The sequence below is a fragment of the Jaculus jaculus genome, unplaced genomic scaffold (assembly GCF_020740685.1).
Source record: "Jaculus jaculus isolate mJacJac1 unplaced genomic scaffold, mJacJac1.mat.Y.cur mat_scaffold_57_1_531177_arrow_ctg1, whole genome shotgun sequence".
Classification (NCBI taxonomy): domain Eukaryota; kingdom Metazoa; phylum Chordata; class Mammalia; order Rodentia; family Dipodidae; genus Jaculus; species Jaculus jaculus.
The window spans coordinates 17,236-161,414 of record NW_025423505.1 but is presented as its reverse complement, the minus strand read 5'-3'; the positions used below and the strand labels follow the sequence as shown (position 1 = coordinate 161,414).

The 144,179-nt window shown below is 38.4% G+C and overlaps 2 protein-coding genes and 1 pseudogene across 2 annotated transcripts in view; 1 reads left to right on the top strand and 2 right to left on the bottom strand.

The window, feature by feature from the left end:
• The window catches only part of LOC123457465 (vomeronasal type-2 receptor 116-like), a 12,031-nt gene extending 7,254 nt beyond the window's left edge, over positions 1 to 4,777 (bottom strand). Inside the window, exons 1-4 of the mRNA XM_045141361.1 lie at positions 4,523 to 4,777; positions 3,341 to 4,144; positions 2,867 to 3,094; positions 2,230 to 2,353 (exon numbers count right to left, since the gene is read on the bottom strand). Of these exons, the coding sequence (XP_044997296.1) occupies positions 2,230 to 2,353; positions 2,867 to 3,094; positions 3,341 to 4,144; positions 4,523 to 4,777 (1,411 nt within the window). The remainder of the gene's footprint in view (positions 1 to 2,229; positions 2,354 to 2,866; positions 3,095 to 3,340; positions 4,145 to 4,522) is intronic.
• Positions 4,778 to 86,048: 81,271 nt separating this feature from the next.
• On the bottom strand, positions 86,049 to 118,692 carry LOC123457464 (vomeronasal type-2 receptor 116-like). Its single transcript, XM_045141360.1, is given in 7 exon segments — positions 86,049 to 86,968; positions 90,095 to 90,218; positions 90,701 to 90,928; positions 92,393 to 92,793; positions 92,796 to 93,204; positions 93,565 to 93,918; positions 118,630 to 118,692. Coding segments are annotated over 7 exon segments (2,499 nt in total).
• Positions 118,693 to 118,818: 126 nt separating this feature from the next.
• LOC123457468 lies at positions 118,819 to 136,224 on the top strand (annotated as a pseudogene).
• Positions 136,225 to 144,179: the final 7,955 nt, after the last annotated feature.

Sequence of the window (144,179 nt, the reverse complement as noted above, 5' to 3'; positions counted from 1 at the left end):
TTTATACAATGGAGTTCTACTCAGCGGTAAAGAAAAATGAAGTTATGAAATTTGCAGAAAAATGGATGGACCTGGAAAGTATTATACTAAGTGAGGTAACCCAGGCCCAGAAAGCCAAGCGCCACATGTTCTCTCTCATATGTGGATCCTAGCTACAGATGACTGGGCTTTTGCGTGAGAATGAAAATACTTAGAAGCAGAGGCCAGTAAGTTGAAAAGGAGGCATAAAGGGTGGAGAAAGGAAAGGAGGAGGATACTTAATAGGTTGATATTGTATATATGTAATTACAATGATTGTAATGGGGAGTTAATATGATGGAGAATGGAATTTCAAACGGGAAAGTGTGGGGGTGAGGATGGAGCGAATTACCATGGGATATATTTTATAATCATGGAAAATGTTAAGAAAAATTAAAAAAATAAATAAAAATAAATTAAAAAAAAAGAAATAAATGGTATCTCCTATTGAATATTTACATAAAGGAATATTTTTCCAATAATTATAATATTACTTCTCTTAATCATGTATTGTAAATTTATGCACATATATTTTATGAATCATATATTATAAGGCCATACATACCACCTAATTTGGTAAATATAACATGGCCAACATGTACAAATTAAAAAAAAAAATTTCAATGCTAATACTGAATTTATCCAACACCACTAAAGTTTGTATTTAATTAATTAGTTTGGGGCTGGAGAGATGGCTTAGCGGTTAAGCGCTTGCCTATGAAGCCTAAGGACCCCGGTTCGAGGATCGGTTCCCCACGTCCCACGATAGGCAGATGCACAAAGGAGCGCAAGCGTCTGGAGTTCGTTTGCAGAGGCTGGAAGCCCTGGCACACCCATTCTCTCTCTCTCCCTCTATCTGTCTTTCTCTGTGTGTCTGTCGCTCTCAAATAAATAAATAAAATAAATCTATCTTTAATTAATTAGTTTGGATTGCATGTTGAAGTATTACTTGAATGAACACTGTTTTAATATACTTCTAATTATATTATTTTATTCATTTTGTGATATTATCCAATCATACTAAAAATTCATGTCAATCTCATTCCTTTTTAACATCATATACCAATATTACTCTGTATCCACTTTGACTTCTGGTACACTGAAAAGGTGGTCTGGATGTTAGCGTGTGCTCCAGACTCTAATAGATGAAAATACTGAGGAATTAGTATTTATATCATATTTAAATCCTATTGATAATATTTACCACAGCCTTTAGGTTCTACTTTAACGTGCCACTCCCATTGTATTGTGTTCTCACCTGTAAAATAGAGAGCAACATAAAATAGTACCTATTTTTCCATTCTGTGCTCAACCCAGTAGGTTTGACATATGAGATATATGTTTTATTCTTAATTTTAAATTCAGAATATTTCCCATTATCTCCTTAAATGCTTCAAATTACATCTAAAATGATGCACATGATATTTTAATTGGAATGTTTATGTTTCCTGATAAAGGATTTAAATAGCTGTGATATGCTATTACCTAAAGTCTTGAAACCAACTGCTTTCTGAATTATTATTTCATAGACGCTAAGGAGATATTATGCTTATATTGAAAGTGTTTGCAAAATTACATATCGCTAAAGCCAGAAAAGGGAGGAGTGGTGGCATACTGTCTAAAGTACTTTCTTGCGAAGACTAAGGACCCAGGTTTGACTCTCCACATCCCATGTAAACCATTTCTACATGGTGGCACATGCATCTGAACTTCATTTGCAGTGGGTAGAGGCTCTGGCATTCACATTCTCACTTTATCTCTCCTTCCATATCTAATCAATCAATAAATAACAGAATGGAATGAATATAAAAATTTATGTCCAAAAATTATATCTCTGAGCATTTATTATTCATCAGCAACCTTTTGCATCCTGGGAAGATAATGATGTGAAAGATTCCTTCTTTTTAACTTCATTTTATGTAGATTCACAGAGGATTATATGAATATGTGACATTCCTTGATAGAAATAATATATTCATTAACTATTTGACCTCAAAGAGTATTTTTATTGTGGGAGTACCAGTATGTACAACGGATCTAGGTACTAAAAATGTGGTTCATGGAGTAAAGTGAGTATTATGTTTATGGTCATGAGTATTTATCATTTCAACCAAGTGATTACAATAGGCAATGAAGAAATATTATCTGTTTTTTTCAGATAGATGGATAAAAAAGACAAACTGGAGAAAGACTCTCTAACCATCAACTTACCCGTTTTGTTAGAAATCTCATTTTCTGGGCAGGGGAAACAATCAAAACAACAGGCTGCGTTTCCCTCATGTCGGAACTTCCTGAAACCAAGCTTGCAAGTCTCACTGCACACAGAGGAGGGAATCTGAGGTAAACCAGAAGTGTAGTTGTAAAAGTTAGTAATGTTATATACTCCATTCATAACGATATGTGAAAATAATCACCCTTACTAAACTCTTTTTCCACATCTACAATAAAATTGAGGTGTCACACTTCATTTATTACAATGTATGTTGTCATGTCTGTCAAGATTTTTTTTTTTTGTTTTTGAGGTAGAGTCTCACTCTAGCCTAGGCTGACCTGAAATTTACTATGTGATCTCAGGCTGGCCTTGAACTCACAGCAATCCTCCGAACTCTGCCTCCCGAGTGGTGGAATTAAAGTCATGCACCACAACACCCAGCCTGTCTGTCAAGATTTTGATGAAATATTTTGCCATTTCCAAATATTTTTCAAAAGATATAAAGAAAATATAGGACATTGGTAAAAGAAACATAAACAACATGTTGCACTTGGCCAAATCGTGAGGGCACACATGGGCCCACATGATTTTATCTATTTATGTTGAGAGTAAAACATCACAGTTAGGTAAATATACCTGCCTACTCCCTGTGGCCCACTCTATGGCCTCATCAGACAAATACAATTGTTGACCAAAGGAACCATATGATGTAAACTGTCCTATTTTCACCTTGATTCCCAGACCTTGTGGATAATTTGAAATGTGGAAAATATCATAGTCTGCATCACATTTTCTTTTCTCATTAATAGTCACTAGGTCTCCAATGGGGTTAATAAATTCCATATTCTTCATAGTGTGGTAAAACTAAAGGAAACATATCAAGTTCCAATTAAGTAAAGACAAAATGGACATAATATGTGATATGAGTAATACCTTTGTTTTTTACAACCCTACCCAGAAAATGAAACTCTATTGCATGTACCCAATAATGTGAAATAAATGAATTCCCACAGATAAATGTAGAAGCACCCAAATTCAAAAGTACTCCCAGCAACAGGTTTTAAACTTACATGGAGCTACTTAGAAGGTATTACTGATGACAATACATACCTTTGAGCAGTCAGGTACACATAGACTTGTTATTGGGTGAACATCTACCTGTTCATAATACATTGCGTGGTAAGCATATGCCCAGGCATACACAGCATTATATAGATTATAACTCTCATCATTCATGGCTATGTCAAATCCTTGACTTGCAAACCATTTTAATGAATTATTGAGTGCACATTTACTCTGTGTTCTACATTTAGATTCAATGTCCAAACAATTAAAGTATATCCATTGTGATCTCAGAACAGAAATGTCTATTGGATATTGAGAAGTGTTCACTGACTGAATAAATTTTGTAAAATTGGGAATCTCCTGATGGCGATTAGAAAATGTGAAAGCACCATAGAATGAGTCAAAATTGATGTCTCTGCCTGTATTTGTGATGACATCCCACTGTGAGGTGGTGACCCAGATCCTGCGGATGCCTAAATTTGCCCATCTTCTAAAGCTCACTTCCAGTGTGGAATTTAATTCACCATAAATGACCACAACATTTGCCAATGATGTCACAATTTGTTTATAATATTTCTCAGCCCTTGTATTGTATAAGTCCATGTTTAATGGGATCACATTCACAAAGGCTAAACAGAGTTCATTCCCTTGCATCATTTCTCTGAAGTCTGAGAGAAATTGAATACCTTGGTCATCATCGGAGATGACCAGCCCCATCCAGGTCCAGTTGAAATGAATCATTAGGGAGACTATGGCAAAAGGCAGCCTTGTTTCCTTGGGAGCAATCTGATACAGATAATGATACTGAAAACGGTCACTCAGAACAGGATTAAATGGGCCATAGTGAATCTAAAGGACACAGAATATAGAAATGAATGTGAGGAAGAACAATGGAAGAAAACTCAAACTAAGACCTGAATCGCTTTAATCACCATTTGGGAAGAATGTTTGGAAGGATGTTTGCTCACACCATTATTCATTGTATTTCACTATCCATAAGACTCTGGAAAAGTACTGAACAGTTTAAGAGTTGTAGCAAATCCACTTTTATGTCTTCATAGTTCCTCCTATCAATTTTTAAAAGTTAAGTGCTGAAACCCCACCAAGTCCAGGATTATGATCTCTATTAATTGGATGTAACAATACATGAATAATCCAAATATCTACTGGAAATATCCCTAAGCACATGAGATTCATAATTCTACTCTGTACATCACAAAGCCTCACCTGTCCTATATTAAATATTGAGAAAAATGTCCCAATTTTGCTACTTCTTTCCCATGATGGTCCTGTAAATGATAAGCCACAATCATTTATTTCACAATGATAATTAGGAAGAACAATCCGTTTAGCTTCTGTGTAATGTAGGGAAGAAACAATTGTCAATGAATCATCACATGTGGAAGGATGGAATGAAAAATTAATAGACTTGTTGGGTATAAGTTTGGGATTTCTGTTGATCTCTTCAGTGACAAAAATCATTGTGAGGATATATTGATATTTTTTGGCTGGCACACTGAAATGAAACACAGTAATCATTATGGATGAGGCTTCAAACAGGATAATCTTCAAAAGAATTTGAATGGACATGTAATACATGTAATAAGTGATGTTTTGCTCCTGAAATTCTCATGTAATCATGCACCTTTTAGTGAGGATATGATCCCACATAGCATAAGGATCAACTAGGTATTTTTAAATTATTAAATGAATGCCAATTCATAAAGGGATTTATGTTATGAATATATAGAGAGAGCTGTATTCACCTTTGGCTAATGAGAAACTGGTGAAAAGTATATATATATAATATATATATATAGTTTATTGGTCATAAACGAACTTGGAAGTAGACTTACTCCACACAGAATATCTTGATGCTAGAATTCTCAATTTTAAGAAATGAAAAATAAATGCAGTAGTGATCGAGTTTATGGTATTTTGGTGGGCATATGTGGGTAATAGTCAACATTTTCGTGGAAGATCACATTGTTTGTGTTTGTGTGTGTGAGTGTGTGTGTGTGTGTGTGTGTGTGTAAGAGGGCCTGTGCTTGTTCCAGTGTGTACACTATAAAGTAGTGTAAGTTGTTCTTCTACATTACTGTACATGTCATGATTTGTCTTCAGTTTTTATTTTGACACAGGTTCTGACTCTTGCCCTTTCTGACGTGGGATTCAATATGTAGTCTTAGGGTAGCCTGGAACTCATGTTGATACTCCTACCTCTGCCTCCTAAACACTGAGATTAAAGGTATGTATCACCATGTCTGATTTACATGCCATTATTCTGATGACTTGGAGTTCACTAATTTGGTTATACAAGCAACCAATCTCTAGGGATTAGGATTTTTCAGACTCAGAACATGGGATGACATGTGCTTCAAGTCACAATTTTAGGTTAGGGCCATGGATTTGAACAAAGGACCTCATGTTTATGGGGAAGTTCCTTTACAAATTCCTATGTTTTGCTACTTTTTTTAAATACCATCCTGCAATGAGTAAGGCAATTCCCTGCTTAATGGTGAATATACAGTCAATCCTATCTATTTACACAAAATCATGGCACTTATAATGCCTTTGAAGGCATGGGTATCTCCTCTAATTGTAATGTGAACTCTATTTCACCAGGAATTGGAAGTGTCTCTTCATTTTTGGAGTTCATTTGCTTCTTCTGTTAAGTAACTCCCTTTGCTAGGACAACATAGCTGACAAAAATCAGGTTAAAGGAAGGCATATTTGTTGCAGATTATCCTTCCAGGTCATACTAAAGATACTCAAAATTGATAAGGATATTATTGGCAGTCATAGCATGGTATCTGGGAGTGAATATTGCACATTGGCAGTCATGCCTCTTCCTTTTTATACAGTAGAGGATCTCTGCCCTGCTATGGTGCTGCCCACAGTAAATTTAGATATCCCCATTTCAATTACGCAATCCGTCTTATGTAACAGGAATTCTCTCCAGGGATAACCTCAACCATATAATTCCTCTCAGATGATTGTAAGTCTTCTCAATTTGAATATAAAAATAAAATGTGACAGTTAAAACATCTTTTTCCAATCTGTTACCCCAAAAATTCTCTCTCACATTTATCGTACCAATAACTGTGGGCTAACTCCACAATGCACGACCAAGGTACATCAGCAAGGAGGGGCCATTAGGAAGGTGGTATGCCGTGGATGAGCCTAATAATCATACCAAACTGCCTGTATTTGCAAATAGAAAACTAATAAAAAAAATAAATTTAATAAAATTATCTCTCTAATGGTAATGTGAATTATTTTAAGGTGAAGAAATATTCCCTTTGTCTGATATAATCTTCTACTGTAAGTCTTTTGATCAGAGAATTAAGACCATAAATATCCAGAGTTATTGTTGTTCTGAGTTTATTTTTATTGAGTGTCAAAGATTTGTTTCATTATGGTGTTTTAAAACAAGGTTTCATTCTCCTCTTCCCCTTTTCTTTTTTCACATCCCTTTAAGCTCCTCCCTGATACTTAGCTTTTCAGCCTTCATCCCTCAGGTTTCCTTTGGTTTGGTGGTATAACACTGTAGTTGTGCCTCTTGTGGTTGGTCAATAGTTGTAGCTCATGTTACCTACCCATTCTTGTATTTAGAGTTCGTTGAAAAATCACCTATCTTAAAGGGCTTTTTTTTTTTTTTATGTTTCCATCAGGAGGTGGCAAAGGTGGTATAAAGGGCAAAGAGTTGCCTCTACATTCGGACTCACAATTAGAACCCTCAAAGAAATTATTTATCTAGGAAGAGGGTCATGGATATTGAGAAATTGCTCCTATACTCTCATTGGAACCCAGAAATGGGCAGTGTGGGTGGAAATAAGGACATGGGTAAGGTTAAGTGTGCCCAAACTAGCATGAGTGCTTCTGTAGACCCGCAATTATGATCCTTGCCACAGGTGATATAGGAGGGAGAAAGTGGTATAGTGACTGGGCAGCTATGCTTAGAGTCATTTGTGACATCCAAGTCCATGTAACAGTGGCAGGAGGATAACATTAGAGATCTGAGGATTTGGATACACTGGAGGGAGGATGTGTTGTGTAAACAAAAATCATTTTTATCAATGGAAAACAATGTTGCTATTGATAAATATTAATGTAATTCTTCTGACATCATGCTCTACCTTTACGTTACATTTTTTTTTATCTCTATGTATCATTACTGGACTTGTAGTTGACCAAATAAGGAGAAGAAACTCAGGATATAATGATATTTCAGATGTTCATAATTTCATGTTCCCTTAAACTTTTGGATCTCTCTGCAAAAGAAACCCTTTGATATCCTATATAATTATGTTATTATTAAGTCTTTTTTACTTATATTTACAAGTATTTAATGTGTTTAATGATTTCTAGCTCATTAGAGGTATTCTGTAGATGCATTTTGACTTCCCATTTAAAATAGTTCTTCATAATCATTTACTCTATGTGGTCTTTTTGTGAACATTTAATACTTAATTATTTCAAGTGACTACAGCAATGTTAACTACTGAAAACATAGCATTCTCAACAAATGTTTCTGGACATATTGAATAACTACATATAGAAAAATTGAAACTACACCCATTCCTCTTCCCATGCCATAAAAATTAAAATACTAATGGATGAAATGCTTCAAAATAAGATCTAGAAATCTAAAGTTACAGGATGAAACAAAAAGGGAACTTTCTACAAAATATGACTAGGGCCATACTTCCTGAATAATATCCCAGTAATCCAGGAAATTAAATAAATCATTCAACCCTTGGCAACTAATAAAGATAAAATGTTTGTCTACAAACAACATACCCTAAACAGAGCCCACAAACTACCTACAGATGTGGAGAAAATCTTTGCCAAGAATTCAGTATATTGTAGAACGAAAAGAATTTCGATCCAGAGGCTTAGTAGGCATTTTTATCAAAATCATAGAAGTAAAATTTTCCCAAATTGTGAAAGAAATTCCAATGCAGATACAAGAAGCTTTTAGAACACCACACGGACAAAATCTGGAAAGAACCACTCCTTGCCTTGTTATAAATAAACTACTAAACACACAAACAAAAGAAAATATATTGAAAGTACTTAGAGAAAAAGTGTCACCTACACAGGCAAGCCCATCAGAACAACTGCAGATTATTCAATACAAACTTTAAAAATCAGAATGACTTGGAATGGTATATTCCAAGTTCTGAAAGATAACAACTGTCAACCAAGATCACTTTATCCTGCAAACTTATCTATCCAAATTGATGGAGAAATGAGGATATTACAAAACAAAAGCAGGATCAGTAAATTTATGACAACTAGACCAGCTCTACAGAAAGTACTCAAAGGAATCCTTCTTATTGGAGAGAATGCAAAATACAAAGAGGAGGAAAAATTAAAAAAAAAAAAACAACCTTACTCAAATAACAGTTAAAACAAGCAAGGAAAGGGAAAACAGGAAGTACTACAAAACAAGAAGAATGGAGAAAATAATACATACATTTCCATAGTAACTGTTAATATGAATAGCCTCATTTCACCAACCAAAACACACAGCCTTGTAGACTGGCAGGATCCTGATATTTGTTGCATTCAGGAGACTCATCTCTCAATAAGAGACAGACACTGTCTTTGGGTGAAAGGTTGAAAAATGGTATTTCAAGAAAATGGGCCTAGGAAACAAGCAGGAGTTGCTATCCTAGTATCTGACAGGATAGACTTTAAAAGAAAAGAAAAGAAAAGAAAAAAAAAAAAAAACACTAGTGAGGAAAGATAAAGAAGGTCACTTTTTACTGATTAAGGGCCACTCCACCAGAGGACATTACTATCCTAAACATATACGCTCCTAACATGGGGACTCCCAATTTTATCAAACAAACACTATTAGACTTAAGGTCACAGATAACAACGAAAACAATTTCAGTGGGTGATTTTAATACCCCAAACTCATCAATTGACAGGTCAACCCCAGAAAAAATAAACAGAGAGACATCTGGATTAAATGATGTCATGGAACAAATGGACCTAACAGATATATACATAAAATTCCACCCAAACACTGCAGAATATATATTTTCCTCAGAGTACATGGAACATTCTCTAAAATAGACCATATATTAGGACACAAAGCAAATCTTAACAACTACAGGAAAACTGAAGTAACCCCTTGTACTCTATCTGACCACAGTGGGATTAAATTGCAAATCAGCAACATGAAAATCTATACAAATCAGATGTATTTGACTATGGCAACATTCTGCTCAGTAAAATATAAAATAAATTTGGATCCATTCATAAATGATATGTTTGGGAGGAAAACTGCAAGGGATCCAAAAACTGTTACTGTACCCATATAGAAACTTCTTACACATTATTCATGATTTTCCAATATAAAGTTAAGTAACAAAACTGACAGTTACCGATAAAGCTGGTTCATTGAATCATAGTCTATCATATGCTTCTTTGATGTTTTAATTAAAAACATACAATCCTTGCACATATCTCCATCATTTTCTGTGTTTTCTTTTGTTCTCCAAAAGCATCCTCTTTCTGTTAAACTGCAAAAGACGACAGAAAGCATTGGAAGAAATAAGACAAAAATGAAAATGATTAGCTTCCCCATGTCTTAAAACTCATAGTCTGAGCTCTAATGTAATAGGCAGCATCAGGTAGCTACACACATCACATATGCCTGTTTATGTGTGTGTATCCATCCTTACTACTATTGCTGACTAGAGTAGATATTTATATCCCTAATTTCTATCTTTGTTGTCTTTGTCTTCCTTCCTTGATGAGTACAGAACACAGCCCGGGGGTCTGCATCTGAGGTCTACATCAAGGTCATAACAACGAGTTGAAAAACATGTTGTGAGCATCATCTTTTGCTTCAGGTGCTATGAGTTCATGTATCTCCAGGCATGAATGTCATGGGGATAATCTCCTGAGCATACTTGTTTTCAAACTAATTTCAGAATTCCATTTGAATGAACAGGACCTGAAATCATCTAAGTGGATTTCACTGGAGTTTCCAAGTCAAGATGTAATGTGAAAAGGTCAGAAAAGTTTCCTGCGGATCATAGCTCATGAAGGTATGGGCAGCATTGTTCAAGCAGTGGAGAGATCCTCACATACCTCACTTCCATCAGCATCATAGCATTTACTGTGAGGTCCATGCACTGCTCATAACAGTTTCATGCTTGTAATGTCCCACGACCCCATGTTTCCCATTGTCTGAGGGCACAACACAGAAAACAATCATGGAAAGTCCAGGATTGCCAGCCAGTCTCCCCGTAATGATGCAGACATTAAGTTTCATACTTTAGTTCTGTTACATGACCTGCATCCTCTTTCCTCAGTTTCCACAGAGTAATAAGCTGTGGTGACTCAGATTCTCATCTTTAACATTGTTTTTACCTCATTAAAGGATTCTACACAGAATTTTTATTTTATGTTTGTACAATCCACTTCCACCACCTCAACCATGTGAACACACACAATCATAGGAAGAAAAACAAACAAACAAAAATCTTTGCATGTTCTCACTCATTCTTGGTTCCTAATCTGGAACAGCTTCAGTTGCCAACATGGCTGATAGGCCACTCACAGCCCAGACATTAGGGTTAGAAAGTTTTGGGGGGAGAGGAAAGATAGGAGAGGTGAGGTTTGGGGGGAAAAACACAAAACTAAATCAAAAAATTATACCTGGAAGTAAAGTAAAAGATATAACCTTCAACAGGAACATGGTGTGACCACCTGAAAGAAGGGCCCCAGAGATGATAGGATGAAGCATTACCTTAATTTTGTTGCTGTTGTTGTTCTTTTTGTTTCCATGGGCCTGTAACTCTCAGAACCAGAAACCAGTTGCTCTCCACAATAAGCTGTAGGTCTGTCACAGCTTCAAGGCCTCTGCACCAAAAAAAACAAAACAAAACAAAACAAAAAAAACCCACGTTTCTCTCAAAGTACTTGGATAATTAGCTGAGGCAAAAGTTAAGATCCTGCTTTCATATTTAGTTAACATGGAACAGGATGTATTTCTACATGAAATTATTAATTTTATGACAATGAAATTTGAGCTTGATGCTCTTTCATCACCTATGTTTATCCCTTACCGAATTCTTACCATATCATTTCCTTACCCAAAATATTGCTCATGCCCTTCATGTCATGTGTATTTATTTATATTTTGCATATGAATGATATTTGGCATCTTGTTTTTCAATACTAATTTTTACATCAGTTTCCATCTCCCAACTCCTTTTAGACTAATGCATTCCCCTAAATAGTCTTCTGTTATCATTACTACATATGGTTATCCAGTTTTCACAGAACCAATTGTTGAAGATGCTCTCCTTTTTCCAGCCTATATCTTAAAAATTATTTATTTATTTGAGAGCGACAGACACAGAGAGAAAGACAGATAGAGGGAGAGAGAGAGAGAATGGGAGCACCAGGGCTTCCAGCCTCTGCAAACGAACTCCAGACATGTGAGCCTCCTTGTGCATCTCAGCCTATATCTTTATGACCTTTTTCAAATATCAAGTAGTTGTAGTTACTTCACCCAATGTCCAGGTGCTCAATTCTATTCCACTGGTCAATACTCCTGTTTTTATGCCAGTGCCATGCTGTTTTTATTACTATGGCTTTATAATATAGAATTAGATCAGTCATGGTGATGCCTCCAGAGGTACTATTATTGCTTAGGGTATGCCTGGATATCTGAACCTTATGTCTTTCCATATAAACTTTGAGATCATTTTTTCTATCTCTGTGAAGAAAAATACTGGGATTTCAATAGGAATTTCATTAAATCTGTATATTGCCTTTGGTAGGATTACCATCTTCACTATCTTAATTCTGTCTATCCAGGAGAATGGGGAGCATGGTTGGTCTTTCCATTTTCTCAAGTACTCCTCTATTTGTTTTTTGAATGTTTATATTTTCATGGTATAAATCTTTCACTTCCCTGGTTAACGTTTTCCTTGGTAATGTTGATGTTGTTGGTGCTAGTAACATGAGACTATGTCCCTTATTTCTGTGTATCTTTTTATTTGCATTTATAAAGGCTATTGATTTTTGTGCATTGTTTTTGTTTCAGTCTTTAATGGTGAGGTGGGTTTCTTGAAGACAACATATTGAGGGGTCTAATTTTCTGAATCATCCTGTTAGCTTGTGTCTCGTGATGAGGTGAATTAAGGCCATTAATATTTATGGTAATGACTTTGAGGTTTGATTTGATCTCTGCCATATTGTGTTGGTATATGTGGCTGGGTGTTTACATGGACTTTGAAGTTTTTTGCACCTTCTCTGAGATTGGTTATTGTGATCTGCTTCTTATATGGATTTGAATGTCATTATTTGATTCTCCCGTGTGAAGAAATTCCTGAAATGCATATGTTTGGTTTTATGTTCATATAGTTGTAAAGTTGAGTTTTGTCATGGAAGGTTTTTCTTTCACCATCTATTATGAGAGATACTTTTCCTGGGTAGAGTAGTTTGGCTTGGAAGCTATAGGTTCTTAGAGTTTTCAGTGCTCTGTTCCAGGCCCTTGTGGCATTCTGGGTTTCAATTGATATGTCTGAAGTGATTCTGATGGGGTTACCTTTAAATATGATGGGTTGTTTTTCCCTAGCTGCCTTTAGGACTTTCTATTCCATGTCCATGTTTAAAGTCTTAATGAAATATGTCTTGGAAATTTTCTCCTTTGGTCCAATCTGTTTGGAGTTCTTTTAGCTTCTTGTATCTTTTTGGGCCTTTCTTTTGAAAGAGTGGAAAAGTTTTCTTAAATTATTCTGTTAAATAAGTTCTCCATTCCTTTGATATGAATTTCTACCCTTCTGGTTTTCCAATGATGTAAATGTTGGGGCATTTGAGTGTATCCCACATTACCCTCATGTTCTCTTCACAGCAGATGTTAAGCACGTGGTTATAACACTTTTTAAATTATTGTTTTTCTAATTGAAAGTATTAATTGTATTCTCCTCTTTATAAAATACCATGAGAGCCAGGTGTAGTGATGCACACCTTTCATACTAGGACTTGGGAGGCAGAGGAAGGCTTATAGTCATGAGTCCAAGGCTACTCTGAGACTACATAGTGAATTTCAGGTCAGCCTGGGCTAGAGAGACAGATGGTACTGTGGAACAAAAAAAGACCATAAGAAAAACCTTGATGATCAGCATACCAATTGTGGCTCAGGGACCACTTCACTGGACAATGCTAAAAGATTACATATATTTAACATAGATTTATGATTTAGATATTTTTCTCAAGATTCCATAGTAACTACCATTTCTATTCAAAATCATCTTGACAAGCAGAATCTGTCATGCGAATTTATTGTTTTCCAAGACAGTAGAATATTTAACATTGACATTTTAACTCAGTGCTCTCTAGTGACATCTAGATAGATATTACCAATATCTCCACATCACACTGTGGATGTGTATCCATAAGTGTAACACAAATACTTTTTAGTGGGGACAGAATAGACATTTGGTTGAGGGTCAATTACTCAAATTTATACCTTAAGAGAACAGATGATCTTAGTCAAAGCCACTCCACTATGCTCTTATTAAATGAAGGTGGCAATACAAAACAGGTACAATAATGGGTATGACCACCTTCCAGTAAAACTTTTGAAACCAAATACAGATCCTTGTTCTAAATACAGATTTGATAAATAAAATATTATGAAGAAAAAAGGCTGGAATGTTGTAGACATGGTTCAGTGGCTAAGACTGTTTGCTGAATAAACATAAGTACTTCAGTTCACATACCAGGCCCAAGATAAAAAGGCAGGTATGGCTCTGTAACCCCAGAACTGAGGTGAGCATTGACAGGAAAATCACTGAGCCTTGACTCTCAGCCCTAGCCAAAACCAGCAACTTCCAGTTTCCATGAGAGATCTTGTCTCAGGGAACAAACACAAGTGAAACTTTTATTTTAAAGTTTCCTAATAAATATTTCTGTTATCTAAAATCATAGTATCTCAAGAAACGATCATTTTTAGGTAAGTAAGAGACAAACCTATACATTTTCCTTTTTATTATTATGAGGTTTAAAGAACAAATGATCAGGCAAGGAGAGGAGTAACATCGTTTTATGACAAGCATGCTCCTGTGTGCTTTGCTGTCCTCAGAATACTTGTAGCATGCTTTTTCATGATGGAAAAAAATAAGATTTTACCTTAATATTTGGAGTTGAAATTGTCTATTACTTTTGATTCTTTTCAGTTTTTCTAGCAATAATTGTGTGTGTGTGTGTGTGTGTGTGTGTGTGTGTGTGTTTCACCAAATTTGAGAAATCATAGCCATGTGCAATGGTAGACACTTTTAATCCCAGCACTTCAAGGCAGATATGGAGAACCTCCCTGAATTTGAGGCTCCCTGAGACTACATAGTGCATTCCAGACCAGCCTGGTCTAGAGCTAGACCCTATCACAAAAGGAAAATGAAAAAGAAAAGTTACAAAATTTGTTTTAGGTGATTGCATAAGTTATGCATGACATTAAAAATATATTATGCGGGTATTTAGGGTTTCTGGAGTTGGGCACAGTCATCCATTCCTGTGATCCAAAACTTGCTAGGCTTAGGCAGGTGAATCATGAGTTAGACACAAACCAGAGATACCAGGAGAGATCATCTCAGAAAATCAAAACCAAGCTGTGCTTGGATGGCTAATTCCTATCATCCAATACTTGGGAGGCTGAAGCCAGCAGTTTGCCATCAGTTGGGTGGTCTGGTTTGGTATACATAGTAAGTTCAAGACAGACTGGGCTACAGAGTGAGATTCTATTTCAAAAAAACACCACCACACCATCACAAACAGTCCCATATCATATCAAAACAATCCAACCCAAAGCAGAAACAAAAGCTTACTTGAGATCATACTTCCTAGTGATATTTTGGCAGACTAGAATAAAGAAGTTAGCAAGGCATGGTGGCCTTTTATCCCAGCACTCTGGAAACCAAAAGAGGAGAATTGTTGTGATTTAGAGGCCAGCATGAGAATACATAGTGAGTTCCAGGTCAACCTGGGCTAGAGCAAGAGCCTCCCTCAGGGGGAAAAGTGGAAGTAAGAAATTAGTAATAGATTCTTGATGATTGATTAATTTAACCTTAGAATTTATTATTTATTTATTTATGTATGGGAGAGAAGCAAATAGTGAAAGAGGGACAGAGAAAGAGAAAATGGGAACACCAGGGTCTAGCCACTGCAAAGGAACTCCAGACACATGTATTGCCATCTAGCTTTATGAGGATACTAGGGAATTGAATGTGTGTCCACTGGCTTTGCTGGCAAGCAATTTAACCAGTAAGGGACATCTTCAGCCTTCCTTTTATTAGCCTTAGGGATATGGTATGAAGAACAGCTGTTCTGGTGATTTTACAAGTTCCATTTCATTGCTCCTAATCAAGTACAGTGCAGCCATACTATGTTTTGCAATGAACTTTACGACAGGGTTATTGAGGTCATGGCAGTCTTTGCACATATACCTTAGAATAATTAAGGTAAGTTGGCATTTTCAGCAAGTGCTAAGTAGTTATGACAAAAATGTAGTTATGGAATTAAAATTCTAATATTTTAACAAAATCTGACAGAATTAAGTTGTTTTGAATGCTATAGTTTTATATAGAAAAATGGTAGTTATGGAAAGTGATTTAAATTTGCAGGTTTGAGAGTTGTGTGAGCATTGGTCCTCTTTTACACAGCTTCCTGGGGTGAATAACAGCTTTTGGAAATGAAAAATATAGATATTCTATATAACACATGTTGAGTTGTGTGTAATAAATGCACTTGTATGAATTGTTCCCCCTCCATCACTCATCAGTTTGTTTCCTTCTGATGGAGTTTCTCTGTACACACATATATGTGGTGGTTTGAATAGATGTCCCACAATATATTCAGTTTTTTTTTATTTGTTTGTAGTTTGCATGTGAAGCCACCTGACTGGAGGCAGTGTCAGTGGGTGGATCTTAAGATGTGGTGGTGGGTGGTGGGTTTCAGATTTCAATCTAAACATATGCAAAGTGTGCCTAGCTTGAGCATGAAGTGTGCTATGGCTTTTAGCTTTTAGGTTTGTCTCTCTCTCTCTCTTTCTCTTTGGACCTGTGAAGGCAGGCCAGCTTCTTCTGCCACTTATGGAACTTCCCTTGGATCTGTAAACTTCAATAAATATCCCTTTGTCCATAACTATGCCTGGTCTGGAATTTATGTCAGCGAACCTGAAGCTGTTGGCTCCAAACTTTGTACAGAGGCGTGGGCAGAGATGAACCTGACCATGTTGATGTTGATCTTTCATAAACTTTGTTTTGGAGGAATAGGCATGAACTTGGTGCTTGCAACTGAAGATGCCTTCTGGAGTGTTAAGCCCAAGTTTTGTGGACTATTCTGATGAGAGTTTGAGAATGCTAAGTGGACCCAGTATTCTGCTTTCTAAGAAGAAGAAGAGTACAGAGGACTTTGTTGGAACCAGGCTACTGGCATAAGGGCTGGCTGTGTTCTGCTGCTGCAGCCAAGAGCATTTGATCAAGGTTACATTTGGTATGGACTGATGTGCTTGGCTAGAGATATTGGACTGAGACATTTAAGATTTTTAAGCTTGAAAACTTCAGGCAAGTTAAAATTACTGGCACAGAGACTGGTTTTAGGTTAATCAAGCTGCTATTGTCAACACATTACCTGAGAAAAGACTCCCATAGAAATGCAAAGTCTTGGAAAGAGTTGACTTGACTGGAGAAGGAATCTGCTTTTCAGGCTATGATTTGTTTTGACCCTGAATTAAGAATATGGCTGAATCCTGTCCAACTGGTATTGGTTGCAGCAGCATGAAAGTTGTGAGGAGTGGTTGTGAATTGCACATGGTTCCAGGAGCTGCTGCTGAGATGTGCCATGATGTAGGGCCTGATGCCCTAATAGGGTGAAAGAGCCTTTGGAAGATGGACCGTAGTTTGCATGGAGACCTGAAAATATTTTGGATATACTAGGACTGTGCAAGCACTACCATGAAGGGCACTGTTGGCCTAGGATTGAAGTGTTCCCTGGATACTCTGCCCAGCTAGAGGGGCAAATTGAAAAATCTGGAGACTGTCAGTCTCTTGTTATATTGAACTTAAACTGCAGAAATTTGATATTTATCATGGTGGTTGAATTTGCATTGGTTTAGACTCTCCTTGCTATGCATTATACTAGTTGAAAATGTTTACTCTGTGCCTTTATATGTTACAAGTGTTTAAGTTGTTTTATTTTACAGGTCTTAGTATCTTAAATGGGTCAAGACTGTGTGGTCCTTTGAAGTTGAACTGAGTACAATTTACAATGGATGATGGTTATAAATCTATTGGGACCCAGAGGCCGAATGTGGTGGTTTGAATAGAATAGATGGCCCTCAATATATTCAGTTGTTTATTTGTTTGTAGCTTATGTCTGCAGCCACATGGATGGAGGCAGTGTCACTGGGTGGATCTTAAGGTGTGGTGGTGCATTTCGGATTTCAATCTAAACATATGCAAAGTGAGCATAGCTGGAGTTCCTGAAGTGTGCTCTGTCTTTTGGCTTTTAAGTCTCTCTCCCTCTCTCTCTCTCTCTCTCTCTCTCTCTCTCTCTCTCTCTCTCTCTCCTTGGCCCTTTGAATGCAGGCCAGCATCATTGCTATTTATGGATATTTTCTGGAACTGTAAGCTTAAATAAATATCCCTTCCTCCATAACTGTGCCTCATCTGGAAGTTTATCTCCGTGAACCTGAAGCTATCTGCTACACTACCATACCATTTCTATGAGCCCCAAATTCTCAAGTTTCTGTTCCCTATAGTACCAGGGTCACTGGCATGTATGGCAATGCCCATATGTTTATTTGGGCTCTAGGGAATTGTGCTCAGATGGTTTCAGTCACACTCACATCTTCATGCTTGTCTTGGAACTGCTTTTATCAGAAGAGCATCTCTCCAGTCTTGATAAAGTATTATTACCCCAAGTGTGGTGGTGCATGCCTGTACTCTCAGTGTTCAGAAGGTGAAGGTATACAGGAGTTATATGAGATCAGGGGCTACATGAGACTCTATGCCAAAGAACAAAAGCCAAAAACAAAGGACTTCCTTGTTAGGAGAATGTTTCTTTGTTGAAGTGGGGGAATTCATTTGACTATGAACTCTGCCTCTTGCTTGGGACTTTTGTAGCAATTTGGAAGCCAGTAGTTGAGGAAACCTCCCTGTAGAATTCAACTATCACAGACTTCCAGCACCAAGGTTACAAGTTCAGTTCCTGAAAATACTAGGACTTCTATAAAAACATGGTCAAATGTAAACTATGCTAAGTAAATGACTTAATACCTCTGTAATATAAAATAGGTTTAGTATGTAGTTACATAGAGGATTCATGAAAACCCTTATTCTGGCAATGCTTAATTGACTCAACAGTGAGCAATGAATCTATTAAAGGGTCATAAATTCTTCGTGGCTGATGGGCCCATATTGACTCAGCCAGTCCAAATACTTTCCATAGGAAAGGTATCTGAAGTGCAGACTCCTCAATGAGATTTTCTTAATCATTACAATAGAGGCTGGGTAGGCTCAGATGTACCCTTCAGGCTGTGTGGGCCAAGTGTTTTCTGTTGCTGCTACCTACCTCTGCTGTTGTGGATCGAAAGCAACCATACATAGTGATTGTGTAAACTAATAATCTGGCTGTGTTCCACAGAAACTTCTTTTAAGCATCAAAATATGAAATTTATCTAATATCTACATTCATGAAATTCTATTCTTTTTTTCCTAGCATGTTGAAAAAATTCATATCCTATAGACATAAAGAAACAGGTGTCTAGCCATGTTAAGCCTGTGGCTATAATTCTCAACTCTTGCTCCACTTGGAGATATGCATTATCAATCAATCTTCTATATATCTATCAATGTATCTGTCTACAATGTATTACGTATCATCTGTGGATTTGGTAACTATAAATTTTGTCATACTTTCAAATGCATATACCTAAATTTTCCCAAAATAGTGTGGGTCACCTTGCTACATCATCAATTATTCATCTTGCTTATCACTCTAGTGCTTTCTATGTTTATATGCATTAGTTTTCTTTTCCTTTCTCCTTCATCTCTCTCGATCCTTCCCTATATCCCTCCCACTCTCCCTTCTTTCTATCTCCCTGTTCATAATATCCCTTTTCTGCCCTTTGTCCTCTCTTTTCTATCCTGCCTCTCACATCTCTCCTCTCTTTTCCTCTTTCCTTTCCCCTCTCTCCCCTGTCTCTCTTCTCTCTCCCGCCTCCCCTCTCTCTTCCTATAAGGTACACTGGTCTGGAATTTACTATATATGCAAGGATGTTCTTCAACTTCTAATGTTCTGATCTCTACCTCCTGAATGTTGGGCTTGCATATGTGTGCCACAAAGCCTTGCTTACATGCTATTTTATTTAAAGAAATATTGAACTCTTTGAGAACAATTCCAATGACATTTCAGTTTCTGAGAGTGCAAGAACCTTTCTAACCTAGGAAAATATGAGCTAATTCATGTTCATTGGTGGCATGCAGTGGGTGCATTTTATTCAATTCGCTAGCCTGGCTCTGTAGAGGCCAATCCTTCAGGCTATTGGTCCTAGCAGTGCCTCCTCAGCTGGCTGTCAGCATCCCTCCCCTGTCAGTTCCTCATCAGTGCTAACTCTGCTAGATCTCTGTTCACCATGACATTTTCTGTGCTCATGAATCTCATCTCTGATGGAAACCTGGAGTGCCAACATGGAGTGATAGAGCAAACACACATTCATAATGTTTCTCCTAGATATATTTTATTTTATCCTTCTTCACTCTGTTCTCATGTGGAGCTTTAGGTAGAGAGTATTAGAGTTCTTTTTGAAAACTTCTACTTTCTTTTAATGTATTATTGGTATTAAATAGATTTTAATATCTTCATAATTTGTCAGGAAGTGATTTTATGTAATAAATCCATTGAACCATTTTCTTTCTTCATGGATGAAATTGTGATGTGTGTGTATATAAATTCATACATTAACTCAATTGAGTAGTAATTAGGCTTCTCTAAATGAATTTAATAAAATTTCTTTTGTAATACTGTAAGCAATTAAAATGGTTTTTCCTTTGGGGTCCCAACTTTAGTGTAATTTATGTTAACATATCTTTCAATTCACATGTTACCATCAGCCTACTGAAACCAAGTAAAATAGCATCTCGTATCTGGATTCTAAAGAATTAACTGAAAAAAATGTTTAGAAAATTCTTTCATATCTTTTGTTGCTTCAAAATTTTCGTGAATTTTATGGTATTGTCTTTCTTACATTATTAATGTTTAGCTCATTTGTGATCATACATGTTTCCACTTTTCATGAGGATAATAATGGCTCTGTCAGACATTGACCTTTAAAACTGAGAAGCTAGACTCTAGTATAGATCAGGTATAACTGAATTATGAGGGTGGCTAATTCTTGCATAATAAAATGAGGCGTTTAGTGATGTTCTGATTCTCATTACTGAATGTACTTCTGTAGGAATTATAATATCACCTGCACTTCAGGTGGAATTTTCCATTTGTATTTGCAAAAATAAGAGAACTCTTCTGAAAATGATGTAAATATTTATGACATTGAACTTTCTATAGCCCCAGATGATTTTGATATTTTGATTTGTTCTTTGACAAGGTTTCTCATAATCTCTGTTATTTTTTTCCACTGCTGACTTTGTAAAATATATTAAAAGGCCAGCTGATGGGCATTAGTTTTAACATGATATGATTCTATGGTTCCAGTTCCACTTGTGTTCAGTTTTGTGTCTCCCCCCACTTACCCTCCACTCAGGCCCTACTCTCCCTATTGCCCAGGCCTCCAGATGTCCATTAGGGATGTCAGTATCTCGTGCTGATCCAGTAGCCATCACCTCACAGCTATCCTACTGCATCTTACGTTTGTATGCTGAGATTGAAGGTATGCACCACCAAGTCTATCGATCATAATTTTTTCCCTCATTGGTGTTAAGACAAATTAGAGGTATTAAACAGAAAAAAAATTGTAGTTTTTAAAAGATTATAATTTTTTTAATATAAATACATTTCAAATACAAATATTGAGTCAGGCATGATGACACATTCCTTTAATCCCAGCACTGAGGAGTCAGAAGTAAGAAGATTATCTTGAGTTTGAGACCATTCTGAGTCTACATAGTGAATTCCAGGTCAGCCTGGGCTTGAGTGAGGGCTACCTAAATATATATATATTTAAGTTTAACTTCATACTTATTTAGGCATATTCATTTATTCATATTTTAATGAGTTGAAAGTTTTTTATCCTCCATCTGTATTGAATGAGTTTGCATGTACAAAACCTTGTCTATGTAGGCATCATAGAAAAATGAGAAGGCTCCAAGAGACAGTAACAAATAATTACACTGCTGTTCTTCTTTGTCAGATATAGGATATGTGTTTGTGTGTTTAACTATTAACAGAGTTAGTTGTACAAAGTTCACTTAGATATTTTTCCTGTAACTATTTGAACTTATTAGTCTCTAATTTGTAAATGAGAGTCTGAGAATCATTGTCTTCAAAGTTTTCTAAGACTCATCTGGTTGTGCATTGAGAAAAGTACTTGAAGTTTTGGGCGTGGTGACAAGTTTCATTAATCCCCACAGAAGATACTTCAGTATTGTATCCTCAAGGCCACTGCTTCTTTAAAAAATATATTTAATTATTTGAGAGAGACAGAGAGCAAGAGATAACAAAATTGCAGATAGAAAGAAAGTTGGAAGAAAGGAACAAAGGAAAGAAAGGAAGAAAGAAAGAAAGAAAGGAAAGAAGAAAGGGAAACAAAGGAAAGAATGAAGAAAGAAAGAAAGAGAGAGAGAGAGAGAGAAAGGAAGGAATGGTGGATGAAAGAAAGAAAGAAAGAAAGAAAGGAAGAAAGAAAGATAGATAGATAGGAAGAAAGAAAGAAAGAAAGAAGAAAAGAAAGAAATAAAGAAAAAGGGAATGGGCATTCCAGGGCCCCTAGCCCCTGCAAACAAACTCCAGACACATGTCCCCGCCCCGCTGTAACTAGCTTATGTAGGTACTGGGGAATCAGACCTGTATCTTAGGCTAAGCCATCTCTCTAAGCCACCTTGATACTTTTAACCTCAGTATAATGGCATAGCACGAATTTTGTCATATTGCTTGTGGTGGGTGTCTCTTTTATAAGGCATTGTTACTACATGCAGTGAGAGCGAAGGCAAGGAGATGTGAATGCTAAACAAAAAGTCCCCTGGCCATATAATTTTCAACACAAATGGCTCTCAGTTTTATAAATGGCAAATTCAAGGTATTTGAGTGATAACTAAATTTGGTATAGATTATCTCATAAGGTTGTATAACATGTATCTTTGAGTTTACAAGCAACATATCTGAAACAGCTCCATAAATTCAGAACTGGTGGAAGAGGTCTCTATACTGGGATTAAAGGCAAGTGCCAAAATGATCGGCTTTAAAAATCTATTTTTAGGGGCTGGGAAATAAGCCAGCATTAAAAATACTTTCTTGCAAACCCAAGGCACCATTCCAAAGCAGAAGCTTAAGCCAGTTTGCAAAAAGTGGAACACATATCTGACATGAGTGACAAGATGCCGAGTAATGCCCAGAAGTATAAGTATGTTCACACATACGCAATATGCATGTGTGAGCACACACTCACACACACCCCCTAATAAATAAATTAAAAACATGAAAAACAAAATAAACTATTTTTGAAATGTGTGTGTGTGTGTGTGTGTGTGTGTGTGTATGCTGTTACAGATATATCCCACACATGTCTCTACCGCTGAACTACATCTCCAACAATATTTGCATTTCTTGATCACTTTTACATGATGTGGATTAGATCATGTAAAAAGATTTACATAAAAGTAATATGAAATTATAATAAAGAAATTCATTGATGTCAAGCATAGTTTTATCATACTGTTTTTATTTCTCTTTATCAAGTAGACTCCAGAATTTCTTTACAGAATTACATGCACAGAAAATAAGTTATTGTCCATAAAATGGTTGAATATTTACAACATAGCAAAGAAGAGTTCGTCACTGTCAATCTAGTTGGCAAAATAGCAGAGTTGCAGAGAAATATCATTTGCTTCAACTTGGGTCACAAATTATCTTTCTGTGCTAACTTTAGAATATTTGGTAAAGACATGGTGACTTGTGAATTAAGTTCAGGGACACAGAAATACCGTGCATTCTTGATTTTTAAGCTTTTGGAAAATAGGTATTTTTGTAGATTTCTTCAGGAATAGCTAGTTTTTTTTTTTTCTCATATCTTTTATTCATTTGGTATTTTTGCAAAGTATGTGCAGGAATGTCTATCAGATTGCTTTTTTCTTCTCTTTTGTTTTTGGTGCTGCATATTAAACCTAGTAATTTATGCAAGCTAAACATAACTCTACTTATCAGCACCTGGATCATATAGTCAGTCTCCATGTTTCTGTTTTAAAGATGATAATACAACATTTCTAATTAAAATATATATAGGGAACTTTAACATAAGAACATTCCTGCTCTGTTTCTTTCCCAAGTAACAGATTATGCTTTGTACATGAAAGGATTGATACAACAGAGTTTCAGGATCCAAAAGTGCACCTTTTATGATAGGGCTTTTATTGGAAAGTTTCACAAGTAAATAATTGAGATGTCCACTTAGAGTTCAATTTCCTTCATTTTTCTTATTTTAAAAACTAAAGGGCTGGAGAGATGGCTTAGCAGTTAAGCGCTTGCCTGTGAAGCCTAAGGACCCCGGTTTGAGGCTCAGTTCCCCAGGTCCCACGTTAGCCAGATGCACAAGGGAGCGCACATGTCTGGAGTTTGTTTGCAGAGGCTGGAAGCCCTGGTGCACCCATTCTCTCTCTCTCCCTATATCTGTCTTTCTCTTTGTGTCTGTCGCTCTCAAATAAATAAATAAATAAATAAATAATTAAAAATATATGTTGAATTATAAGAAAGAATGAATGATTTTTATTTTCAGTTTGTCCTAAACAATGCTATAGCTTAATAGTGCTTAAAGTGTGGTTTAAAATTTGCCTAGGTAGCCAGATGTGGTGGTGCATATGTTTAATTCCAACACTCAGAAAGCAGAAGTAGGAAGATCGCCTTCAGTTTGAAAATACTCTGAAACCACCATATTATATTCCACATCTCCCTTGGCTAGAATGAGACCCTGCCTTCAAAAAATTGCCTAAATAGATACACCATGATATTAGCCTCTCTGGACTACATATAAATTTCCCACCATTAGATAGATGGTTCCTATCTCTCTATCCATCCATCATCTATCTATCTATCTATCTATCTATCTATCTATCTATCTATCTATCTATCTACCATCTAGTACCTGTAATACATAAGCCTGGTGCTAAAGTAATGTAAACTTGGGTAATTGAAGAAGAATTTATTTAGGACCTGTTTTGCATAAAAATGAGCTATGGATCATTTTATGGTGGAAGTTAAAGATCATTTCATAGTAAAGTAAAAGTGTCATGCTAAGATGGATTGGATCTATTTTCTAAAAGGATGCTGCAAAAAGCTTAATTTGAATTAGCAGCATTAAAAGAGTAAGTGTTCTTAACACTGTGGACACACATATGCTCCTGACAATACATGGTTTATCCAGATAGTGAACATTGTGTTTTTAGTGGGAGGAAATGTAATACATCCGAGTATTGCCAATGACCTTCTGAGATTGTTAGTGGAAATTGCTAAAAGTTTGCAGAAAAGTCACTGTGGAAATGAGAGGACATTAAATGGTATTTTAGTTGTTCTGTAAGTTGTAATGAAAAATCAGATCAATGGTGAAAACTCTATGCTGTGGAGTTTTACCTCAGCTTACTTGACAGTCTTCCTGAAAATTATAATTTTAGTGTTTATTTATTTTCAAGATAGGGTTTCACTCTAGTCCAGGCTTATCATGAAGACTCAGGTTGGCCTCAAATCCACAGTAACCTTCCTACCTCTGCCTCCATAGTGGTTAAATTAAAGTCTTGCACTACCACACCTGGCTTATAATTCCACTTTTTAAAATAGTTGAATAGCATTCAATGGTGTATATGCACTACATTTTCATTATTCAACCATTTACCTTTTTATTATTCAACCATCTGTTGATAGCTGCCCAGGATGTTTGCATTCCTAGCTATTGTGAACAGAGCAGCACTGAACATGAAGGTACATCCTTGTGGTAGGATAGAGAGGCCTTTGTTTATTTTCCCTGGAGTGATATAGCTGAATAGTTTTACATGAAGTTCTAGTTTTCAGTTTTCTGAAAACACCCACAGATTTGCGTAGTGGCTGCAACACTTTATACTTTCACCAGCAGTGATCAAGAGCACTTCTTACCCCACATCCTCACAGTAGTTGCTGTTAACATATTGTCTTGATGATAGCTAGCCTGACTGGTTTAAGGTGGAATCTCAAGGCATTTTAATTTGCATTTCTGATGCCTGAGGATGTTGAAAACTTTAAAATATTTATGGGGCATTTGTATTTTTTTTTGAGAACAGTCCAGTTTATGGATCCATTTATTGATTGAAAGTTTTGGTTATTCTTGTTTACTTATTTAATTTTTGCATTCTCTGTGTACAGTACATATGAGATGGTGTGTAGTGTGTTTATGTGGGGTGAATGCACATGTATGTACTGATGTGTGTGTTTATGTAGAGACCAGAGGAGGGCCTTGGGTGCCCCCTCTCTTTCTTTCTTCCTTCACACCTGGTCTCTCACTCCAACTGGGGCTGCCATTTTTCAGGCAATGTGCCTTAGAAATTCACAGATCTCCCCTGATTCCCATATACATGTGTAATAGACGTGCATTGGCCACTTCAAGGTGTTGTATGAAAATTGTACTGGAATGGTCTCAGACCACCTGATAGCCTTATATTTAAACAGAAAGTGTTCTTCACTGCTGAGCCATATCCCCAACCCTGGTGTTTATGATTCTAGACATCATTCATTAAGATAAATTTTGTGTATTCTAGATATTAATCAATTACTGACATTCACTAGTCATTCATTAGTACACTCATTTTGGGGACTGAATATTTGAAGTATCTTACAGAAGGAAATATTTATTTTTGCTAACAATTCCAGAGCATACATTCCATCTAGACAGAGAAGATATGACAGGAGTGGGTGGTGAAATGTCCATATTACATCCCCAGTCAGAAATAAAGATGAATAATAGAAAGTGGGCTGGGACAATCAACCCTCAAAGCCCACCTTCAATGATCTATTTCAGTTAAGTTTTACCTCTTAGAGGTACCACAACCTTCCCAAACAGCCACACCGCCTGAACACCAAGTATTAAGCATAAGCTATGGGGTTATTTTGCAATCAAACGATCATCTGAAGTATGGCTTCAACATATCTTTTCATTCATTGTGCTGCCTGTCACTCTGGTGATTACATATGTGTGTGTGTGTGTGTGTGTGTGTGTGTGTGTGTGTGTGTGTGTGTGTGGTGTAGACATTTTCTAATTTCATGCAATCTCATGAATCAATTCTTTTGGGATATGTCCTAGCTCAGGAGACCTGAAATTCACTATGTAGTCTCAGACTGCCTTGAACTCATGAAGATCTTCCTACCTCAGTATTCTGAGCACTGAGATTAAAGGCAAGTTGTACTCCACCCAGTGGGATTTTTGTTTCATTTGAGGAACGGTTTCATTCAAGTCCAGGATGACCTGAACACACAGGTGAAGCAAAGCATGGCATTAAACTCCCCACTGTTCTCCTCCCTCTGTCTCCTCAGTGCTAATATTAAAGGTGTATTGCACCATACATGGCTAAGATGTTCTTTATTATCCTTTCTTAACTGTAGAATATGTTTATTCCTCAGAGATTTTCAAAAGAACACTGCACTCAAATGTGATGAAATGTTGAGTATGAAATGAATTTTTTTAATTATTTGTTTATTGACTGATTGATTTGAGACAGAGAAAGACAGTGAGAATGGGCACACCAGGGCCTCTAGTCACTGCAACCAAACTCCAGATGCACGTGCCATCTTGTGCATCTGGCTTACCTGGGACCTGGAGAATCGAACCAGGGTCCTTAGGCTTCACAGGCAAACACATTAACAGCTTCCCAAGCTCTCAAATGAATTTTTTATTTTTTGGTTTTTCGAGGTAGTGTCTCACTCTATCCCAGGCTAACCCGGAATTCACTACGGAGTCTCAGGGTGGCCTCAAACTCGTGGCAATCCTCCTACCTCTGCCTCCAGAGTGCTGGGATTAAAGGTGTGCACCACCACGCCCAGCTTGAAATGAATTTTTTAATGAAAATAACAGGAATGCCAATCACTTTGTCTGACACATTTAAAATTATGAGTAGTGGCTACAGATATAACTCATTTGGTAATGTGCTTGCCAAACAATCATGAAGCCCTGAGTTTGAGCCCCAACACTTCATAAGTGGACATGGTAGCACATAATTTTGCTATCCTCATCTATATAGGGAATTGGAAATTAGCCTAGGCTATATGGCCCTGACTCAAAATAAAAATATAATCATGAAAAAACTATGTTTCAGTGAAGAATTATCAGACATTTTTCATTTTTGTCATGAAGTTCTTAAGAACTCAATTTTTCTGTTGCAGTTCTGTCCAGTCTACAGTATTGTTAAAATATTGCGATGATATATCTCCAAATGGCAAATAAATTGGTTGTGTGTGTGTGTGTGCGCGCGCGCACGTGCACACTCACATGTGAGCATGTTCATGTGTGAGGGCAGGAACAGAGATTAGAGGACAATTTCAGGTATTGGTGCTTGACTTCTACCTAGCTTGAGGCAGAGTTGTTCACTGTCAAGAGATTCTGAGTTTCTAGGAAATCATCCAGTCTCATGGTCAGCATACTGGAATTACAGAAGCTCACCATAGCTTCTGGCTTTTACATAGAACCCAGGGTTGAACTTGGGCACTAAAGTTTATGCTGCAAGACTTTATCTCAACTAAGGACTTTTTATAACAACAAAATTTCACTGGCTTCTATGATGGTTTGATACAAATGTCCCCCATAAACCTAGGTGTCCTGAATGCTAGATCACCAGCTAATGGCAACTTGCAAACTAAAGCCCTTTGTAGGCAGTGCTGGTATGGGCTGGCTCATGGTTGTTATAACCAGTTTACTCTGGCCAGTGTTTGGTACACTCTCTTGTTGCTTTCATCCACCTGATGTTGGACAGGAGGTGATGTCCACCTTCTGCCCATGCCATTGTTTTCCACTGCATTCATGGAATTTCCTCTCAAATATATAAGATAAAATAAATCTTTTTTTTATTTTCCCCACTAGCTGCTTTTGTCAGGTGTATTTTGTGAGTAATGCAAACCTGACTGCAACTGTAAAATTGGGACCAGAACTGGGGCTATTGCTGCCAGAAACCTGATTCTGTGACTTTGCCTTTTGGAACTGCTTTACAGGAAGAATGTAGACAAATTTGAAATCTTGGTCCAAAAGACACCGTGTTAGTGCTGTAAGTGCAACTTGATGGACTATTCTGATGAGCGTTGAAACCCTGCATGCAATAAGAACTATACAGTATGAGGTTTGGGCTATAAGGGTGAGAAAGAAATTTGTAGGGACTGGGCTGCAGTCAGTTTGTATGAGAGGGCTGCTGTTATGCCTGTGTCCTGAGAACTTCTGCAGGTTTGTATTTCATAGAAATGGACTGGTGGGAGCAGAGGGATATAACTCAGAAATGAATGAAATACTTTTCCTAACACTTCTGCCTGTTCATGTGCAATTGTTTGAGAGATTAAAAGCATTGAGAATGGGCAACTTTACCTGCATTGGGACAACAGGAAGAATATAGACTCTTTTGAAGGGCCTGAATGCCAACAGAGTGTCTTGTTCTTCAAAGTCTGCTTTATCACCCCCTCCCCAGGATTAACAAATTGGAAGTCCACCTGTTATTGTTGAGTATAAAAATACAAGAAAGAAAGGGTCATTGAATTTGCAACATTTTTAATGACCATAGGCAGTGTGAACTAGGCTTGTTGGATTACCTGTGTGGCAACCCAGTGGAGCCATGAGGATGAACTGTGGGTTGCAGTGGAGACCCAGTGGAGATGCTGGGAATTTGGGATAGCTACCAAGGAGAACTGCCAGAACCAGATGGAGTTTTCCCAAATGGTTAGTAGCCTAGCTGGCGAGGCAGAATTGGAGCTCCAGAGAATCCTTATTGGTTAGAAATGACTAGGAGATTCATCTCTGTCTAGAGTTGTTGGACTTGGAGCAACAGAGTTTGATGTTTGCTCTGTTTAAATGTAAATCTTTTATTTGATATCCCCAATGTCATCTTTTGCAGTGTGAATGTTTGCTCTATACAATTATGGGCTTGGGGGCTTTTTTAGTATTGCAACTCAGTTAAAAATCCTTGGACTATGGGGATCTTTGAACATCATTAGGATTCATAAACTCTGTGAGGACCTTTAAAATTGGATGAACACATTGCATTTTACATCATGTATGGCTATCAGTTATGGGGGTCAGGGGAAGAATGTAGTGGTTTGATTCAGAAGACACCATAAACATAGATGTTCTGAATGCTAGGCCCCATTAAATTAAGTTAAAGCCTCCTGGATACAGGGTATACTTGGGGGCGAGCTTATGGGTACTATAGCCAGTTTTCCCTTGGCAGTGTTTGGCACACTATTGTTCACCTAATGTTGGGCACGAGGTAATGGCCACCCTCTATTAATGTTCTTTTCCCCTGCCATCATGGAGCTTCCTCACCTCCATTCTATAAGTCAAAACAATCCTGCCACCCTGCCAAACACACAGAAGCTGCTCTTGGTTGGGTGATTTATGCCAGCAATGTGAACCTGACTGCAACAGCTTCCTTTTGCTTCTTTAAAAAATGCCCTAGGAGGGCTGTTGGGATGGCTTAGCGGTTAAGGTGTTTGCCTGAAAAGCCAGAGGACCTCCATTCTATTCCCCAGTACCCATGTTAGCCAGTTGCACAGGGGGGTGCATGCATCTAGAATTCCTTTGCAGTGGCTGGAGTACCTGGCATTCTCATTTCCTCACTCTCTCTCCCTCTTTCTCTGTCAAATAAAAAAAAAATAAAAATAAAATATTAAAAAATTCCTAGTGTAGGAAAGATCTGTTAGTGAGAGTAAAGTGCTTGTGTACTCTGCTTGAAGCATTGGGTTTTATCTCCAGTACTACAGAAGATAAGAAATGTTGGAATTGTTCTCTTTCATATTTACTGGAAGAAATTGAACAGAATTTCTCCTAATTCCACCTTAATAATTTAGAAAAGTTATGTAGTGAAACCATGTAGACCTGGAGATTTCCTTCTTGGGACTTGGTCTATTATGAATGACATGGTACGTTTTTGTTTTGTTTTTATGTTTTTGTTTATTTGTTTTTTAAGTCAAAAGCATCCTTTGCTATTGATGTGACTGTATTCACCAGGGTCCTGAGGAAGGCACCATGTCTGTCTCCACATGTAGCTTGTCTCTGGGTGAGTGAGCAGTGTCAATGGCAAACTGGCCCATCATTGGGCTGGTGACAAATTGCGGAGCATGTGTACAAACACATGGACATTTAGGGGAAATTTTATTTGCTGAGCAAAGACCAGATAGTAGGCAGAGTGTCCAGCGATCAGTGGGCCCGAGTTCACCCTGCTTTGATGTAACTGCTCTGCCATCCTGTGGTAATTTCTATTTGTGATCCCACCCAAATTTATATCCATGTGTGAGACCTGTGTCATAACTTGAGCCAAAGCAAGAATGAGTTTCCATTTTTAGCCTTAATCATAAGTAATTGAATGTGAGAATATTTTTTGGACAGGAATGAGGTGTGGTGACTGCGCTTGTGAGGGTGAGGCAGGATGTTTCAGGAGAACTTGGGCATACTGGGAGCAGTTTACCATCACAGTGATCTTGGAACCAAGGCCTGGGGAAGGTCTAGGAGGAGAAATGTGGGCGGCAGATGGAGGGGCGGGTCTCATACTACAGTGAAACTAGCAAAATAAGGACTGTGGTAGGTGTCAGCCCATTCCAACAATGAAAGATCAGTGTGTCTAGCATGCAAATACTGTTGGCAGTCATGAGAATATGTGAGAGGTAGTAGTCTTATTTTCTCAGGGGTTGGTCAGCTAGTGAGTGTCAGCTAGTGAGATTACTGAAAGATTAAAGTAAATCCTTCTAGAAGTTTTCAGTCCAAATTAAAGGTGCTTGCAAGCCTGGTCTTCCCAAAGTTTCCAGGGAAGAGTTTTTTCTGCCTCTTCTAGGCTTCTCTAGCTCCTGGCTTCTCTGAGGTGTGGAATTATAGATTATCATTCCATTTTCTGTTCCCTCTTCCCTGTCAGTGGTTCTTTATTTATAGAAAAGATCTCTTTGTGCATTCCAGGGTGGCTTCAACCTTGAATTCTCTTTCTGCCATGTATCAAATGGGGTTACAAGTGTGAATAATCAGGGCTGGAGAGATTGCTTAGTGGTGAAGGCGCTTGACTGCAAAGCCTAAGGGCTCATGTTCAACTACCCAGGTCTCAAGTAAAGCAGACACACAGTAATTCAAGTGTCAGTGATGCACATGTGAACAAGGGGGTATGTGCATCTAGAGTTTGCCTGCAGTGGCTGACGTCCCTTGTGTTTCAATTCGGTCTCTTCCTTCCTCTCTCCTCCCACTTGCATAAAATAAAATAAAATAAATGTGTATGATCAGAACCATCTTAAGGTATGTTTTGTTATTGTTTGTTGGTATGGTACTGCTCTAGCACAGCCTGACCTGTAATTCACTATGTGGTCTCAGGGTGGCTTTGAACTCAAGGAGATTTTCATATGTCTGCCTCCCAAGTGATAGGATTAAAAATATATGTAACCATAACTCCCTTCTGATATCTTTATGTCATAATTTCCTCTTATAATGATACCGATCAAATGGGATTTGGACCCATTTTAATTCTCCCCTATAGTTCAGCCTTCATTCTGAAGAAACTAACTGCAGTAGTCAGTTCCAGATGCTGAGTTTTAATATATGAATTTGGAAATCAGAGACAAAGTTTGTCCCACAACAAAAGGGCTGGCTATGAGACAGAGAGGTGTAAGGAGAGAGAGGAGGGATATCTCTGTCCTCACATTCTCTCTCACAACCTCTAGTGGTGTACAGGCAGGTGACAGCCCAACATGCCTCCTGAGAGGCACATTGATCTACTTGTATTCACTTAGTGTCCTGTGATGACCTGGGTGTCATCTTTCTGCTGAGAGAAATATCCGTTATGAGCTCCACATTGAGATCTGAAAAGTTTTCATGTTACATACAGCTGTGAACTCAGAGTCCTCTTGAGGAACTGGTCTTGGGCAGTAGGTTAGCTAGCTGACATGAAACCTCTTTTACTACACTAGCTGTACTCTCTTTTCTACATGACCTTGATATTCCAAGTGTACACCTTTTCTCAATATTCTGAAAGATTCTGGGTACTCCATATATTCAGTCTCCATTAGTACCCTTCTTCTTCAACAATTTGTCCAAAATCCAAGAAACCCAGCAGCTCAGACATCTCTGAGAAGGTGGGGTGGGTAATGAGTGGCCTGCAGGTGGACATTGTAGTGGGCAAGTGATGGGATATGAGTGACACAGTGACATTATGGTACAAATATTCCTGGAGACCTTCCAGTGCCATTCAGAGGCTTCAGAATGGCCTAGAATTTCCCATGCACCAACATTGGCAGGACTGATTTTGTACATCTTATACTGTCAATGGTTTTTGTTGTTGACACATTGTTGGACAATTCAGTAGGTCAGCCTGCTGGAGACAAAGCAGCTTCTGGTTTGAAAAGCGTGGCTGCATTCTTAATGGTATGCCATGGCAGATGAGGGAGAATAGAAAATAGATGAGGTGGGATATAGTTTACTGGTAACTTAGAATTCAAGGGTGAGCCTCATTCTGGTAGCAGTGAGTTCCCCAATATTATGGCAGAAGGTAAGAGGATAACTTAGTTAGATGAGGGATTGGAGGGGAAAGGAGAAAAACACTTGGGCACTGGGGTTGAAGTTTAACATTCTGGTAGGTTTTCTGAGAGGGAAGAAGACAAAGTACATGAAGCCTTAGTCACCAAAGCTATGGAAGCCACAGGGCCACAGAAGGAGTAGGGCCATCTTCAGAGGCATGTGGGTGCATACAACTGACCTTAGCACCTTCACTATTACAGATACAATAGAAAGTTTATGAGCATAGCACTTGCTGAAAGTGCTGTCACATTGTCTTCATCGACACATCTCTTCCTGTAACTATACCTCACTTGTCAGAAACAGGCAGCCCTGAGTCTATGGGATGCACAGTGTGTGAGAAAGTGGGCTTGGGTACAAGAGGAAATAAGAATTGCCTTTGAATTGTAGAGCAGGCTTGACAGGCAGGGACCTACCCTTAAAAGTTTCCTACCTTCATCAGCTATGCCCTGTCCCTGTAAAAAGAAAGGATAAAATAAGTAGGTGGAGTTACTCATATTGTCTCAAGGATGTGTAGATTTTCATTTATCTGGAATGCAGCATGCATTAAAATAACAATATCTGTTCCTTCATTTTATTAACTTTCAGAGGTGATTGAAGAGATTCTGGTTGCTCTATTGTAACTATAGAGAATCTTGCTTCTTAAGTCTTAAGAGAGAGAGAGCAAGGGTAAGCGAACATGGGTGCCTCAGAGATTCCAGCCCCTGCAGACAAACTCTAGGCACATGTGCCACCTTGTGCATATGGCTTACATGGGTCTTGGGGAATCAAACCTTGGTCTTTTGACTTTTCAGAACAATGCCTTCACTGGTAAGACATCTTTCCATACCCCCATTTCAAATTTAACTGAAACTGAATAATATGAGCACTTGGACTTAAGGATATGATATGTTCTTTGCACAAAAACAATAGCTCACCATGCAATTATCTTTGACAAGTTTTTGATGTCTACAATCTTCAAAATAAAATGTATGACTTCTCCCTCTCTTCATATGAAGATTTTTTTCCTAGGTCTCCCATGTAGTAAGTTTATGTTAGATTTAAGCCCATATTAACTCAGCATTCCTCCATTTGAGCTGAACCACTACTCAACTGCTAAATACAGGAATTGCCTGGACTTAGCAGTGAACCATACATACGCACACACAGCTGAATGTATGGTAGCAATTTTCAAGGGTGTGTCCTCACCAGTAGTTCCAGGGTCGCCCAGCAGCAGAGGCCACAAGTCTCTCTGTGAGGAAATAAGAATAGCAGCTAAATCTTGGGAAGAAACTTCTTGGATGTGACTACAAGAACACTCTAAAAGTTAGCATATTCACTTTCCCCTTTGAAATTCTATTCTCCATCATACCCCCCCCCCATCTCAATCAGTCTTTTATATTGATGTCATGATCTTTTCCTCCTCTTATGATGGTCTTATGTAGGTAGTGTCAGGCACTGTGAGGTTAAGGATATCCAGGCCTTTTTGTGTCTGGAGGAGCATATTGTAAGGAACCCTACCCTTCCTTTGGCTCTTACATTCTTTCTGCCACCTCTTTCACATTAGACCCTGAGTCTTGGAAGGTGTGAACAAGATGTTACTCATTACTCCAGTCACTTCTTTCCAGCACTATTACCATGGGATATTTTTTATATTATGGAAAATGTTAATAAAAACTGAGAAAGAAAAAAAAAAAGAGAATGGAATTTCAAAGGGGAAAGTTGGGTGGGGGGGTGTATTACCATGGGATATTTTTGTAATCATGGGAAATGTTAATAAAAATTGTGAAAAAAAAGTGAATAGGAGGGAAAAAAAAGGGCTGGCCCAGGCAAATTTTCCTGAAATTTTGTCCTACTAATTCAAACACATGATTCACAGGTGCTGCCTATCATAGAGGCTTGCTGTGAGCACCAGAACTATGACTTTACAAAAAAGACAATTGTTTTAATCTTGCTAAATTGCTACAAATGGTCCTGCAATATATCGAAGCACATGAGGAGTTTTTCTTGAAGCAGCTTATAGCAGATGTAGAATTTACTTTATTTGCAATTTTCTGAGGGAAAAGCAGATGACACCATTTGTAAAGAAAACAAGGTGTTTAAGAGAAAAAGGAAATGTTTTCTATTATTCATTCTCAGATACAACCATTTTGTTTCCAGGTGGTTGTTATTTGAACATAGTGTCCCCCATAGTCACAGGTATTTGTGACCAAGCCTAACACGTCTCCAGCCACACTATTACTCAACAGGGGGAAAAGGATGTAGAAACCTTGTCCATAAGGCAAGTCAGGCAGTCCTGGTGAGCAAGCTGACCCTTGTGCACTCAGGAAAAGCCCAAAGTTTCCACAAGCCTCAAGTCTGATTGTGGGTTATGTTAACGATGTGTCCCTCAAGTGAGGGGAGGAGTTGCATGTTGTCATTCTATAGGACTCAAAAGGCAATGGTCAGGCTATATTGAGAGGCGACTTATGAGTTAAAGTTGAGCTACCCTAGAGATCTGAGAATAGGAAATTCTAAAGTCACAAAGCCTAAATTTAACCTGCCACAGATCCAGGGAAAGACAGCTCTGGAGAGTAGAAAAACTGGATGCTGGCAAGAAGAAAAGTTCAGGCTGCAAGAGGCTCAGCTGGGGAGACACAGGTAGGAGAATCACTTTGAGTTTGAGGGTAGCCTGGGATGATAGTATGTGTTCCAGGTCAGCCCATGATTGAGAGAGACCATAGCTCATAAAATCTGTACCCTCAAAATAAAGTAAATAAATTAATAGTAGAAAATATATCCAGATGTGTTGTATGATGTCTGTTATCCTTCACTTGAGAGGCATATACAGAAGAATCAGAGTTCAAGGCCAGCCTTGCCTACATAACAAGTTCAAGGCCTTCCATGGCTACATGACACACTGTCTCAAAACAAAATGAGAGGAGGAAGGGCTGGAAATTTGATAGTTATATCTATTCCTGCACAAGCATAAGGGCCTGAGGGACCCTGAGAATGCTGAAGTTCAAATTTCTAGATTCCATGTACAACAGGTGAGAGTGGCCATAAATGTTTGTCACTCCAGTCCAGCAGAGGAACAGAGACCCAAGAATCAGCAGGGACCTGAAAGCTCAAGAACCAGTGAATAGGCGACTCTAACTCCAAACACAAGACCTGGCAGAATTATGGAGCAGGATATTTGGTGTTCCACTGAGCACTGCAAATGAGTAACCTCTGCTCCAGGTGAAAAAGGGGCACATACATGCGCATACACACATCACAACACATTGCAAACACGTACCCAGAAATAAATGGAAAAATAATTACTACAAATGGCTGGGGATGTAACTCAGAGTGTCGAGTGCTTGACTCAATTATACAAACCCTTTGGTTCAATCCTCAGCACTGCATAAACCAGATATAGTGGTTCAGGTCTGTCATCCAACACTGAGGAGATGGAGGCAGTAGTTCAAGGATATCCTCAGCTACATACCAAATTCTTGGAGCCACAGTTACATGAAAAAATAAAATAAAATGAAAGTAAGGGACTGGGGTCAGGGTGGAGCAGTTAAAGGCACTTGTTTGTAAAGCCTGCTGATCTAGCTTTAATTCCCCATTACCCATGTAAACCCCCATGCACAAAGTAGTGGTTATGCCTGCAGTTTGTTTATGGAGGCAAGAGGCTCTATCCTCCCTATATTCTTTGTTTTCTCTCTCTCCTAAATAAATCAACAAAGTTTAAAAAGAATAGAAAGGGAGACACAGAGTCTGACCTGATGGGATGAAAACAGAAAACATGTTTATTCATCTTTCTTTTATCTTCTCTTGTCTTAGGCTTATATCTCATTCAACAGCAGCCCAAGTCACATCTCTTTCCTTTAGTTTACTGATTTTTTCTTTGTTTCTCTTTGAAACTGGTGTAATACTAAAGCTCAGTCTGGGTTCTGACTCACAATACCCCTCCATCCACAGCCTCCCTAGTGCTGGGCTTCAGCCTCCCTCATATGGAATTATAGGAGCAAGACACCCCTCCCAGCTATTACATATCTTTAGTTTTTTTTAATGTTTACTTATGTATTTATTTTCCAAGAGAGAGACAGGAAAGAGAAAAAAAGCGAACATTCCAGGCCTCTTGATACTGTAAACAAACTGCTCATGCTTGTGCCACTTTTACTTTAGGTGAATAATTGGGAGTTGAACCCAGGCGATCAAGTACCTTTAACCACAGAGCCATCTTTCTAGCCCTTGTGTATTCATTCCACACGCTGTAACTAATAATTAGGGTGCATAAATCATAGCCATGCTGCTATGACATGACTTGACAACACAGACCTCAGCTGGGCCTTGACTCAGTCTGAGCAAGGTGCCAGGTGAAATACGAGCTGATTAGTCAGGAGATCCAGATGTTCTTTCACACTCATCTCTACATGTAAGGAAGTTCTGACTAGGGGATTAAAGTGCGCCCTTGCAAAGCCTGGTGGCCCAGGTTCAATTCCACAGTGTCTGCATAAAGTCAGAGGCCCAAAGTAGCACATGCATGTGGTGTTAGTGTGCAGTGATATAGAAGGCCTGACTTGTGTTCTCTCTCTCCCCCCTCAATCTCTCACCCTCCTCACAAATTAACAAATAAATAATAAATATACCATAAGTATAATGAAGTTGTCTAACATTGTTGGCTAAAATTAGAGCAGGTCACTCAGTTTATAAGCATTGCAAAAAGTCATGTTGGGTACACCTATATTTCTGTGTATATGTATTATGTGACCTACGTTGATCAAGATATATAATCTTTCTATTACTATTCAGAAAAATCCCTCATGCCCTTTTCAGTCCACACCTCCACCAAAACCTCAGTGTTGTTCTGATTGATGATGGTCCATATTGATGATCAACTTTATGGGACCAAGAATCACCTGTAGGGATGACCTGGACTTGGGTGAGGTGGGAATGCTCACCTTAACTGTGGGCAGCACCTCACTATGGCCAGACATCCTGGACTGTATGATAAGAAGAGACAGGGCTGCGCACCAGCATTCATTGTTCTCTGCTTCCTCCCTGTGGTCATTTGAACTTATGTCCCCCAATAGACTCAAATGTTTTATTAAAACTTGTACCTTGGATTTCCAGCCACCTAGCTTAAAGAGGTGTCACTGTGCACACATCCTCGAGTCCAGCTCTGAGGTGTTACTGGGCCAGATCAGTTTCCAGTTTAACCTATGCAGAGTGCTTGAGTGCTGCCTGGGCTTCCCAGAGTGTGCTTGCTTGTGGTGCTACTGGTCTTTTTTCTCTCTGGGTACATTTGGTAAAAGGGGCCAGCTTCTTCTGCCCATAAGGAACTTCCCCTGGGCCTGCAAGTCTGAAACAAATCCCGTCCTACCGTATGTGTGCCTGATTAGTCTCATTTAGGTAAACCTTTATGAATACAGAATAATAGGACAATAATGCAAAAATCTATTTATTGGAGGATTCATTCATTTTATACAAATATTATTTTCTGAGTTTGGAATTTTATTAAATGCAGAACATAAAATTGTGGACCATTGTCTTTACATAGCTAAAATTGGTTTTAAGGTTTTTATTAATTGTGAATTTTTATTTTACATTTTCATGCATAACATCATGTTTAATTTATTCAAGTCTATATGAAAAAAACATATTCATGAAATTATCACATATATCTTTTGAAAAAATTTAAAAGATTAACAGTTAAAAATTATCCATATTTTGCAGTATGATATCTCAAAATTTGTGCAAATGTAATATTTCAGATGTCAATATTTTATGTTTTTTAAATATGTTGGAAGGCTATGTGTTCTAATTTCAGTTATATATAAAATAAATAACATGTTACTTAATTCCATCCTCCAATTAGTATTGAAGGATTATAAAAATTAATGTGTGAAAAATATCTGAAATTCAAATAATTCATTATATGTGAATACTATTTAAAGACAAACAATAGTGTTTCCACTAGATATTTGCTCAAAATGAGTCACATCTATCCATTACACATCAACTATGTGTGTTTTAACACTGTAGCAGTGGAGTGTCACAGCGGCCTTTAGACCATGTGACCATAAAGCTGAAATGATCCACCCACTGGCCCATTACAAATAAGTATACTATAGCTAATTTACACTAAAAGTTGCAAGTTCCATTTTCACAGATACCTAATCAAATAAGAACCAAAGTTCAAAAATTGTAATAACAAAAAAAATTGATGCTCTAATATTATTCTATTATTTTGTTGGCCTAGAATAATCACATGTGTTTTTGGTGGAAGGATCAGGTAGTTTAATTGCTTTGATTCAGCAGAGACTAATTTATGAAAGATAAACATTTCTAGAGGTGGATGAATGGAGTTAAGGCCTCTGAAATATGCCCCCACTCACTGAAAGTTGAGAATTGTATTGTGTGTAGTTTAACTAGTTTTAGAAGAATAAATATATTATTGCATACCTATTATAGAGACGCATGTGGTACATTGCTTACTTTTACATATAGTCTATCAATGTCTTCTTCCTACAATTTCATTGTAGTTTGGTTGATATAGATCCTTATCTTACTCATAAAGGAGAAGCATCCTACCACAAATATATTCACAGTTTTATAAACCAGCAATGGATAAATTATTTATTCTTTTTTACTATTTTTGCAAGAATGGGATATAACTATGGGAGTCACACAAGCTAAAAATTGCAAAAATAAAATGATACTGGTTTATTCCTTTGGCCACTATTATTTACACCTCTCTAAATATCACATTCAAAATTGTATTGCCTGAAAAATACTCAGGCTTGCTCTGAGTTTGTGTTTCCTAGGACCAAAATCTTCTATAGTCCTTCAGGAAAGACAATGCAGAATATTCAGGAGAAAATCAAGAGGATATAGTAAATCATTATCTTAGTTTTATCAGGAAGCTAACATTAATGGCTAGGCTTATCTTATCCTCTTGGATTATTCCTCATGCCTGGCTCTCATACACATGGACCAGGAACAACGCTGTCACTGTCACACAAATTTTGCAGGCACTCTGTATATTTTCTCTTCAACAGCACAATGCAGGAAAGGTGATTTAAACAATTTATATTCTGATTCAAGGTGCAAGGCATTGAACTCTTTTCTCCTGTGCATGTATAAATCTCTAACCCTCACATTTGAGTTCTAGTTTATGTAACTTTGGATAGTAAGCTAAGAGTTTTAGATGAAAGTATCCAAATGTAAATTCAAAGGTTTTTGTGTGCTGCCTTGTTTTTGATGTCTCTTGATGAATGCCATAAAAATGCAGATAGTATGTGTAAGGGCAGAAAATAAGGATAAAAGTAATCTATCTTCAAGAAAGTACAAGCAATGAAGTTAAACTAGAACCAAATTCTTAATCACAGTTCTTCAAAACTACAGCATTGACATGTGAGTTCCCAGTAGTTGAATCCTTGAGAGACAACTGGCATCTGTATAACAAATAATACTTGGGAGAAGTTACATTAGTTACAGTGATGCACCAATAACTTTAGTAATTACTATTTTACAAATTTTTAAACAGGAACCACAAAGAGTTTATTTAAGAGATATTTTGTAAATATCCAACTTTCAATGATCTGCAATCCACTAAATTACAAATGTATTTACAAATACCATTGTGACAACAAATTTATTTACAACTTTGTCAGATTCTCAATGACATCCTTTTCTTCTTGAATAATAGACTAGGGTCTTTCATGGTCCTCACAACCTTACCTCTAGTTATCACTCTTTAAGTTATCCAGTAGATTCCACACACTTTGATAACATTAATGCATATTGAAAACATGTTAATGTAAAGTCTTTGCTTCTTAAGTGTAATATTCTTATATCTCTTTATCATACCCTCAGTGTATCTCTGAATGTTCTTTGAGCACTCAACTAAAAATTCTTAGACTCTCAAAGATATTTGCTCTATTCAGCAATTTATGGTAGGTTTCTATTAAACAGTTTGAAGAATGGAACAGATATATTTCATTTTATTAAGACTTTAGGAGCAAAATGCATGGTGCATTAGCAATGATTTTTCTAAATGTTTTATTTACTAATTTTAGAGAGATTGAGAAAATAATTATTCTTGATTCTACAAATGAAGTCCAGAGGCATTTGCCACTTTGTGAAACTGGATTTCGGTGGGTGAAGTACAATGGAACCTGGCCTGAAAGCTTTTCAAGGAAGCTGCTAAACATTTTTATAGGACAAATATACACTAAAGGTATATTAAAGTAATACATATGGGAACTTCCGGCCAAGATGGTGACTGCCTAGCAGCATTGCAAACACCAGGGAAATAAAGGCAGGAAATTCAGGATTATCAGGGTCATCTTGCCAGTGGGAGGGCACAGAGTAGGGAAAAACAGGGAATTGCGGACCCTTCTCAGGTGGGTAGCCTATCCCCCCCATACAGCCACCATGCCCTGTTCCCCAAGCGGTTGTGCTCCAAATGCATGCCCGCTGGCCTGCTGTGCTGTGCTAGAGCAATATGATAAGACATTGGAAGGAATTCAAAGACAGTTAAGAGAGTTGAGGGAGAGTGAATACAAAAGAGGATGTTAAAAATCAGCTGGCCACACTAAATGAAACTTTAAGAAATGCAAGAATGAATTCCAAGAATCATCAAGAAAATCAGAATATGAGGTGAAATGGGAGCTGGACAGAGCAATGGAAGAGATAAACAGTAATGTAGTAGAAAATGCAAACTTAATTGAACAAGTACAAAACTTACTAGAGGCTCTCAAAAATAGAGTCAGTAAAGTGGAGGATTGAAACTCTGATCTGGAAGAAAGGATGGAAGAAATAGTTCGAGAGTTCAAAAAATTTCAGTAAGTTCAAAAGTTCCTATGAAAAGAACACAAGGGAATTGTGGGATACACTTAAATGTCCTAATATCAGAATCATTGGAATACCAGAAGGAGAAGAATTTCAGACCAAAGGCATGGAGAACTTATTTAACAAAATAATTGAAGAAAACTTCCCCAGTCTCTTAAAAGAAAGGCCCATCAAGATCCAAGAAGTGAACAGAACTCCAAACAGACTGGACCAAAGGAGAAACTCCCCAAGACATATTATCATTAAGACTCTAAACATTGACACCAAAGAGAAAATCCTAAAAGCAGCTAGGAAAAACAGCACACCACTTTCAAAGGAAACCCCATCAGAATACTTCAGACTTTTCAATGGAAACCCTGAAAATTAGAAGGGCTTGGAATGAAACTCTCCAAACTCTAAGAAACTATGGCTTCCAACCCAAACTACTCTACCCAGCAAAAGTCTCCTTCATAATAGATTGTGAAAGAAAAACTTTCCATGATAAAACTCAGCTTTATAATTATATGAGCACAAAACAAACCTATAGAAAGTATTCCAGGAAATTCTCCACAGAGAAGAAACAAATAAACAAATACAAATGCCTACAAGAAGCAGATCACAACAACCAAACCCAATGTAGACACAAAAAATTTCAAATTCCATGAAATCACCAACACAAACCTACCACGACAACATGGCAGGATCAAATCAAATCTCAGTCATTACCCTAAATATTAATGTCCTTAATTCACCCATCAAGAGGCACAAGCTAACAGGGTGGATCAAAAAATTAGACCCCTCAATCTGCTGCCTTCAAGAAACCCAACTTACCACTAAAGACAGAAACCTCTTCAGGGTGAAAGGGTGGAAAACAATATTCCAAGCAAATGGGAATAAGAAACAAGCAGGTGTAGCTATATTAATATAAGATAAAATAAACTTCAAACCAAGAAGTAATCAAAAAATACAAAGAAGGCTACTTCCTACTTATCAAGGGAACACTCCACCAAGAGGATATTACAAACCTAAATCTGTATGCACCAAACACAGGGGCACCACAGTTCATAAAACTAAACCTACTTGACAATAAAACAGAAATAACCACCAACACCATCATAGCTGGGGATTTCAACACACCTTTATCAGTAACAGACAGATCATCCAAACAAAAACTCAACAGAGAAATAAGAGAGCTCAACACCACCATAGAACACTTAGAACTACCAGACATCTACAGAACTTCCCATCCCAAATCCACAGACTACACATTCTTCTCAGCAGCCCATAGAACATTCTCTAATATAGACCATATACTGGGTCACAAAGACTGCGCCCACATATTAGGAAAATTGACATAATTCCCTACCTGATATCAGATCACAATACTATATTGCTAGAAATCAACAACAAAAGACTCACCAAGAATTCCAACAACACTTGGAAACTCAACAGCACACTCTTAAACAATAAATGGATAGTGGGTGAAATAAAAAATGAAATTGCAAAATTCCTGGAATTGAATGACAGTGAGAACACATCATACCAAAACTTATGGGACACAATAAAGGCAGTCCTCAAGGGAAAATTCATAGCACTCAAAGCCTTCATAAAAAAGACAGAAAGATTCCAAATAAATAACCTAACAATTCACCTAAAGGCACTGGAAAAACAAGAAAAATCCAACCCAAAGTCCTCCAAATGGAAAGAAATAATTAAAATCAGAGCAGAAATTAATGAATTAGAAACCAAAGAAACAATAAAGGCAAGTGACAAAATAAAGAGCTGGTTCTTTGAAAACATAAACAAGATTGACAAACCTCAGGCCAATTTGATCAAGCAAAAAAAGGAAAGGCTCCAAATTAACAAACTTCAAATCAAAAAGGAGAAATCACAACAGATATAAGTGAAATTGGGAGAATCATCAGGACTTATTACAAAAACCTCTACTCCACAAAATTGGAAAATGTGGAGGAGATGGATAAATTCCTGGATGCATACCTTCAACCAAAGCTAAACTCAGAGCAGATTATTCACCTCAATAAACCCATCACACTCATGGAGATTGAAAAAGCAATAAAAAACCTCCCCAAAAAGAAGAGTCCAGGACCAGATGGGTTCTTGGCCAAATTTTATCAAACCTTCATGGAAGAACTCAAACCAATCTTCCTAAAACTGTGCCACACAATTGAAGAACAAGGAAAGCTCCCCAACTCCTTCAATGAAGCTGGTATCACCCTAATCCCAAAATGAGGCAGAGATGCCACAGGAAAAGAAAACTACCCGCCTATTTCCCCAATGAACATAGATGCAAAGATCCTGAACAAAATTCCTGCAAACCGAATCCAACAACACATCAAAAGCATTAACCACCTTGACCAAGTGGGATTTATCCCAGGAACACAAGGGTGGTTCAACATATGAAAATCTGTCAATGTAATACACCACATAAACAAGTTTAAACATAAAAAAATCATGATCATTTCGATAGATGCAGAAAAGGCCTTTGACAAGATACAACATCATTTCATGATCAAAACATTGGAGAGAATCGGCATGGCCGGTTCACATCTTAACATAATAAAGGCAATATACAAAATTCCAAAGGCTCAAATAATAATTAATGGAGAGAGACTGGAGGAATTCCCATTAAGATCATGAACAAGACAGGGATGTCCTCTCTTACCTCTGCTTTTCAATATAGTTCTGGAAGTCCTAGCTCAAGCAATAAGACAGGAGAAGGAATAAAAGGGATACAATTTGGAAAGGAAAAATTTAAGTTAGCTCTATTCGCTGATGACATGATTGTATATGTAAGAGACCCAAGAGACTCCATCCCAAAACTCATTAAGGTGATTAACTCCTATAGCAAAGTAGCAGGATATAAAATCAATGCACAAAAATTGGAAGCATTTCTGTATGCAAATGGCAAGGATACAGAAAAAGAAATAAGTGATGTAGTCACATTTTCAATAGCAACAAAAAAACAAAATACCTTGGAATAACGTTAACCAAGGAAGTAAAAGATCTATACAACGAAAATATAAAAACACTCAAGAAAGAAATTGAGGAGGACTTGAGAAGATGGAAAGACCTCCCATGCTCCTGGATAGGCAGAATTAACATTGTGAAGATGACAATCCTACCAAAAGTAATATATAGATGTAATGCAATTCCAATTAAAATCCCTACTGTGTTCTTCACAGAGATAGAAAAAATGATCTCAAGGAAGGCCTTTCATATCCAAAAATATCCTCAGCAAATAAATACCTCTGGTGGTATCACCATACTTGATTTAAAGCTATACAACAAAGCCTTAGTAATAAAAACACCATGGTACTGGCATAAAAACGGGAGTATAAACCAATGTAATAGAAATGATGACCCGGATTTTGGGTCAAGCAACTATAGCTACTTGATATTCGACAAAGGCCTGAACAATATAGGCTGGTAAAAAGATAGCATCTTCAACAAATGGTACTGAACAAACTGGATAACCACATGCAGGAAACTGAAACATGATGCACACCTTTCACCATGCACTACACTCAAATCCAAATGGAACAAAGACCTCAACAAAAGAGCGGAAACTCAAATACTACTGGAAGAAAATTTAGGAAGTACTTTCTATGATATAGCAATCAAAAAAAAAAAAAAAAAAAAAACTTCCTGAACAAAATTCCAGTGGCTCACAATCTTAAACAGGCACTCAACCAATGGGATCATATGAAGCTGAAGAGTTTCTTTACTGACAGGTATATAATAAGCAAAGCCAATAGATTACCCACAGAATGAGAGAAAATATTCCCAGGTTATCCAACTGATAGAGGCCTAATCTCTAGAATTTACAAAGAACTCAAAAATCTAAACAATAAGAAGACAAACACCCCACTCACAAAATGGGGCAAAGAGATGAACAGGTAGTTCGCAGAGGAAGAAATACAAATGGCAATCACACACTTAAGGAAATGTTCACCATCCCTAATCATCAGAGAAATACGAATTAAAACAACTATGAGATTCTACCTTACCCCAGTATGGATGAAATATATCAAAAAATCAAATGAAAATAAGTGCTGGTGAGAATGTGGAGAAGCAGGAAAACTCATTCACGATTGGTGGGAATGTAGGATGGTACAACCACTTTGGAAAGCAATATGGAGACTCCTGAAAAAGCTGACTATAGAGATACCAACAGACCCAGTTATGCACTTACTGGGCATCAACCCTAAAACCTGCAAACCACAGGTCAGAGAGATTTGCTCCACCATGTTTGTAGTAGCTCATTTCATAATAGCTAAAAGCTAGGATCAACCCAGATGACCATCACTAGAAGAATGGATAACTAAGATGTGGTATATCTACACAATGGAATTCTATACAGCAGTAAGAAAAAATGGCACAAAGAAATTTGAGGAAAAATGGTTGAACCTCGAAAAGATCATTCTCCGTAAACTTACCCAATCACAGAAAAAATATTGCCACATACTCTCACTCATCTGCTGCACCTAATCAGAATCCACCCAAGATATCTTACATCCCCAGCAAGCATTTTATGGACTAGAAACTAGGAGGGATGAGGAGGAAGAGGAGGGCATTGAAGGGCTGGGAACACTAATCTAGATCCAAACCATAAAATTCTACTTCCTAAAAGGTAGACCAAATGGCTGAAGCTTCACCAGGCCCTTACAGAAAACACCTGAACCACAAGACACTGGAGAGTGTAGGATCAAGTCTAACCTAAATCCTCTACATCTTCCCTCTCTCCCTCTCTCTCACCCTCTCCCTCACCTCTCTAACTCCTATATATTAGTTACCTTTTACCCTCATTTTCTTAGGTGGCACTGACTTGTAACTCCCAGTACCAGCATGGGGCTATCACCCACAATTAGCTTTTGATCAGACAAACCTACAACATTTTCTAAAAGAATAACAGATTTCTGTTAGAGAACTTGATGACCCATGAAAGATCATTGGTAAGACCCTACTGCTGAAGACACCATATGTAGCTGACAAATAAAATGGAACAGCATGGCTGAAAGCCAGGAGAGGGTCAGTCCCTAGACAGTAAGCATGTCTAGTGCCAGAAGGTGGTACATTGGCAACTGGGGGAATCAACCAATATCTATCCAAGCGACTCATGGTCCAACCTACATAGCACCAAACAATCTATTGTGATGTCCACACAAGTGCAATAGTGGCACACAGCCATGGTGGGGAACCAACTGCTGTTGATTCCACTAACTGATTTCCTCAGTAGTGCAAGACCCATAGCTGGAACTGGGAGACAAGTCAGAACCATATCCAAACATAAGCCCACTCTCCAATAACAAGTTACCATCAATCATGGGGCACAAGGCGACCTAAACCTATTAAACTCTCTATTAAAAAAGGTAAGGGCTATCTCATTTGACCTGGTGCTAACTTACTGTCCGTTGGAGAATGTGCTTCTCTTTTTCAGATAGATGCAGATCCTAAGGAGAGAGCCACCCCAGGATACCTCAAAAGGGCCCCTGCTGAAACTAAGGAAAATTGGTGAAACAAGCAAGGGTGCTGTTTTCCTCATGAACCAGATACCAGCACAAGGGGGAAGGAGATCAACACAGAGAAAATCCAATGCCTACCAAATCAGAGAGCCAGATCCTCAGAGGCCACCAACACCTCAGCACAGAAGCAGACCAAAAATGAACCCAACATGGCTCAGGGAAATTTTGTTGAAGAGGGGGCAGAAAGAATGTCAGAGCCACATGTTGGGTCATGATATGCAGAGACATTTGTTCTACCAATAACTGTGGACTACCTCCAAAATGCACGACCCATATACCTCAACAAGGAGGAGCCAAATAGAGGGCGTAGGTCACAGATGAGCCTAATAATGTAACAAACTGCTTGTATTTGCTGAACAGAAAACTAATTTAAAAAAAAAAAAGAATCATGGAGGGAAAGATTTCTTCTCATGTATATTATCTAGGGCATACAACTATAGTTCATATTCTCCCAGTACATGTGGCAATGATGTTTTGGGATATATACTGGAGAGTACAGTGTTTGTTGGCATTTTTCTAGTCCCTGTTGCTTCTCGTATCCTCACAAGTCATGGTAGAATTCACTGTAGCTTGGGCTATTTCTTGGAACCAATTATATGATATACATGATATACAGAGATATTTATTATACCAATAACTGTCGGCTAAGTGTGGGCTAACCCCAAAATGCACGACCCATATACCTCAAAAAGGAGGTGCCAGTGGGGAGGGGTAGGTCATGTATGAGCCTAATAATGGTACAAACTGCCTGTACTTGCACAATAGAAAACTAATTAAAAAAATAAAATTTAAAACAGGGGTAGTCATGAGCCCTAGAGTTGTAACTACTCCTGATGTCAAGATAAATGTATATACTATGCTTATCAAACTGCTCAGTAAGAATTTCTCTTAATAGTCATACCCTTAGATTAATGCTACCCTCACTTTGAGTAGAGAGTCTTCTCTTTTCAGATGGCAGTGACTTTGGGATGACTCAGAAGGTATCATGGTGCTGGAATGAAGTGACTGGCATACTGAGTAATATCTCAATCACACCTTCCAAGGCTCAGGGTCTTAAGCAGAGGAGGTGGCGGAAAGAATGTAAGAGCCGAAGGAAGGGTAGGACTCCTTACAACATGCTCCCTCCAGACATAAAATGGACTGGATATCATGACCTCACAGTGCCTGACACTACCTACACAAGACCATCATAAGAGGAAGAAAAGATAATGACATTGAAGTTAAAGAGACTGAGTGAGATGGGCATGGATTATGAGGGAGAGTGAAATTTCAAAGGGAAAAGTGTGGGGAGGGAGTGTATTACCATGGGATATTTTTTATAATTATGGAAGATGTTAATGAAAATTGAGAAAAAAAGAGAAAAATATGTCACAGTGCCAAGATAGTGTTCATGGAACTTCAAAGAAGTGAAGAGTTTTTAGGGAAATCTGGAGCTGTTTTAGTTGTGTATTCTGACAGGGTCAAAAATAATTTATTGTTATAATGATGAAAAATGTAAATCTGTCATATTGTTGGGTAACAGCATTGGGGCTAGAAAATTGAAAAGAAATGGAGATTTAATTCCACTTTATCAATCTAGAAATTAAGAGTGGGGGTAAATGGGTCAGTGGACAAATGCTTTCTGCACATATATGAGAACTGGAGGTTAGATCCCCAGGAACCACATAAATACTGCATAGGCATGGCCATGCACCAGTAATCCTATTACTCAAGAGTTGGAAAAATAGGATGCCCGGGACAAGCTGGCTAGCTAAAGTACAACATTGGCAAGTCCTAGGTTCAAGTGAGAGGTCCTTCCCATTAAATAATGTGGATAACAATGTAAGAACACACATGAACAAAATCTATGGCCTTCACATGTATGTGAAGACATGTACATGCAAACCTACACACATGTGCATATGTGCCCACACAAATGTGAACACACATACACATGTAAAATGTATATTGAGAAAGGATACATTGTACACAAATGTCTACATATCAGGACCAGATGTGAATCCTCCATGTTTCAGACACATCTTCATCCCAATCTTCCTACATTTCTTAAAGTGATATTGGCTGTTCTTAGGGTGCCACAGAGAAAATATGCAAAATCTTTCAGGAGCTCAAACACCTTTTGTTGTTTAATAATCTGTTCATTGATATGCTAGCTAAATTTCTAAAGAAAATACAGAAAATCAGATCACTGTGTTACCAGTAATACCTATATTCTAGACTTTTCTCTTTTTTTTTTTTTGAGAGATAGAGAAAGGAGAGAGAGAGAGAGAGAGAGAGAGAGAGAGAGAAACATGGATGTGCCAGAACCTTTGGCCACTGTGAATGAACTCAAGACTTGTTTTCCCCCTTGTGGGCACTTGCATCACTGCATGGGGCATTAGATTTAAACATGAGTTCTTGCAGGTAAACGCCTTAACAGCTAAGTCATCCTTCCATCCTGTATCTTCTTCTTTAAACATGTCAATTATCTGTTTTTAATACACCTTGAAGATTTTAACTAAAATAAAATTCTAGGCTTGAGCTCAAACACCTTCTGATGTAATATAAATTCAAAGTAAAATAAATTGAATTCATTTCCCTACAATTCATTGCTCCTTGAAGACAAGGATTTTGTGAAAAGAAAATTACAATGCGCAGGTCAGATAAAAAGGAAGTGTGACAAGAAGATGATACAAATTAAATGGGAGAAAACTTACTGTAAATTTGCACAGTAATATCTTGATGTCTTTCATTTACAACAGCACTCACAAAACTGTTTTATGGCGGGCTTTAATAGTTTAAAAGTGACTTAAGGATTTGGGGAAAATGAAAGGAAGATCCATTAGTAGAGCATATTACCTTTGAGTTTTATATCAGGGTTGGCATCATGCATGTGACTAGTGTCTCCACTCATCCTGGATTCTCCATGTCATCCTACTGCATGATGTTTAGGATTCTGGGGCTTGAGGTAGTAGGATCTCCCATGGACAAATAAGACTTGCCTCTCATACCAGTATTGTTTTCTGTAATGAAGACACAGAAGCTTGCCCTGAAGGTCTCACCACACCACAGCAGGCAGAGAGGTGATGGAGAGACCAAGGCTTCAGGTCTCACAGAGGACACCATTGCCTCTCTTGGGCTCTGCATCAGTTGAGGGTGAAAGGGTAGTATTTCTCACTGGGGTAGAATCCTCATTTTTTTTTTTTCTTTTTTGAAAGGACTGCATGGAAGACACATTTTATATGAAATAAAATGATGCTTTAGTAAACTAGAGACCCAATGCCTCCCCTTCCTTCTGCACAGGCCATGGATGGGACCAGCAAAGATATAGTACTCTGGTTGGAAGATGTCCTGGGGAAGTAATGAGTGTTTTTAACTCATTTCTCCTGGGTTATCACAGAGACCTACATAAGGGCAGGGTGGACAGAAACCAGAACTCATGCTGATGACACTTGCATCCAAAAACAAAGAAACAGGGTAGATTCCCATTCACATACCACCTTTAGTGTGAGACTTACCTTGACACCAGAAGCAAGACTTATATCTACTTAAAGATCAAATATCTTAATTTCTTTATGTCCTGTTCTCTCATACTTAAATTGGGAGCACAATTAAATAGGGAAGTTAAGTAGAATGCATAGCAAATACTTAGCCAGTGGAAGTTAGTACAAGAATTGTCCTTCAGGAGCAATTGCATATGAAGTCAACCACGTGTAACTGGTGACTATTACACATAAACATCTGCTGTGTATACTTCCCACGAGACTGCCCCTGCACAACTTCCACCTGTACTTGCCCAAATGGAAATCTGGCAAGGACAATAGACTGTCTTCAGTCAATACCTGGCAGTGTACGATGTCAATATTCAGGCAAGTTGTCAATTTTAAGATTAGAACTTGTGATATACACACTTGCTTTCATCTAACAAGCACTTAAGAAGATCATCCATGAATGAGAAATGATTCATTTTTCCCCTTCTGAGGGAAAAACTAAAGATTTTTCATAGGGATGTCTGATAGTGAACAAACAGCATGGCTTGTTTATGCCTATGAAGACTTTAGATCCAATTGCAGAAGACAACAAAGGATTTCTATGATGACCATCTTTTCACCATGCTCTGTGCTGCATGTATTTATTAATGCCACCTGAAGCAGAAAGGACCCCATGAGTCAATTCTCAACAGAGACATGGAAATGTAATATTGAAATGTTTTCTCTCCTGTATGTCTTCCATGGCTACAAGCATTCCATATCTTCTAAAGGACTGATCTGCTTGCTAATGTCCATCTTCCCAACCCCCACAGCTTCTGTGGGGCCAGAATTTATGATTTTCTGTTACTTTCAATTATCATGTGGAGATAAATACATACTCTGTAAAATATTAGCGATTCCACATTGCAAAATGTATTTTTAAATTTACTTACTCATGTGTTTTTGCTCCAATTAACTGAATATTTTGCAAAGCAGAAATGGTTGAAGTTTGTCATTTCACAGACTTATCTGTGTGACACCAAACAGTATCTAATTTAATTTAAAATTAACTACTCTCTAAGCTAAAGCCCAAGTCCTTCCTGAAACCCGAAGCAAAATGTAAAGAATTACAGACTGTTGATGATGCCTTGTGAGTCAACTCAGCATGTGGAGGACACTGCAACACTGGAGACATCCCCATGATCTGTAGCTCTGATGTAATTGAAGGGCCGAAGGCACAATGACATTTTTAGTTACATGAGACATAAAATGTATGAGAGGATAATGATCAGATCCCAGACATCTGACCCACAATCTGGAACAGTCAGTGCAAGAAACCAACACAGTATCCACAGTGAGTGGCCTAGGAGGTTATCCTCTGCTCTTGGAAGGTCAGACGACTATATTCAGAAAACTCAAGATGTCCGACAATAACTTATAAAACAGTAGGTCATAAATCAAGATGACTTCACAAATAATTGAAAGTCCCCCTAAATTTTGCTCTTTTGTGCAATTAGGATAAATGAGAGAGCCAGAGGTATGTCTCTCATCAATCCATATAATGCCTTGGTCTAGCTAGTCCACCTGCAGTCTCCTGTCAGGCCTGGTAGAGCTATCCCTTTATCCCACCATGAACCTTTCTTTCTCCTCTGACTCCCAAGGAGCACCTGAGCACAACATTGAATGCTCTATCTGTTGAGACAGAATAGATAGTTTTTGCTCTTTTCATTTGGTTGTCCTTCATTATTTTCTTGATGAGTCATCTGCTTTCTCTTCCCACATGCATTCAGATTGTGAGATCTGCCTGTCAGTGTTGTGGAGAAGGCACTCAGGGCTTTCAGCACAGATTATTAGCATTTCATTCATCTACTTCAGATAGATGTTGTGAAGTCCTACAGGTGGTCTTAGCTGAATACATCTAATAAGCCCAGCAATAAGAACCAACAGAGTTCCTACCAGGTCGGTAACATCTGTGTGAAGAAGTAGTGTACTGAGGATGGATGATAAAGGGATGAATTGAAGACACTATCAAAATGCAAAACTGCCACACGATGTGTGTATTGACAAATGTAACACCATTAACAGAGAGGGCTAGATACTTCAGTTCTATGAATAGTAATAACAAGGTTCTATTATCCATGGTAGAGATAACAGGAGGATCAGAGATGTGGGTATCTGTGGTAAGAAGCTGCTTATCTGCTGGGAGATACCCTCGTTTAGAGAATAGGGATCTGATCAAGGTTGAATACAGAAACCTTTATCTCTTAATCAATTAATATTAAATTTTGGGGGCTGTAGAGATTGCTTACTGGTTAAGGTGATGGCCTGTGAAGCTGAAGGAACCATGTATGCCTCTCCAGATCCCAAGTAAGCCAGATGTATACGGTGATGCAAGCACACTAGGTCACACATGCACACAATGTGGTGCACATATCTGGAGTTTGATTGCAGTGGCTAAGGCTCTGCTATGCCAATTCTCTCTCCCTCTACAGGACACTATTTTTTGGGTTTTTTTTTTTTTTTTTTAGGTATTAGTTAAGCTGAATGTCTTATGATACCACTTTGCTACAATTTTTATGCCAAGATAATCAAATAGCCCAACCTTATAGGCAAAATATCAATGGAATATTTGCAAAGGGAAGTACAAAATGGAACCAGAGTGTTAGTAGAATTCAAATCCTGAGGCTCCCTGGGACCACTCTGACAAGTCCCCAGTGGGAACGTGGGCTCAGTGGTAACTCGTGGCCCATATCACATTGCTGGCAACCTCCTCACTCAGCCAGCTCAGTGACACACAAGACCATAATCAGAACCTTAAGACCTTGGTAAGAAGTAGTTGCAGCAGACCATCTGTAGACAGCATTCCCATGTGAGTTTGAAAAGAGATGGAATATTGAAGGAAGTTGGCCTGCCTTGTATGCATTCAGACCAGATAAAAGAAGGTCAGTCATCTAAATTACACTTTGGAAAAATTATCAATTGAACTTCAAATCTCTGTATGTCCACTGTGTAATTCCATTGAGAAAAGTCACAAAATGTTTGCAATTTGGTGGGAAAATTGTATGTCAAAACTCAGAGCATTGGGCTGGAGAGACTGTTCAGTATAAGAGCACTTGCTGGATAAGCATGGAGACCAGAGCTCTATCTACAACAAATGTGTGGCCATTCATGTCTATAATACCAGCACTGAAGGAGCAGAGACAGAATGATCACTGAGCTAACTGAACAGCAAGCCAATGTAGCCCAAAATGATGAGCTCCAAGTTCAGCCAGAGACCCTGTCTCAAGGAAGTAACCTAGATGAGCAATAAAGGAAGACCCTCCAATGTCCTCTGCTTGCCTCTGTACACATGGGGTGTGCTTATTTACACACACACACACACACACACACTCATACACACACTACACAACATAAAATTCAAAACATCTTTAAAAAGTAAAATTTTGTTATGCACACATTACATAAATCTAATGTTTTGTTTCAAATGAGAGATACTTAAACACAAGAAGCAGCTAGCAGAGAAATTCTCCAATACATCGAGCAGCCAAGTAAACAAGAACACATGAGCACTGGTTCATTAAGTGTGACAAGAACAGCACGGTTGTTTGGATGTTGACTATACCAACAGAATGTGAATTACCTGAGGAATCTATTTTGCAACATTCCTATAAACTTAAAACTATTACAAAATTAACTATTGATAACACTTGGATCTCCTTAGAAATGAAGTGATTGTTCCTAAATTTCAATATTACTTCCAGTAGGATTATTCAAGTAAAATCTATTCAATATTAATATGATATCAAATATACAAAATTCCAATCTATATCATTGTCAAATGTCTATTAACAACTTCCATGATTATAAAACTATCCCGTGGTAAAATACCCTCCCTCACTCCATTTTCCCCTTTGAAACTCCATTCTCTATCATATGCCCTCCCCATTTCAATCAGTCTCTCTTTTATTTTGATGTCATCATCTTTTCCTCCTCTTGTGATGGCCTTGTGTAGGTAGTGTCAGGCACTATGAGGTCATGGATATCCAGGCCATTTTGTGTCTGGGGGGAGCATGTTGTAAGGAGTCCTACCCTTCCTTTGGCTCTTACATTCTTTCTGCCACCTCTTCTGCATTAGACCCTGAGCCTTGGAAGGTGTGATCGAGATATTCCTCAGTACTCCAGTCACTTCTTTCCAGCACATGATACCTTCTGTGTCGTCCCAAGGTCACTGCCATCTGAAAAGATGTTAATCAAGGGTACGAAGTTGCAGTTTTAAAAGGGCAATAATTTGGGGAAATCTAATGTGCAACAATGTGTCTACAGAGAGGAAAGGTATACTGAGTAGCTGTGGATCTTAACTGTCCTGCTGATAAACTACTGCATACTTACAAAAAAATATATGTATGTTTTCTTGGCACATTAATTCATTGCTTTGTGTTAAAATTTTGAAAATATCTGAAATATGTATCCAGCGACATAGTCCTTAGAATAGCTGGTCATTTCTGAACTCAGTATTCATTTGAAATTCCACGTATATTTGATTTAAATGGATTATTGTAAAATATCTATTGAAGTTAATATTTTGGGAACAACATGAATGCACATGTTTATGAAATCCTATTTATTTTCTAAATAGTATAAATTCTTATATTCTTAGTATCTAGGTGATGAGGCCCTCTGTTTTTCTTCTTAAAGATAATATTCTATACCAGTTACCTCTGTGCTCTTTAGTTAGAATGCAAGTATGTTACCTACCACAGTATATGGCACAGTGTAACTTCTTTGTCAGGCAAATGGGGTGGAAGACCTGGTGCTCCTGGGTTTTGCTGATTAAGCTACCAGAGTCTTCCCCACATTCTATTTTCACTGTAACTGTCACCATTCTAGACACAGGATGTTCATTCAAGGTGGGGGGTGTCATAAAATGATAAAATGCAAAGTACATGAAGGCATAAGTGAGTGATACGTGTTATCTTAACTAATAGGATATGTCACTTGCTACTACAGGGACTTTGTGTGTATGCAGGTTGTCTTGAAGATTATCATACTTCAAGAAGTATTTATTCATTGAAGATTCAGAGTACCTCATCAAGGTTCATGATATTGCGTTAGAAGCAGAGGGGGAGTTTGTTAGTCACAAAGAATAATTTAAAATAACAGATACATTGATGTGGATAAACCTTCTTCTCAAGCTCAAGGTGTCTTTCGATTTATGCAAATCTTCTATACGGTATTGAGGGGGATTTTCATTTCTGTTACAACATAATTTACTTTCAACTTTGTTAAGGAGCAGTCTGAGATTACTCCTAGCTATAATCTATGAATAGCGGTGCAGTGAAAATATTTTAAATAAATATTTGACATGATTTCCAATTATTCTTGATCATAAATGTATGGAACAAGATTAATAAGCTAACATCAGTCATGATCTTGAACCTCTATCATCAACTAACAATATTTTAGAAAGATTATATGGGTTAACTCTCCAATTGGCAGCATTATGTACACATATATAACATATATATGCATATATCACATTTATACGTAAAGGTGTTTTAATGCAATCTTACTATTACGAGATAAATTTTGAGCAAAAACTTCAAGGAAAGAGAGAGAGAGAGAGAGAGAGAGAGAGAGAGAGAGAGAGAGAGAGAGAGAGGACAAGTACAGATGTTTAGACAAAGACACTCTCCTCCAAATAACAGAATGTATAAAAAGTAACCATATATTTTAACCTGCATAATGAATCTAGAAACATAAACTTACACACACACACACACACACACACACACACACACACACACACACACGTTTATGTGTGCTCATATTTTCTGGTTGCTGATCTTTAAGGGAGTTGGAATGACTTTAGGAATCAGTGGTATCTGATATGCAAAATTTGCCAAAATTAATACAGATAATTTGTACAATGAACAGTTAATTGCTCTGCTCTTCAAACTCCCCATTATCTATTTCCTTGATCTCACTGAAATCCAAGACAAGTGGTGGAATGCTGGCATATACCCCTATATTGCCTGAGGAGACTGTCATGCAGTGATAAATTGTCAGTCACTCTTTTAAAAGATTTATTTTTATTTATCTATGAGAGAGAGAGAGAGAATGGGCATACCTGGACCTCTAGCCACTGCAAACCAACTCCAGATCCATGCAACACACTGCGCATCTGTCTTACGTGGGACCTGAAAAACTGAATCTCGGTCCTTAGGCTTCACAGGCAAGTGCCTTAACTGCTAAGCCATCTCTCTAGTCCTTGTCAGTCACTTTTAAGGTTGGACATATTGAAGTATATTTTAAAGAAGTAAGCAATTCTTGTACTTCTTCCACATCCTTTTCTTCCTTCTCCTGAGAAAAATAAAGTGGTATTCATTTTAAACATTTGTTGCAGCACCATGTTTTATAGTATAATTGTAATCCAGCTTTTTGTTTTACTTATACCAATACACAAACAGTTGTGCATATGAGCATGTTGCAAATTATTCATCTTTATACCATAAGCTGATTTTAAGCTTAAAAAATTACTAATCATCTGTTTATGTATAGAGTATTGGCCTGCAATAAACACAAGGAGAGTTCAGGATCACTCAAAGGTAAAATTCACATGTGAACCCTCATGTCTCAATGGTACATGTTATGTGGTTTTTATATGATGTACTGCTTTACAATAATTTTTTTAAGAATTCCAACAGACTGGCCTCCCATTGTTTTGAGAGACAGAAAATTGATGCACCAGGGACTTCAGCCACTGTAATCAAACTCTAGATGCATGTGACACCTAGTGATCATGTGTGACATTGTGTGCTTGCATCACCTTGTGAGTCTGGCTCATGTGGGACCTGAAGAGTCAAACATGAGTCCTTAGCCTGGGCAGGGAAGTGCTGTAACTGCTAAGCAATATCTCCACTCCTGTACATTCATTCTTAAGAAAAGTAATACATGCATATCTTCAAGTAAATCAACTCTTCCTGAAATGTCACCATTTCCTGAGGCTTTCTACCCTGCATGTGCCATCATAAAAATTAAGCCCTTGGCCTCTCAAACTTGGAAATATACTTTTATTGTCAAAGCTTGAAATAGTCATCAGTCAATTACAGGTCAGTATAAATGTTTCTTGGTTCCTTTCTAGATGGGAATGAAAGTATGAAAAGTGATAGTGCCATTATGAGGATTCTGGTGACCCAGGAGGTGACAATGGATGTGACTGAGTTAAGACAAATGCAGAGCTAAGCAGGAAAAGCACTAAATTTTCACGAAGCCAGGCATTTCAGAAATATAGGTTAAGGAACTAGAGATCAAAATCTGTCCTATGGTGAAGGGACAGCAATTTGAATAGTTCCTATTGTCTTGGTCCCTACCTCAGCCCCACCTTACCTCAGCCCCTGCATTCTTAAGCACAGGTCACAATGAAATATGACCAGTGAATTTATGATCTCACAGAAGAGATTGTCACTACCACAAGACCTGAGCAAGGCTGAGGCCATCAACAATGTGACAGAGGACAGAGAAAGACAAAAATGTGAGACATCAGAACAGAGGAAGGACAACTTGAAAAGAAGAGGGAAAGTGGAATAGGAATGTGGAGGGGACAAAGGAGAGCAACATGGGAAAATATAATAAAATTACAGTAGATTCATATACTAAAATCTTCAGGGCTGTAGAGACAGCTTAGCAGGTAATGTGCTTGCCTGAAAAGAAAAAGACAATGGTTCACTTCCCCAGGATCCATATATATCAGATGCACAAGGTAGCACATATGCCTGGAGTTCATTTTCAGTAGATAGAGTCCCTGGTGAGCCCATATTCTCTCTCTCTCTCTCTCTCTCTCTCTCTCTCTCTGGCCTTCTCTCCTTCCCTCCCTTTTTCTTCTCTTAAGTAAATGAATAAATGAAATTTTAAAATCTTCAAAGAAAAAACAAATAAAACAAATTATTAGGGTTTTGATGGATATCTTTGAATAGAATGGCATCTTTAAGACATGGAGCAAAGCCTGTGTTTTGGCTCACCTTATGTACATGCTTGAGCTTTATGATGTGATGGTGGAATCTCTCTGTCTGCTGCTGATGGTCTTTAGAATTGAAAGGCTTGATCATCACTAGTTTTTGTATGATTTCTTGTAACATTAAATAAAAGTCCACAATTGTTAACACAGACCATGGAGAAACCTGGATGGAATCCAAAGGAGAGCTAGTCCCCAGACAATTAACCCATTTAGTGATGGAATGTGCTACATGAGCTTTCAGGGGTAAAGTGGACAAAATCTGTCCAAGCAAGTCAAAGTCTATGTAACTCAGAAGCAAACAACCTGACATGATGCTCACACAAATGCAATAGTGGCACACAGCCATGATGGATAACCACATGCTCTTGGATTGGCTAACAGATCCATTTAGTGGAAAGGAAACCATATCTGGAACTGGAAAACAAGTCTGAACCATATCCTGATGATAATTCTGTTTTCCACCATAAAGCTCCCCATAACCATAGACTGTAAGAGGGTTTACATCCTTTTAATTCTTTCTAAATTAATAATGGTTATCACATTTAACCAGCAATGACTTCATTCTCCATTGGAGAACTTCCTTTTCTTTTTCAGATGGGAGCTAGACCTGAGGAGATAAACGACCAGGTGCCTGCCTCTCTGACCATAGCCGAAACCACAGAGGAATTTTGGAAAAGCGAAAGAGTGCTCCTTTCTTAGCGAATCTGATATCAGCTCATGGATGATGGAGAAAGATACTGAGGACACTCAACATCTACCAAACCAGAGATCTAGAGGCTCCTATGTGCTCATCACTGAAGGAGACTTGAAATGCTCCCAGCATGGCTTGGGGAATTTTGAGAAGAGGTGTTGAAAGATTGTTGGAGCCACAAGTTGGGACATTTTGCCTAGAGACATTGCCTCTCCCACACCCCAACACATGGCATACATTCCCCATGGGGTGGGCATGCATCCCAAATAAGGTAGTCCTTTTCAGAAAAGGGGCAGAGAGGAGGGAAAGGATGATACCAACATGTGTTGTTTATATACTAATTATGTCCATATCTAAAAAAAAAACTTTGACACACACACAAAAAAAAAAAAATGATAAACTTCTTGGAACTCATACTAAAAAAAAAAAAAAAAAAAAAAAATTCAGCCCAAAATGAACAGTGAGCTGAAAGAAAATAAACATTAAAGGTTCTCTTTTCTATCTGTTCTGAGGATAATGCCAGTATCAAAGATGGATTATGATGTCAAAAATTCAGATCTCTGATCGATGATTGAAAGTTTAGTTCAGAACCATGTTCCCTCTTGTTCACATAATTTTACTCTATCCTTTTGTGTGTCTCTGTGCAAGGGGTGTGTGTGTGTGTGTGTGTGTGTGTGTGTGTGTGTATGTATGGTATTGTGCATTCATGTGGATCCGTGAGACACAGCACACATATGGAGATCTGAGGACAACTTCAGGTTTCAGATCTCACCTTGCACCGTATTTGAAGCTGTGTCTCTCAGTCAACAAAGCATTCCCCAGCAAGTCTCTAGGTAATTCTCCTGTCTCTCCCATATTTGACCATAAGCAATCTCGGATTACATATTTTATGCTGCACATCTGGATTTTATGTGGCTTCTGAAGATTTCAACGAGGATGCCCTTGTGTGGCAAGTGCTTCATCCACTGAGCCATCTCTGTAGCTCTCTCCTATCTTTTGATGGCTAAAAACTTCTAATTCTTTGTTATCTGTGTTGCTGCTTACATATTTGGAATCAAATTATAATACATGCCCACCACGAAAGCCTCTTCTATGGCATTTCTGGTAGCATGTGCATATTTTGTGTGTTTTGCAGTGAAGAATAATCCAGACAATAATTAGCACTTCAGAATCTGGTACAGAGGTCTAATGAAAGCAGAGAATGAATTGAGCACAAGCTTTGGAGGTGAGCTTGGAGCCAACTAGACCATCTCCTCTGGTGTGCAGTGATGCATTTGTTTAATACAGTCTCCTTGAACAGGCCATTGTAGAGCAATGATTACATCTTCATCATGAGCCAATGAACTCCTTTATCTACCCTACATTCTTCTTACCTTTAAGATGAAATTTTATAATGAGGGTGTTTAAGAGTTGGTCAGGAGAAAGAAAAACAGTTTAGTCCACTAAATTACATTTATTACTGGAGGGGATCATTTGGATAACTCTAAATCACTGAATATTATGTTTCCATAGAAACTTACAGTATCTTTAAAGTATAGGTAATATTGAGACTCAACATGTACAGTTCAATTCCTATAAATGAAGTGTTTGCATTCCCTGGTCTTCTGCCTGTTATAATGCCAAGGCTCAAGCAAAAGTCTTCCGTTACCCTTAGCCAACTCTCTCTCGCCTGGCTAGGAAGCATTAAGCTGCTCACACAATGTGGCATTAGGCATCACCTGGAAGTTGCATAAAATGCAGATTCTGAGTCCAAAACTCTTGAGGAGCTCGCCACAATTCAGCACTTCCAACGAGCTCCCAGGAGATGCTGTGGTAATGGTCCAGGAAGCACATTTTTAAGATGCCAGAATTTGGGATTACTTATTGTCTTCATGATCCCTTCCAGACCTCGCTTACATATTTTTGAATAAATTTGCATTTGTAGAAAGTGGAGACAGATCCAGTGAGCCAAACATTATCTAATTATTATTGTGTGAATGTCTTGGTTTCTTCTTACAGACCTTCTAATGAGATGCTGTCATTGTGTGAATCTAACTCATGAGGTAGCGTTCTTGTCTGATGATTCCAATGTCACCTCCCCCTGAGTTTAGACATGTCACCTGGGTAATCATGATGTCTATTGTCCTACTACCAGGGAGTTTCTTTAACAGAATACATGCAAGGATGGCTTGTGATGAACATTTATGTCTAATTGTTCTAGATGCTAGTAAATCAAGGCTCTAAGAGATGTGGACTGTAGTGAGGGTACTTCCTCATGGATAGCTATTTTTGTCTCTAGCCTCACATGACAGAAATTTGAGGCTCATGCTTTCTGGACATTTCATGTAAAGACAAACAACCCCATCATGAGGCCAGCAACTCCAAGACTAAAATCATGCACTAGAATTCCACACATACATTTGGGGAGACACAAATGTCCAGCCTATAGAATCTGGTAAAAATTTGAGCCCACAAACTCATGTAATGAGAACTGTATCTTTATTTTCTAACATGTCCAAGTGTGATGTCTTGTCTTCTAAGGAGTTCTGGAGGAAAAACTATTGCTTCCTCTTTGGGATATTGTATCTACCCTGGATCTTGTCCCACAGCTAAGGGTTTACTTGTGCAAATATCTCTAGTGGGCAGGGGCCAACCATATCACTAATTCACACAATAAGTTTCCAGAGCTATGGGATCTCTGGGTTGGGCCCAGAGGGAATTATGCCACTAAATATGCACATGCTCTGATTGTCTCATTCATGACTTTGAGCAGTCACTGTCTGCTGAGGATGCTTCCATCTTTTCACACATATTAGAGCACGTGTCCAACTTCTCTCTTTGGAGAGCCCATGCCTGCATCAGAGGTAAGGACACAGAGTGGCTCTTCATAGGAATTTTTTCATCATTTTCAATTCCCTTTAATAGTTCTGGGAGTCAGTTCCCACAGCCTCTTGAATATAAAGAATGCATGTGTTCCTACTTTTATTGGTTCCTAATGTGATAACTACAAAATGATGTGAAAATACATGTTTAATTTATTTTTTATTGGTCCCTGAAATTGCTTCCTTGGAGGATTTTACACTAATGTACTATTATAGACTGAAGTGCTAAGCAGAAGTCCCTACCTCCAATACATTAGAATTTGGTTTTATTTTTATATGGAGTTTATGTGCAGGTAAATAAGTTAAAAGTGTGCCATGACTACAGGAGACCCTTGTATATGGAGAAGTATGGAGGGAAGGTCACATGAAAACCCAGGAGAAGGTGACCTTCTGGAAGCATGAGGAGGCCCAGTGCTATCAGCACCATGATACTGGATTTCCAACCTCCAAAATCACGAGAGTACAATGGCAGTTCTTTAAGCTACCCACATTGACTACTTGTTACCAAGACCTGGTGAACTAGATACAGAGATACTGGAAGTTTTTCCATTTGTGTTTTGTCCTGTGTATTTGAAAAGTTATCCTGTACATTGTGGATATTGTTATTTGTCTACACTTTTCACATTGTATCACTGGAAACATTTAAGAATTTGAAAAATGGGGCTGGAGAGATGGCTTAGTGGTTAAGACACTTGTGTACAAAGCCAAATGACCAAGGTTCAATTCCTCACAATGCACATAAACCAGATGCAGAAGGTAGTACACTCATCTGGAGTATGTTGGCAGCATCTAGAGGCCCTGTAATTCACATTATCTCTCTCTCTCAAATAAATAAATAAAAATAAAACATTAGCATCTTCAACCCCTTGATACAATTTTTCACTTTGAAAAATCGTGCACCTTTTATACGATATGAAGAGCATATATTCAAAATTTTTTGAGATACATACTGATTAAAGCCTAAAAACCGAGGTTCAATTCCCCAGGACCAATGTAAAATGGATGGACAAGGTGACAAATGCATCTGGAGTTCATTTGCAGTGGCTAGAGGATAGGCCCTTGTGTGCCCATTCACTCTCTATCTGCCTTTTACCTCCTTTCCTTCTTAAATAAATAAAAATAATAATAATAAAACTAAAATATTAGACTTCTGGACAAGATGGTGACCGCCTCTGTACCACACATCCCTGGGAAAGAAAGACAAGACAATAAGGGGTCACTGTTTCTTTTAGGGGAGAGCAACCTCTAGTAGATGCCTGAGACGGCAAGCATACCATTTCAAGATCATGAGGAATTGAGCGCTGAAGAGCTGCTTTACATAGTTCCAGCCCAGTTGTCTCTTCCTTGAAGTCCAATGTGGGCCCTCTATAGAAAAATCTTTGGCTCTCTACGCTACAGAAATATGTGGTTTTCTGTATAATGTTTGTCTTTATCTGTCTTTCACTTGGTGTCCCAATCTCTAAGTTTACTTTTCCAGTAAAAATTGGTGTTAGTAAAGTGTTGGCCAATGTATTTGAAAGAAGCCCTGGCACAGAATTGGAAAAACAAGAAAATGGGTCAAAGATAAATGTTTTCTTTAAAGGCCTTAAAGAAAGTCATGCATGGAGTACAGTAAACTTAGGAGGAAACAATGAACCTCCTGGAACAATGTAAACATTGTTATATGACTAATTTTTCTAAGTGGTGGCAATTGCAATTGACTCTTTACCAAGAATCCTTACAGAAAAACAACCAAAGTCAGAAATAGTTCAATTGGGGGGACCAAAGTCTAAGTATTGGAGGGACGTTAAAAGGAAAATTCAAAATAAATAACTAAAGGATAAATGGATTTGCTGGATCAGTGATTAATGATCAATTTGCCTGCGAAATGTGTGCCACCGTGCCAATACCTGCTTGTGCAAGCTTAGCTTGTTTGGCCCATTTGCTCACTTACTGCTCTGGCCACTGAACATTCATGCACAAGCCCAGGCCCATTTCAACTGCCCATGGGAATTCAGGCTGTCTCTGTCACTTGCATCAGCTCAGGTTCAGGCCCATCCCTGTATGTTGTGGCAGACCGCCATTGTCCTGTTGGGGTGGAGCTCAGACTACTTCTATGTCCTGGTGTTAGGCCACACCAGAGTTTGGGCTGCCTTGGTGCTTGGTGCCTCAATGTCCCTCCTAGTGCAAACACAGGCAGCTTCGGGGCATTACAGCATGAGAGCTCAGGCAACTTTGGGGTCACTGCCAGGCAAGAGCTCAGGCAGCTTTGGAAAGTTAGAGCCAAAGAAAGATCCTGAACAAAATCCTCGCAAACCAAATCCAACAACACATCGAAAGCATTATCCATCTTGTCCAAGTGGGATTCATCCCAGGAACACAGTGGTGGTTCAACATATAGATATCTATCAATGTAATACAGCACATAAACAAAGTTAAACACAAAAACAACATGATCATTTCAATGCAGAAAAGGTCTTTGGCAAAATACAACATCATTTCATGATCAAAACAGTGGAGAGAACTGGCATAGTTGGTTCACATCTCAACATAATAAAGGCAATATACAAATCTCCTAAGGCCCAAATAATACTTAATGGAGTGAGACTGAGGAATTTCTATTGACATCAGGAACAAGACAGGGTTATCCATGCTCACCTCTGTTTTTCAATATAGTACTACCTCAAGCAATAAGACAGGAGAAAGAAATAAAAGGGATACAATTTGGAAAGGCAGAAGTTAAGTTAGCTCTATTTGCTGATGACATGATTGTATATGTAAGAGACCCAAGAGGCTCCATGCCAAAACACTTGAAGGAGATTAACTCCTATAGCAAAGTAGCATGATACAAAATAAATGCACAAAATTAGGAGCCTTTCTATATGCAAATGACAAAGATACAGAGAAAGAAATAAGGGACATGGCACTCCTAGGCATATATCCTAAGGACTCATCTCATTTCCTTAGAAGTACATGCTCAACCATGTTTATTGCTGCTGAATTTATAATAGCTGGGAAATGGAACTAGCCTAGATGTCCCTCAACTGATGAGTGGATAATGAAGATATGGTAGATTCATACACTGGAGTTCTATGCAGCAGTAAAGAAAAATGAAGTTATGAAATTTCCAGAAAAATGGATGGATCTGAGAAGGATTATACTAATTGAGATAACCCAGGCCCAGAAAGCCAAGCACCATATGTTCTCCCTGACTGGGATACTGATTGAGAAGGAAAAAACTCAGTAGCAGAGGCCAGTAAGTTAAAATGGAGATATAAAGGGAAGAGAAAGGAAGGGAGGAGGGCACTTAATAGGTTGGTATTGTATTTATGTAAGTAGAATGATTGAGATGGGGAGGGGTTATGATGGAGAATAGAATTTGAAAGGGTAAAGTGGGGTAAGGGAGGGTATTACCATTTAATATTTTTTATAATCATGGAAAATGTTACTAAAAATTGAGAAAAAAAACAGCATGCTACTGGCATAAAAACAGGAGTATAGATGAATGGAATAGATTTCAGGGCCTGGAATTTAGGTCAAGCAACTTAACTACTTGATATTCGACAAAGGCCCGAACAATAGAGGCTGAAAAAAAGACTGCATCTTCAACAAATGGTGCTGGACAAACTGGATAACCATATGCAGGAAACTAAAACTTGATCCACACATCTCGCCATGCACTACACTCAAGTCCAAGTGGATCAAAGACCTCAATATAAGACCAGAAACTCGACTACTACTGGAAGAAAATGTAGGAAGTACTTTCCATGACATAGGTATGGAAAAAGACTTCCTGAACATAACCCCATTAACTCACAACCTTAAACAGTGACTCAACCAATGAGATTTCAAGAAGCTGAAGAGTTTCTATACAGACAAGAGTATAATGAGCCAAGCTAATAGATTACCCACAGAATTGGAGAAAATATTTGCAGGTTATCCAATTGACAGAGGCCTATACTGTAGAATCTACAAAGAACTCAAAAATCTAAAGAGTAAAAAGCCAAAAACACCCCACTCACAAAATGGGGCAAAGAGCTGAACAAGCAGTTCACAGAGGAAGAAATAAAAATGACAAACACACATTTAAGAAAATGTTCATCATCCCTAATCATCAGGGAAATGCAAATTAAAACAACTATGAGATTCCACCTTACCCCAATAAGGATAGCAAACATCAAAAAATCAAATGAAAATAAAGCTGGCAAGGATGTGGAGAAGAAGGAACACTCATCCACTGTGGTGGAAATGTATGATGGTACAACCACTTTGAAAAGCAATATGGAGACTCATGAAAAAGCTGACTATAGAGATACCAACAGACCCAGTTATTCCCTTACTGGGCATCTACCCTAAAACCTTCAAACCACAGGCCAGAGAGATTTGCTCAACCATGTTTGTAGTGGCTCAATTCGTAATAGCTAAAAGCTGGAATCAACCCAGATGTCCATCACTATAAGAATAGATAACTAAGGTGTGGTCTATCTACACAGTAGAATTCTACACAGCAGTAAGAAAAAAATGACACAGTGAAATTTGAAGAAAAATGGTTGAACCTAGAATAAATCATTCTCAGTGAACTTACCAAATCACGGAAAAAAACAAAAACAAACAAACAAACAAAAAACAAAAAACGCCACATAGTCTCACTCATCTACAGCACCTAACCCAAATCTACCCAAGAAAGCATCTTGTGGACTAGACAATAGGATGGGTAGGGATGGAGGGGAGGGCAGTGGAGGGGCGGGAAACTCAAATCTAGACACAAACGACAATGTTACCATAAAATTCGGCTTCCTAAAAGGCAGACCAAATGGCTGAAACTTCACCAGGCCCTTAGAGGGAACACCTGAGCCACAAGACACTGGAGAGTGTATGATGAAGACCAACCTAAATCTTCTACAGCTTCCCTCCCTCCTTCTCTCCCCTCTCTACCTCGTTCTTTCTCTCTCTCTTCTCTCTAATTCTTGTAAATTAGCTCTCTTTTTCTTCCTTTTCTTAGTAGGCACTGACCTGTAACACCCAGTACCAGCATGTGGCTATCATCCACAATGAGCTTTTGGTCAGACAGACCTACAAGATTTCCTAAAAGAAAGACAGATTTCTGTCTGACTATTTGATGACCCACCATATGTTAGTGGTAAGACCCTACTGCTGAAGACACTTTATGTCGTCGACACGTAAAATGCAATGGTATGGCTGGAAGCTAAATCAGAGTCAGACCCCAGACAGTCAGTGCATCTAGTGCCAGAAGATGCTACATGGGTGACTGAGGGAAACTGACCAATATCTGCTCAAGCATCTAACCTACTTAGCAGCAAATGACCTGTTGTGATGCCCACACAAGTGCAATAGTGGCACACAGCCATGGTGGGGAACCAACTGCTCTTGATTTGGCTAACTGATCCCCTCAGTGGTACGAGACCCAAAGCTGGAGCAGGGAAACAAGTCAGAACTATATCCAAACATAAGCCCGCTCTCCATTATCAAGCTACTATCAATCGTGGGCTACAAAAGGCCTACACCTATTAAATTCTCTGTTTAAATAAGTAAGGGCTATCTCCTTTGTCCTGGATCTAACTTACTCTCTGTTGGAGAATCTGCTTCTCTTTTTCAGATAGATATAGATCCTAAGGAGAGAGCCATCCCATCATACCTCAAAAGGGCCCCAGCTGAAACAAAAAAACAAAACAAAACAAAACAAAAAAAAAACTTGTGAAACAAGCAAGGGTGTTGTTTTCATGGTGAACCTGATACCAGCACAAGGGTGAAGGAGATTAACACAGAGAAAAATCAACTCCTACAAAATCAGAGAGCCAGAGACCCAGAAGACCCCAACACCTTACTACTGAAGTAGACCAAAAAGGAACCCAACATGGCTCAGGGAATTTGTGGAAAAGGAGGCGTAAAGAATGTCAAAGCCACATGTTGGGTCATGATATGCAGAGACATTTATCCTACCCATAACTAAAGGCTAATTCCACAATGCATGACCCATATACCTCAACAAGGAGACGTCAAGGGGAGGGGAGGATGAGCCTAATAATTGTACCAAACTTACTGTATTTGCTGAATACAAAACTAATTTAAAAAAAAAAAGAAAAGAACAAAAATGTCCTAAGAGTTCAACTATCTAGATTAGATGAGGTCATACATCTAAGTTCTTAAGAGTCAATGGCTTTGTTTCCTTTTTTTTTTTAATTTAGTTGAGAGAGAGAGAGACAGAGAGAAGGCAGACACAGACACAGAGAGAATATGGGCATGCCAGGGCCTCTTACTGCTGAAAACAACTCCAGAAGCATGTGCCACCTTGTGTACTTGGCTTTCTGTGGGTTTTGGGAACTTGAACTTGGGTCCTTTAGCTTTACAGACAAGCACCTTAACTTCTTTTTTTGGGGGGTTGTTTCGAGGTAGGGTCTCACTCTGGCTCAGGCTGACCTGGAATTTACTATGTAGTCTCAGGGTGGCCTCAAACTCATGGCGATCCTCCTACCTCTGCCTCCTCAGTGCTGGGATTAAAGGCATGCGCCACCACGTCTGGCTAAGCACCTTAACACTGAGCCATCTCTACATCCCCTGTTCTTTTTCCTTATATGTCAGGGTTTATTTTATGGGAACATGTACTCAGATGACTCTGGATCTGAAAAATTTCCTCAGGGTGGTCAAGTCTGCTCACCTGAATCTGAATTTCTAAGAGAAATCAAATATACTTGCAGGGATCCTTGTGGCACCTGTAAGCTTCACAGTCTTGGAGGTGATGTATAAATGCCAGGACACCCAGTATTCCCAATAGTAGTTGCGTGTACTGCTGTGATAATCTCTTTCTGCACCCCAAGTCACTGGGAGAGGTACCTGGAAAGAATTGTCTAACCTGGAAAGCTTGCCCAAGAAAAAAGGACCCCAAGTGGAAGTCAGGCTATGGATGAGCTAAAGTCTTGTAAACAACATAGTATTAAAAGTCACTGGCCAGTGGAATGTGGTGTTGCTCATGCCTTGAATCCCAGCATTGGAGAGGCAGAGGTAAGAGGATCATGGCTGTGAGCTCGAGGTCAGCCTGAGACTACAGAGTGAATTTTAGATCAGCATGGGATACAATGAGACACTACTTCAAAACACACACAAAAAAGTGACATTGGAGCTGGAGAGATGGTTCAATGGGGAAAGCACTTGCTGTGCAAGCATGAGAAAGTGAGTTCAAATCCTCAGTACACATGTAAATAGCCAGTTGCTGTGGTGCCCCCTTGCCATCCCAGTGTGGGGGAGGTGAAGACAGGAGGATCCCTGGTGCTCACTGGCCAGATCATCTAGCTTAATTCATGACCTCCAGGTTCATTGAGAGACACTGTTTCAAAGAATAGTTCAAACAGGCCTTGAGGCAAAGACCTCACCTTGACATCTGGTCCCTGACATATGAAGAGATGAGCAGGTGTATGACACATGTATGTGTCCACACACCTGCACATGCATGCACAAGTACAAACACACACACACACACACACACACACACACACACAAACTGCACACCGTTAAGATGTGTGAGCACATACAAGCCCAGAATCCATCCTGAACTCTTTTAAATTAATCTCAAAGTTCATAGTTGCTGAGAACTAGTGCAAATGAATGTCTGATTTTCTCACCATTCAATTCTTTTTAAAATTTTCTTTATTAGAGAGAGAATATGAGCACACCAGGGCCTCTAGCCACTGCAAATGAACTCCAGATGAAAGCACCACCTTGTGCATCTGGCTTTGATTGGATAATGGGGAATTGAATTCAGGTCTTTGGGCTTTTCAAGCAAGTGTCTTGACCACTGAGTCATCTCCCCAACCCTACCACACAATTCATATGAATAAAATACAGTAAGGAGGAACAGAGGGGACTGAAATTTCACCTTGACACTCCCTCTATGGGAGTCTTGCTTCCTAAGGTTCTGCCACTTTTGCTCTGCTATTCAGTTTCCTGACCTTTTTGTCACTGACATCCTTTGTAATTAATTAGTTTATTTACATAATGAGAGACACACACACACACACACAGAGAATGGGCACGCCATGGCCTACAGCCACTGCAAATGAACTCCAGGCACATGAGCCATTGTGTGCATCTGACTTCATGTGAGTACTGGGGAATTGAACTTGGATCCTTAGACTTTGCAGGCAAGTGCCTTACCCACTAAGTAATCTCAGCCTGGGCTAGAGGGAGACTGTCTCAAAAGAAAAAGTAAAGAATAAGTTGAAGAGTATGGCATTTGTGTGTGTTTGTATGTGTCTATGCGGTGTTGGGGGAATGCATAAGTCTTGGGATGTTAGGCCTCATCATTCACCATGTTTGAGAGAGAGAGAGCAAGAGAAAAGACTTCTGTGGTACTGACCATCTAACCACCCATGCATGCTTTGGGTTTCCCCTAACTCTGTCACCCAGTGGTGTAGGTACTTTTGGATGACAGATGCAGGCCTTATGCCATCCAGTCTTATGTGGGTTCTGGGGGTTCCAAACTTCAATGCTCAGGGTCTTACCCTATTTGTAAACTTGAAAAGTCCCAGTATTTTTGGCTACTAAGGCTATAAGACTCTCTTTGTCTCTCTGTATATGTACACATACATACACACATATATGTACATATAATGATCCAAAAATATTCAATGAAAAACATTAGAAACAGATAACTAAAATTAAAGCTAATACTATGTCCTTATATGAACAGCACTTTTTCCTCTTCATACATGTGTCAGCAAAGTTTAATTAATTTCTTTATTTTTTTTGTTTTATTTATTTATTTTTTTAAAATTATTTATTTATTTATTTGAGAGCAACAGACACAGAGAAAAAGACAGATAGAGGGAGAGAGAGAATGGGCGCGCCAGGGCTTCCAACCTCTGCAAATGAACTCCAGACGCGTGCACCCCCTTGTGCATCTGGCTAAGGTGGGACCTGGGGAACTGAGCCTCGAACCGGGGTCCTTAGGCTTCACAGGCAGGCGTTTAACCGCTAAGCCATCTCTCCAGCCCTTGTTTTATTTTTTTTATTTTTTTGACAAAGGATCTCGCTCTAGCCCAGACTGACCTGGTATTCATTCCTATGTAGTCGCTTGCTAACCCCAAACTTATGGCCATCCTCATACCTCTGTCTACCCATGCTGGGATAAAAGGTATGCACCACCACATCTGGCCAGCTTTTGAAGATAATTATTTTATTTGTGTTTTGGCACTTTCATATTGGATATCATAATTTTGACATTATTTCCCTCAATTATTCTCTATTTTTTTTTTTTTTGAGGTAAGATCTGTTGTTTGCTTTTAAGGCTCTACATTTTATGTTGTGAGACAGGGTTTCTTTGAGCCTGGAGCTACCCAGCTCAGCTAGACCACCTGGCCAGTACATTTCAGCAATCCTCCTGCCTCTGCCTTCCAAGCCCTGGGATGACAAGTGAAGGCCATGGTGTGTGTTCTTTAAGTCTACTTTGGTGTTGAGCTCTCAGGAGGTTCTGGATTTCTGCTTGGGTGTGTTGTGAGTCTCCTCAGTGCCTGTCTCCATCACCCTGGTGCATTTTGTCAGGCCCACTGTGGAAGCAGCTCTCTCACTCCTCTTGCCAGTTCCTCTCTTTGGTTTCACTTGTGCCTGTAGTTTCTTTCTTTTCTTAGTTGTAATGAGGGTGATGTGACCCCACAATGGGTTCATATTGTATTTGCTGAGTATCTAGTCCATGGGGGGGGGGAAGGTTTACTTCCTGTAGTGACTTCTTTCTGACACAATGAAGATGTTACATTGAGTATTTATTTGGTGTGAATCTACAGTGGTGGAAAGGCTATGTCTGAATCTTTGGTAGAGAAAATGGAGTCAGTGCAGAATAGCACAATTCCCATAGCAACTTCCTAACGTAGTATTGATCCCAGAGTCTAAGTCAGTGTAAAACCATGGCAATGAGGACTATGTTGAATCTTCCTTAAAGGAATGGGTATATAAGTTCCTACATTTGAGTACACTGGGATGCTGCAATTTTTCAAATGAAAGGGAAACTTTATTTTTGAATTTTTTTATTAGTATTTTACTCAGTGAATACAGTTAAGTTGGAACCATTGTTAGCCACCTCCTGTCTTCCCCCCTCTACCTGGTTCCTCCTTGTTGGTGTATATGGGTCATGCACTGTGGGCTTAGCCATCAGTTATGGGTAGGAGGAAATGTCTCTGTGTATCATCACCCAATGCGTGGCTCTGAAATTCTTCCTGTCTCCTCTTCCACAAATTTCCCTGAGCCATATTAGGTTCATTTTAGGTCTGCTTCAGTCACGAGGTTTTGGGAGCCTCTGTGTCTGTGGATATATGATTTGGTATGAGTTGATTGTGCTTTGTGTCAATATCCTTCACCCTTTTGCTTGTACCAGGTTCACCAAGAAAACAATACACTTGCTTGTTTTGCCAATTATTTTTAGTTTCAGCTGGAACCTTTTGAGGTACAATGGGGTGGTTTTATCCTTAGGACCTCCATCTATCTGAAAAAGAGATGCAGATTCTCTGATAGAAAGATATAAAAAGATAAATTGGATAATCATTATTTTTTACATAGAATTTAATAGGTGTAGGCCCTCTTGTAGCCCACGATTGGTAGTAGTGGAGAATGGGCTCATTTTTGGATGTGGTTCTGACTTGTTTCCCAACTCCAGCTATGGGTTCTGTTACTGACCTGATCACTTCGTCAAATCAAGAGCAGCTGATTAGCCACCATGGCTGTGTGCCACTATTGTACTTGTGTGAGATTCACAACAGGTTATTTTCTGCTAAGTAGGTTAGACTATGAATTGGTTGGGCAGATATTGGTCATTTTCCCCCAGTTGCCCATATAGCACCTTCTAGAACTGGACACAGTAACTATCTGGTTACTGACTCTCTTCCACCTTCCAGCCATGTCACTCCATGTTACATGTCAAATGCATATGGTTTCTTCAGCAGTAAGGTCTTACCACTAACCTATGGTGGGTCATCAAGTACTCTGAGAGAAATCTGTCAATCTTTTAGGAAACCTTGTTGGTCTCCCTGATCAAAAGCTCATTGTGGATGATATCCACCTGCTGATACTGGGAGTTACAGGTCAGTTCCCACTGAACTGTAAGAAGGATAAAAATGATAAGTAATATAAAAGAGTTAGAGAGAAGAGGATGAGAGAGCAAGAGAGAGACAGTGAGGGGCGGGGAGAGAAAGAGAGGAAGGGAGAGAGAGAGAGAGAGAGAGAAGCAGTAGAAGATTAAGGTCAGTCTTTATCATACCCTCTCCAGGGCCTTGTGACTCAGATGTTCTCTCTAAGGCCCCGGTAAAGGTTCAAACATTTGGTCTGTCTTTTAGGATATAGAATTTTATGCCATTTTGTGCCATTGCCATTTGGGTCCAGATTTGTGTTCCTCCTCCCTTCCCTTACCTCCCCACCCACCCTATTGTCTGGTCCTTGAGATTCGTGATAGGTATGTTGGCATCTTGTGTAGATTCAAGTTAGGTGCTGTAGATGAGTGAGACTATGTGGTGATTGCCTTTCTGTGATTGGGTGAGTACCCTGAGCATGATCTGTTCCAGGTTTGATCATTTTTCTTCTTATTTTATTGTGTCATCTTTCCTTACTGATGTGTAGAATTCCATTGTGTAGACATACCACATCTTAGTTATCCATTTGTCTAGTGATGGATATCTGAGTTGATCCCAGCTCTTAGGTATTATGAATTGATCACCTATAAACATGTTTGCACAAATTTCTCTGGACTGAGGCTTAGAGGTTTTAGGGTATATGCCCAGTAAGGGAATAACTGGGTCTGTTGGTAACTATGTAGTCAGCTTTTATAGGAGTCTCCATATTGCTTCCCAAAGTGGTTGTACCATCTTACATTCCCAAAAACAGTGGATGAGCATTCTTATCTCTCCACATCCTCACCAGCATTCATTTTCATTTGATTTTTTTTTTTTAATTTTTATTAACATTTTCCATGATTATAAAATATATCCCATGGTAATTCCCTCCCTCCCCACCCCCACACTTTCCCGTTTGAAATTCCATTCTCAATCATATTACCTCCCCATTACAATCATTGTAATTACATATATACAATATCAACCTATTAAGTATCCTCCTCCCTTCCTTTCTCCACCCTTTATGTCTCCTTTTCAACTTACTGGCCTCTGCTACTAAGTATTTTCATTCTCACACAGAAGCCCAGTCATCTGTAGCTAGGATCCCCATATGAGGGAGAACATGTGGCGCTTGGCTTTCTGGGCCTGGGTTACCTGACTTAGTATAATACTTTCCAGGTCCATCCATTTTTCTGCAAATTTCATAACTTCATTTTTCTTTACCGCTGAGTAGAACTCCATTGTATAAATGTACCACATCTTCATTATCCACTCATCTGTTGAGGGACATCTAGGCTGGTTCCATTTCCCAGCTATTATAAATTGAGCAGCAATAAACATGGTTGAGCATGTACTTCTAAGGAAATGAGATGAATCCTTTGGATATATGCCTAGGAGTGCTATAGCTGGGTCATATGGTAGATCAATCTCTAGCTGCTTTAGGAACCTCCACACTCTTTTCCACAATGGCTGGACCAGATTGCATTCCCACCAGCAGTGCAGAAGGGTTCCTTTTTTTCCACATCCCCGCCAACATTTATGATCATTTGTTTTCATGATGGTGGCCAATCTGACAGGAGTGAGATGGAATCTCAATGTAGTTTTAATCTGCATTTCCCTGATGACTAGTGACGTAGAACATTTTTTTAGGTGCTTATATGCCATTCGTATTTCTTCCTTTGAGAACTCTCTATTTAGCTCCTTAGCCCATTTTTTGATTGGCCTGTTTGATTCCTTATTAGTTAACTTTTTGAGTTCCTTGTATATCCTAGATATTAATCCTTTATCAGATATATAGCTGGCGAAGATTTTTTCCCATTCTGTAGGTTGCCTCTTTGCTTTTTTCACTGTGTCCTTTGCGGTGCAAAATCTTTGTAATTTCATTAGGTCCCAGTGGTTAATCTGTGGTTTTATTGCCTGAGCAATTGGGGTTGTATTTAGAAAGTCTTTGCCAAGACCAATATGTTGGAGGGTTTCCCCTACTTTTTCCTCTAGCAGTTTCAAAGTTTCCGGTCTGATGTTAAGGTCTTTAATCCATTTGGACTTAATTCTTGTGCATGGCGAGAGAGAAGAATCTATTTTCATCCTTCTGCAGATATTTATCCAGTTTTCAAAACACCATTTGCTGAAGAGGCTGTCTCTTCTCCAATGAGTATTTTTGGTATTTTTATCGAATATCAGGTGGCTATAGCTACTTGGGCTTACATCTGGGTCCTCTATTCTGTTCCACTGATCTACATGTCTGTTTTTGTGCCAGTACCATGCTGTTTTTGTTACTATGGCTCTGTAGTATAGGTTAAAATCAGGTATGGTGATACCACCAGCCTCTTTTTTGTTGCTCAGTATTATTTTAGATATTCGAGGTTTTTTATGATTCCAAATGAATTTTTGGATTGTTTTTTCTATTTCCATGAAGAAAGCCTTTGGAATTTTGATAGGGATTGCATTAAATGTGTAGATTGCTTTAGGTAATATTGCCATTTTCACGATATTGATTCTTCCAAGCCAGGAACAAGGGATGTTTCTCCACTTTCTAGTGTCTTCTGCAATTTCTCGCTTGAGTGTCTTAAAGTTCTCATTGTATAGATTCTTTACTTCCTTAGTTAGGTTTATTCCAAGGTATTTTATTTTTTTTGATGCAATTGTGAATGGGAGTGATTCTCTGATTTCATCCTCTGTGTGTTTGTTGTTAGCATATATGAAGGCTACTGATTTCTGTGTATTTATTTTGTATCCTGCTACATTGCTGTAGGTTTTGATTAGCTCTAACAGCTTGCTAGTAGAGTCTTTAGGGTCCTTTATGTATAGAATCATGTCATCTGCAAATAGTGGTAACTTGATTTCTTCCTTTCCAATTTGTATCCCTTTTATGTGTGTCTCTTGCCTTATTGCTATGGCTAAGACTTCCAAAACTATATTAAATAAAAGTGGAGACAGTGGACACCCTTGTCTTGTTCCTGATTTTAGTGGAAAAGCTTCCAGTTTTTCCCCATTTAGTAATATGTTGGCTGTAGGCTTGTCATAAATAGCCTTTATTATATTGAGATATGTTCCTTCTATTCCCAGTCTCTGTAGGACTTTTATCATGAAGGGATGTTGGATTTTGTCAAATGCTTTCTCTGCGTCTAATGAGATGATCATGTGATTTTTGTCCTTCAACCCATTTATGTAATGTATTACATTTATAGATTTGCGTATGTTGAACCATCCCTGCATCTCTGGGATAAAGCCTACTTGGTCAGGGTGAATGATCTTTTTGATATACTCTTGTATTCTGTTTGCCAATATTTTGTTGAGAATTTTTGCATCTATGTTCATGAGGGAGATTGGTCTGTAATTTTCTTTTTTTGTTCTATCTTTGCCTGGTTTTGGTATCAGGGTGATGCTGGCCTCATAGAAGGAGTTTGGTAGGATTCCTTCTTTTTCTATTTCCTGGAAAAGCTTAAGAAGCAATGGTGTTAGCTCTTCCTTAAAAGTCTGGTAAAATTCAGCAGTGAATCCATCCGGGCCTGGGCTTTTTTTAGTTGGGAGATTATTGATAACTGCTCGGATCTCCATGTTTGTTGTAGGTCTATTTAAGTGATTAATCTCATTTTGATTTAATTTAGGTAGGTCATATAGATCAAGGAAATCATCCATTTCTTTCAGATTTTCATACTTTGTGGAGTATATGCTTTTATAGTATGTCCCTATAATTTTTTGAATTTCTCTGGAATCTGTTGTGATGTTACCTTGTTCATCTCTGATTTTATTAATTTGTGTCTCTTCTCTCTTTCTTTTGGTCAGATTTGCTAAGGGTTTATCAATCTTGTTTATCCTTTCAAAGAACCAACTCTTTGTTTCATTAATTCTTTGGATTGTTCTTTTTGTTTCTATTTCATTAATTTCTGCCCTAATCTTTATTATTTCTTCCCGTCTACTATTTTTTGGTTTGCCTTGTTCTTCTTTTTCCAAGGCTTTAAGGCGAAGCATTAGGTCGTTTACTTGCGACCTTTCTAATTTCTTAATATAGGCACTTAAGGCTATAAATTTACCTCTTAGAACTGCCTTCATTGTGTCCCAGAGATTTTGGTATGTTGTGTTCTCATTATCATTTGACTCTTTAAATTTTTTGATTTCCTTTTTGATTTCTTCATTGACCCACTCATCATTTAGTAGTGTATTGTTTAGCTTCCATGATTTTGTGTATGCTCTATAGCCTTTCTTGCTACTGATTTGTAGTTTAATTCCATTGTGGTCAGATAGAATGCAAGGAATTATTTCAATTTTCCTGAATTTGTTAAGATTTGCTTTGTGTCCTAATATATGGTCTATTTTAGAGAATGTTCCATGTGCTGCTGAAAAGAATGTATATTCTGCAGCCTTTGGATGAAATGTCCTGTATATATCTGTTAGGTCCATATCTTCTATGACCTCATTTAGTCCAGATGCCTCTCTGTTTATTCTTTCCCTGGATGACCTGTCAATTGATGAGAGTGGGGTGTTAAAGTCACCCACCACCACCGTGTTTGGTGTTATCTGTGACCTTAGTTCTAATAGTGTTTGTTTGACGAATTTGGGAGCCCCCATGTTAGGTGCATATATGTTTAGGATTGTAATGTCCTCCTGTTGGAGTGTGCCCTTAATCAATATAAAGTGACCTTCCTTATCTTTTTTGACTAACTTCGGACTAAAGTCCACCCTGTCTGATATTAGGATAGCAACCCCTGCTTGTTTTCTAGGCCCATTTGCTTGAAACACCGTCTTCCAACCTTTCACCCTAAGATAATGTCTATCCTTTGTAGAAAGGTGAGTTTCTTGAAGACAACAAATTGTAGGATCCTGCTTTTTAACCCAGTCTGCAAATCTATGTCTTTTGGTTGGGGCATTGAGACCGTTGATATTAAGAGATATTATTGAAAGGTGTGTATTTATGTTTGCCATTTGTGTGTGTGTGTGTGTGTTACTTGTTCTACCTGTGCTCTCTTCTGTTAACTGGTATTTGAGTATGGCTGGTTTTTTCTAGGTTCCTTATATGTGTGCTTTTCCTTTTGTTCAGCATGGAGGATTCTATCAAGTATTTTCTGTAGAGCTGGTTTTGTCTTCAGATATTCCTTTAACCTGCTTTTGTCATGGAATGTCTTTATTTCTCCATCTATTTGGATGGATAACTTTGCAGGATAAAGTAACCTTGGTTGACAGTTGTTATCTTTCAGAACTTGGAATATATCACTCCAGGCCCTTCTGGCTTTAAAAGTTTGTGTTGAATAATCTGCTGTAATCCTGATGGGCTTGCTTTTGTAGGTAACTTGATTTTTCTCTCTAACTGCTTTCAATATTTTTTCTTTGGTTTGTGTGTTTGGAAGTTTGAGTATAATGTGGCGAGGAGAGTTTCTTTCTGGGTTTTGTCTGGCTGGGGTTCTAAAGGCTTCCTGTATCTGTATTGGCACCTCTTTCCCAATTTGGGGAAAATTTTCCTCTATGATTTTGTTGAAGATGCCTACTATGCCTCTGGAGTGGAATTCTTCTCCTTCTACTATGCCCTGAATTCTTATATTGGATCTTTTCATAGTGTCCCGAATATCTTGAAATTCCCACTCATACTTTTCTATAAGTTTGTCTTTCTCTTTGTTGGACTGCATTAGGTCTGCCACCTGATCTTCTAGCTTAGATATTCTGTCCTCTCCCTCATCCATCCTACTGGTGAGATTTTCTACAGAGTTTTTTATTTCATTAACTGTGTTCTTCATTGCTAGTAATTCTGACTGGTTTTTCTTTATTATTTCTATTTCTCTATTTATGTCTTGTATTGCCTTCTTTATTTCATTAAATTGGTGTCCTGCCTCTTCTTTGATTCCTTTGATTTCCTCTTTGATTTCTTCTTTGATTGTTTTCATGTGTTCTTTGACCTCTTTGAACATATTTATAATTATTCTTTTGAACTCTTTCTCAGGCATTTCCTCTAACTCTTTCTCACTGGAGGACATTTCTGATGCATTAATACTTTTAGGTGGATTTATATCGTCTTGCTTTTTAGTGTTTCTTGTGTTATAATGTATATATTTTTGCATCTTGGATTAAGTTAATGCTTGGATTTTCTAGCTAGCTGTGTATTCTTAGCTGTATCAATTGGTTTGGTGTAAAATATTTTCAGGGTAGGACCTTAAGGTGTTAGGTGTGGCTCTTAAGACTCTCAGAGTATCTACAAAGATGTTCTTAGGGGTTGAGTTTCCCTGCTATAGGAGTATTCAAGCAGGCTGAGTGGAATAATATACTGGTAGATTCTAAAATTTAGCTAAACACTGTACCCATTCCATCAAAAACAGCCCCGAGTATGTATGCAAGAGTAGTTATTATAATGACCAGATCCTCTATCAACAAAGAGGTTTAGATTTCTGGTCTGTTGAGGTATCCAAGTCAGCTTGTGACCAGGTGAGACCCTTCCCTGGTGCAATCCCAGTTACCTTGGGTGATTGTGGTCTCAGTCAAGTTGCTGCCTGGGTCGTCGGGCTGCTGTTCTGATTTCTGGAGCTGGGCACTTGCTTTTCCTACGGGGCAAACTGAGCCGCTGCCGCCGCCTCTGCAGCTGTTGTAGGTGCCACCGCCGGAGCCCCCACCACTGCTGAAGCTGCCGTTGTCGTGTCCACCGCTGCTGCTCACCCCGAAGCCGCTGCTCTCCTGGGTCCGCTGCTCCTGGGGCCACTGGTACTGGTGCTGGAGCCGCTGAAGTTGCTGCCAAATTCTGCTCCTGCTTGGGTCCCGCCGTCAGCCCAAGTTGGCGTGGCCGGGTCCCGGGCTGCTGCTGTGTTCGCTGGAGCTGGGTTCAGGCGGCAGGGGAGGGGAGGGAGCCGCGGCTGTTCTGGTTGTATCGTGTGCTTTTACCTCGCGGTCTGCTCCTCCCTCCGTTGCTCGCTGCCACTCTCCCCTCACGTTTCCCGAGTTGCGGAGAGCGCGGTGTGAGGGGAAAATCCCGCACCTGGCTTGTCCTGCGGCTCGAGCCGAGAGTCCGGCGGTTTTCTGCCGCTCCGCGGTTGCGGCGGGTAGCTGAGCCACCCCGGAGCCGCTGTTCCCGCCTGTGCAGGCTCTGGATGCTCTATAACTCTTCCACTTCTCCGCTGCCGCCTCAACTTCCTATACACCTCACTTTTTAGTAAAAGTGTGTATTTTGCTGAGTTTTTTTTGGTCTTTCCCCCCCCAGGCTGTTTTGGCGTGGTACCTACGCCGCCATCTTAACCGGAAGTCATTTCATTTGATTTTTTAATGTTTGCTGTCCTTACTGGGGCAAAGTGCAATCTCATAGTTGTTTCAATTTGCATTTCCCTGATGATTATGGATGATGAACATTTTTTTATGTGCCATTTGTATTTCTTCCTCTGTGAACTGCCTGAACAATTATTTGCCCCATTTGGTAAGTGGATTGTTTGACTTTTTATTGCTTAAGTTTTTGAGTTCTTTGTAGATTCTAGAGATTAGGCCTCTGTCAGTTGGATATTTAGTAAATATTTTCTCACATTCTGCTGGTAATCTTTTGGCTTTGCTAATTGTATATTTGTCTGTGAAGAAACTCTTCAGCATCATGTGATCCCACCAGCTGAGTGATTCTTTAACATCCTGTGCTACTGTGATTTTGTTGAGGAAGTCTTTTTCCATTCATGTATCATGGAAATTTCCTCTTATATTTTTTTCCAGTAGTAGCTGACTTTCTGGTCTTCTATTATGGTCTTTGATAAATTTGGACTTGAATGCTGTGTATGGCAAGATGTATGGATCATGGATCAAGTTTTAGTTTCCTGCATATTCTTATCCAGTTTGTCCAGTACCATTTGATGAAGTTGTTGTCTTTTCTCTAGCCTATATTGCTATGGCCTTTGTAAAATATCAAGTAGCTGTGGTTGCTTGACCCAAAATCCGGGTCCTCAATTCTATACCATTGATCTATACACCTGTTTTATGTCATTACCATGCTGTTTTTATTACTAAGGCTTTTTAATATAGCTTTAAATCAGGCATGGTGATGCCTCCAGAGTTATTTCTTTTGCTAAGGATACACTTGGCTATCCGAGGCCTTCTGCCTTTCCATATGAATTTTGAGAGCATCATTTTCTATCGCTGTGAAGAGTAATGTTGGGATTTTAAATGGAATTGCATTAAATCTGTTTATTGCCTTTGGTAGAATTGGCATTTTCACAATGTTACTTTTGCCTATCCAAGACCATGACAGATCTTTCCATTTTCTCAGGTCCTCCTCAATTTATTTTTTGCGTGTTTTTATGTTTTCATTGTAAAAATCTTTCACTTCCTTGGTTAACGTTATTCCAATATATTTTATTTATTGTGCTTTTGAAAATTAGACAATGTCCCTTATTTCTTTCTCTGTATCTCTGTCATTTTCTTATAGAAAGGTTTCTGATTTTTGTGCATTGATTTTGTATTGTGCTGCTTTGCTAAAGAATTTAATCGCCTTCAAGAATTTTGGGATGCACTCTCTCAGGTCTCTTATATATAGAAAGATGCCATCAGCCTGTAGATCTAACTTAATTTCTTCCATTCAAAATGTATCCCTTTTATTTATTACTCCTCTCTTATTGTTTGAGGTAGGATTTCCAGTACTATATTGAAGTGCAGAGGTGAGAGTAGACAACCCTGTCTTGTTCCTGATCTCAATGGGAATTCCTCCAATCTCTCTCCATAAAATATTATTTTTGTTTTAGGAACTTTTGTGTATAGCCTTTATTATGTCAAGACATGAACCGATCATGCCAATTCTCTCCAATGTTTTGATCATGAAGTGATGTTGTATTTTGTCAAAGGCCTTTCCTGCATCTATCAAAATGATCATGTGGTTTTTGTGTTTAACCTTGTTTATGTGGTGCATTTTATGACCAGAAAATAAGAGGGTAGGGTGGGAGGGGAGGGTAATGTGGGTGTGGGTATACTAAACTGGACCCAAATGCAATGGTACCATAAAATTGTACATCCTAAAAGACAGACTAAATGTTTGAAACTTCATCAGGTCATTAGAGGGAATACCTGAATCACAAGGCCCTGGAGAGGGTATGATGAAGACTAACCTTAATCTTCTCCTCTCTCTCTGTCTCTCTCTCTTTCTCTCTCTCTCTCCCTTGCTCGCTCTTCCTCTTCTCTCTCTTCTCTCTATCTCTTTTATATAACCTATATATTTCTTCCTTCATTTCCTTGGTGCTGGCCTGTAACTCCCACTACTGGCATGTGGCTAATATCCACAATGAGCTGTTGATAAGAGAAACCTACAAGGTGTCCCAAAAGAAGACATATTTCTGTCAGAGCAATTGATGACCCATCACAGAGTAGTGCTAATACCCTACTGCTGAAGACACCAATGCTATTGGTATGAACAACATGGAATGACCTGGCTGGAATCTTGAAGAGTCAGTCCCCAGACAATTAGCTCACCTAGTGCCAGAAGGTGGTACATGAGTGACGGGGGAATATGACTAACATCTGCCCAAGCAACATGTGATCTTAGCAGCAAACAACCTGACATGATGCTCACACAATTGCAATAGTGGTACACAGCCATGGTGGGTAACCAAGTGCGCATGATTTGGCTCACTGATCCACTCAAGGGAACAGAACCCATAGCTGGAGCTGGGAAGCAAGTCAGAATCATATTTAAAAAAAAAAAAAAAAGAGCCTGCTCTACATTATCAAGCTCCTACCAATTGTGGGCTACCAGAGGGCCTACGCCTATTAAATTATCTCTAAAATAACAAAGGTTATCTGGTGCTGACTTCATTGTCTGTTGGAGACTTTGCTTCTCCTGAGGAGAGAATCAGCCCATAGTAACTCAATAGAGCCCAAGCAGAAACCAAGAGTAATTGGGGAAATGATTAAGAGTGCTGCTTTCTTGGTGAAACAGGATTATAGCAGAGAGATCACAACATATGTAAAACATATAACCAATATGTTAGTGAAGTCAAGAGAAAAGTTGATGACATTGTTTGTTATAGGGAAACAGGGAATATTATTCAGAACCCAAGATCATGGCTACATAGAGTCTGCATTGAAAGTAGGATGTTATTCATAGGACCAGAGAGATGGCTTAGCAGGAAGCATTCTTGTCTATAAAACTTGATGTCCCTGATTCAATTGTTTTGGTGACATAGACCACCAAAACAATATATGCTATGGCAGTTGCTCTTGGTTGCATACATAAAATAAGTTGTAAATCTTCATTTTTATTTCTTAAGTATAACTCTCCAAAACTTTAAAAATCTGTAAAATCTACACATCTATAGAATATCCCATGCAATTGTGGCACAATACCCATTTTTTTTTTTTCAGCAGCATATGGAACAGTCGCTAATCATGTAGAGAAAGCAGTGAGTTTGTTTCACAGTTTAAGCACAGTTATTCTATGTTCACGTGTTTGCTGCCAGTGCTTCTATGCTGTGACGAGACAGCAGCACATCCTTAGTGGAATGAAAGGCAGAATGTGCCGCCACATAGTACAAAGGGAGAGGAGCAGTTTGTGTGACAGTATCCCATGCAAAAACATAGTTAAATATCATTTACAAATGACAGCAGATCACCCCACTTAAATGTACAATCTCCAATAGGATCTTGTCCTAAAAACAAAACTTTCAGCCTATAAGAATTACTGAATAGTTACGTTAGTCACTAAACTCTGTTTTAAGAAACAGGCTGATTTCTGTAACCCTTTGTGTAGAATGACAAATACATCAATGAGGCCAAAAACTATTTACTGGAGAATACTTTCATTTTACACAAATATAATTTCCTTCATTTCATTAAATAAAGAATTGAAAATTGTGGATCCTGGTCTTTGCATAGCTCATAAACTAACATCAGTTTGTATGGGTTTTTAAAATTAATTGGTAATTTTACAGACTTATGCAAATGTGAGTGATTAGTTTATTCATGTCTAAGTGAAAACAAATCTTGAAATTATCACATCTATATTTTTAAAGATTGTAAGATTATCAGTTAAATATAATCCATATTTTACAATACTATATTCCAAAATTTGTGTAAGTTTATATTTCAGAATAGTCAATAATTTCACATTTATTTTCACAATGGATAAATGTTTGAATCATTTGTGTAATTTTTTTCAAGAATGGGATAGAACACACACTAAAAACAATCAAAAAGAAAACTCCTGATGAGCTATTCCCTTGGCCACTATGATTTGAACTTCTCTACATATTACATTCAAAATTCCATGGTCCACATAGATGTTCAGGCTGGATAAAAGTTCATGTTTCATTGACACAAAGGAAAGACAAGGAATATTAGCAAAAAAGATGATAGGGTAATTAATCATCTTAGTTGTACCAGGAAGCACATATTGGATTATTCCTATGCCTGGCTGTCTTTCATATAGACCATGAACAACGTTTTCACTTTCACCGAAGTTTTGCTGACATTTTGTGTATATTCCCTACCACAGAACATCAAATGACTTGTGATGTAAACCATAACTATTCTGTTTCAATTTTCCAGGGGATGAACTCTCTGCTCCTATGCATGGATAAGCATTAATGTATATTGAAAATATCTTTAGGTAAGGCCTCTGCTACTTTCAAACAGAACAATTCTTTTACCTCCTAATCATACCCTCACTGTATCTCAGAATATTCTTTGAACACTCAAATACAACCTTCTAAGACATTCTCAAAGACATTTTCTATATCCTGAAAACTATAGTAGGTTTCTTTGAGACAATCTGAAGAAGGTATCAGATACATGTCAGGTTATCAAGATTGATGGGATCAAAATACACAGTACGTTAGCAATGCTTTGTTCTAAGTGTCTTTATTTACTAATTGGAGAGAGATGTGAGAAAATGATTATTCTTGCTACTGCAAACCATCTCCAGAGGCATATAACACTTTGTAAAATTAGCTTCCAGTAGTGGAACCTGGACTGACAGCTGTGCATGGAAGCTGATAAACAAGGTTAGAATGTAAGAGCCAAAGGAAGGGTAGGACTCCTTACAACATGCTCCCTCCAGACATAAAATGGCCTGGATATCCATGACCTCACAGTGCCTGACACTACCTACACAAGACCGTCATAAGAGGAGGAAAAGATGATGACATCAAAATAAAAGAGAGACTGATTGAGATGGGAAGAAGATATGATGGAGAATGGAATTTCAAAGGGAAAAGTGGGGTGGGGGGAGGAAGGGCATTAACATGGGATATTTTTTATAACCATGGAAAATGTTAATAAAAATTGAGAGAGAAAAAACAATGTTAGAGACCAAATAAGACTTGTACACATGAACAAATATCTACCCTCTTTTTAATATTTAGTGTTTACAATAGTGCAAGGGTTTCTAAAGGATATAATTTAAATTAAGACATATGAAGTAAAATTTAAAAATTAATTGGTTGTACAATATGTTTTTTCTTCACCCTCTTTAGACTATTTTTACTGGGTCTTATCAAAATGATGTAACACTTGGGGAAAAAGATGCAACTTATCAATCCTGTACTGGAGGCCAAGATAGAGAGGACTTCCACTATCACCATGGCTATCCCCTTGGTGCTGTGATAGACAGGGAGGAAAGTGACCCACACACTGCAGAACAGCAGCATACTGAAGGTCAAGAATTTGGCTTCATTGAATGTATCAGGCAGGTTTCTGGCCAGGAAAGCCACAATAAAGCTCCCTATAGCCAGAGATCCCAGGTATCACAGGACACAGTAGAAGGCAGTGTCTGAGCCTTTGTTGCACACAATGATGATGTGCCCATGTGTGGAATGTTCATCAGTGTCAACAAAGGGAGGGGATGTTCCCATCCAGATGCCACAGAGAACAAGTTGGATCAAGGTACAGATGGGAATGATGAAGTTAGGTGCTCCTGATACCAGCAGCCCTCTCATCATTTTTCCTGGAGCAGTGGCCCCGAAGGTCAGAACCACAGTAATTGTTTTGGTCAAAACAGTTGACACAGCCACAGTGAACAAAAGTGCAAATGTGATCTGCTGCAGGATACACTTGGCTGTGTTGGGGTGTCCAATGAAGAGTAATGGGCAGAGAAAACAGAACTTGAGGGAAATGAGCAGGATGTAGCTGTTTGTTTGATTATTGGCCTTCACAATTGGTGTGTTTTTGTGCTTCACAAAAACCCCAAGTACAACAGCAGTGAGTGTAGAGAAGCAAAGCGCTGTACAAGCCAGAGCTATCCCCAAGGTATCTTCATAAGCCAGAAACTTCATAGATTTTTGTAGACAGTGATTTTTCTCTATACTAGCATATTGATTGATTGAGCACTTTAAACATTGATCCATATCTGGCAAACAATGCAAAGTAAAATCAGATTAGTGACAGTCTTTCCTTCATCACAGCATACTTGTATTCTATATTCCTTATGACAATTATGGTATTTCTCTCTATAGCCATGATGACAATTAATAAAGACCATCATATTAGGTGAGATTAACAAAGCTTTTAAAAAATACTTTATTTGTTCAGAGGCAGAATTAGACAGAGAAATATGGAGAGAATGGGTGTGCATGAACCTCTAGCCACTGAAAACAAATACCAGATACATGTATCACTTTGTACACTGTCTTTCTCTGTGTAATGGGAAATTGAACTGATGTGATGTGGTTAGGTTTTGCATGTCTGTGCCTTAACTGGTGAGCCATCTCCTCAGCCTAACAGAGCTGTGTTTTATTCACTTAACTTACCTTATGTATCCTCCTGATCCTTTCTTTTTCTTAAAAGAATGAAATAATTTTGTTGTAGTGTACTAGAATTATATAATGACATTTCTTACATGAGGTATTTCTTATGATTTCTACTACAGGAGAGATGGCTTATCAATTAAGATACTTGCCTGCAAAGTCTAAGGACCCATGCTTGATTCACCACATCTCTCATAAGTTAGACTTGAGTAAATCACACATTTCCACAGTGGCTAGCGACCATTGCACCCCAATTATCTCTCTTTCTCTCACTCTCTCAAACTCATGTTGTCTTTTATTTAAAAAGCTAGTCTGCTTTTCTTGTCTCAAAAGAGCTCAGAGTTCTATAAACACTGCAGTGCAAGATCAAACAGGTACATGATTCTATGTCTATTGCAACACCTTTGTTATACTACATCCATAAATTTAGACAATAAAATATGATTTTTCCCTCATACTACAGTTCTATGCCTTATGAAGCCTATCTGTTTGTATCAGGTGCTGTCTTATGGCTTTATAGCCAGATATCTGTAGGTACATATAATTGTTCCAAAACATGTTTTAAGGAATATGAATGAAATTGATTACCCCTAGATATAATTAACTCCAATATCATTATTGCTTAAATCTGTCTCCTTGGAATAGGTATTAATATACTAATTTTGAGATGACATACCATTTACCTGTTTCTCCAAATTCAACCTCAATAATCCTTGGTCTATGTTTTAGCACAATTTGGTCAAGAAATTTGCCCAAGAAAGGATTATGAACAAGGTAATTTGCCAACTTTGAAAACAATGAATATGACACAATAAGGAACTGGGGAGAAATTCTTGCCTCCTCTAAGTTGTATTTTCTATCATGGTGTTTTACAGTTTTGATTGTAATTGCATTGAATCATAAAAGAGGACTCAAAAGAAATATATGGTATCTCCTATAGAGTATTTCCAAAAAGGAATATTTTTCCAATACTTCTAATCTTACTTCTCTTAATCACGTATTTTAAATTTATGTGCATATACTTTATGAGTCGTATATTATAAGGCCATATATTCCACTTTATTTGGTAAATATAACATGGCCAACATGTACAAATAAAAAAAAAAAAACACTTCAATGTTAATACTGAACTTATCCAACACCACTAAAGTTTGTATTTAACTAATATAGTTTGGATTGTATGTTGTAGTATTACTTGAATGAGCACTGTTTTTATATATTTATAATTATATTATTTTATTCATTTTGTGACATTATCCAGTCATACCAAAAATTTATGTCAATCTCATTCCTGTTTTACATCATGTATCAAGACTCCTCTGTATGCACTTTGACACCTGGCACACTGAAAAAGTGCTCTGGGTATTAGAGTGTGCTCCAGACTCTAATAGATGAAAATCTTGAGGAATTAATATTTGTATCACATTTAAATCCCTTTGATCATATTTTTTGTAGCCTTTAGATTCTACTTTAACATGTCACTCCCATTGTCTTGTGTTCTCAGCTATAAAATAGAGGACAACATAAAATAGTACCTATTCTTCCAGTCTGTGCTCAACCTAGTAGCCTTGACATCAGATATATTTGTTATTCTTACTTTAAAAATTATTTATTTATTTATTTATTTATTTGAAAACGACAGAGAGAGAGAGAAAGAGGCATATGGAGAGAGAGAATGGGCACACCAAGACCTCCAGCCAATACATATGAACTCCAGATGCATGCGCATCCTTGTGCTTCTGGCTAACTTGGGTCCTGGAGAATCAAGCCTTGGACCTAGGGTCCTTAGGCTTCACAGGCAAGTGCTTAACCACTAAGCCAACACTCCAGCCCTGTGATTCTTATTTTAAACCTCAGAATATTTCCCATTATCTCCTTAAATGCTTCACATTACATCTGAAACAATGCTTAGGATATTTTAATTGGAATATTTACGTTTCTAGATCAAGGATTTAAGTAGTTGTGAGAAAGTCTTAAAATCAACTGCTTTCTGAGTTATTTCATAGATGCTCAGGAGATATTATTCTTACATCGAAAGTGTATGCAAAATTACATGTATCAAAAGCCAAAAAAGGGTGCAGTGATGACATACTGTTTAAAGTACTTTCTTGCAAAGACTAAGTACCCATGTTTGACTCTCCAGGTCCCATGTAAACCAGATCTACATGGTGGCACATGCATCTGAACTTCGATTGCAGTGGGTAGAGGCTCTGGCACTCACATTCTCACTTTATCTCTCCTTCCCTCTCTAATCAATCAATAAATAAATAACTGAATGAAATAAATATAAATATAAATATTTAAAGACAAAAATGACATCTCTGAGCATTTATTATCCATCAGCAACCTCTTGAATCCTGGGATGATAAAGATGTGGAAGATTCCTTCTTATTAACTTCAGTTCATGTAGATTCATAGAAAATTATATGTATATGTGATATCCTTGATAGAAATAATATATTCATTAATTATTTTATCTCAAAGAGTATTTTTTTATTGTGGGAAAAGTAGTATGTATAATGGATCAAGGTACTAAAAATGTGGTTCATGGAGTAAAGTGAGTGTTATGTTTGTGGTCATGAGCATTTATAATTTCAACCAAATGATTACATTAAGCAACGAAGAAATATTATCTGTTTCTTCAGGTTCTCTTAAGGCCCTTAGAAGTTCCCACTGTGGGTGGAGAAAAGAGTCAAACTGGAGAAAGACTCTCTAAACCATCAACTTACCTGTTCTGTTAGAAATCTCATTTTCTGGGCAGGGGAAACAATCAAAACAACAGGCTGCCTTTCCTTCATGTCGGAACTTCGTGAAACCAAGCCTACAAGTCTCACTGCACACAGAGGAGGGAATCTGAGGGAAACCAGAAGTGTAGTTGCAAATGTTAGCAATGTTATATACTCCATTCATTACCATATGTTAAAACAATCACCCTTATTAAACTCTTTATCCATATCTACAATAAAATTGAGGTGTCATACTCCATGTCTGTCAAGATTTTATTTTGAGGTAGAGTCTCACTCTAGCCCAGGCTGACCTGGAATTCACTACGTAGTCTCAGGCTGGCCTTGAACTCACAATGATCCTCTTACCTCTGCCTCTTGAGTGCTGAGATTAAAGGCATGCGCCACTACACCTGGCCTGTCTGTCAAGATTTAGATGAAATATTTTGTTATTTCCAAATATTTTTCAAAAGATAGAAAGAAAATCTAGAACACTGGTAAATGAATACTAAACAAAATTTTGCACCTGGCCAAATTGTGAGGGCACACATGGCCCCACATGATTTTATCTATTAATGTCTAGAGTACAGCATTACAGTTAGGTAAACATACCTGCCTACTCCCTGTGGCCCACTCTATTGCCTCATCAGACAAATACAATTGTTGACCAAAGGAACCATATGAAGAAAACTGTCCTATTTTCACCTTTATTCCAAGACCTTGTGGAAAATTTGAAATGTGGGAAATATCATAGTCTGCCTCACATTTTTTTTTCTCATTAATAGTCACTAGGTCTCCAATGGGGTTAATAAATTGCGTATTCTTCATAGTGCGGTAAAACTAAAAGAAATATATCATTAAGTACATACACAAATGGACATAATATGAGTAATACCTTTGTTTTTTACAACCCTTCCCTGGAAACAAAACTCTATTGCATATACCCAATAGTGTGAAATAAATGAATTTCCACAGATAAATTAAACATTACTATATTTTTATAAGATTATTTGTGGGGGGGCTGGAGAGATGGCTTAGCAGTTAAGCGCTTGCCTGTGAAACCTAAGGACCCCAGTTCAAGGCTCAATTCTCAGGACCCACATTAGCCAGATGCACAAAGGGGTGCACGCATCTGTAGTTCATTTGCAGTGGCTGGAGGCGCTGGTGCACCCATTTCCTCTCTCTCACTCTCTATCTATCTGCCTCTTTCTCTGTTGCTCTCAAATAAATAAATAAAAAGTAACAAAAAAACTTTTTAACATTATTTATGGAGAAACTGCTAAAACTGATCACCAAATATTAGGTAAGGCTATTGAGATAAGCCTTAAAGCTCACTATATTTATAGAAATCGAAAGAAGATTAACTAAAGCATTAAGGTCTTCAGTTATAACAGTGATACAGAATTATAATAGCAACTCATGTGACTTCTCAATCACATTGATCAGGATATTTTGGCATGGGAAAAGTAAGCTCACATCTAGATTTCAAGCACTTCATGATAAAAATAAAAATAAAATAAAACACTGGAAGCCGGGCATGGTGTCAAACACCTTTAATCCCAGCACTAGGGAGGCAGAGGTAGGAAGATCACCATGAGTTTGAAGCCACCCTGAGACTCCATAGTGAATTGCAGATCACCCTGGGCTAAAGTGAGACCCTACCTCGTAAAAACCAAAATAAATAAATTAATAAGTAAATAAACAGGGATCACTTATCAAACTCTAAAACCAGTTGGGCATGGTATCAAGCTCAGAAAATATGTCACATAAAATATGGATCACTCAAAATTGATGTCATTAATTTCAATATACTTTTCATGTATGCACACAGTGATGATTTGTCATGGTTGTCTACTTGACTGGAGTTAGAATTACCATAGACATAAATCTATGGACATATCACTAAGAAATTTTTAGTTTGGTAACTAAATGTGGAAAGTTCACACTGAATGCAGGTGGCACTGTTTCATGGGAAAAGGGTTTATTATTAGGGAGAGCTAGATGACCTATAAATTCATCACCCTTGCTTACAGATTGTAGATGACATGGACAGTTTGTTTCATGCCCCTGCTTCCATGGTGTCACCATCGTGATGGACTATAGTCTTGAACTTTGAAGTAGAATAAAGCCATTCAGAACTAAGTGGTTTTGGTCAAGTATTTGCTCTGAAAAAAGTAACTAATAAACTCAGTATATATTTACTTCCTAGTTAATGAAACAATGTAGAAACACCCAAAATCAAGAGTATGCCCAGCAACAGGTTTTAAAGATGTATGGAGTTACTTAAAAGGTATTACTGATGACACTACATACCTTTGAACAGTCAGGTACACATAGACTTGTTATTGGGTGAATATCTACCTGTTCATAATGTATTTCATGGTAAGCATATGCCCAGGCATACACAGCATTGTATAGATTATAATTCTCATCATTCATGGCTATGTGAAATCCTTGACTTGCAATCCATTTTAATGAATTATTGAGTGCACATTTACTCTGTGTTCTACATTTAGATTCAATGTCCAAACAATTAAAGTACATCCATTCTGATGTCATAACCAAAAAGTCTATTGGATATTGAGAAGTGTTCATTGACTGAATAAATTTTTCAAAATTGGGAATCTCGTGATGGTGATTAGAAAATGTGAAAACACCATAGAATGAGTCAAGAATGAAGTGTCTTCCTGTATTTGTGATGACATCCACTGTGAGGTGGTGACCCAGATCCTATGGATGCCTAAATATGCCCATCTTCTAAAGCTCAATTCCAGTGTAGAATTTATTTCACCATAAATGACCACAACATTTGCCAATGATGTCACAATTTGTTCATAATATTTCTCGGCTCTTGTATTGTATATGTCCATGTTTAATGGAATCACATTCACAAAGGCTAAACAGAGATCATTTCCTTGCATCTTTTCTCTGAAGTCTGAGAGAAATTGAATACCTTGGTCATCATTGGAGATGACCAGCCCCATCCAGGTCCAGTTGAAATGAAGCATTAAGGAGACTATGGCAAAAGGCAGCCTTGTTTCCTTGGGTGCAATCTGATACAGATAAGGATACTGAAAACGATCATTCAGAACAGGATTAAACGGGCCATAGTGAATCTAAAGGACACAGAAGATAGAAATGAATGTGAGGAAGAACAATGGAAGAAACTTCAACTAAGATCTGAATTGTGTTAATCACTATTTGGGACAAATGTTTGGAAGGATGTTTGCTCACACCATTATTAGTTGTATTTCACTATCCATAAGACTCTGGAAAAATACTGACCAGTTTAAGGGTTGTAGCAAATCTATTTGTTTATCTCCGTAGTTCCTCCTATCAATTTTTAAGTTAAGTGCTGATACCCCACCAAGTCAAGGATTATCATCTCTATTAACTGTATGTGACAATACATGGATCAAACAAGTATCTACTGGAAATATCCCTAAGCACATGAGAATGGTAATTCTACTCTATACGTCACAAATTCTCACCTGTCCTATATTAAAGATCGAGAGCAATGCCCCAATTTTGCTACTTGTTGCCCATGATGGTCCTGTAAATAATAAACCACATTCATTTATTTCACAATCATAATTAGGAAAAATATCCTCTTTAGTTTCTGTGGAACTTAGGTGAGAGACAATTGTCCATGAATCATCACACTTGGAAGGACAGAATAAAAAATTAATAGACTTGTTGGGTATAAGATTGGGATTTCTGTTGATCTCTTCAGTGACAAAAATCATTGTCAGAACATATTGATATTTTTTGACTGGCACACTGAAATGAAACACAGTAATCATTAAGGATGATTCTTCAAACAGGATAATCTTCAAAACAATTTGAGTGGACATGTAATACATTTGATAAGTGATGCTTTCTCCTAAAATTCTCATGTAATAATACACACTTATGTGAGGATTTGATCCAGCATAAAATGAAAGACAATTCATAAAGGTATTTATGTTATAAATATATAAAGAGAGAGCTGGGGCTGGAGAGATGGCTTAGTGGTTGAGCACTTGCCTGTGAAGCCTAAGGAGCCCGGTTGGAGGCTCAATTTCCCAAGACCCACGTTAGCCAGATTCACAAGGGGGTGCATGTGTCTGGAGTTTGTTTGCAGTGACTGGAGGCCCTGGCATGCCCCTTCTCCCCCCTCCCTCTAAGATAAATAAATAAAAATGAACCAAAAAAACTTTAAAAAAAATAAAAATAAACCGAGAGCTATTTTCATCTTTGGCTAATAAGAAACTGGTGAAAAGACTATATATAATCTATAGGTCATACACAAACTTGGAAGTAGACTTACTACAGACAGAATAGCTTGATACTAGAATTCTCAATTTCAAGAAATGGAAATTAAATGCAGCAGTGATCGAGTTTAGGGTATTTTGGTGTGTATATGTGGGTAATAGTCACCTTCGTGTTTGTGGAAGATCACATTGTGTGTGTGTGTGTGTGTGTGTGTGTGTATGAGGGCCTATGTTTGCTTCAGTGTGTACACTATAAACCAGTGTAAGTTGTTTTTCTACATTACTTTACATGTAATTAGTTGTCTTTGGTTTTTATTTTTACACAACTTCTGATCTGTCATTCATGTAATTCAGTCTAGATGAGAGGATTTCCACAGAACTTTTAATTTTACGTATTGGGTTTTCATTTCCATAATCATTTCTGTTAGACTTTTATTGAATTCTATTATAATATCCTATAAAGAAATATCTACTTGAATGTGATATTTGTTTCTTTTGTCTTGGAATTCGCTCCACACATATTTATGTCCTCTGCTTTGTGTTGTCTTTCATTTCCTTTGGACATTTACTCCTGTGTTCTTGATGTGTGTGTGTGTGTGTGTGTGTGTGTGTGTGTAATTATCTCAAGTATATACATACATACATATTCTTCAAGTCATTTTCTGTACATATTTCTTATTTGGTGCCACAACAACATATTTAGGAATGATTTAGGAGGCATCCTCTAATGTGTGGCTTCCCAGCAGCAGGTGGTATAGGCAGCAGAAAGGGAAAAGAGATTGCCTCAACACTCAGACTCACATTTGGAATCCTAGAAGTAATTGTGTATCTAGGAAGAAGTTCACAGATATTGGGAAATTGCTCCTATACTCTCATAGGAACCTGGCAATGGGCAGTGTGGGTGGAAATAGGGACATGGATAAGGATTAAGTGTGCCCAAACTAGCATGTGTGCTTCTGCAGAACCCCAATTATGATCCTTGCCACAGGTGATATAGGAGGGAGAAAGTGGTATCGCGACTGGGCAGCTATGCTTACAGTCATGTGTGAAATCCAAGTACAAGCAGGAGGAGAACATATGAGATCTGAGGATTGGATACACTGGAGGAAGGATGTGTTGTGAAAACGAAAATCATTTTTATTAATAAAAAATGATGTTATTGGTAATTGTGAATGTAATACTTCTGACTTTGTGCTCTACCTTTACTTTCCATTTTTCTGTGACTATGTATCACTACTAGATTTCTAGTTGACCAAGTAAGCAGAAAAATTCAGGATTTGAAGATATTTCAGATGTTGATAATTTCATGTTCCCTTAAACTTTTGGATCTCTCTACAAAAGAAACCTTTTGATTTCCTATATAAGTCTTTCATTATTATGTCTTCTTTATTTATATTTAGTGGTATTTAATGCATTTAATGATTTCTAGCTCATTAGAGTTGTTCTGTAGATGCATTTTGACTTAATATTTAAAATAGTTCTTCATAATCATTTACTCTATGTGGTCTTTTAATAACATTTAATATTTAATTATTTCAAGTGACTACAACAATGGAAACTGGAGAAAACATAGCATTCTCAACAAATGTTGCTGGACATATTGAATAACTATATATAGAAAAAATGAAACTACACCCATTCCTCTCCCCATGACAAAAATATTAACCTCCAAATGGAGGAAATGCTTCAAAATAAGATCCAGAAATCTAAAGCTAAAGGATGAAACAAAATGGGAACTTTCTACAAAATAGGACTAGGGCCATACTTCTTGAATAACACCACAGTAATCGAGGAACTTAAATAAATCGTTCAACCCATGGCATCTAACAAAGATAAAATGTTTGTCTACAAACAACATACTCTAAACAGTGCCCATAACCACCTACAGATGGGGAGAAAAACTTTGCCAGTTATACCACTGACAGAAGCCTAACATCCAGAATCTAAATGAGCACAAAAATATAAACAATAAAAAAACAAAAAATGTACTGAAATAAAGGGGCCAAAAATTCAACAGAAAATTGTCAAAGGAATAAATTTTATGGCTAAACTCATCTATGAAAATGTTCAACATGCTTAACCATCAGGGAAATTGAAATTAAAACTTCTATGAGATTCCACCACATTCCCAAAAGAATGGTAATCTTTAAAACATCAAATGACACTACATTTGAGAACACTCAGGGAAAGAGTGTCCCTAATTAACTACTGGTGGGAATGCAAACTTGTACAATCAATATGGAAATCAATAAGTAGACTCCAGAAAAGAATGAAAAAACTGCTACCAACTAACACTGTCATTCCTCTACTGAACAGCTACCCTAAATGGCCCACTCTTCACTCCAGAAACATTTGCTCAATAGTAACTGCTCAATTCACAATGGCTAAGAACTGGAATCAATACAGATGCCTTTCACTTGACAAATGAATAATGAAGATGTGGTACATACACACAATGGAATTCTACTCAGCCCCAAGGGAAAAAAATGATATAATGAAATTAATAGGAAAATTGTCAGCATTTGAACATATCATACTAAGTGAACTCACTCATATATAGAAATACAAATGCTGCATGGTTTCCCTCATCCATGGTTCCTAAACTGGAATAGCTTGAATTGCTGTCATACCCAACAAGAAACTGAGGATCAGATTAGAGTGATGGAAAGGTTTGGGGAAGGGGAATGGGAAGGCACAGGGGCACGGAAATATGAACAAAATGAAATCTAAAAATGTATTGGTATCATAGAATACTCTCTCATCAATAGCAGACTAAAAGATATAACCATCAATAGGAGCATGAAGGGATTGTCTGGTAAAGATTAGGCCTGAAGAGAATGGGAGGAAGCCGTAATCTAAAATATTTCTCACTGGCTGGCAAATTCAAGTACCAGGAATTGATTACAACCCTCATTGGGCAATTCACTGAAGAGAATTATGAATTTTCCCAAATTAGACAAGTTTATGTCAAAGCACTTGATTACCCACCTAAAGGGAAAAGTGAGAATCTGTTGCTGAAGAAACGACATGCAACCAATGCAGAATATCACAGAACATTAAGAAGCAGGGTGAATCTGAAAGGAAGTCTGCACCCAGATGGTTAAACCATATAGTGCTGAAAACATGGAATAAAATGCTGTATAAAGCAGCCAGCAATACTGTGAGAAATCAGGGGACTATGGTATATCCAAGCAACAATCCTGACCAGATGTACTAACCTGAATAATAGTGTCAGTCACCCTAGGCAAGTCACCAGTACCTATCTAATTACCTAATTGCTGCACTCAGTGGAAAAGAAACCATAGCTAGAACTAAAAGTCAATGCAGAATCCTATGGATACCAAGATAATAGACTCCAATGAGAACCATCCTTTAGTCTTTGGTCAAAAGTGAGGCTACAGCTATCAAAATCTCTCAAAATTCACAATTCTTATACACTATAGCCTATCCTGATCTCACTTTACACTTGAGAACCTGTTTTTCTTTACAAGAGAGCAAAGAGAACAAAGGACAACCAAAATATATGAACAGAACAAGGATTACCTACTCTATTTCAGCAGGTGAACCACCGCTAGGACAGAAGCTAGGATCCAGATGAAAACAAAAAAGAATTGGTGAGATGAGCAAGAATGTTGCCTCCATGAGGAACTTCACACTTTGAGTCAGGGAAAGGGATAAAGACACTGATACTACTCTAAATGTAGTAAAGAAAAATCCAGAATGATGAGACTTACACACTAAGGTAGACATAAAGCACAGTGAACAACACTCAGAATTTTGAGGAAGAGTATGTGGAAAGAATGTACTAGCCACAGGGTGGGCAGAAATATCCAAGAGCATTGAATTCACCTACAATGACAGACCTTTCTCCTTACAACTCATTACCAATATTTACATGGTGAATACCAGTAATCACATTTGGAGGCCCCTCAGTGAACTGGGGACAGAGGTGAGGGGAATGATGGTGACAACAGTTGATATATCCATACCAAGTGTCAATTTAATAAAAAGAAAATATAAGTAGAAGTGAAAAAATTAAATTTCTGTTTGTAACATATCAGTCTTGCTATTAAATTGTAACAGCTACCACTTTGTAACACTGGACAGTTTAGGATCTCAGAAGGGATGTAAGTAATTACAACTTTGAATGACATCTCCTATTCTACCAGAAGTACAAATATTCTCTGGGCCTTTCCTAATTGTGTGTTTCACCATTGTATTAACTGGAATATAGATAAAACACCTAAGAGACTATATTTCAAATTCTTGCTATTCTGATGCCAAAATAAAATGCAGTAACATAGGAAAATAATGTATACTTGGCACCTTTCTTCTCCATATACCCTATTATTAAAGGAAGGGAATATCATGGAATTTCATATACCTATTACCTGAGAGATTAGCATCTATGAGAAAAGTCTGTCCAGGGTTGGACAGACAAAGAAAATTGTTCCCATTTCACAGACTTAGCAAGTTATGTGCTTAGGGTTGAAAGATGAGCAGCTACTTAAAGGGATACTTTGTCTCAGCCACTTAACAATAAACAAATAACAGTGGTGTTTATTTTCAGGAAAGGAGGATCTAATATGAAGCAAGGAATAAAACACTGTGTTCTCCAAATTCTACCTTTCTACAGAAATAGAAATACTGAAGAAAACCAGGCTATCCCTGGATAAAATAGTCAGTGAAGTAAAAACCTATGGAAAATCTCACCAGTAGAATGGAGGAGGGGAGAACAGAATATCTAAACTAGAAAACAAGGAGGCAGAACTAATACAGTCCAACCTAGAGAAAGGCAAGCTAACAGGAAGTAATGAATGAGAATTTCAAAATATCTGGGGCACTAATGAAAGATCAAATGTAAGAATTCAGTATATTGTAGAATGAGAAGAATTTCAATCCAAAGGCTTAGTAGTCATTTTCAACAAAATCATAGAAGTAAAATTTCCCAAGTTGGGAAAGAAATTTCAATGCAGATACAAGAAGCTTTTAGAACACCTAACAGGCAAAACCTGGAAACAACGTCTCCTCACCAAGTTATAATTAAACAACTAAACACAGAAACCAAAGAAAATATATTGAAAGTACTTAGAGGAAAGGTGTCACCTACACAAAGGCAAGCCCATCAGAATAACAGCAGATTATTCAACACAAACTCTAAAAGCCAGAAGGACTTTGAATGATATTTTCCAAGTTCTGAAAGATAACAACTGTCAGCCAAGATTACTTTATCCTGCAAAGCTATCTACTCAAATTGATGGACAAATAAGTATATTCCCCAACAAAAGCAGCATAAATGAATTTATGATAACTAGACCAGCTCTGCAGAAAATACTCAAAAGAATCCTTCACAATGGAGAAAATGCAAAACACACACAGGAAGAAATATTAAAAAAAAAAAAAGATACTCAAATAACAGTTGAAACAAGCAAGTAAAGGGAAAACCAGAATCATTACAAAACACCAAGAATGGAGAAAATAAATACATACATTCCAATAGTAACTGTTAATATGAATGGCCTCAACTCACCAACCAAAACACACAAGCTCACAGACTAGCAGGATCCTGCCGTTTGTTGCTTTCAGGAGACTCATCTCAATAAAAGATAGACATTGTCTTAGTGTGAAAGGGTGGAAAATGCTATTTCAAGAAAATGACCTAGGAATCAAGCAGGAGTTGCTGTCCTAATATCTGATAGGATAGACATAAAACCAACATTAGTGAGGAAAGACAAATGTCACATTTTACTGATTAAAGGAACACTCCTACAGGAGGACATTACTATCCTAAACATATATGCACTTAATATAGGGTCTCCCAATTTTATCAAAAAAATACACTATTAGACTTAAGATCACCAATGACAACAAACACAATGGCGTGGGTGATTTCAACACCCCAATCTCATCAATTGATGGGTCATCCCCACAAAAAATAAAGAGACATCTGGATTAAATGTCATGGAACAAATGAACCTAACAGAAGATTCCACCCAAACAAGGCAGAATATATATTTTTCTCAGCAGCACATGGAACAATCTCTAAAATAGACCATATATTAGGACACAAAGCAAATCTTAACTATAGGAAAACTGAAATAACCCCTTGAACTCTATCTGACCTCAGTGGGATTAAACTGCAAATCAGCAAGAAAATCTATACTGCAAGGGATCCAAAAACCGTTAGTGTACCCATATATAGACTTTTTACACAGTATTCATGATTTTCAAATATAAAGTTAAGTAACAAAACTGACAGTTCCCGATAAAGCTGGTTCATTGAATCATAGTCTATCATATGCTGCTTTGATGTGTGAGTTATAAACATACAATCCTTCCACATATCTCCATCACTTTCCATATTTTGCTTTATTCTCCAAAAGCAGTCTGTTTCTGTCAAACTGCAGAAGAGGAGAGAAAGCACTGGAAGAAATAAGACAAAAATGAAAATGATCAGCTTGCCCATGTCTTGAAACTCACAGTCTGAGCTCTGATGTAATATGCAGCATCAGGTAGAAACACACATCACATATGCCTCTTTATGTGTGTGTATCCATCCTTGCTACTATTGCTGACTAGAGGAGATATTTATATCCCTAATTTCACTCTTTGTAGTCTTTGTCATCCTCCCTTGAGGAGTACAAAACACAGCCCTTGGGCTCTGCATCTGAGATCTACATCAAGGTCATAAAAAGGAGTTGAAAAACATGTTGTGAGCATCATCTCTTGCTTCAGGTGCTATAAGTTCATGTATATACAGGCATGAATGTCACTGGGATAATCTCCTGAGCATACTTGTTTTCAAACAAATTTCAGAATGCCACTTGGATGAACAGTACCTGAAATCATGTAAGTGGATTGCATTGGAGTTTCCAAGTCAAGATGTGATGGGAAAAGGTCAGAGAGGTTTCCTGCTGGTCATAGCTCATGAAGACATGGGCAGCATTGTTTCTTCCATTGTCCAAGCAGTGGAGAGATCCTCACATACCTCACTTCCATCAGCGTCATAGCATTTACCGTGTGGCCCATGCACTTCTCATAGCAGTTTCATGCTTGTAATGTCCCATGACCCCATGTTTCCCATTGTCTGAGTACACAACACAGAAAACAATCATGGAAAATCCAGGATTTCCAGTCAGTCTCCCAATAATGAAGCAGACGATAAGATTCATACTTTAGTTCTGATACATGACCTGCATCCTTGTTCCTCAGTTCCCACAGATTAATAAGCTGTGATGACTCAGATTCTCATCTTCAACATTGTTTTTACCTCATTACAGGATTCCACACAGAATTTAGATTTTATGTTTATACAATCCACTTCCACCACTGAGTAAGGCATTATTTTTTGTTGTTGCTTTCACATTATGTGTTCAAGTTGGATAGTAAACAAATAAGTGTGAGGGGCTGGACACATGGCTTAGTGGTTAAGGTGCTTGTCTGCACAGTCAAAGGACCTCAGTTTGATTCCCCAAGACCCATGTCAGCCAAATGCATAAGGTTGCATATGCAACTGGAGTTCTTTTTCAATGCTGGATGCACTGGCCTGCCCATTCTTTCTCTTTTTCTACTTCTCTTCCTCTGCCTCATTCTCTCTCTCAAATAAAAATAAATTAAATGTATGAGTATATGATGAGGAGCCTGGTTTGTATTAATGTGAAATGTATAGAAAGTTGCACAAATTTAGGTAATTCCTTTTTTGTGAGTTGAGATAGATATTGGGACTTGAAATAAGGCCGAACTGTCCTGATTTATTGCCTTATTTCAAATCTAATTAACATTTTTTAATTATTATCTGGGCCTGGTACCACATGCATTTCTTCCCAGCACTTGGGACTCAAACATAGGAAGACTGTCATGAGTTTGAGGCCTTTCTGAGACTACATAGTGAATTCCAGTTCTGCTTGGGCTACAGAAAGACCTTAACTTGAAAAAAAAATCATTACTCACTGATTATAAGTGAAGAGGGGAGAATTCATCCTTGAGGACAGAAAAAATTTCTGTGAACAGTATTGAGCATATTGTAATTAGTATTTTATGTCAATATTTCATTTTTATTGTTTTAAATATAAATCTTTATTAACAACATATTTTATATGTGTACATGATGTATTTGTTCCCTCTTATCCCTCATTCTTGCACCCATTTCTCTGGGGGCCTTCTTACATGGGGTTAAAGGTAATCCTCATAGGGCTGTGGGATATGCATTGTGGGAGCAGCAGTCAGTTATTTTTGTGGGGTGGGAGTGCCTCTCATGATGTTCCAACATGTGGATCTTACAATCTTTGTGCCCCACCTTCCACAAAATTCCCTGAGCCATTTTGGCTGGGTGTTAAATCCACTTCAGTGAAAAGTTCTTAGGAGCCTCTAGATCTCTGCTTTGGTAGGTGTTGAATATTCTCAAGTTCTGTTTCCTTAACCCTGGTGGTTCTTATCAGGTTCACTATGGAAGTAGCATTCTTGCTCATCTCAATTCCTCTGGATATTCATCTGTGGCTTGGCTGAAGCACAAGGAGTAGCTTATATCCTCATGTCTCCCTACCTTATGAAAAAGAACAGATTCCCCAATTAAGAATGAGTCAGTCTAGTTTAAATGTGATAAGCATTATAATTTAAGGAGGAGAATTTGATGTATGTAGCCCCTCTTTTAACTAAAGACTCATGAAATCTTGACACTGGAAAGCATAATCTTTGTCTCCATAGGATTATGGTCTGGTTCTCAATTCTGGATATGGGTTCCTTTACACTGAGTGGATCCCTTAGCCAAAAAGAAAACTACTGGTTACCTACCAATCCTGTGTGCCACTATAGCACTGGAATGTACATTGTGTCAGGGTGTTTGCTTCTGTGTAGCTTTGATATGGTTGCTCAGACCATTGTTGGCCATTTCCCCAAATAGTTCAGGAAGCAATTTCCAGCTCTAGACAGGCTAACTGCCTGGATACTGGCTCTATTCCAGATTCCATACAGGACACTTTATGCTCTGTGTCAGCAGCATATAGTAGTGTCTTTGAATTAAAACAACTATGATATTCCACCTTACTGCACTAACAATAATGATCATTAAGACATCAAGTGAAAACAAATGTTGGTGAGGATATGGAAGAAAAGGAATCCTCATTCACTGTTAGTGGGAATTTAAACTTGTACAACCACTATGGAAATCAATATGGAGATTCCTGAAAAGGAAGAACATAGAGCTACCAAGAAACCCAGTTATTCCTTTACTGGACATCTATCCTAAATGTCCCAAGTCTCACTACAGAGATATCTGCTCAACCATGTTTATAGCTGCTCAATTCATGATAGCTAAGAACTGTAATCAACCCAGGTGCTCATCCCTGGGTGAATAGATAATGAATGTACAGCACATTTACACGATGGGATTCTACTGAGTGGTACAAAAAATACTGTGAAATTTGTAGAATATGGACATATGTGGAACAGAGTATACTCAGTGAACACACACAATCACAGGAAGAAAAAAAGCTTTGCATGTTTTCACTCATTCTTGTCTCCTAATCTGGACCAGCTTGAGTTGCCAACATAGCTGATAGGAAACTCAAAGCCCAGACATTAGGGTTGGAAGGCTTTGGTGGTGGAGGCGGGGGGAGATGAAGGAGATATGATGGGTTAGGTTTGTGGGGAAACAAACACAAAACTAAATCCAAAAATGAACTATTACCATATAAACCTTTATCCCTGGAGGTCAAATAAAAGATATAACCTTCAACAGGAATATGGGGTGAGTACCTGAAAAGAAGGGCCCTGGAGAAGATAGGATGAAGCATTACCTTAATTTTGTTGTTGTTGTTGTTGTTACCATGGGCCTGTAACTCTCAGAACCAGAAATTGGTTGCTATCCACAATAAACTGTTGATCTGTCAGAGCTTCAAGGTCTCCCCCCAAAAAACAAACACGTTTCAGACAAAGTACTTGGACAATTAGGTGAAGCCAGTTAAGATACTGCTTTTCTATTTAGTTAACATGGAACAGGATGTATTTCTACATGAAATTATTAATTTGTGTGACATTGAAATTTGAGCTTGATGCTCTTCCATCACATATGTTTATCCCTTACCCAATTCTTACCATATCCCTTCCTTACCCAAAATATTGCTCATGTCATTCATGTCATATATATTTATTTATATTTTGCATATGAGTGACTATATTTGTCATCTTGTTTTTTATTGCCCATTTTTACATCAGTTTCCATCTCCCAGCTCCTTTTAGACTAATGCCTTCCCCCAAATAGTTAGTCTTCTGTTATCATTACTATATATGACATAAACATAAAATGTATTCTGTTTTGAATCTGATTTATTTTCTTTAACATGACAGACCCCTAATTCATACACTTTGCTAATGTCTTACTAATAGTGTTTCTTTTTTTTTTAATTTTTTTAAATTATTTATTTATTTATTTGAGAGCGACAGACACAGAGAGAAAGGCAGATAGAGGGGGAGAGAGAGAATGGGCACGCCAGGGCTTCCAGCCTCTGCAAACGAACTCCAGACACATGTGCCCCCTTGTGCATCTGGCTAACGTGGGACCTGGGGAACTGAGCCTCGAACCGGGGTCCTTAGGCTTCACAGGCAAGCGCTTAACTGCTAAGCCATCTCTCCAGCCCAATAGTGTTTCTTATATCTAAATAAAATTCTACTGTACATGTTTATATGTATGTATATATGTAGGTAGTTAGGTATGTAATTTTCAGTGCTCTTTAATGTGAAAACTGGTATGCAATCTGATTCTGATCAATACATTTGACTATTGATTCAATGATGTCTAGGAAGTTTGGGACTCCACTTTTAAATATCATTTATATGTTTCCATATTAATTATCTTCCATATGAATTCATGGGAAATATTTTCTCCCTTCTGAGGATGTCTAGTTTCTCTGCTGTTTTCTTTCTTGTCAGATGCCTTTTATCAGCATATGTTACCAATTGTCCATACTTGCTGTTATTTATGGAGGCACTAGAGCCCTTTCAGGAATTTCATTGTATATAAAAAGCATTAAAGAATCTTTCTGGGCTGGAGGGATGGCTTACAGTTAAGGCATTTGCCGGAAAAGCCAAAGGACTCAGGTTCAATCCCCTAGGACCTATGTTAGCCAGATGCACAGGGGAGTGCAATCATCTGGAGTTCGTTGGCAGTGGCTGGAAGTCCTGGCAGGCTCTCTCTCTCTCTCTCTCTCTTTCCTCTTTCTCTTTCAAATAAATAAAAATAAAATATTTTTTAAAAAAATGATCTTTCCTACATATGCCTCAAGTTCAAAATTTCATGTCTTCTATTGAAATTGTTTATAAATTTTCAATTTATATTTTAATATGGTGAGAAATACAGTTCTTGTTTGTTTTTCTGTGTGGACATTTATTTTTCCATCATTGATTCTTATGACATTACTTATCTCCAATACATTGTTTTGGTATACATGACAGTTTTTCATTGTTGTTAACAAATATCATACCAGAAGCAATTTATGGATGGAAAAGAGCTTCATTCCATGTATATCGTGATAGGAAAACATGGGAGACATGAGTGGGAAGCTGAATCACATTTGCATGCAGGACTCAGAAGAACAGTGAGTGACAAATGTTCTCCAGTGTGGCTCCACTGCCTGAAGTTTTCATAACCTTCCCAATCCTTGGTAACTGCATACATCAAAGAGGCATATGATTTCAGTTCATGTTCTGATTTTCTTGAAGCTTACTGGAATTCATTTTTGCACTTTATCAAGTCTTCATTAAGTTTAGTCAATTGGTTACTGAAATCTTCCATTTGTTGACTCATCATCAATTTATTTATATTAATCTTGAGGGTTCTAATGTTTTCTTTAAACAAGATAAGCCTACTGTAAAAAGCATAATATTCTAAGAGATAACTGTTAAATTTCAATGATACAATTGTTGGTCATTTGATGGTTTGCTTCCAGCTCATCATTTCTTTGGATCAAGGTCTCTTTTGACCTACCAATGAGGTTGCTGTGTTTTCATTTGTTCCTGTGTGAGCTGTGGAATCAGGCCTTTTTCTATGGTACCCTGACTGGTCACTGGGTACCAACATCCCTGTTTACCTGAGTTAGAGGGTGCACAGGACAAAGACAACAACTTGCTTCCACAATAAAATAAAGACTCTTCCTAAAATGGATAGATAACAATGCAAAAAAGCCAGCAAAAGTCAGAAAACTGAGAGATTGCCACCAAAGATGCCTTGACCTACAGTAGATCTCAACAACCAGTTGTTTAAACTTAAATAAGACTTGATCAAATGCAAGAATAAACTACAGGAAGCATCAAGAAAATCAAATCAGAACTCTAATTAAAATTTGCCTCAAAAAAGTGATGGAAATGATGCAAAATAACACAACAGAAAACAAAAATCAAATAGAAATTACAGAAACCTCTCTAGAACCCCTCACCAACAGAGTTACTTATGTGGAAGACAAAACCTCAGACCTGGAAAATAAGACAGAAGAAATTGATCAGAAGGCCAAAAACTGCCTAATTCAAAAAAGCAACTGAACAGAATGCAAGGGAACCAAGCATTTGGATCCTGGCTATATCAGAAGGAGATGAAATTCAGGCCAGAGGCATAGCGACCATATTCAAAAAAATTATTGAAAAAAATTGTCTGATTATCACAAAAGAGAGGCCCATCCAGATACAAGAAGTCTACAGAACACTGAACAGACATAACCAAATAAGAAACTCTCCAAGACACATCATATTTTAAATTCTTAATGATGAAAACAAAGAGATAGTAGTAAAAGCAGCAAGAGAAAAACAATTCACAACATACAAAGGCTGTCCCATCAGAATTACATCAGGTTTCTCAATGGAAACCCTAAAAGCCAGAAGGGCCTGGAATGGAACACTTCTATGTCTGAAAAACTATGGCTTCCAACCCAACCTTTTCTACTGAGCAAAAGTATCCCTCATAATAGATGGTGGGAGGAAAACTTTCCACAAAAATGTCAACTCTATGATTATATGAACACAAAGTCAAACATACATAGAATATTTGAGGGGATACTCCATGCAGAACATTCAAACAATCAAAGAAGCATGGAAGGCATCATGACAGGTTATTTCTTGCTAAGTAGGTTAGACCATGAGTTGCTGGAACAGATATTGGTCATTTCCCGCAGTCGACCATGTAGTACCTTCTGGCACTAGATACGCTGACTTTCTGGGGACTGATTCTCTCCTGGCTTCCAGCCATGCCATTCCATTTTACGTGTCAGTTGCATGTGGTGTCTTCAGCAGTAGGGTCTTACCACTAACATTTGGTGGGTCATCAAGTACTCTGACATAAATCTGTCATTCTTTTAGGAAACCTTGCAGGTTTCTCTAATCAAAAGCTCATTCATTGTGGATGGTAGCCCCATGCTGGTACTGGGAGTTACATGTCAGTGCCCACTAAGAAAATGAGGAAAAAGATAACTAATATACAAGAGTTAGAGAGGAGAGAGAGAGAGAGGGAGAGGGAGGAAAGGAAGGTGTATAAGATTTAGGTTAGACTTGATCCTACCCTATCTAGTGTCTTGTGGTTCAGGTATTTCCTGTAAGGGCCTGGTGAAGGTTCAGCCATTTGGTCTGCCTTTTAGGATGTAGAATTTATGTACCATTGCTGTTTGGGTCTAAATTAGTGTTCCCCACCCCTTCAAAGTCCTCCCTTCCCTCCCCATCCATCCTATTGTATAGTACATGAGATGCTTGCTAGGTATGTAAGGAATCTTGGGTAGATTCAGATTAGGTGCTGTAGATGAGTGAGACTATGTGGCGATTTTTTTTTTTCTTTCTGTGATTGGATAAGTTCACTGAGAATGATCTCCGTTGGAGAAACTGCTTCTCTTTTTCAGATAGATGCAGATCCTAAGAAGAGAGCCACCCCATCATACCTCAAAAGGGCCCCAGCTGAAATAATGAAAATTGGTGAAACAAGCAAGGGTGCTGTTTTCCTGATGAACTGGATACTAGCACAAGGGGGAAGGAGACTAATACAGAGAAAAATCAACACCTACCAAATCAAAGAGCCAGAGCCCCAGAAGCCCCCAACACCTCATCACTGAAGCAGACCAAAAAATGAACCCGGGCTGGAGAGGTGGCTTAGCGGTTCAGCGCTTGCCTGTAGAGCCTAAGGACCCAGGTTTGAGGCTTGGTTCCCCAGGTCCCACGTTAGCCAGATGCACAAGGGGATGCACGCATCTGGAGTTCATTTGCAGGGGCTGGAAGCCCTGGCATGCCCATTCTCTCTCTCCCCCTCTATCTGTCTTTCTCTCTGTGTCTGTCACTCTCAAATAAATAACTAAATAAATTTAAAAAAATTAAATTAAAAAAAAAAATGAACCAAACATGGCTCAGGGAAATTTTATGGAAGAGGGGGCAGAAAGAATGTTAGAGCCACATGTTGGGTCATGATATGCAGAGACATTTATTCTACCAATAACTGTGGTCTAACTCCATAATGCACGACCCATATACCTCAACAAGGAGAGGCCAAATGGAGGGGGTAGGTCATGGATGAGCCTAATAATGGTACCAAATGGCCTGCATTTGCTGAATAAAAAACTAATTTAAAAAAAGAAAAAGAAGCATGGAGGGAAAGATTTCTTCTCATATATATTATTTAGGGCAAACAACTATAGTTCATATTCTCCCAGTACATGTGGGAATGATGTCTTGGGACATATACTGGACAGTACAGTGTTTGTTGGCATTTTTCCAGTCCCTGTTGCTTCCTGTATCCTCACAAGTCATGGTAGAATTCACTGTAGCTTGGGCTATTTCTTGGAACCAATAAAAATTCTAATGCAAAACAGTTCACAAGAAAGTGTTATGTGTACTGTAGCTCTGGATAGAAGACAAAAATAAGGATAGGAATAATTTTTGCCCTGAATGTGGTGATAAAACATAATTCTGAAATAGTTTATGACTTTTTGGAGAAATGATGGACTTATCACAAATGGATTTCAGTGTCTTCTATATTGTTCTGTTTTTATTGCTTTACATTGTCCATATAAAAAAGTTTCATTACAATTGAAGAGACATTACTTAGTGTTGATATAGTGTGTTTTTAATGAAAACTTAATATAGCTTTGCAAGTACTTGCACAGATCTGTAATATCCTTAGTCAGTGGGAAGAAAAATAAAAAGCTATCATGCTGGTCATAAATTCTAGGGTTGTTTCTGCAGTAAGACATTTTTACCTTCAGATCTTTTTGCCTCTCATTTTAGGCATGTTAAAAACCCAGGGAATGTTTCAAATGTGAGAGAAGTGAGGTTGCACTAAAAGTCACAAAAATAGATTTTCATCAGTCATGTAACATGGTTTTCTGAAGGAAAATAATTTTAAGAAAAATTGAAAAGGCAATCTTAATTACTATCCAATAATCTTACCTATAAATCTTCCACACAGCATACTCTAACTTGAGTTTACAGCCATCTCTTCTAACTTAAAAAGAACATTACTCTTAATTTTATTCAATGACTACCACACATTTGAAAGAACATACATAAATATGAAAGATATTAAAGCATGAAAATCAATAAGGAAACTGCATAAACAGATAAAATATATAATCATAAATTTCAGGCATATAAAATATCACATTATGCAAGATAATGCTCAATATACCCATGGCAAAAATATTAAAATTGTTCAAATACTGAGATAAGTAAAAATTTTAAAAAGTAAAGGCTTTTTAAGTCATTTTTTGTTTGTTTGCTTTATTTGAGAGCAACAGAGAGAAATAGACATAGAGGGAGAGAGAAGGGGCATATCAGGGCCTCCAAGCAGTGCACATGAACTCCAAACACATGTGCCACCTTGTGCAACTGACTTACATGGGTAATGGTGAATGGAGCCTCAAACCAGGATCCTTAGGCTTCGCAGGCAAGTGCATAACTGCTGAGCCATCTCTCCAGCCTAAAGGTAAAGAATTTAAAGATAAAGTCAAGAAACTCTTGTAGAACTTATAACAAATATGATGAACAATAAAATGGTCACTCTTAGAACATATAGCTACTAAATATGAAAGAAATTGTACAGTAAGAAATGAAAGAAAATGGAGGAAAGATACTTCCAGTTAAAATGGCGGCATAGAGACCACACCAAAGCAACCTAGGGGGGAAAAAAGACCAAAAAAACTCAGCAAAATATACACTTTTACTAAAAAGTGAGTTGTATAGGAAATTGAAGCGGCAGTGGAGAAGTAGAAGAGATCCAGATCATACAGAGCCCGCACAGGCAGGCAAAAGCGGCTCCGTCAGATCAGCCAACTGCGGCGGCGGTGCACCAGAAAGCCGCCAGGCTCGACTTCAGCCACAGGAAAAGCGAGATGCGGGAGCTTCCACATACACCGGCGCTCTCCGCAACTCAGGAAACAGGAAGGGAGAGTGGCAGTGAGCAACGGAGGAGCAGACCGAGAGGTAGAAGAACACGTGGAGCAGCGAGCAAACCAGAGCAGATGTGGCTCCCTCCCCTCCCCCACTGCCTGAGCCCAGCTCCGGCAAACAGAGCAACGGTCTGGGGACCCAGCCATGCCAACTTGAGCCGACAGTGGGACCCAAGCAGGAGCAGAGTTTGGCAGCAACATCAGTGGCTCTGGCACCAGCAATAGCGGCCCCAGCAGTAGCAGCTCCAGTCACAGCAGCAGCGGCAGACCCAGCAGCAGCAGACCCAGGAGCAGCAGCAGCGGCAAACCCAGCAGCAGCAGCTTCTGTGGGAGCAGTGGCAGTGGACACAGCAGCAGCAGCTTCAGCAGCAGTGGTGGCTCCAGCAGTGGCAGCTACAGCAGCAGCAGAGGCAGCAGCAGCGGTGGGTCCAGCAGGAACACCTTCAGCATCAGTGGCTACAGACCCAGCAGCATCAGCTTGAGCAGCAGTTCCAGCGGCAGGGGTGCTGATCTGCAGGGCCAACACTTGCCAGGCTCAGTTTGCCCCACAGGAAAAGCCAGTGCCCAGCTCCAGAAATCAGAACAGCAGCCCGAAGACCCAGGTAGCAACTTGACTGAGACCAAAATCATCCAAAGTAACTGGGATTGCATGTGGAAGGGTCTCACTTGGTCGCAAATTGACTTGGATGCCTCAACAGACGAGAAATCTTAACCTCTTTGTTGATAGAGGATCTGGCCATTATAATAACTACTCTTGCATACATACTTGGGGCTGTTTTTGATTGAATGTGTACAGTGTTTAGTTAAATTTTAGAATCTACCTGTATTTTATTCCACTCAGCCTGCATGAATACTCCTAAAGCAGGGAAACTCAATCCCTAAGAACATCTTTGTAGATACTCTGAGAGACTTAAGAGCCACACCTAACACCTTAAGCTCCTACCCTGAAAATATATTACATCAAATCAATTGATACAGCTAAGAATACCCAGCTAGCTAGAAAATCCAAGCATTAACTTAATCCAAGATGAAAAAATATACACATTATAACACAAGAAACACTAAAAAGCAAGATGATATAAATCCACCTAAAAGTATTAATGCATCAGAAATGTCCTCCAGGGAGAACGAGTTAGAGGAAATGCCTGAGAAAGAGTTCAAAAGAATGATTATAAATATGTTCAAAGAGGTCAAAGAACAAATCAAAAGAAACAAAGAGGAAATCAAAGGAATCAAAGAAGACACAGGACACAAATTTAATGAACTAAAGAAGGCAATACAAGACATAAGTAAGGAAATAGAAATAATAAAGAAAAACCAATCAGAATTACTGGCAATGAAGAACACAGTTAACAAAATTAAAAACTCTGTAAAAAAATCTCACAAGTAGGATGGATGAGGGAGAGGACAGAATATCTAAGCTAGAAGACCAGGTGGCAGATCTAATAAAGTCCAACAAAGAGAAAGACAAACTTGTAGAAAAGTATGAGTAGAAATTTCAAGATATTCTGGACACTAAAAAAAAGATCCAATATAAGAATTCAGGGCATAGTTGAAGGAGAAGAAATCCACTCCAAAGGCATAATAGGCATCTTCAACAAAATCATAGAAGAAAATTTCCCCCAAATTGGGAAAGAGGTGCCAATGCAGATATAGGAAGCCTTTAGAACCCCAGCCAGACAAAATCCTGAAAGAATCTCTCCTCGCCATATTATAATCAAACATCCAAACACACACACCAAAGAAAAAATATTGAAAGCAGTTAGAGAGAAAAATCAAGTGACCTACAAAAGCAAGCCTATCAGGATTACAGCAGATTATTCAACACAAACTTTTAAAGCCAGAAGAGCTTGGAGTGATATATTCCAAGTTCTGAAAGATAACAACTGTCAACCAAGGTTACTTTATCCTGCAAAGTTATCCATTCAAATAGATGGAGAAATAAGGACATTCCATGACAAAAGCAGGTTAAAGGAGTATTGGAAGACAAAACCAGCTCTACAGAAAATACTTGATAGAATTCTCCATGCTGAAGAAAAGGAAAAGCATACATAAAAGGAACCCAGAAAAAAAAACAAGCAATACTCAAATACTAGTTAACTGAAGAGAGCACAGGTAGAACCGGAACCACCAAAAAAAAAAAAAAAAAAAAAAAAGGCAAACATAACTACTCACCTTTCAATAATATCTCTTAATATCAATGGCCTCAATGCCCCAATGAAAAGACATAGGTTTGCAGACTGTGCAGACTGGGTTAAAAAGCAGGATCCTACAATTTGTTGTCTCCAAGAAACTCACCTTTCTACAAAGGATAGACATTATCTTAGGGTGAAAGGTTGGAAGATGGTGTTTCAAGCAAATGGGCCCAGAAAACAAGCAGGGGTTGCTATCCTAATATCAGACAAGGTAGACTTTAGTCCGACGTTAGTCAAGAAAGATAAGGAAGGTCACTTTATATTGAACAAGGGCACACTCCAACAGGAGGGCATTACAATCCTAAACATATATGCACCTAATATGGGGGGCTCCCAAATTTGTCAAACAAACACTGTTAGAACTAAGGTCACAGATAACACCAAACACAGTGGTGGTGGGTGACTTTAACACCCCACTCTCATCAATTGACAGGTCATCCTGGGAAAAAATAAACAGAGAAGCAACTGGACTAAATGAGGTCATAGAAGAAATGGACTTAACAGATATATACAGGACATTTCATCCAAAGGCCACAGAATATACATTCTTTTCAGCAGCACATGGAACATTTTCTAAAATAGACCATATATTAGGACACAAAGCAAATCTTAACAAATTCAGGAAAATTGAAATAATTCCTTGCATTCTATCTGACCACAATGGAATTAAACTACAAATCAGTAGCAAGAAAGGCTATAGAGCATACACAAAATCATGGAAACTAAACAATACACTACTAAATGATGAATGGGTCAATGAAGAAATCAAGAAGGAAATCAAAAAATTTATAGAGTCAATGATAATGAGAACACAACATACCAAAATCTCTGGGACACAATGAAGGCAGTTCTAAGAGGTAAATTTATAGCCTTAATTGCCTATATTAAGAAATTAGAAAGGTCACAAGTAAATGACCTAATGCTTCGCCTTAAAGCCTTGGAAAAAGAAGAACATGGAAAACCAAAAATCAGTAGATGGGAAGAAATAATAAAGATTAGGGCAGAAATTAATGAGATAGAAACAAAAAGAACAATCCAAAGAATTAATGAAACAAAGAGTTGGTTTGTAGAAAGGATAAACAAGATTGAAAAACCCTTAGCAAATCTGACCAAAAGAAAGAGAGAAGAGACACAAATTAATAAAACTAGAGATGAACAAGGTAACATCACCAAAGATTGTAGAGAAATTCAAAAAATCATAGGGACATACTATAAAAGCATATACTCTACAAAGTATGAAAATCTGAAAGAAATGGATGATTTCCTTGATCTATATGACCTACCTAAATTAAATCAAAATGAGATTAATCACTTAAATAGACCTATAACAAACATGGAGATCCAAACAGTTATCAATAATCTCCCAACTAAAAAAAGCCCAGGCCCGGATGGATTCACTGCTGAATTTTACCAGACCTTTAAGGAAGAGCTAACACATTGCTTCTTAAGCTTTTCCAGGAAATAGAAAAAGAAGGAATTCTACCAAACTCCTTCTATGAGGCCAGCATCACCCTGATACCAAAACCAGGCAAAGATAGAACAAAAAAAGAAAATTACAGACCAATCTCCCTCATGAACATAGATGCAAAAATTCTCAACAAAATATTGGCAAACAGAATACAAGAGTATATCAAAAAGATCATTCACCCTGACCAAGTAGGCTTTATCCCAGAGATGCAGGGATGGTTCAACATACGCAAATCTATAAATGTAATACATTACATAAACGGGTTGAAGGACAAAAATCACATGATCATCTCATTAGATGCAGAGAAAGCATTTGACAAAATCCAACATCCCTTCATGATAAAAGTCCTACAGAGACTGGGAATAGAAGGAACATATCTCAATATAATAAAGGCTATTTATGACAAGCCTACAGCCAACATATTACTAAATGGGAAAAACTGGAAGCTTTTCCACTAAAATCAGGAACAAGACAAGGGTGTCCACTGTCCCCACTTTTATTTAATATAGTTTTGGAAGTCTTAGCCATAGCAATAAGGCAAGAGACACACATAAAAGGGATACAAATTGGAAAGGAAGATATCAAGTTGTCATTATTTGCAGATGACATGATTCTATACATAAAGGACCCTAAAGACTCTACTAGCAAACTGTTAGAGCTGATCAAAACCTACAGCAATGTAGCAGGATACAAAATAAATGCACAGAAATCAGTAGCCTTCATATATGCTAACAACAAACACACAGAGGATGAAATTAGAGAATCACTCCCATTCACAGTTGCATCAAGAAAAATAAAGTACCTTGGAATAAACCTAACCAAGGAAGTAAAGAATCTCTACAATGAGAACTTTAAAAAACTCATGCGAGAAATTGCAGAAGACACTAGAAAGTGGAGAAACATCCCCTGTTCCTGGATTGGAAGAATCAATATTGTGAAAATGGCAATCTTACCTAAAGCAATCTACACATTTAATGCAATCCCTATCAAAATTCCAAAGGCTTTCTTCATGGAAATAGAAAAAACAATCCAAAAATTCATTTGGAATCACAAAAGACCTCGAATATCTAAAATAATACTGAGCAACAAAAGTACGGCTGGTGGTATCACCATACCTGATTTTAACCTATACTACAGAGCCATAGTAACAAAAACAGCATGGTACTGGCACAAAACCAGACATGTAGATTAGTGGAACAGAATAGAGGACCCAGATGTAAGCCCAAGTAGCTATAGCCACCTGATATTCCAAAAATACTCATTGGAGAAGAGACAGCCTCTTCAGCAATGGTGTTTTGAAAACTGGATATACATCTACAGAAGGTGAAAATAGACTCTTCTCTCTCTCCATGCACAAGGATTAAGTCCAAATGGATTAAAGACCTTAACATCAGACCGGAAACTCTGAAACTGCTAGAGGATAAAGTAGGGGAAACCCTTCAACATATTGGTCTTGGCAAAGATTTTCTGAATACATCCCCAATTGCTCAGGCTATAAAACCACAGATTAATCACTGGGACCTCATGAAATTACAAAGATTTTGCACTGCAAAGGACACAGTGAAAAAAGTGAAGAGGCAACCTACAGAATGGGAAAAAATCTTCGCCAGCTATATATCTGATAGAGGATTAATATCTAGGATATGCAAAGAACTCAAAAAGTTAAATAATAAGGAATCAAACAAGCCAATCAAAAAATGGGCTATGGAGCTAAATAGAGCATTCTCAAAGGAAGAAATACAAATGGCATATAAGCATCTAAAAAAATGTTCTACATCACTAATCATCAGGGAAATGCAGATTAAAACTACATTGAGATTCCATCTCACTCCTGTCAGATTGGCCACCATCATGAAAGCAAATGATCATAAATGTTGGTGGGGATGTGGAAAAAAAGGAACCCTTCTACACTGCTGGTGGGAATGCAATCAGCCATTGTGGAAAACAGTGTGGAGGTTCCTAAAACAGCTAAAGATTGATCTACCATATGAAAATGGAGGAAAGAAATTGCACATAACTGTAATATGTAATAAATTTTGCCAGGATTTAATTATTTGAAATTTACAAACAACATATTTAGGATTGGTCACTGGTAGTATCAATGTATGTCTCCCTATAGACTCAGGTGTTACTGAAGTTGCATTTACAGCTTCTGTCCCTAGCAGGCAGATTTATGGTGAGGGGTGGAGGAAGTCATGTCACTGGGAGTGGATCTAAATTCCAGCCTAATGGTTGTGTTCTACTTCACATGCACACAGAGTTTGATAACAGTTTAATTTGTAAGTGATGATGTGCTTGCCAGAAGATAGGGAACTGAGAGATTTGAAACTGGAGAAATTTGACCAAGTTTTAGGTTACTGAAGATGCTAATATCAAACACATTAGCAACTTTATGAAAGCAACAGGCCGGAAGAGGGAAGAGACCATTCCTCACTATCTAAAAGAAAGAAACACGGATTAATCAGGTTTCTTAGGTGGGAAAAGCTTTATTTATTCTTCCCCCCTCAAATAAAAGACCAGAGAGGATTAAGAAACAGTGAAAGACCAACCAATAAGAGAAAAATCAAACATCTAATAAAACTGAGAGGCCACCCCAAAGTAGACACAGGCAGAAGGAAAACAAGGAAATATCCAGGCTGAGAGAAATGCTCTGTTCTTCCTACCAGGCTGGGCAGGAAAGAGGCAGACTTACATGCACATTCTCACAGGTGAGAGCACAGGGATAAGAGAGGGGAGGGGTTTAGCATGGACAAGACTCTATAGTTAATTAGGATGGATTTCTGTCATCAGACTCAGGTATGCAGGGGAGAGACCTGGTTGTCCAGTGTATTCAGGGCCTGACCCAAGGCAATATCACCTTGGTAGTGTACTGCCCTGGGGAAACAGCAGGGGTTGCTGCAGCCATTGTGGATGAGATTGGATCAGATGCTGAACTCCAGTTCTGTCAAAGTCAGGAGGGTGATATCTTCTGATTCTCTCTTTGGGATATGGTCCCTGACTACCTGCCTGGAAGAAGCTATCTTTGTCCTCTTTCCTCCAATAAGGGCTATTGATATGGTATTATGCCAAAGGCTTTGATTGCATTCTGCCCAAGCTCTTAGAATTTGAATGGAGTTAAGGTGAAAAAGAATGGATTAGCTCCTTTAGTGGAAAACATGCCACGATTGGACAACATTCAGGCTGTAAAATGGCTACTGCTAACTGCACATATTCAGATCAATAGTGAGAGAGAGAGAGAGAGAGAAATTGGTGCAGAAATAACAGGAAGTTTGACAAGGAGAACGATGTAAGTTTAAAGTTTCTCGCAAAGACCAAACCATGAAATCAATTGTAATTGCTAAAGAGAAATCTCCTGCTCTGCATTTGTACGATAGAAAATATGTCCTGAAGGCAAGAGAACACTCACTAACTTGTGAGAATGCAAATTCTTTTGAAAGGAGAGAGCTTAAAAACAGAATGCCAAGAATGCCACATGCCGGAGCCTGCCGGCTGAAAGGGTTCGAGCCTGATGGGGAGTGAGGATTAAGGAAAGACAGAAGAAAGAGTGAAAGCATGGACTCCAGTCCAGGGCTGAAGCCAGGACTGAAGACATGGTTTATTTCACAGCATTCCTTTTTATATCTTTTTACAAACAGTTTTTCCATAGACAAAGACTTTATGAGCTTTACAAGTTCCTATCAAAAAACCTTCCTGTCACAGAGTTTTTGCATTTCAATCATTTCTCAGTACAAAGGACCAGCCAAATGGCTGAGGATACCTAATCTTGCTTACAGGTAGGCTGCTATAGTTTTGCTAATGCCTTGCTGCCAGATGGCTTCCTGACACTGCAGATACACAATCTTACTTGTAGGAAGGCTGCTATAGTTTTGCTAATTCTTGCTGCCAGAAGCCCAGAGCTATGGATACAAGTCCAGCCAGAATGGCTCCCGACAGCCACAGAAGGTGTTCTCTGCTCAAAGTACATGTCAAGGAAATAATTTTCAAAAACTGAAAGACACACAGACACCACTATAGCTCTGGTGGAAGGCTGGTGCCAGAGATGGCACTGTAAGTCACGTGGTACTTTCTTTTGAAACATGAAAGATACAAGATTGAGGGCACTTTTAGTCTTGCCACATGGTCCAGAGAGTTGCTGAGGCCCTGAAATGCATGGCAAAGTTAGTACTACTTCCAGGAAGCACAGGGAGGCATTATGGGAAATTATGAATGTAAATCCTACCTTGCACTGGAGACCACAGGATATCAGTGACACCAGAACCATCAGGTCTTTGCCAGGGAACATGTAGGCGCAAACTGGAACTGATCAAAGACAAAGGCTATGTGTGCTGTCAGTAGCAGAGCTGGGGGGGTGTGTCTGCTAAGCTCTTTGGAACCCAGAGGGCTCCATCACAGGTCTATGCTGCCTGACATGGAGCTGCAGGATTTGAGGTGAGTTAGTGCTGCTGAGTTTCAGGTTTCCTTTGATATTCTCTTTCCTTGGTGTTCTCCTACTTCTTCTAAGAATAGGGATATTTGTTCTGTGCCATTGTATGTTGAAAGCATATGAGTTGCATTTCAATGATATAAGATATATATTTAAGCCTGAGTCTCAAAAGAGATTCTGCATTTACAATTTTGAAATTATTAACAACTATGGGCACTTTTGTTTGTCAGAAGACATTTTAAAGAATAGTATGAATATGGTTTGTATTGAAATCCCTCAAATACCAACAACATCAGGAATAACAATTCATGCACAACATAAGTGATAAACAGATTTTATTTCTCTGATTATTAATCCATGATTTTGGAATAAAATGGAATAGTAACTTGATAGTCTGAATGCTCTGACCATAGTGAACCAAGAATGATAAATTATAATATTTTAGCCCTTTAGAGAATAATTTAACACCAGAGCCTAAATTTTCTTAAACTAAGTAAAGTAGAAGATAATTGAACAGGAGGGAAAGTCTCTAGAATAATGTAAATGAGATCTTGGCATTATCTTTCCTCCTCACAGGCCTTGTGTTGTTGGCTTTACCATGCACAACTCTGCACATGTGTCTGGCAAAATCAAGTTTAGGCAGTCTCAGGACCTCATGTTCGCATAGGAAACACTCTTAGCCACTAAGACGTCTCTACAACCCCAGAGGAAAAATACGATTTTAAAGCAATAGACACCAAAAAGTATAATTATATTAGCAAACAATAAATTGGAATCAAAAGATTCATAAATAAAATGGAGACAAAACATTGAAACTTGTGAATTAATAATACTATGGGATCATGGAGATCAGGGTGGGGTTGGTAGTGGGCTCTAAGTACAGTGCTGTAGTGTATAACATACAACTGAGTACTGTTTACTACTTCAAATGTGTAAAAAAGTATATTATTAGTATATAAGTATCTCCATAGAAGATATATGTATGATTATCTATAATAAGACAAAACTCTAGCATACTACAATATGTTAAGGATCCACCTTAATACAAAGAACATGGAGTGTAGCCATCTGAATTGCTCAGAAATAGAGCAAGTCATATGTCTAATACCCTGTGTAAAGCCTACCTATTGCTCCTTTAAGATAGCATATGCATCAGATTTAATAATAAGCATGACTTAAAAGGACTTCTTCATTTACAGAACTACAATAAGCTGAGTATTCATGCACCTTTAAATCTATATATGCATGGCTATTATGACAGTTTAGATCCATAAAAATCTGCAGAATCTGTTAAAGGCTTGCTCTTCTACCCATGGTACTGATAAGAATGGATGGAGCCTAGTGGGATGTCTTTGGTCATTGGGTTCATTATGGAAAAGGGAACCATATGTCTCTGGCATCCTCTATTACTTCTCTTGTAATCTCAGTTTTTAAAGAAATGGAATTCCTCCACCAATGCTTTTGCTATACAATACTACCCCACTGACCAAGGACTGAAGCCTTGAAACCTATGATCCCAGATAAAGCTTTCCTATTTGTTAACTTGCTGGTTGCAATAACAGAAACCTATCACTGCCACATTGTTCTAAAAACTAAAAGTGATTCAGAATTATTCTTCTGTGGTAACATCTTACTGAAATGGATCATTGAGAGAAAACTGTGTACAAATTTAATTTCAATTTATTCTTAGGCACAAAAAAAGTGATTGTAACACTTCCCATTTTTTACAAAATGCAAAAACAAAAAAACTGTTCCAAAAAGTGGCACTGTACTTAATTACATAGTGCTTCAATATAGTGTAACAAGGAAGGAGGTTCCAAGTTTGTTAATCATATTTATAAAACATTGACAAGTCTAAAGGAGAAACAAGAGGAAGTAGCTTTTGACAGACAGGCAGGGACAGAATCTCAATGAGGGAACAAGAATATGCCAATCTATTCTTAATTGCAGCCAAAAGGGCAACTGCCTAACTGTGCTGTACAACCCCAGGAAAGAAAGGCAGGGCATTAAGAGTTCACTGGGTCTTTTAGGGGGGAGTAATCTCTAACATAAATGCCAGTGGGAGGATACTGTTCGGGGGTGGGGGGCAAGGGAGGCACTCACCTGTAGCTCACCAGTCCTCTAGTCCCCTCAAGCAGCCGCTGTACCCACAGTCTCAGCTTCAGGATACCCCTGTACTTACTGTAGAAAAGGGGTCCCAGACCAACATGGTTCCACTTGCCTCACTGCACAGGGGCAACTGTCCTGCTACCTATGCCTATGCGTTACCTTGGACAGGCACCACCCACTGGCCTGTTGGAGCTCAAGCTCCTTCTGTCCACTTGCCTGCTACACATGCACTGCTGACCTCCGCTTGTGCAAGCTTAGCCTGCTCTGCCCATTTTCTCACTACTGCTCTGGCCACCGCCCATTCATGCACAAGCCCAGGCCCATTTGACCTGACACGCAAGCTCAGGCTCACTCTGCCTGCCCCCCTGTGCAAACTCAAGGGCAAGCACCTCCCTATCTGACGCACTAGCTGGCTGCCAGTGTCCTGTTGTGGGCAAGCTCAGACTGCTTCTGGGTCCCAGTGTGCCACCACACACGAGTTTAGGCTGCTTTGGTACTTGGTGCTTCAGCGTTGCTCTGAGCGTGAGTGCAGGCAGCTTTGGTACACCACCACGTGAGAACTCAGGCAACTTTGGCAGCCCTGCTATGCAGGAACTTAGGCTGCTTTGGCACTCTGCCAAGTGAGAGCTCAGACTGCTTAGCATCTGACTCAGGCTGCTTCAGCTTCCCACTGTGCTTCAGCTCAGGCTGATCCACCCATCCATGTGTTAGCTCAAGGCCACTCAGCCCATCTGCTTGCCTGACAGCTCACCCAGGCCAGCTTCCCCAAGAGGCTCCACTTTCCCTGCCCATCAAGACCACAGTCCTACTCTCCCTGCCCATACACTGTGATCGGAAGACCACAGTACAAAAGGAATAACATGAAAAATCAAATGAAGTAAATCCAGTTAGATCACTCAGTCTTAGAATGAACATCTCTAATCAAAACATAGAAGAGACATTAGGATCAGAATGTGAAAATGAAGCTATGAGCAATGCAACCCTGACCAAGCTACTGGTAGAACTTGCAGAAAAGCAACAAAGGTCCGATAATTGTGTGGATGCTACCATCACTAAAGATAAGAAAATGGAAGGAATTCAAAGACAGTTAAGAGATATGAAGGAGAGTGGAAAAATGAGGACCTCAAAAATCAGCTGGCAATGCTAAATGAAGACATAACTAAATGCAAGGATGAATTCCAAGAAGCATCAAGAAAATCAAAAAATGATGTGAAAAAAGGACCATGACAGAGGGATAGAAACTATATAGAAAAGTAGTAGAAAATGCAAACCTAACTGAACAAGTCCAAAAGTCTCTAGAAGCTCTCAAGAATACAGTCAGCCATGTGGAGGATAGGAACTCTGATCTGGAAGGCAAGATGGAAGAAACAGTATGAGAGTTCAAAAGTTTCAATAAGTTCAAAAATTTCTGTGAACAGAACATGAGGGAATTGTGGGATACCCTGAAACGTTGTAATACCCGGATCATTGGAATACCAGAAGGAGAATAAATTTAGGCCAAGGGCACGGAGAGATTATTTAACAATATAATCAAAGAAAACTTTCCCATTCTCTCAAAAGAAAGGCACATAAAGATACAAGAACCTAACAGAACTCCAAACAGATTGGACCAAAGGAGAAACTCTCCAAGACATATTGTCATTAAGACTTTAAACACTGGGCTGGAGAGATGGCTTAGCAGTTAAGTGCTTGCCTGTGAAGCCTAAGGACCCTGGTTCGAGGCTCGGTTCCCCAGGTCCCACATTAGCCAGATGCACAAGGGGGCGCACGCATCTGGAGTTCGTTTGCAGAGGCTGGAAGCCCTGGCATGCCCATTCTCTCTCTCTCCCTCTATCTGTCTTTCTCTCTGTGTCTGTTGCTCTCAAATAAATAATAATAATAATAATAATAATAATAATAATAATAATTTTTTTAAAAAAAGACTTTAAACACTGATACCAAAGAGAAAATTCTAAAAGCAGCTAGGGAAAAACAGCACATCATCACTTTTAAAGATAACAACATCAGAATTACTTCAGACTTGTCAGTGGAAACCCTGAAAGCCAGAAGGGCCTGGAATGAAACACTACAACCCATTCACAAAATGGAGCAAAAAGCTGGAGAGGCAGTTAAAGGAGGAATAAATACAAATGGCAAACACAAACTTCAGAAAATGTGCATCATTCCTAATCATCAGTGAAATGCAAATTAAAACTACTATTAGATTCCACCTTACCCCAGTAAGGATAGCAAATGTCAAAAGACCAAATGAAAACAACTGCTGGTGAGGATATGGAGAAATAGGAAACATCCTCCACTGTTGGTGGGAATGTAAGATGGTACAACCACTTTGAAAAGCAATATGGAGACTGCTGACAATGCTGACTATAGAGTTACCAACAGACCAAGTTATTTCCTTACTGGACATGTGCCCTAAAACTTTTAAACCCAGTCCAGAGAGATTTGCTCAACAATGTCTATAGCAGCTCAATTCATAATAGCTAAGAGCTGGAATCAATGTCCATCACTAGAAGAATGGATAACTAAGATGTAGTATATCTACAATGGAATTCTACACAGCAGTAAGGAAAAACGATACAACAAAATTTGAGGAAAAATGGTTGAGCAGATCATTCTCAGTGAACTTACCCAAACACAGAAAGATAATTGACGCATAGTCTCACTCATCTACAGCACCTAAGCTGAATCTACACAAGATGCTGACATACCCTGCAAGCATCTCGAGGACTATACAATAGGGTGGGTGGAAAGGGAGAGGATGGCAAGGAAGGGGGGGGAGACACAAATCTAGACCCAAATGGCAATGGTACCATAAAATTCTACATCCTAAAAGGCAGACAAAATGATTGAATGATTCAAAATGATTCACGAGGCCCTTAGAGGGAACATGTAAGCCACAGGCACTGGAGAGTGTATGATGAAGACTGACATTAATCTTCTACAGTTTCTCTCTCTCTCTCTCTCTCTCTCTCTCTCTCTCTCTCTTTCTCTCTTGTGTGTGTGTGTCACTTCTCTCTAACTCTTTTATATTAGTTATCTTTTTCTTCCTTTTCTTAGTGGACACTGACCTATAACTCCCAGTACCAGCATGTGGCTATCATCCACAATGAGCTTTTGATCAGAGAGACCTACAAGGTTTCCTAAAAGACAGACATATTTCTGTCATAGTACTTGATGACCCACCAAAGTTAGTAGTAAGACTCTACTACTGAAGACACTATATTGATTGACACGTAAAATGGAATAACATAGCTGGAAGAGACTCAGTCCCTAGACAGTCAGCGTGTCTAGTGCCAGAAGGTGCTACATGGGCGATTGGGGGGAAATGACCAAGATCTGTCCAAGAAACTCATGGTAACCTACTTAGCAGCAAATAACCTGTCGTGATGCTCACACAAGTGCAATAGTGGCACACAGCCATGATGGGAAACCAACTGCTCTTGATTTGGCCTACTGATCCACTCAATGAAACCAGACCCATAGTTGGAGCTGGTTAACAAGTCAGAACCATATCCAAACATGGGCCCACTCTCCATTATCAAGCTACCACCAATCGTGGGCTACAAGAAGGCCTACACCTATTAAATTCTCTATTAAAAAAATAAGGGTTACCCCATTTGTCTGGTGCTAACTTTACTCTCCATTGGAGAATCTGCTTCTCTATTTCAGATAGATGCAGATCCTAAGGAGAGAACCACCCCATCATACCTCAAAAGGCCCCCTGCTGAAACTAAGAATAATTGGCAAAACAAGCAAGGGTGCTGTTCTCTTGGTGAACTGGGTGCCACCACAAGGTTGAAGGACATTGACACAGATAACAATCAACTCCTGCCAAATCAGATATCCAGAGACACAGAGGCCCCCAACACCTCATCACTGATGCAGAGCAAAAATGAACCCAACAGGGTCAGGGAAATTTTGTGGAAGAGGGGGCAGAAAGAATGTCAGAGCCACACATTGGGTCATGATATGCAGAGACATTTCTCCTACCCATATACCTCAACAAGGAGGAGCCAGGGGACATGGAGGAGGCTAACAATGCTACCAATTTGACTGTATTCACTGAGTACAAAACTAATTAATAAAAAAAAAAGTAACTAAGTTGGCAGACCTAAACTCAGATTCTTGATGTCTTGATGTTTACAGATACCTCAGTCATACAGTATTTCTTATTTACCTCTCTAAGTATATGTTTCAGAAACATTTTACTGTGCCTACTGTTTTACCAGCCAACTATCCTATACTTTAGTTAAACAATCTGGCATCTATAAAATATGTAACTCTTTTTTAAAAAATAATTTAATTTATTTACTTGAGAGGAAGGCAGACAGGGAGAATGGGTGTATCAGGGCCTCCAGACACTGAAAATGAACTCCAGATGCATCCATCACCTTAGGAATATGGCTTATGTTGGCACTGGGAAATTGAACTTTGGTCTTTAGACTTCACAGTGCTGTAACTCTTTTTGATTCAGGCTTTCTCAATGCCACAGTCATGTTTTGTTTTGTTTTGTTTTGTTTTCTTCTGTTCTGTTCTATTTTGTTTTGTTTTGTTTTAGTTTGTCTGGAACTGCAGCTGATCTTTGATCTCCAGGCACAGAGGCATTATCATATGGCCTTAGTGAAGTAGATTTCAGACATGTAGGCATTATTGAGAAAGTTTCATTTTCTGCATATAAGCTTGTGTCTGCCTGAATAAACCTGAGCCTTGATCAGAACTTGTCTTAGCTCCATTCCTTGTATTCCTGTCTCAGATTCATTCTCACTCCATCCTTTGGGGTCTGTTTCAACTCTCATGCTGCAGGCCAGCACAGCGTGGTGCCCAGAACAGGGACCTGAATTCAAGGAATTGAGGAACTACAACATCAACCCAGGATCTGCGGAAAAAAGTGAAACTAAAAAGATGACTGTAGTCGCCCACTCAGTCTTCTGGAATAAGGTAAGTTGGTGTAATTATGGGACAAGCAAAGAGTAAAAAGGAGCTAATTGCTGTGGTAAAAGATATTTTAAAAGCACAAGGAATTGGGATTGCTTCAAGTTCTTTAAGCAAATCTTTGGATTTCATTAATAAAATGAGTCCTTGGTTTATAGAGCAGGGAAATGTTGATTCAGAAGCTTGGGATAAAGTAGGGAAAGAATTAAATGTCTTTTTACAAACTCATGGTCCTAATAAGGTTCCATTAATTGCTTTTTCTTTATGGACTCTGATAAAGGATGCCTTGGATTCAGGTACAAGATAGTTTAGTGAAGCACATGTTAGATCACACTCAAGATGTCATTGAAGAAATTAGAAATTAAAGTTCTGGAAAAGGGACACCTGTAACTTACAAAGAATTGAATAAAGTTTCTAAGGAAAATAGTGATGAGGAAGAGGAGGAATTAGAAGAAGCAGCAGAATTAGAGGAAGAGGCCACTAATTATCATGCAGATTGGGACCCACCGCATCCCCCTACCCCCATGCCCTCCCCACAAGTATATGTAGCAGAATTTAAAAATGAGGTGGCAGCCTTAAAGGACATAGTAAATATGGAGAAAGAAAAAAGAAAGTTAAAAGATTAGTTACATAGTATCACTAAGAAGCCTTCTGAAATTGTCCACATATATTCATTGCAATCTACTCAGCATGTTTTTTAATTGCTCCCCCTTAGAAAGGGTGATACAGAAAGCCATGGAGGAAGGTGATGAGGAAGCACGAGCTTTCCCATTGGCTTATCCAGTAACTGAATTTCAACAGGGTGATCAAATGATGAGGCAATATGCTGCCTTTAATTTTAAAGACATAAAAGAATTAAAAACAGCTTGTGTGTAATATGGACCTATGTCACCATATATGATGTCAATTATAGAAGTGTTGGCAGGGAAAATTCTAACAGCAGATGATTGGAAATCTATAGGCAAAGCTTGTTTATCAGGAGAAGAATATTTAATTTGGAAAGTAGAATTCTATGACTTATGCAAAAAGACTGCAATGTTGAATCAACAGGCAGGAATGGTGATTGGAATGTTGATATGCTTACTGGGAAAGGAAATTATGCTGGGAATAACAATCAAATTGCATATCCCCCTGCTGTTTATCAACAAATAGCCACAGCAGCTCATAGAGTGTGATTTAGTCTTCCTTCAAAAGGAGAAGCTGCAGGGGAGAATTTAACTAAGATTATACAGGGTCCTGATGATAATTATGCCAATTTTGTAGATAGATTGATAAAAACTGAGGGGAGAGTATTTGGAGATGTTAGCGCTGGTATGGACTTTGTAAAACAGCTTGCTTATGAAAATGCAAATAGTGCTTGCAAAGCAGCTATATGGCCTTATAGAAAGAAAGTTGATCTACAAGTATATATTACACTATGTGCTGATATTTGCCCTAGCTACACACAGGGGATAGCCATGGCTGCAGCGTTACAAGGAATTCCTTTTCAAATGGCTGACACTGCAGCAATATCTGGCAAGTGCTTTTCTTGTGGAAAAATAGGACATATAAAAAAAGATTGTCCAATTAAAAGAAAATATGGAAGTTCCAATAATCCAGCTCCTGGTCTTTGCCCAAAGTGTAAAAGAGGAAAACACTGGGCAAATTAATGTAGATCTAAAATAGATAGAGATGGAAACCCTATTATCCAGTAGCAGGGAAACGGGAGGAGGGGCCAGCCCCAGGCCCTGCAAAGACAAGTTTATGGGGCAATTCAGTTTGTTCCTCAAACAGCCAGTTACAGCCACTCTCCCAACTTCTCGGAGCCACCCCAGGGAGTGCCATACTCACCTCAGTTCCTCCACCCACACAGTACTGACTCCAGAAATGGGACTTCAAGCATTGCCTACTGGACTATGTGGCCCACTACCAAAGGACAGTGTAGGCTTAATCTTGGGGAGAAGTAGCAGTACTATGCAGGGATTACAAATAGCTCCTGGAGTTATTGATGCAGATTTCTTCTCCAAAAACAATCTTTACAATATTGCTCAGTCAGAGAATAGCTCAATTGTTGCTCCTTCCAATGACAAGAACGGGAAGGTTTGCTAATGTTCAGGGTCAAGGGACTCAAGGATTTGGTTCAGATGCTTACTGAGTTCAACCTATCAGTAAGGAATGTCGAAAATTACCTTTAAAATTAAATGGGAAGCAATTTGAAGGGTTAATAGACACTGGAGCTGTTGTTAATATTTTGTCTAGTAATCATTGACCTGCTTCTTGGCCTAAGAATCCTACAGGGACTCAATTGAGAGGTATTGGACAATCTTCCTGTCCTGAGCAGAGTGCTGCAGAATTACTTTGGGAAGATGAGGAAGGTAATACTGGGTATTGAAACCTTACATTATAGACAGTTTGCCTTTAAACTTGTGGGGAAGAGATGTTTTGAGTCAAATGAAATTATTAATGTGTAGTCCTAATGAAATTGTTACTGTTCAAATGCTTAAACAGGGTTACTTGCCTGGTAAAGGATTAGGAAAATGGGGACAAGGTGACTCATTAGCTATTCAAGTAGCTTCTAATGCAAATCATCAAGGGCTGGGGTATTTCCCCTAGTGGCCACTGGTCAGACCGTGCTGCCCCATGCAGAACCTATTTGTTGGAAATCTGATGATCCTGTATGGTGGATCAGTGGCCTTTGACATGGGAAAAACTGATAGCTGCATTAAAAAAAAAATCAGGAAAATGGTGGTTACTACAAGATCTGAGAGCTGTAAATGTTACTATGCATTTAATGGGAGCATTGCAACCTGGTCTGCCTAGTCCTGTAGCTATTCCAGCTGACTTTTGTAAAATGATTATTGACTTGAAAGATTTCTTTTTTACTATACCTTTACATCCATGAGATCGTTGCTATTTTGCTTTTAGTGTATCTTCTAGTAATTCTAAGGAGCCTATGAAAAGATATCAATGGAAGATTCTCCCTCAAGGTATGGCTAATAGTCCAACTTTATGTCAGAAATTTGTAATTAAAGCTTTAGCTTCTACAAGAAGCAAATTTCCTCAAATATATATTATTCATTATATGGATGGTATTTTATTAGCTGGAAAGGAAAAGACAGATGTTTTGACTTGTTTTTCTTACATGAAACAACAGCTCACAATGTGGGGATTAAAAATTGCACCTGAAAAGGTACAACAAGATTCCCCTTTTTCTTATCTTGGGTTTTATTTATATCCAAAACAAATTAAACCACAGAAAGTTACTCTTAAAACACAGAACCTTGCCACTTTAAATGATTTTCAGAAATTCTCAAGAGATATTAATTGGATTAGGCCTTATTTAAAACTTACTACTCATGAATTAAAACCTTTATTTAATATACTACAGGGGGACCCTAATCCTTCTTTTTGTTCCCTTATACCTGGAGCTTCTAAAGCATTAATTACAGTACAAAAGGCTATAGAAGAGCAATTTATCACTTATATTGACTATAGTAAAGAGTTGTGGTTACTTGTATTTCCTACCCCATATATTCCACCAGGATTGTTGTGGCCAGGAGCTCCTATACTATGGGTACATCTTGCATCTTCTCCTCCAAGAACTGTCACTCCTTATTATGACGATGTTGCTAAAGTAGTGATGGAAGGAAGGCCTGAATCTATTAAATATTTTGAAATAGAAACACAGGTTATTTGTCAGCCTTATAATTCAAAACAGGTTTCATGGCTTTTTGCTTTTTCAGATACTTGGGCATTATCCATGGCAGGTTTTGCAGGAAGCATTGATAATCATTACCCTAAACATAAATTGATTCAGTTCTTCATGCAACATCAAGTCATTTTTCCTTGCAATACACAATTTTATCCTATCAAGGATGCTATGTTGGCCTTTACAGATGGATCTTCTTCTGGCCTAGCTGCTTATTCTTTAAATAGACAAACATATACTTTTAATACTCCTTATAAATCTTCACAATTTGTAGAACTGGAAGCCTTTAAAGCTTTATTGCAACATACTGCTACTATATCTGTTAATATTTATACTGATAGCCAATATATTGTCCACTCAATTCCTTATTTAGAAACCTGTAGTAGAATAAGTCCTTCTTCTACCATTTACAATTTGTTTGCACAGGTTCAACTTTTGATTCTCCAGTGCTCAGCACCTTTCTATGTAGGACACCTTCGTACTCATTCAGGCCTCCTGGGACCCTTAGCTCTGGGAAATGCTATTACAGACAAGGCTACTAGAAAATTTTCTGTGGAAGAAGCTATTAATGCTCATAAGCTTCAACATCTTAATGCTAATACTCTACGTCTTAAGTATAAAAGTACAAGTGAACAAGCATGACAGATGGTTAAAAATTGTCAACAGTATCTCACATTTTTACCTGTGCCACATTGTGGTGTCAATCCTTGAGGTTTGACGCCTGGCCATTTATGGCAAATGGATATAACTCATGTTCCTGAGTTTGGAAAAATGAAATTTGTACATGTTTCTATTGACACTTATTCTGGTTTCATTTGTGCTTCAGCTCAAATGGGAGAAGCTACTAAACATGTTATTGCTCATTGTCTTCATTCTTTTAATATTTTAGGAGTATCTAAACAACTGAAAGCAGATAATGGTCCAGGATATACAAGTGCAGGACTTAAGCACTTTTGTTCTTCTTTTAATATTGAACATGTTACTGGAATTCCTTATAACCCCCTCCCCCCCCAAGGGCAAGGTATCATTGAACAAGTGAATGGAACACTAGAAGTCTGGTTACAAAAAACTAAAAGGGGGGAAATGACACAGTGATCAGTAACAAGATGGTTACATCATACTTTATTTGTTTTAATTTTTTACTTTTGGATGCAAAAGGGTTTTCTGCTGTTGACCGTTTTGGGCATGCACAAACCAAGACTAATTATGCTAAAGTAATGAGGAAATATCCATTGACTAACAAATGGAGTGAACCCGACCCTGTATTAATATAGGGACAAGGATCTGTTTGTATTTTTTCACAGAAAGAAAATGGAGCCAGATGGTTGCCAGAACTTTTGGTCTGGTATGCAGGCCACAAGCTCAAACAAGAGGACACTGCTGATCCTGATGATATGGTGTAATCTACATCTTGCTTACAGTAAAGTCTACTGGACTGTTCTCAGGATTGTGGTGGTCAGACAATGGACATCAGCAAACTTATGTGTGGAAAATTGCTGCTGCTATGGGAGGTTTCAAAATTACATCTGACAGCAATATTCAAATAGTCTTCCGAAGGGAACTGTTGTGGCCTGTGTTACACCACCTTATGCCCTGATGCTAGGAAATGTAGATATTACTTGGTATCATGGGTCTGAAGGAATGTTTTATGTTACCTGTGATAATTGTAGTCTGTCCAGTTGTATTTCTCATAATTCTGAAATTGTAATGACTGTCAAACAACCTGCATTTGTTATGATTCCTGTTAATCTTTCAAAGCCTTGGTATTCTGACAAGGGTATTCAAATTCTAGAGGAAGTTAAAAATAGTTTAAGTAGATTATTAAAATAGAGTTGTAGGTTTAGTTATTGCTGGGATTGTTGCATTTATTACATTATTAGCTTCTATTACTACTGCTGCTGTTGCTCTTCCACAAGAAGTTCATACTGCACACTTTGTTAATAATCTATGTAAAAACGTTTCTGTTGCTTTGGGAACTCAAGTAACCATAGACAAGAATTTAGAATAAAAAATAGATGCTTTGTTTGATGTAGTGACCTATTTAGGAGAGCAAATTCAAGGAATGAAGATTAGAGCTTGATTGGAATGCCATGCAGATTACCAATGGATCTGCATCACCTCTACAACTTACAATGCTAGTTAGGAAGATTAGGTAAAGGTCAAAATGCACTTGGAAGGAATCTGGCACCATGATAACATTTCTTTGGATTTGGTTAGTTTACATTCAAAAATTCTAGCTATACAGAACAGTCACCTTGATTTTGACACCACTAAGGCTGCTAATGACTTACTTGCTGCAACTAAGTCTGTGTTGCCTGGTTGGAACTCTCTAAGTTCCTGGATAGGCAGCTTAGCAGCTGTGGGAGTTTGCCTTCTGCTTCTCTTATGCCTATTGCCTATTTTCTTCAAGTGTGTAATGAAGTCTATTGTGAATGTTCACATAGAGGTCCAAGGTATGCACTATAGAACACGTCCTTGGCTCCCTCAGACTTTATCCTAATTCTCCCTGAATTTTGTCAGGCTGGTAGCCAGAGACAGGTAAGATGAGGAGAGGAGGCATCCAACCTAAGACAGGGCACGTGTTGAAGGATAATACATTTGTCCGCCAGGCGTGGTGGTGCACACCTTTAATTCCAGCACTCGGTGGGCAGAGGTAGGAGGATCGCCATGAGTTCAAGGCCACCCTGAGGCTCCATAGTGAATTCCAGGTCAGCCTGGGCTTGAGTGAGGCCCTACCTCAAAAAAAAAAAAAAAAAAAATTTGTCCTATGATGGGTAAGGATGTTCTTCTGCCTCTGACAACCTAAGACAGGCACAGTCACTTCCTTTAATAAATAAAGAAGGGGGAGATGTCGGGAGCTGCAGCTGCTCTTTGACTTTGGGAATTGCAGCTGGTCTTTGATCTCCAGGCACAGAGGCATTATCGTATGGCCTTGGTGAAGCAGACTTCAGACATATAGGCATTATTGAGAAAGTTTTATTTTCTGCATGTAAGCTTGTGTCCACCTGAATAAATCTGAGCCTTGATCAGAACTTGTCTTGGCTCCATTGCTTGTGTTCTTGTCTCAGATTCATTCCCACTCCCTCCTTCAGGGTTTGTTTCATCTCTCGTGCTGCAGGCTGGCACAGTTTGGTCTGTAATCATTAAGGCCACTGGCTCAACCTCATGTATCATTTTGTCTCTCAGTAAAGTAACCATTTAATACATAATAGAGAAACCCTTTGAGTTCCAAAAGTCCTTTACTGTGTAAAATACTCTTGTAACATGCAGCTTATAGAATCAGTGCATATCCTAATGGTTGCTCAATAGTTTAAAAGGTGATTGAATTATTGGTGTGGGAAGTTACTGTAACAGTTGTGCACAATAATTAAATACATCTGAACCCATATGATTTACTGTATAAGGAGATCTTTTGAAAATTTCTAGAAAGTTATTCAATATCCCATTGACCAAGATTTTAAGACATATTTTATAGCTGAATCCCTCAACTTAAGTGCCTACATTGTCCATAGAGAGAGAAGGAAGTAGTGTAATGGTGACTGTAGCCATGAAAGAAACTGCTGTTTCCTTAGTGGACCATTATTTCCCAGTCATTACTGTAATTGAGAAGAAACATCCCTTAAATATGCTAAATCAATTAATTACCCATATGCCCTTACTTTAACATCCTGCAGTAGTGAAACAGCTTCCAGATGTCACAGTTGCTAATAATTCTTGGTCATGGTGTTTCCATGGGTATACTGTCCTATACCTGCTAGGAATGCGAGAAGTGCAGAGTCATGGTCTCCTGGTGTGAAAATCATGCCTGTGATGAGCTGAATCTTGGCTTCAGCATAACTTCATTTATCATTGTGGATAACTGATTTAATCATTTTCTACCTTGATTTCCTTATAAGTGGAAATGGGAGCCATGATTTATGGTGGCAAGGAATCATTAATTACACAACTGGATATTAGGAATTCTGTGTTTTGAAAAGAACTAGACATGGGCTTAGTCGTAATTAGCCTTTGATGTCCCCATGTTCTTGCATAAGAATGACCTGATTGACTCATTTTCCCATTGAGAAAGTGTATATGGCAACATTAAGTTCTGTTTGCTATTAAATGCAGTCTTTTTTCATTAAAAAAAAAAAAAGAAATGAAGGTGAACCCTGAAAAGTGTAATATCATAGGTAGTGACTGTGGGCAGCTCCCAAGGTCTGTGATGTTGGCAAGAATTAAATATAATACAGGACTGAATTTGTCTTTTGGCTCATATCAAAATAAAAGGAAAGAACTACCCCTAGTAATGACTTCCAGGCAAATTATAATAGCCAGGAACTGATAAAAACCACATACTCATCCAACTGCATACTAGTTCAATCAGAATTATGAGTGAGGTCCAACCTGGTGCTCAACGTTGGGCTCTCTGGCTGAGCCCAGTGTGTATGCAGTACAAAACTGTACAACTGAAACAAATGGGAGTGCAGGCAATGGTTAAAACCCTCGGTCTTTGATCATTGTAGGGTTCTTAGTCAAAGCATTCCAGCTCTTTTTGGCATTGATCCTCCAAATTGCTCCCTTCTCTACTGAAAGTTTTCCGATTGTGCAGACGGTTTCCCATTATCTATTTCATTTCTCCTTAGCATTGGTCTAGGTTCTGCAAAGGTTTGCTCTTTAAAACACATTCCAAAACATGTAAACATGATTTATAAATTACATGTCTGAAACTTGATTTCACAGAAGGAATTATATGCATTGTTTTTCTCTAAGTCACTAGTTATGTTGTCTTTCTGGCATTCAATCAATATTGCTAAATGTCTTGGTAAGCTATTCTGGGAGCCGCCGAGCCAGGCCGAGCCAACCCCAGCGGTGGGCGCGGGCATGGCCGGGGGGGGGGGGGGGGGGGGGGGGGGGAAGCCGCCCGGGAGCCGCGGAGGCGGGGAGCGGGAGCGCCTGGCGCGCGGAGCCTTTGGCGGTTGCTCGCTCTCTGCGGAGACGCCCCGGTGGATGTGCTCTGGCCGCCAGGCGCACTGCGCAGGGGAGCCTAGGCAGCGGCGCGGCGAACCAGGCGGGCCGCCGGTTCCCGGGGCAGGAGGCGTGGGCGTCTGAGCCGCGGCCTTTCCCTGGGGCGTGAGAGCGCCCCGCTTCTCCGGACCGCTCCGCCCAGCCCCCGGCCCTGGCCGCCGTCCCACAGCGGTTCCCGGTGCTCAGCCCGGACACGCGCCCGGGCGGCGGGGTTCAGCCGGCCGCTGCTGCCTTGGGGGAGCGCGGGCGGGCGGGCGGGCGGGAGTGTGCGCGCGCGTGTGGGCAGGGTGCCGCGGGCTGCAGCGGAGGCCCTTCGGAAGAATGACTCGAGTCCATCGCGGCGTGCTGCCTGAGCGAGGAGGCCAAGGAAGCCCTACGCATGAACGCCGAGGTCCAGCGGCAGCTCCGCAGGGACCAGCGGGACGCGCGCCAGGAGCTCAAGCTGCTTGAGCTCGAGACAGGAGAGACTGTCAAGAATACCTTTATCAAGCAGATGAGGATCATCCATGGCTCTGGATACTCTGATGAAGGCAAAAGGGGCTTCACCAAGCTGGTGTACCAGAACATCTTCACAGCCATGCAGGCCATGATTAGAGCTATGGACACACTCAAGATCCCTTATAAGTTTGATGAGCACAATAAGGCTCATGCACAGTTAGTGCGAGAGGTTGATGTGGAGAAGGTGTCTGCTTTTGAGAATCCCTACGTAGATGCAATGAAGAGCTTGTGGAATGATCCTGGAATCCAGGAATGCTATGATAGACGACGAGAATATCAATTACTACCTGAATGACTTGGACCGCATAGCCGACCCTTCCTACCTGCCTACACAACACGATGTGCTTAGAGGTCGAGTCCCTACCATAGGCATCATCGAATACCCCTTTGACTTAGAAAGTGTCATTTTCAGAATGGTTGATGTAGGGGAACAAAGGTCAGAGCAAAGAAAATGGATACACTGCTGTGAAAATGTCACGTCTGTCATGTTTCTAGTAGCGCTTAGTGACTATGATCAAGTCCTTGTGGAGTCTGACAATGAGAACCGGATGGAGGAAAGTAAAGCCCTCTTTAGAACAATTATTACCTATCCCTGGTTCCAGAGCTCCTCAGTCATTCTGTTCTTAAACAAGAAAGATCTTCTAGAGGAGAAAATTATGTATTCCCACCTAGTTGACTACTTCCCAGAATATGATGGACCCCAGAGAGATGCCCAGGCAGCTCGAGAATTCATCCTGAAGATGTTCATGGACCTGAACCCAGACAGTGACAAAATTATCTACTCCCATTTCACATGCGCTACAGACACCGAGAACATCCGCTTTGTCTTTGCTGCTCAAGGACACCATCCTCCAGTTGAACCTGGAGTACAATCTGGTCTAATCGTGCCTCCCAGAAACCTGCCCTTCCCTTCCCTGGTGGGATGATGATATACAGGAGGGACTGTATTTCTGTGGAAACAATTTGCATAATACTAATTTATTGCTGTCTGGACTCTGTGAGTGTGTCCACAGAGTTGTAGTAAATATTATGATTTTATTTAAACTGTTCAGAGGAAAACAGGATGCTGAAGTACAGTCCAAGCACATTTCCTCTCTATCTTTTTTTTAAAGGCAAAATCTTGTGATTCAGTGTATTTTAAATTCTCAGTCATGTACTCACAAAGACAAAAAAGCTTTTTTTCTCTCTCCTTTGCTGTTGAGCAAAACAAAGCTGATTTCTCTTCTTCCTAATGTATGCTTCCCTCATTATTTTCCCCCACATTACAATGACCTGTATCCTAGTTCCATTCTTGATCAAGTTTTTCTTTCAAATGGCAGGATAGTGTCGTTCGATTTAAACCATCTTTCATCAGCTTAATTTAACAGTTTGTAGTTTTTGCTGAGGGATTATATGTATTACTACTATGATTTTAAATGTTTTGCTTGGGAGACACATCTAGTGTCGTGTGTGTGTGTGTGTGTGTGTGTGTGTGTATTTGTATGTATGTGTAGTTGTGTCTCACTTTGGACTAAGTCACTGGGCGCCCATTAAAGGCTAAGCATCATTTCTTGAGGGGTTTGTCTTTCAGTTATAGTTGGATTGCTCATAGAAATGCATGGAAGTCAGAGGGCATGAGTACAGACAAACCGGGGGAGTCCTTGCTTGTGAAACATATGTGCCATTGTCCTTCCTTGATTGCTTCTTTTTCTTCTTTTTATTTTTATTTTTTCACTCTCTAAATCGCAGATGCCAAATACAATGCCAACAGACTCTACCTTCCTCAATGGCTGCTACCCAGAACCTTCCATAGGTGGGTCTGCCTTCCTTCCTTCCTTTTTTCTTCTTTGTCAACTTTTCCCCCTTTTTCAATTGTGTTTAGGCCATAATTTTTAAAATAATTTTTATGGTGAGTATGTGTTGCCAAAGCTGGCTTTTTTTTTAAAGACAAAAATGCATGAACTTAAACAATAAGCTAGCATCTTACAACGAAAACAAAAAGTAGAACTGTGGAGCCTAAGATGGCTGGCTGAAATGAATCTGAAACAAATTGTCAAACAAGTGGTAAATATAAATTTGATTCTCATGATCCATTCTTCTCTTTGCCCCTGAGGTCATATTATTTAGTGTTAGTGTTCCATGGTGAGTGTCCAAATCGCAGTATAGAAAAGTATCCTGTGTGGTCTGTCATAAAATCTGCTATGTCTCTTTATTGAAGCCAATTTTACTTATTCTTTGTGTTCAATTTCAAGTAAGTCTGCCAAGAACAGTGGTTGATAGTGTTCTACTGAGACTTGTAATTTAGGGGAAGACCAGGGGGGTCGTGAATACTAGCTTACCACCTTGGGATCTTCTTGAACTGTAACGGGCTAAGTTGAATTCAAGGAAGATTTGTGGATCTAACTCTAAAGTAACCTTTCAGTGTTCCGTCAGACATGTACTTATGTAACGAGATGTATTTATAAGAGATGTTTGCAATTTTGTATGTGCAATTTTTCAACAAATGCAAAAAGTACCACACATGAATCAGTGAGCTTCTGTCAAGCAGCCCAAGTTGCAATGTGACTTAAGAAAATAAATGGATTTTCTAGGACTGCTGGGAAGTTTGAATTAGACCATAATGCTAATCTCAATAGTATTTAGCACTAGTCTAAACTTCGATTTAAATAACTTTTTGGAATAACAAAGGGGAAGGAGAGAACTAACAGCTTATTAGATGAGTACCAAAGTTAGTGAAAAGTTACGAAATGTCATTCTTTACTCTCCTGGCCTCAAACAACACAGAATACTTTTTATTCCTTGTTCTAGAAAGCACCTGTAATTTAATTAACAGACTGCCTGTAGGTACAGAGTAATTATGAATGCTGTAATCACTGTACATACATCTCTTGATACTGCATTATCCATACTGGCTTTGTAATCATTAATTTTTTTGGCAGATTGAATGTGCTGTATTGATATGTGTCTATGTAATTGTATTGTATGTCTTATAGCTAATTCACATTTTGAATGATGTTATTTTATTTTTTAAGAGAGGAGAATGTAAACTTGTCAGTTTATTTCTAACTAGGGATTTGTTTTTTCATTTAGAAAAGAAAAAAAACCTTACTATTGTACAGAGTGGTACTAGCATCGTGCTGTATAAAATCATTTGCACATTCCTGAGTAGAGGTATACTAATTCTAAAGACCCAAAGGTAATTTCATAGCAAAATACATAAAATCAGTCAGAGCTTTTATACAAACATGGAAACCAACTTTGTAGAACTTTAGCCATTTGACCTAAGGTTGGAATATGAACTTTTATACAATTCATATTCTTATTTGGCAAATGCAGTTTAGTATTACTTCTCTGATGGCCTTTATTAGGAAGGCATTTTTAGAAGCTATTGTGATCCACTAAGGAAATGTTTTATCAGCTAGAGACCACTGCTTGCCTGAAAGGGAGATCTTAAGTTTGGTGCAGCACAAATTCAGAAAACAAAAATAAGCAAACAAAAAAAGTAAACAACATTTGATGGCCTACAATGTGTATAGAGAAAACCTCATCACAAGATTATAAGTGTTAACAGTTTTAAGGAATCAAGATATTCTATTTAATATAGCTACAGTAGATGTAGTCAATTAATCCTGATCTCAGAGCACAAAGAAGTTGAGCTAAACAGGGAAAGATTATTATATTTGTCTTTATGAAATTGGGATGGAATTTGCTATGCAGAATTGAAGTTTGTGGCTTCAGTATACATCCTGGGGTGTATGACAGGATCCCTTCTTTCGATTAAGGAAAAAAATTGATCATCCTAGGTGCAGTGATACCAAACACCTAAATGTATCCACACTAGTCATTGAAACTAAAAAAAAAAAAAAAAAAAAAAAGATATTCTGTAATTTTGGCCCCTGAACCATAATAATGAAGTTGACTTGATGGTTCTCCTATATAAGAAGCCAGAAAAATATTTATTTAAAAAGTCTTCCATTATATATTTGAGAAAGAGAGACACAGATAGAGAACAAATGACTAGAGGTGCAGCAGGGCTTTCTGTTGCTACAAACATACTTCTGATGCATGTGTCTCTTTGTATTCCTGGCTTTACATAGATACCACAGAATATAACCTGGGCTGTCAGGCTTTGCAAACAAGAGCCTTGAAATGCTGACCCATCTCTCCAGCCTGAAAAAAATGGTTTTAAAACATTATCTGATCCCATGAGTCACTTTTTTTTTTAATTATTTATTTATTTGAGAGCGACAGACACAGAGAGAAAGACAGATAGAGGGAGAGAAAGAGAATGGGCGCGCCAGGGCTTCCAGCCTCTGCAAACGAACTCCAGACGCGTGCGCCCCCTTGTGCATCTGGCTAACGTGGGAGCTGGGGAACCGAGCCTCGAACCGGGGTCCTTAGGCTTCACAGGCAAGCGCTTAACCGCTACGCCATCTCTCCAGCCCCCATGAGTCACTTTAATTGCCTTTAAAAGAGTAGTCTCATGCTGTATGGCATCTCATTGATTGGGAAAATGGCAGTAGATAAGAACTTCTATTCTTTTTTCTTCACCTGAGGAAACTAAAAATTTTTCTTTACAATCCTTATTCTCACTTTCTGGCCCCAACCATTGCCAACAATTGTAAATTGTAATTTACAAATGAATATAGCTATACCAAGATAGGATTCACCCATGCATGAGAGAAAACATGTACTCTTTGTTTTTATGAGCCTGACTTGCCTCAGTTAGTGTAATTGAGAAGCAGGGAGGGATTAAGGGATGATGTAGTGTATAAGCAACTAGAGGGACAAAATGCAGAGTGGGTCTGGCAGGGCAAAGGGAAGGAAGGGGGAGAGGATCAGGCTGGGGATAAGGGTATTAATGAGTACTATAGAAAACTGCTTCTTCAGTTGCTCACTAAAACATATTTCTTAAAAAGAGAGTTTTGGCAGAACTGCTCTGCTAGAGTGCACAAAGCTTCATCTTAAAGCCATAGGTCACTGCAGGTAAGTGTCAGTGCCAGAGATGGGGGTCCCCACACTCCAACAAGATATTGGTTAGGGAAGACCATGACACCCACAAAATGATTCAGGTCATTGCCAAAGCACTTATTTAAACAGCATAACTATAAGGTAAGAATTTATGGCTAAAGATACCAGATACTGCAGTCACAGAACATTGACAAACCAATGTAGAACAGAAATGGAAGCCTTTTCTCAATGACGTAGATGTCATAGTGTTTGAATGTGTTAAGCAGGTTGCTGGGTGGGGTGTGGGAGACATCCACAGTCATTACAAGCAATGGATCTTGCAATCTATGAAACCAGCCAGCCAGACAAGATATGTTTACAGGTACAATGATGGTACAGAAGTTATGAAGGTTATTAACTGCTGTCTGGTTGGATATGAGGCCTTCTCAGTTGGATGAAATTTATATCTGCACTGATAACCAAGAAAAAAAAATCTATGGCTTGAAAGACATAGACTCTAGAGGAAAGCTATCACTGATCTTTTTCTAAATAGAGATTTTTATAACCATCAAAATCCATCTAAATGTATATTTATGGCCTTGGTTAATGCTTTTCTCACTTTTGGTTAAAGAAGCTTCTTTTACAACTGGCAATGAAAACCATGACAATGCAAAACACATCAAGATGACAAGAAAAAATGCTTGGTCTGATGACTCATCTCTAATATAATCTCAGGAAACATTGCACAGGAAATGATGGAAAGAATACAAGTTCTAGTCTCACTGCTGTCCTCAGAAGTGTCTCTGTGTTTGAGTTGCAAAACCCACCAAAGCTGGGAAAAGTGACTTTTAAGAGCTCAACACTAAGAAGATATCTATCACATCCTTCATGGCTCACAAAACATTTGCATACAGGCGGCAGAAAGAAATTTAAACCTCAGGTGGGAAGAAGTATCTTGTGGCACTGTCATGAACTGACTGGTACATTCATGACAATAACGTGACTGCTGGACCCTCACAGGGCTGCACTGTTCTGAGACCATCAACAGTGTTCAATGAAGGACAGGGGTGGACAAAAGGTATGAGACAAAAACACAGGAAGGACTATCTGGAAAGATAAGATACTTCATGGGAATGGGCACAAAAGACTAGACAAAGGTGAGAATATGATCAAATTTCAGTATGTTCTTACATTACAATAAAGTCACACTCATGTCAATTCATTTAGTGATTCTCAATTTTAGGCCGACTATACAGTCACAATAGCTGTCCTATGTACAAAGAGTACAAATTTATTGTTCTTCTCTTCATAGTTTATGGATTGAAAATAAAAATTTTATTACTTTGCTGTTCCCATATAGTCAGTTTAGCTTATAAAAGGGTGTCTTGAAGCAATAAAATTTAAGAGAATTTTTATGGCACATTCAAAAATTAAGAGATACCAGAAGGCATAATCCTTACTTAGTTATAAAGTCTTCAGAATCTGAGAAGGGCTAGGTAATAGAGCAGACACTGTTCATGAAAATCAAGTCTGTTAAAAAGGTCAGTGTAGTAAGTTTGATAGAATTTGGAAGAAATACAAAACATGGGTCCACCATAGTGATTCCAAGTGTATAACATAAATTATTGGTGCCTCTGCGGTAAGAGATGCTTCCAGACATAACAGTTCTCATGTGTTATTGTGGGTAAATCATACCCAAATCAATGACCTCCTTCTAAGTGTACCGAGGAGGAGACAACCATAATAACAAGCAGCTTTACTCCCATGTCAGGGGATTTTTGCTTAAGATAGAATGCTGCTTTTTACTTCAGAAAACTGTTCTTATTACACAGATTCTTGTTACATAATGAACATTTTCATCACCATGTGACATTTCTGAACCTAACAATGAGTTCTCCAAAATGATTATCCCCTTTCCACTTTCACCAGAAAACCAGCTTGCTTTAGGGCTACTCTTCCCCTTCCTCCCATCACTTTCTTTCATTTTTCTTCCATATTTGTAGCTGGACATGGCCATTGGGATTTTTGTTTAGCTGATAATATGGCAGTTCACTTACTGGCAGCCTCTTTCATTCTTCTAAACAATTATAGCTTACACTGTAAATTCAGCATATGATTAAGGAGAAACACATTTAGGAAAAGCATGGATTAGACATCAGATTTTTCTAGCACTTCTATTTCTGCTTCTACTTGGGTTTCACCATGTAATACTTCTCATTAAAGGTAGATATGAGACTTTAGAAGGATAACCAGGCAGATAAGATTTTTAGCAGCTTTGTCCACATTGCAATATTATTGCAATTTGAATGCTGATGATTCTCACCCAAATCTTCTTACTAGCCACCATGTGACTGTTTTTCTTCTTCAGGGCTCAAAGCTCTAGAGTATAGTATAGTATATTCTTTGGTTAGATACTTAGTTGGGAAAATCAATTCAGAATCCCCTATAGTCTCCAGTCTCAGGGTACCAAAAAGGTCTACTCTAGTGCTATTTAGTACATAAAAGTATATAATTTGGGGAATAAGTTTGAGAGTATTTAATTTTAACAGAGTACATACATGCTTGTGGAAACTAGCTAGTGGAACTTAATTTAATGTGCCCTCAGTTCTCCAAAACTAATGCATATAAATGGCTATTTGACAAGGGTTGTACACTTTGAGAAATATAAATAATACCTTCTTCACATACTTCACAATGCAAACAATGCATACATAAATGTGTTCCTCCCAGCCTAAGATGGCTTCACATTCTCATGTTCAATTAAAAAACAAAAAAAATTAAAACACTCTATTGATGTCTCAACATTCCTTGAAGACATCATCATGTGTGAGTGGGTTGTTTGATATTTTATTGTTTATGTTTTTGAACTCTGTAGATTCTAGAAATTAGGCCTCTGCCAGTTGGATATTCAGCAAATATTTTCTCCCATTTTGTGAATAATATTTTTGCTCTGCTTGCTATTGTTTTGGCTGTGAAACTTTTCAGCTTCATGAAATCCCAATGGTTAAGTTATTGCTTAAGATCCTGAGCTATTGGGGTTTTCTTCAGGAAGTCTTTTCCTATTTCTATATCATGGAAAGTTACTCCTATTTTTTCTTCTAGTAGTAGCCAAATTTCCAGTCTTATATTGGGTCTTTGATCTATTTGAACTGGATTTTTGTGCATGGTGTGATGTGTGGATCGAGTTTCAAATTCCTGCATATGATTATCAAGCTTGTCCAGCACCATTTGTTGAAGATGCTGTCTTTTTTTCCAGCCTATATTGTTAGGGACTTTGTCAAATATCAAATATCAAGTAGCTGTAGTTACTTGACCCAAAGTCTGGGGCTTCAATTTTGTTCTATTGAACTATACTCCTGTTTTTATTACTATGTCTTTGTAATATAGCTTCAGATCAGGTATGATAATGCCTCTAGATGTTTTTCTTTTGCTAAGCCTAAGCTTAGATCTCTGTTGCCTTCTGACATTCCAATGAATGTGAAGAAAATATTGGGTTGTTTATTGTAATTGTCTTAAATCTGCATATTGCCTTTGGTAAGATTGCCATTTTCACAATGTTAATTCTGCCTATCCACAAGCATGGGAGGTCTTTCCATTGTCTCAAGTCCCCCTCAATTTGTTTTTTTGATTGTTTTTACGTTTTCATTATATAGGTTTTTTTAACATCTGTGATTAATGTTATTCCAAGGTATTTTGTTGTTGTTGTTGCTACTGAAAATGGGACGTCACCTATTTCTTTCTCTGTATCTTTGTATTTTGCATAAAGAAAGGCTACTGCTTTTAGTGCAGGATTTTGTACCCTGCTCCTTTACTAAATGAGTTAATCACCTTTAAGAGTTTTGAGATGGGGGCTCTTGGGTCTTTTATGTATAGAATCACATCATCTGTGAATAGAGCTAACTTAACTTCTTTCTGTCTTATTGTTTTAGGTAGGACTTTCAGTACTATATTGAAGAGCAGAGGTGAGAGTGGACACCCCTGTCTTGACCAGATCTCAATGGGAATTCCTTCAGTCTCTCTCCATTGAGTATTATTTGGGCCTTAGGAGCTTTATATACAGTCTTTATTATGCTGAGATATAAACTGACCATGCCAATTCTCTCCAGTGTTTTCATCATGAAGTGATGATGTATTTTGTCAAAGGCCTTTTCTGCATCTATTGAAATGATAATGTGTTCTTTGG